The following is a 128,690-nucleotide window of genomic DNA, read 5'->3' as shown; positions in this document are numbered from 1 at the left end:
ATGCTTGAATTCACTTTTTTGTCTCCATCATGTAAAAATAACTAAGGATGCCTTTGCACTCTGATGGCAGAATGAGTGTAAAGTTAGAATGTAAATGCAGCTGTATCCTGGGTCAGGGTCGATCCGGGAACTGGAGGAGATTTGCTTCAGATCATGACACCTAATTTACACCCCAAGTTTGGAATCAGTGCAAAGCGATTTTGATTGTTGCATCATGGATAATTGTGAGGCAACCAGATCATCAACTGGCACTTTTATGTTCTGGAGATCTTACAGTGCCTGTCGAACTATTCCTCTTCGTGAGCGAGCATTTCAGGTAGAGGAAATACATTAAAGTTTCTCATACATAAAGGCGACAGGGCATCATTAAACTTTGCTGTAAAGCTAGGCTTTATATATATTTGAAATGATTTACATTTTATTAGCTCACTTGATAAGCATCAGCCTTCAGTTTTTGTATTAATGATACGGTGGTGTATTATGATCCTGACAGGATGCCGTTGTAGAATTTTAATATTTTGATCAATTTAAACTGAATTAATATTTGATAGCTATTCTACCAGCCTGTGTCCAGAGATTGGAGCTTCAAACGGCAGCAAGTTCTAAACAATGGCAACATCAGCTTGGGTCCCTAACCTGGAAAATGTTCACAAGTTGGCCTTATTCTGTGCTTTATGAGTCTATGGTTATTGGAGTTAATAAACTGAAAAGCTGACTGCAAAATGCTGATGGAACTGAGAAAAAAATAAACGCAGGTTTTGCATGCTGGTGTTTATCCCATGCAAGATACATTCTGACTGCAGGTGGGGTGGCACGGTGGCACAGTGGATTAGCACTGCTGTGTCACAGCGCGAGGGACCCAGGTTCAATCCCGGCCTTGGGTGACTGTCTGTGTGGAGTTTTGTTCATTCTCCCTGTGTCTGTGTGGGTTTCCTTCAGGTGCTCCGGTTTCCTTCCACGGCCCAAAGGTGTGCAGATTAGGTGGATTGACCATGCTAAATTGACCCTCAGTGTCCAGGAATTTGTAGGTTAGGTGAATCAACCATGGTAAACGTGTGGGGTTATGGGGATAAGGTGGAGGAGAGGGCCTGGGTAAGCTACTCTGTCGGAGAGTTGGTGTCGACTCAATGAGGTGAATGGACACCTTCTGCACTGTAGGGATTCTATGATTCTATAACTTTGTGTTAATATAACACTAGAACAGCCTGTGGCTCTGACCTGTGAACAATCAGCATTGGAAAGATCCATAACTATAAGATTCTAATATTTGATATGTATTAATATGATGATTTCCAACAGATTCCTAAGTGCCTAGGTCTTTATTTCAGTGAAGCTATAGCTCATAAAAATGGTGTTTAATGGAACTCCCCTGTACTGTATTTCTGTTAAGCAGTAATGTCCCTGAACAGTAAGACAAGGCTAATTTTGCTTGATAGAGCTGGAGACTAAACTGAGAAATCATTTACAACATAAACTTTTAAAAATTCTATTGGGGGTGAAACAAATATTGATCCGTTTCATAAAATCAAAAATAAAATTGTCACTTCGTTCCTGGTGCATAACAAAGCAAAGATATTCCTCAAGGACAAGGAAGCAGGTCTCAGTAATGGTACCCATGAACCTAGCAGCAATTGTCATAAAAACCCTCTTGGGAAAGAAACCTGCCATCCATACCCAGTCTGACCTACATGTGACTCCAGACCCACAGTAATACGGTTGACTCTTGTTTGCTCTCAAGGGCAATGAGGGATGGATAAAGATTGCTGGTCTTGCCAGCGATGCCCACATCCCGTGAATAAGTGGAAAAAAAAGACTCCAAATCACCTAAGGGATGAAAGCATGAGTAGGTTTTGATCAAGTGGTTTTCTTTACTTAGTGGTATTCGGATTATTATGCAACACAGATTGCCAGTTATTTCTGATTTTCTTCTTTTATCTGGGCTTTTGTACCGCACTCCTGAGCTCTTTATGTGTTCCATATTTATCTGCTCCTCTCAAAGAAAGGTTCCTTCACTGGCATAAGACAAAACAATTGCCAGACTCACCAACTTATCATTATAAAGGGCACTTTTAGGAAGTGAATCGTCATTTGCCACAGTAATGGAATTAAAAGAGCCCCAATATGACAATTTGTACCTAAATTTCTTTTAGGAAATAAGATTAAAATCAAATTGCATATTCAAACTTTGTAAGATGCTTTGGGGCAGATCTTACAGTATCTGCACTTGAGAACCGCCTTGGCACAGAATACAGAATGCATGTTTGTTTTAATTCTTTTTATGAGCTGTAGGTGTCACTGGCAACGCCAGCATTTATTGCCCATCCCCAATTGCCCTTGATCTGAGTAAATTGCTAGGCATCAAGGGAATCAGGGTGGGTTTTGAACAATAGTAGTTTCATGTCACTGTTACTGAAACTAGCTTTATGTTCCAGGTTTCTGAATTGATTTTAAACTCCACCACAAGCTGCCTTGGTGGGATCTGAATCCGAGTCCCCAGAACATTAGCTTGGGCCTTTGGAGTGTTAACCCAGTGGCCTTGCCACGACCCCACTATCTTTCCTTGGATGTGGTTCATCATTCAGTCCTAGACTTTCAACTCTTCTTTATGCACAACACTCTTGGGATAGTATGCTCAAGAACATTGAGATACTATCTGTCTTAATTTACCTGCCGAAGTCAATACAGTGTGCCTTCTAATCAGTGCTTTGGGCAGAATCAGAAAACTGAGTGTTCTGAAGAACTTGCTCAATTTTGAAATTATGTGCCCAGGTTTGGAGCTTTGTGTGTTGAAGTGTCAATATAAATGATACCAAGAAATATTTTGAATCCAAGTTACCAAGAGAATAAAATAAGTAAAATAATCATATTTACATAATACCTCAAGCCCAATAGCAGAACTTGGCTTTGACAAGAGTACAGCCCAAGTGAGCCATTGGAGCTCCTTGAAATGACCATGTCTCTCTAGGGCCCACCTCCATGACCATTATATTCCACAAGTACCTTATTCTCCCACTGCAACATTCTTCCAACATTTTGGAAATACTCTCATGCTTATTCCCCTTCGCTCAAGTGATTCCTTCAGGGGATTGAGTGACCTGGGCAGATTCCCGGATTAAGAAGATGACTCATTGTCCGATAGTTTACTTTATCAAGAATACTTCCTATCTGTTTGCATTGCATGCTTCATTCGTGTCATAAACAATCACTGCCTCATAAAAATGGAATGGAAAGATTTTAATCATGGTCTGTATATTCTAACCAATCAATTTATCATTGGAAGGATTCTTGCAGCCCGTATTCATGTATTCATATTATAACAACTCCAGGAGTGAGCTGTAAAACCACAAGCCTGTGGTGAACACAAACAGGTCAATACAATAATGGACCCACTCAGGGGCTTGCTTTATAAAGGGCTTGTTATACGAGCTCCACCTGATATGGTAATTGCCAATCACTAGGTGGAGCTTATGTTCTATGAGTCCTACAGGGAGGTCAATCAGTGATTCCCATGCAAGTCCTGGAGGTTATCATACATATCTAGTGAGATATTCTTTGGATCTTGAATTATTATTTACAAATGCTCACTGATTCCAAGAGGGAAAATAATTTAAAATGGATCCTATTTTTTAACTTTGTCATGTTCAATGGTTTAATCGATCTGTGTTTGGTTATTTAGTCTGTTAAGTGATCTATGCTCACTGTGCTTGATTGATTATGTCTGGGTGTAGCCTCTGGGAGCTGAAGTATACAAACGCTTCCAGTGAAAAACTTGAGTAACCTGAGCTATTAAAGCAGTCTAAATAAGCCTTTTGTAGATGTTGAACTATTTCATCATCTCTGCCTTGCTCTGAGATATATAACATGTGACAAACCAGTGAAACCACATTATTTATACAAGAAATTAAGCCGTTATAGGTGTTACTTCTGTAAATTTTAATCAAACATTGACATGATGATATACCAAATACAAACAAAATTCACTGTCACTTTTAGTTCCTGCTTACAAACAGACGAGGCACTCATCAAATGTAAGAAATTACTAGCTAGTCACTATGCAAAGCAGTAGTTTTATTTCACACCTACCTGAGACTATTGTTTAAATGGAGTTATTATAATATCATCAAATCACATAAACAAATATTTTTAGAACAAAGCGAGTTAGATAGAAAGAGCAAAACCAATTGACATTAACAAAGCACATATTCTTGGTCAGCTCAATAATTAACTAAAGCCTTGTATGACATCCATACACATTCACATTAATTGGGAGAAGTGGACAGAATGATTGCCAAATACATGAAACTCCCAGCACACCGACCGGAAATCTAAACAGCAAAAAAGATTTAGCAGTCCACTTGGAGTTGAGCAACATCGTACAGGAGATTAGCATTTATTGCAGTGTCACACAAAGGGTCAGACTATATATATGGGGCCCAGGTCTATAGCTAGACATGATTGAGACTGAGAGAGAATTCACAAATAAAGGTAACAGATAACACAATTCCAGCAGCTGCTAGGTGGCTAAATCTTAAATGCAGCACTGACCATTAAATGACCTAGGGTTCCCCCATTTGCTTGTTTCATTCAGAGAAGGGATGAAATAAAATACACGTTACCAGAAAAGCTTATTCTAACAGTAACAGCATGGTTCTTGACAGGAGTCCCAGAACACTCAAGTCTAATTATTGGAGTGATAACAAACTTGTCTGATCAGCGCCATTAACATGAAGTATTAATCAACCTTTAAAATGGCCAGTTGCCCGTATTCATGACCATGTGCAAGTATTGTGCACTTTATTTACTGACATCTTTAATGAAAACATCAAAATCAAACTGTGAATTTCAACAAAGCATTCATAGTTCCGGAAATACATTTCATTTCTGTGTCACGGTAGCACAAACTAGCTTCAGCAAAGTGTACATTACTGATAAATAGGACTGGAAGATTTCTCTCTGGAACTAGCATATGCTAGCTGAAAGAAACTGTAAAAGAGCTGGAAATGTTTATTTATAAATGTGTTTTTATAGCCTCTTACAGCTGTTTCCCATCCCATCTGTTGCGCATTGATCTACATTATTTGTTTTTAGCAAATTTGCACCTTCTGTTTTGAGTAATAGTTCTTTTCCATGTCTTTGGCAGGAATTGCCATGGGAAAATAGAACACGTGCTGAATTCAGATTCATATTTGTTCAAATAGTATGATCTCTGGGGAGATGGTGTAATGGCAATATCACTGGCATCCAGAGGCCCACAGTGATGCTCTGGAGACATGGGTTCAAATCCCACCACGGTGGAATTTAATTTCATTCAATAAATCTGGAATATAACACTTGTCTCGATAATGGTGACCATGATTGCTACTATTGACTGTTGTAAAAACCCATCTGATTCACTGATGTCCTTTAGCCTCCATGTGACTCCAGACCTACAGTAATGTTGTTGAGTCTGAAATGGCCTCTGCAATGGCCTACAGCTCAAAGGCAGTGAGGGTGGGCAACAAATGCAATGATGCCCACATCCCATGGAAGAACAAAAACAACATTTTGCCATGAGAATGAAATGTACTACTACATGGAGTAATTGAGGTGAATAGAATAAATGCCTTCAGGGGGAAAGCTAGATAAATCTATGAGAGAGAAAGGAATGGATGGATATGCATATCGAGCTAGATGAAGTAAAGTGGGAGGTAACTGGCATAGAGCTTAAACACCAGCACAAAACAGTTGGGCCAAATGGCAAGAATCCATGCTGTAAATGCTATATAATGATAGTTGCCAAAGAGAAATAAAGAGCTTGAATTTATATGGATCCATTCATAGCCTCAGAATGTCTTATCATGCGTTATAGTTGATGACGTATTTCTAAAGTGTAGTCATTGTTGTAATTTTGGAAATGCAGCAACTAAGTTAAACAGTAAGGTTCCTCAAACAACAATGAGATAATAACCAGGCAACCTGTTTCAGTGATGTTGTTTGAGGGATCAATATTGGTCAAGTCCCTTGGGAGAACTCCACTAATAGTGAGAAGTGATCTTTACACCAACCTACAAATGGGGTGTAATTTTTAACATCTCCCCCTAAAATATAGATAGCTACATATCTTGGATCTATGTATATCACATCCATTATATAGTCCAATACGTGCCGCCATGTTTAATGCATAATTTGTCAAGCCTCCCATCATATTCTACAGAATGTAGTTCATCCTTATGCTTTAATAAACTGTTTTGCTCCATGGAAGATTTTTTTGGTGAGCCAAACCTTAAACACTACGTGCCACTAATGACGGTTGGTCTTATCAACTGTATTGGCCTCCCCAATACTCAATCATAACAGCAACATGTACAAATTGCAGATCGTTCTCATGAAGAACCTACCATCAGTCACTACCTCCAGTCGAACAATTCCTTACTTATTAATACACTTAAACATAATATTACACTAGCTCTGCATGACCAAACATTGACAAAGGAAAGGTAATTTGGGTGCAAGTGACCGTGTTGAAAATATATCTATCTGGATGTGTCTTTTCAAACTGGGATTTAGCCATATCCAAGTATCACAATGTATTCGTTCTCTCTCCATTTCTAGATCCTAAATGATGCAGTTCGCGAGATCCTTCTTTAACAAAAAAGGACATTTTTTAGTTTTTCTCATGATTAACTTATCATGCACTGATCAAATTGCACCAACAGCAGAATTTATCCATTTGATTTAAAAATAATAATTTTAGAGAAAAAGTGATATCTTTCTTTTTCAGTAAAGAGTGAATTCCACCTCCAAATTGCATTGGTAAGGTTCTTGTTATCACTTAAGTTATCATGGGGACTAGACATGGACTAGCCACTGCAAATTAGTGAGCCATTAAATTGACAGATCATGTTATCAGGGGGGCAGAATGGTGGTGCGGTGGTTAGCACTGCTGACTCACAGCACCAGGAACCCAAGTTCAATCCTGGCTTCGGGTCACTGGCTGTGCGGAGTCTGCACTTTCTCCCCGTGTCCGCGTGGGTTTCCTCTGGGTGCTCCGGTTTCCTCCCACAGTCCAAAGGTGCGTGGGTTAGGGTGATTGGCCATGATAAATTGACCCTTAGTGACAGGGGCGCTAGCTAGGATAGATGTGTGGGGTTACGGAGATAGAGCCTGGCTGGAATTGTGATCGGTGGAGACTCGATGGGCTGAATGGCCTCCTTCTGCATGGTAGGGATTCTATGATTTGATTTGATTTATTATTGTCACATGTATTAACATGCACAGGTAGATCTGAAAATGATTAAAATGCACTATTAGAGAAAGCAATTGCTTTTGCGACAAATGCGCCTTCTTGAAATGGAAATGTAAAATGAATGGCAATTATATTTTTTAAAACCTCCATGATAAGAATGATGGTAATGTGTGTTGGGATTTTTATGAAATGACCTTCCTTAACATCCTTTATTCAGTAATGGTGCATTTATCTTAGCACTTCACCAATTGTCGTACTGGCTGGTCTCTGAAGGTTTTTGTTGGGAAATAAATACATCTTACTGATTCAAATCAAGCCTCATGCAAAATCTTTCGAAACTGCTTCTATGAAATTAGGAGCTGACATTAAAATGGCAAATGTACAAATGATAGAAAAAACTGTAAATGCCACCAAGCACAGTCTGTCGACCACTGCGGCGGCAAACTTCCATTCGCTGCAGATGGCCTCGCCCTCGTCCTGGTCCCGGAAGCGCCTGGCGATGAACTGCAGCTCCTCCAGAATCTTCGTCATCTCCGGGGAGCTTCCGACCAGTGGGGTGCTCTGAGCGCTGCCATTGTCCTCGGAAGGCGAGCACGTGATCCGGCCGCACATCACACCCGAGTCGCTGCTGGGGGGGCAGCAGGGGTTCTCCATTGTATGGTAGCCAAAGTATACCATGTTGCCATTGCTGGACCGCTGTCCGGGCAGTCCACTCATTTCCATGCTGCTGATGCACTGTTGCTGTTGTTGGTTGTACCTGTAGGGCATACTGCTCTTCCCTTCTCCAGGTTTCTTCATCCTCAGAAACCAGGCACACCAGTTCAACAATACCACTCGCACCTGTCAAAAGGCCAGAAGACACATGCTTAAAAAGAAAGATTTTGCACTTACATGGCACGTTATTATGACCACAGGATATGGAATCATAGAATCCCTACAGTCCAGGAGAACCCATTCAACCCATTGAGTCTGCACTGACCCTGACAGAGTACCTTACGCAGGCCTCTTTCCCCCGTCCTGTCCCTGTAATCACACAAATTTATCATGGCTCGTCCACATTTTGGGACACTAGGGCAATTTAACATGGCCAATCAGCCTAACTTGCACATCTTTGGAGTGTGAGAGGAAAGCAGAGAACCAGGAGGAAACCCACAGGGAGAACGTGCAAACTCCACACAGACAGTCACCCAAGCCTGGAATTGAACCTGACTCTCTGGAGCTGTGAGGCAGCAGTGTACCGTGCCACCCAATGCATATCCAAAGACACTTTACAGTCAATTAAGTACATCTGGGGTGCAGTCAATGTTATAAGCCAGGGAACACAACAGCCAATTTGTGCACAGCAATTGCGATAGTAACCAGGCAACCTGGTTTAGTGGTGTTAGTCAAGATATCAATAATGGGTGGGATTTTACGGCCTTGTTTGTCCCAAAACCACAAAATCCCGCCTGATGCCAACAGACCTTTCCATGGTCCGTCCCTCATCCATTCTGATTCCCGCGGGAGGCGGTAAAATTCCGCCAATGATTTAGAATTCCCCTGGGCTTCTTTGATTAGTGCCAAGAATCATCCGAGTGCTGACATTTGTTCCATTAAATGAGATTGCATATTTACGAAACTGCACAATATCAACTGAACTTAACCAAGGAAATAACTTTTTTTTGAATAGTCACCTTGTCTCTTTATTCTTTCTTAGACACAGTGACGTAGATCTGACTCTATGAGAATGTAAAAGAGGTGACATTGAATCACTTCCCTAATTTACATCTCTCTTGATTATTATTATTCCCATTGAAGTCATTGCCAGAAGACTAACATTGGGATGTGAATGCAGTCCCATGAGAGAGGTAACACTCCTTCAATTAGATCAAAATCCTTTCTTAGTCCACTAATATAACCAACTGAAGTTGTTTGTAATTTCTACAATGCTTTAATTGGCAGATGTGCCAAGAGTCACTAAGCTTCAAGCTTCAGTCGCAGTTCGTGCATCTGTAACCTTGAGATTAGGAAATAGACTGCTAAAGTCAAGAGGGAATATTGACCTGTGCCTTCCAGAGATAGTCATTCTTGATCTATTTAGTTTACAGATACAGGTCACAGATGAATGGCTTTGCCAAAAAAATACATTATTTAAAAAAATACATGCTACATTATTTTGTAGCATCAGTTACATAATAGAAGTTCTGTTCTTGCTGACCTACATGGGCTCCTGGTGTGGCAAAGCCACAAATTTAAGATGTTCATTATTGCTTTTAAGTTCCATCATGCCCTCGTCCCTCCTGATCTTTGCAACCTCTTCCAACTCTGCGGTCTTCCGACAGCGGCATGGTGACAACAGTGGTTAGCACTGCTGCCTCACAGCGTGAGGGACCCGGGCTCAATTCCAGTCTTGGGTCACTGTCTGTGTGGAGTTTGCACGTGACCTCCTCCAGATGCTGCGGTTTTCTCCCACACTCCAAAGATGTGCAGGTTACGTTGATTGGCCATGTTAAATTGCCCCATAATGCCAGGGAGATTAGCTGGGTAAAAATGTGGGTGGCACGGTAGCACAGTGGTTAGCACTGCTGCCTCACAGCTCCAGGGACCTGGGTTCGATCCCAGCTCGGGTAACTGTCTGTGTGGAGTTTGCACATTCTCCCCTTGTCTGCGTGGGTTTCCTCCGGGTGCTCCGGTTTCCTCCCACAGTCCAAAGATGTGCAGGTTAGGTTGATTGGCCATGCTAAATTGTTCCTTAGTGTCCTGGGATGTGCAGGTTAGAGGGATTAGTGGGTAAATATGTAGGGATAGGGCCTGAGTGGGACTGTTGTCGGTGCAGACTCGATGGGCCGAATGGCCTCTTTCTGCACTGTAGGGTTTCTATGATTCTATGTGGGATTACAGGGATAGGGCCTGGGTGGGCTTGTTGGTGCAGGCTCGATGGGCCAAATGGCCTCCTTCTGCACTGTAATGATTCTATGATTCCATGAAATTGCTAGGCTTCTCTAATTCTGACCATGTACCCATCCCCAATTTTCACCACAACAATTTGGGGTTGTTAAGGTCCTTTAACGTTTGGTTCTCCAACATGGTGAATCCAAACAAAGATGGATTGCTGCCCATTGAACCTCAAAATCCCACGAGTCCCAATGCAAGTACAATGATCGGAACCAAGCCTGTGATTAGGACCTCTGCTTGGGGACCTCAGTAGTCTCCATGGTAGCCTGTAGATCAGTCATGCAACATTGTATAAATAGAGATTGTGAACTCCATCTTAAACTATACTGGCTGTTTTTCACTCCCTCCGAGTACTCCATATATAACTTCAGATAAGTTATGTCTAAGCTATGCATATAGCCAATACCAGTAAGGTCCAAATCCCTGGGCTCAGCAGCTGAATGTTCTGAGCCTCCTGACAGCAGCTTGTGCCACCTATAATTGTAACTGTGTGAGGCCCTCCAAAAGGCACCAAGCTTCGGGCATAGACTTTGTTAAGTTAGATTAGACGTAAAGGAAACTGGATATTTGAGAGCATTCAGATAACATCATAAACTGCAGGAGTAAAACTCCATTTGTGACTTGATGTGCGCCGATGGTATTGAAGTACTTCTCGAGTATATAAATAGCATTTGGTAGCACGTAACTTGAGTATTGCTGAAAAAGCCATTTTGTTGAAGCTTTTTGATTTGCACTCATCAGCACAATCACAAGAATACCAATTTCAAGAAAAACAACAACTTTATACTCTGTGAGAAGAGGGTGCTGGATTGGTTGGGAAGTGGACTTTGATTGGTAGGGTTGTTGCCATGAAGAATGCATCAGTTGATGGTGACTGGCAGTTAACTGCAAAACACTGTTTGAAATTTAAACCAAGCAGCTGGGCTCTGATTGATTAAGGCATTGCCCTGTGGAATGAATCAGCAAATGATTATCACATATTTTGTTTAGCTGAAACAGTAACAATGTGTGTATATGTTCTTTCTGTCTGCAAAGAGCAGGGCCTTTTGCATTATAATATGTAGCTTCCAGTATATGCAAATGCACCTCTATATGCTAAATATTATGCTGACAACCAATTTAGGATTGTCAGTTAAGCTTGCAGTGAGCCAACTGCCCATGTCGGCTGGACCCCTTAATCGTTAGAGAGGTCCTGCATCAATCTCTTAGGAGAACTTCCCCTGTTTAACTCCAGGAGTCATAATGTGGAGATGTCGGCATTGGACTAAGGTGGGCACAGTAAGAAGTCTCACAAACATCAGGTTAAAGTCCAACAGGTTTATTTAGTTTCACGAGCTTTCGGAGCATTGCTCCTTCATCACGTGACTCACCTGATGAAGGAGCAGCGCCCTGAAAGCTCGTGATAACAAATAAACCTGTTGGTCTTTAACCTGGTGTTGTGAGACCTCTTACTGTAACTCCAGGAGTGGAAGGGGCTAACATGGAATTGATAGATCTGCCAGTGAAATGCAACTTAGGCTCAATAATGAGACAATTGACACCCATTATCTGAGAGGCCACCGCAATTTAGTGGTGCCTCTGAGATTTACAGTGAACCATGCAGTTTTCCCATGTCTTGGAAGGCTGCCCAGTGACTCCTGTCAGGTATGGCTGTGGCCTTCAGGGTGCCTCGAGTTATCAGGTGCCCTGATTGGGGGACTGAGCTTGAGGAGAGCAGGGAGTGGGGTGCTGCTGAAAACTATCCACCTGACTTTGCTGTTGAGCCCCTAACCCTCCCCCACCCATGACCTCGGCCCAGTTATCCCCCATCCCACTATCAGATATCTTTGGTTCGGGGTCCCACAACATTCCGGGGCCCCTCATGGGTCCATTGCCACTGGCAGCCATTGATCCTAACAGCGCTGGTGGTGAAGACTAGTTGGCAGCTACTTGTTGGTGAGACATCCACCACCAAGGTCCTCAATCGCAGTGGTGGTCTGACTCAAGTGCTTGAAGGGCACTTGATTCCCTTCACACCTCCCCCGTGGAACTGGCCAGCGGGCAAGAATCCCAATGGCCCCACCAAATACAGCTCTTTATCTCAAATTATTGCAATCCCTGAAGATTCCACAACCGACTGAACAATTTGATATCTAATGGGCAAATACTTTGGAGCACATTAGTTTGTTCTACTCAAAAATAGGTCAAGTTGCATTATACATGTGCAGACTTAATTAAATATAATAGTCTCCAAGGTATTTATATGGAGTTACATGTAATTTTTCTCCTCACTGTAACATCTTCTGCACTTGCCATCCATTCCCATTAACATCCCACTGTATTAAATGGCTTGAAAATATTCTGTTCACTGGGATAATGAAGGAATATAGGAAACATAAAGTGGAAATGTGATGGATTTTATACTAGTAAGAATAACCCTCTTAAACAGGATAAAATCCACCACATCTCTCTCTCTCTCTCTTTAGCTTTGAAGAAAAGTCATCCAGACTCGAAACATTAACTCTGTTTCTTTCTCCACAGATGCTGCCAGACCTGATGCATTTTTCCAGCATTGTCTGTTTTCATTTCATATTTCCAGGATCTGCAGTATTCTGCTTTTATTTTATATTATTGAAAAGCTAATGTTCTATTACATATCCTCTGAATGCTTATGGTAATGAGTTAATCTGTTGTGATGTGCATAAACTATGTTTCTTGTTTACATTGTTTAATTATACATCTTGGGTGGGATTTTCCAGCCATGCCCGCTCCAGTGCCAGAAAATCCCACCCGAGGTCAACAGACCTTTGCATGGTCCATGTCCTGCCCGCTACGATTCCTGTAGCGGGCGGGATGGGAAAATTCCGCCCTTCATTTCACTCTAAGTGTATCTGCCAGGCCAGGAATCAATAGGCAACAGATTTTTATGGTTGAAAAAGCTTTCTGGAATGGCTTTCCCATTTCATATCTCCTCTTTGCTTTTCGTAAAGCCCAAATACAAAACAGGACAAATTGCAAGCTTCTTGCACCTGGAATACTGTGTACAGTTTTGGTGTCCTTGTTTGAGAAAGGATATACTGGCACTGGAGGGGGTAAAAAGGAGATTCACTAGGTTGATTCCGGAGTCGAGAGGGTTGGCTTATGAGAAAAGGCTGAGTAGACTGGGATTATACTCATTGGAATTTAGAAGAATGAGGGGGGATTTTATAGAAACATATAAGATTATGAAGGGAATAGATAAGATAGAAGCAGGGAGGTTGTTTCCACTGGTGGGTGAAACTAGAATTGGGGAGCAGAAAGCCTCAAAATAAGGAGGGGGGGGGGCAGATTTAGGACTGAATCGAGGAAGAACTTCTTCACCCAAAGAATTGTGAATCTGTGGAATTCCCTGTCCAGTGAAGAAGTTGAGGCTACCTCGTTGAATGTTTTTAAAGCAGAGATAGGTACATTTTTGAACAGTAAAGGAATTAAGGGCTATGGTGAGCGGGCGGGTAAGTGAAGCTGAATCCACAAAAAGATCAGCCATGATCTTATTGAATGGTGGAGCAGGTTGGAGGGGCCAGATGGCCTACTCCTGCTCCTAGTTCTTATGTTCTTTCTCAATTGAAAAGTGTAATAAGGAAATGGAATCTCTGCTGTAAAATGTTTTGTTTTTAGAAAACCATGCTTCTTTCACTTAAACTGATGTTATTAAAATGTAAACGCTTTTGATGCTCTGACCCATTACTTCGTAAAATCACTTGATGCAATCAGCAAATCCAATTTATTTGTCCTGTTTTCACGACAACATTTTGTGGAATAAAAGGAGGACATGGGCAGCAGATGCATGGGAACATCAACATCTGCAAGTTGCCCTCCAAGCCACTCACCATCCTGACTGGGAACTACGTGGCTTTTCCTTCACTGTCGCTGGATCAAAATCTCGGATCTCCCTTCCTAACAGCAGGGTGGATGAACCTACGGACAGCAGCAGTTCAATATGGCAGCTCACCACCACCTTCTCGAGGTCAGTGAGTTATGGCCAATATATGCTGGGTCAAAATTTTCTCATTTCTTTTGTCCAAGTGTCAACTTAGGCAGCAAAAGTGAAACGTAACCAGATGACTGCACTGCCGGCTCCCACCCCTCACCACCACCCCCCCCACCCCACCGCCCCCCCCCCCCCCCCCCCACCAGCTACACCCCCCCCAAGCTTTTATTTTAATAAACATTCAGACTAAAGAAATCAAGGGTGCGGTTCCTATAATGTCATGTTGTCAGGACGGGCTCTAAATATGCCAGTCCCGCCAGCAACCTCAACCCTTGACACATCGGGCACTCCAACGGCAAATGGATAAAAATCGATAAAAGGAATACCCCCTCCCTCCACTATCATGGACACACCAACACCACACCACAAAACTCCCCACCCACCCACCCCCCCCCCACAACTGATGGAATTCCACACCACTACAGAGGCCCCCTCAAGGACAAGGACCAGTGACACCCCATGGATAGGGAGCCTCCTGTCCAATCGAACTGTCCTATGGCAGTGCCACCTGGCAGTGCCATGGGGCAGTTTTAGGTACTGCCGAGGAGCAGTGCCAGGGTATTGCCAGACATGGCCCTCTCCTCCCTGGTGGCTGTACATACCTGTGCATCAGTTCCCCGTTTTTTTTAACCTGTTCTAAACCGTGCCGACAAGATGTCATGCCACCGGGGAGGGGGAGGGGGAAGGGGGCGGAGATTGTAGGGAGGCCGGGTGCAGGAGTGCGGTATGGCCTTTCTATGTGGGGGGATGTTACAGTGTGGAGGCTCGCTAATTATGTTTAAATGTATTATCATGGGGTTCCCATCATCTCAAAGTGGAAACCCCATTATGTCACTGGTGGGGGTGGGGAAATCCCGCAGGCCTGGAAGCCATTTTGGGTCTCCCACTCGATTCTTTGGGAGCCTCCGCCATTCCCGCCCTTACTAGTTTGCCCTTGAACTCAATGCCTTTCTCGGCCATTTCAGAGGGTATTTAAGATTCAACCACCTCTCTTTGGGTCTGAAGTCATGTGTAGGCCACATATAGGATGGCAGATTCCATTCCTTAAAAGACATCTGTGAACCAGATGAGTTTTTTTAAACAACAATTGACAATGGTTTCATGGTCATCAGTAGACTTTTAGGTCCAGATTTTTATTGGCCGTTCTGTGGGTGGGTCCTCCTTCCACAATAGTGGCCTGGAAGCTGTGGCCATTTTATTAATTTACAAGGGCGCTTCAATTTGCTAAAGTAGACTGCAGCTCCTTCCTAGCTGGGCAGATTTTCGTTGGCCCACTAGCTTCAAGAGCCTGCCCACCACCCTTAATTGGCCTTTTGACAACTATTTGAACAATTCAGGAGAAATCACTACCAAGTGACTGTTCCCACACAACGTAGGGTCAGGACCCACATTTGGCCGAGATGTCAGGGTCCAGATCCAAATCCCAAAATCCTGCCCCGTGTGTCAAAAGTTAATACATCTTAATCTGGTTGCGTCGTGTGCAACCTTCAAGCAATTGCCTGTAAAAGCGATCAGAAGATGGCCGATGTCGTAAAATGTGAATTTAAACTTCTTGCTCCTACAGTTTTATCTAAAACATAATAACCATCAGTTCCACATCACTGTCGATCTTATTCACTAACCATATGTGCAATAAATCTGACATATGCTCTTCTAATGGTATTGGTAACAAAAATTATAACAAGGTTTTTAAATTATCTCAATGTCCACCAGGTATGGTAAATTGGGTCTCAAGTTTCAAAGTGTCAGATGATTCCACTGAGTACAAGACATGCCAATTGGCTCCAATTTCACATTTGTCAAAGAGCAATAAATCCAGAGTGTCAAATTCAAATCCCTTTCATGAAAAAAGGAAAACAAACACATCCCTGAAACAAATTAAATCCTTTGATCCCCATGCTGGTTCTCCATTCAACCCATTTATTACAATGGACGGCCCAGACGGAGACATGTTGGAAATTATTGGGATGTAAGGGTCTACTTGTACCAAATAAACCGCTCAAATTTCCTCCATTCAACACACATGTCAGAAGATTTATCTCCCTGGAGCAGAGAAGGTTAAGGGGAGAATCAATAGAGATGCTCAAAATCAGGAAGGTTTTGAGGAAGTAAAGAGGAAGAATCTATTTCCATTGAAATAGGGGCGGCACAATGGTTAGCATTGTTGCCTCACAGCACCAGGGACCCAGGTCCAATTCCAGCCTCGGGTCACTGTCTGTGTGGAGCTTGCACATTCTCCCCGTGTCTGCGTGGGTCAGGGTGCCCCGTTGTCCTCCCACAGTCCAAAGATGTGCAGGTTAGGTGGATTGGCCATGCTAAATTGCCCCTTAGTGTCCCAAGATGAGTAGGTTAGGGGGATTGGCCATGCTAAATTGCCCCTTAGTGTCCCAAGATGAGTAAGTTAGGGGGATTAGTGGGGTAAATACTTGGGGTCACGGGGAACAGGTCTGGGTGTGATTGCTCCTTACTGTCAGGGTGATTACGTGGGGTTACAAAAATAGGGCCTGCCTGGGCGGGATTGTTGTCAGTGGAGACTCGATGGGCTGAATGGTCTCCTTCTGCACTGCAGGGATTTTATGAAAGGAAGGTTGTCGACCAAAAGTCACAGATTTAAGAAAACTGACAAAAGAGTTGGGAGAGAGAAGTTGTTATGATCTAGATTGCACTGTCCAAGAAAGTGGTGACAGCACCTTCAGTAATAACTTTCAAATGGAAATTGTAGATTTACCTGTAAAGGAAAAAAAATGGAGGACTATAGGGACAAAATTGGGAGTGAGACTAATTGGGTAATTCTTACAAAGAGTTGTCACAGGCAGGAAGGATCAAGATATCTGCCTCTGTTCTGTAAGATTCGCGAATTACCATGATTTATCTTTTTAAACCACTGTGATCCATTATGGTGATTTTTGATACCACCGAATGGTTGGCCACTTCAGAGGACAGGGAAGAGACAACCACATTGGTGTGGGACTGGACTCACATATGGGCCAGACTCAGTGAGGACCGTAGGTTCCTTTTCCTGAAGGGTAGTAGTGAACCTACTGGATTTTGTGACAATGGCTTTGTGGTCAATTATACTGCTACCATTTCCTTAGGTTTTAAATTGAATTCAATAACAAACTACCTAAAAGATTTGGACTCTGGTCCAAGGACATAACCACTAAGTGTCCTATAAGATGTACGATGACTATTTTCTTTTGGTATACTTCAAGCCACCACTATATGATCATTAGATCAGAAGAAATGGGAATGGGTGTAGGCCACTGGACCCTTTGAGCCTGCTCCATTGTTCAATAAAATCACGGCTGATCTGATTGTGGCCTTCACTCCACTTCCCTGTTCCCTGCACAAACCCCCCAGCCCCCGCTCCATAACGCTCAACTTCCTTGTAGATGACAGCTTCCACAGCACTCTGGGGAGCTCCCAGAGGATTGGAGAAGAGCCAATGTTCCTCCTTTGTTTAGGAAGGGCGCAAGAATAATCCAGGTAATTACAGGCCGGTGAGTCTTACATCAGTGGTAGGGAAATTATTGGAGAGGATTCTTCGAGACAGGGTTTATTCTCACTTGGAAATAAGTGGACGTATTAGCGAGAGTCAATGTTGTTTTGTGAAGGGGAGGTCGTGTCTCACTAATTTGATTGAGTTTATCAAGGAAGTGACAAAGATGATTGATGAGGGTAGGGCAATGGATGTTGTCTACATGGATTTCAGTAAGGCCTTTGACAAGGTCCCTCATGGCAGACTGGTGCAGAAGGTGAAGTTGCATGGGATCAGAGGTGAGCTGGCAAGGTGGATACAAAACTGGCTCGGTCAAAGAAGACAAGAGTGTAGCAGTGGAAGGGTGCGTTTCTGAATGGAGGGCTGTGACAAGTGGTGTTCCTCAGGGATCAGTGCTGGGATCTTTGCTGTTTGTAATATATATAAATGATTTGGAGGAAAAATAACTGGTTTGATTAGTAAGTTTGCGGATGACACCAAGGTTGGAGGAATTGCGGATAGCGATGAGGACCATCAGAGGATACAGCAGGATATAGATCAGTTGGAGACTTGGGCGGAGAGATGGCAGATTGAGTTTAATCCAGACAAATGTGAGGTAATGCATTTTGGAAGGTCAAATACAGATAGGAAATATACAGTAAATGGCAGAACCCTTAAGTATATTGATAGGCAAAATGATCTGGGTGTACAGGTACACAGGTTACTGAAAGTGGCAATGTAGGTGGAGAAGGTAGTCAAGAAGGCATACGGCATGCTTGACTTCATCGGCCGCGGTATTTAGTTTAAAAATTGGCAAATCATGTTGCAGCTTTATAGAACCTTAGATAGGCCGCACTTGGAATATAGTGTTCAATTCTGGTCACCACACTACCAGAAGGATATGGAGGCTTTGGAGAGAGTACAGAAAAGATTTACCAGGATGTTGCCTGGTATGGAGGGTATTAGCTATGAGGAGAGGTTGGAGAAACTTGGTTGGTTCCCATTGGAATGAAGGAGGTTGAGGGGCGACCTGATAGAAGTCTATAAGATTATGAGGGGCATGGACAGAGTGGATAGTCAGAAGCTTTTTCTCAGGGTGGAAGAGTCAATTACTAGGGGGCATAGCTTTAAGGTACAAGGGACAAGGTTTAAAGGAGGTGCACGAGGCAGATTCTTTACACAGAAGGTGGTGGGTGCCTGGAACTTGTTGCCTGGGGAGGTAGTGGAAGCGGATACGGTAGTGGCTTTTAAGGGCCGTCTTGACAAATACATGGATAGGATGGGAATAGAGAGATATGGTCCCCGGAAAGGTAGGCGGTTTTAGTTCAGTCAGGCAGCATGGTCGGTGCAGGCTTGGAGGGCCGAAGGGCCTGTTCCTGTGCTGTAATTTTCTTTGTTCTTTGTTCTTTGACTAACATCCCTCTGAGAGCATAAATTACTCTTCACCACCTTCTTAAATGGGAAGTTGTACCCATTAGTTCTAGATCCCCTCACAAGGGGAAACACCCTCTCATCATCTCCCTCATATAGCTCCCTGAGAATCTCAACATGTTTCAATAAGATCACCTCCCATTCTTCCAAATGCCAATGAATATAGGTTATACCTCAGCCTTTCCTCATAAGACAAGCCTTCATCCCAGGAATCAATCTGGTGAAACTGCTCTGAGCTGCTTCCAAGACAAGTTTATCCCTTAAGTAAGGAGAGTAAAACTATAACAGTACTCCGGTCTGGTCTCAAAACTGCCATGTACAAATGTAGCAAGATATCCTTTTTTACTCGATCCCTCTTGCAAGCAAGGCCAACATTCCATTTGCCTTCCTGGTTACTTGCTGTACTTGCTTGCTAAATTTTCATGATTTATGTGGAAGGATCCTGATGTCCCTCCGTACTGTCACATTTTGCAGTTTCTCTCCATTTCAATTACATTTTGCTTTCCTACTCTTCCTGCCAAGGGGGACAACATCAAATTTCCCCATACTCTACTCCCTCTGCCAGATTTGTGCCCACTCACTTAGACTACCTAACACCCTTTGCAAACTCCTTTACAGGAATTTTACCACATCGCCCACCCGAGGTTCATAAGATCTCGCATGAGGCTAACGGAGAATGCCGTTCTATGAGCCTCGCCCGCCTGCCCGCCCTGATTCTGGGGCAGATGTGCCGATAAAATTCCGGCCTTTGTGTCCTCCTCACAGTTTGCTACCTTATCTTTGTATCATCAGCAAATTTGGTCACGGAATCGATACCTTCAGCTAAGTAATTGATATAGATTATAAATAGTTGAGGGCCCAGCACTGATCCCTGTGGTGCTCCACTCGTTAGTTTTTCAACTTCCAAACGATCCACTTAACCTGACTTTCTGACTCATAGAATCCCTACAGTGCAGAAGGAGGCCATTGTGGTCCGCACCGACCACAATCCCACTCAGGCCCCATTCCCGCAACCCCACACATTTACACTGTTTATCTCCTGACGCTAAGGGTCAATTTAGCATGGCCAATCACCCTAACCTGTGCATCTTTGGACTGTGGGAGGAAACCGGAACATCCGGAGGAAACCCACGCAGACATAGGGAGAATGTGCAAACTCCACACAGACAGTCACCCAAGGCCGGAATTGAACCCGGATCCCTGGCGCTGTGAGGCAGCAGTGCTAACCACTGTGCCACCGTGCCGCCCCCTGTTTCCGCCTGATGTAACAGCCCTATCCATGCTGTTACATCACATCCAACATAACAATAATCCAATCGATCTATCTTTATCTAAAACTGCACTACACTAATCTTATATTTTTTTAACTTTGAGATAATTGTGACTTGGAGCTGCTTATTTCTTAACCCTACAGATGGTGGTTTCACACCATTGATTCCTTAACCGAGCATGCAAACCAAGTGTTTCAACCTGCTGTTCTAGTGTGCTGACTGCAATATGATCCTCAAATTGCTGCAGAAAAACCTATTCTTCTGTTAACGATCTAAACTCAGTTTGTGTTCCTAGCTGATAACATTTGGGTGGATAAATTCTTCCAGTTCTTAGCAGCTGAAACACTCACTGAGTAAAATGAAATGCTCTTCATTCAGAATCTAAACACAGTTCTGTGCATATTGCTCATCAATATTACCAAATGGTCACTTGGCTGGAAGGTTAAAATACCAATGTCAACACAATATCACGAGAACTTCCATCCCAATTTCCTGCTGGCCTGTTTAAGTTTTATATCGTCCATGTCAGCATCATACCCAGAAGATCACCATATATATATATATTTTTGAACTGTTTAAAGATGACTTCTTAAAAAAGTACAAGAAAGGACACTGCTCAAAAAAGATGTCTGCCACAAGTCACCAGATGTCTGATATTGTAAATTGACCACTTCGCTGTAACGTTTCCAAATGAATAGCACTGCAGGCCTTTGCATGGAATTTCACACTTGTGGGGGTGTCAAATGCCACTTCAAATGGAAACTCTCTTGAAAGGAAAGCATTAAAGCATTAAAAATGCAAAGTGGTGGACTTTAAACAACTGTCATTCTATCAGAACAACGAGAACTGCAAACCAGTCAAATACTCATCAAACATTCAAAACCTCCTGCAGAAGACAAACATCCTATTGATTTCTATTTTGAAATGTGTCAAGATGAAAAATAAATGGGATTCCTTGGTCTGCGACAATGACTGTAGGACATGTTGATCAGACTCTTTCTGGAAATATACAGAGAGGAGTATTAAAATCTGGTTCTGCCAAGCAGAATCAGGAGGAGGAGAAAGAAACATCGCAGTCATCTGAAAATTCTGTTGGAAGGGAACAGTAAACAACTCTCTGAAGCTCAAAGTGTGTCTTCAACAAAGTGCAGATCTGAACCAAATTAACTCCAGGAAACCAACAAATGAAAACAGCCGCAATAGAATAGAATAGAATAGAATAGAATAGAAACCCTACAGTGCAGAAGGAGGCCATTCGGCCCATCGAGACTGCACCGACCACAATCCCACCCAGGCCCTACCCCCACATATTTTACCCGCTAATCCCTCTAACCTACGCATCTTAGGACTCTAAGGGGCAATTTTTAACCTGGCCAATCAACCTAACCCGCACATCTTTGGACTGTGGGAGGAAACTGGAGCACCCGGAGGAAACCCACGCAGACACGAGGAGAATGTGCAAACTCCACACAGACAGTGACCCGAGTCGGGAATTGAACCCGGGACCCTGGAGCTGTGAAGCATTCCAATGTTCAACAATCTATGCCACAAGCACAAGCAAAGGACATAATTATATTATTTTAACTTTATATTGGGCTTTAACTTTCTTACTTCTGAAAATGCACCCTTTGCAGTGCTATCACATCCCTCCTATAATGTGAACTCCAGAACTGCAAACACTCTAACTGTGTCCTAACAATGTTTTATATAGTTCCAGCATAACCTCCCTGCTATTACGCTCTATGACTCAGCTAATAAAGGCAAGTATACTATATGCTTTCCTAACCACTTTATCCATCTATCCTAAGGGACTGGTATGCACACGGTGTGGATCCTGGTGCTTCTCAGGGTCCTGCCGTTCATCATGTATTCCCTTGTCTTATTTGTCCTGGCCAAATGCATCACCTCACACTTACCCGGATTGAATTCCATTTGTCACTGATAAGTCCATCTGACCAGCCCGTCTATATCCTCCTGTAATCTAAGGCTATCCTCCTCACTATTCACCACTCTATTAATTTTCATCTCATCCGTGAACTTACTGATTAACCCTCCTATGTTCAAGTCTAACTCATTTATATAAACAACAAACAGCAAGGGGTTCAACACTGATCACGGTGGGACCCCACTGGATACAGTTATCCAATCCGAAAAATACACCGCGACCATTACCCTCTGTTTCCTGCCACTCAGCCAATTCTGGACGCAATTTGCCAAGTTTCCTTGGATTCCATGGGCTCTTACCTTTGGTATTGGGATGGGAACCTTGTTAAAAACCTTGGGGACCTTGTTAAAAGCCTTGGTTAAGTCCAAAGATGTGCGGGTTAGGTGGATTGGCCATGCTAAATTGCCCCTTGGTGTCAGGGAGACTAGCTCGGGTAAATGCCTGGGGTTATGGGGATAGGGCCTGGATGGGATTGTGGTCGGTGCAGACTTGATGGGCCGAATGGCCTCCTTCTGCACTGTAGGATTCCATGATTCAATGATTCGAAGTCCAAGTAGACTCTGTTAAATGTATTGTCCTCAGCCATACATCTGGTCACCTCTTCGAAAAATTCAATTGAGTTGTTCAGACGTGACTTCCTCTCAACAAAACGATGCTGACTGTTCCTGATTAATCCCCACCTCACCAATGCAGATTAATTCTGTTTCTCAGAATTGCTTCCAATTGTTTCAGGTAATTCACTAATTCAGACGACATCCACTTCTGCAGAGGTTGGAACTTTATGGGGCTGAATGGGGCAAACCCAATTCAAATATTACAACTGATGTTCTGAGTAAATATGCAGCATCATTTTGAATTCTACAATATCAAAGTGAACAGCATGGATCGGAGGTGATCCCAAAACCTGCTTTTTAGGAGAAATGGCTTTGACAAAATGACCTCTGTTTTGGAGCTCAATACCATCCAGGTATCAAAAAAAACAATGACCGGAATGTTCCCATCCTGCCCACCATGGGAATCATAGTGGGTGTGGAGGGGCGGACCATGCAAAGGTCCGTTGACCTCAAGCAGGATTTTCCGGTTTTGAGGCGAACATGGCCAGAAAATCCCACCCAATGTCTTTGAACCTGCATAATTCCATTTTGGGTGACTGTAAATATTCCTTTTGATATATTAAACCCTCAACAAATTCCAACTGCTATTTACTTGTTTGCAGAGAATCGTGAGACAGGTGGCATTTGTATTAACCAGATTCTCTCTTCTCAATGTTCATACATGATGCTCCAGAAATGCAGAAGTGTAAGAAATTTTACAGTGTTCCCTTTTTTCTAAATTTATTCATGGAAGGTGGCCATCGCTGGCTGGACCAGCATTTATTGCCCATCACGAATTGTCCTTGAAGGTGGTGGTGAGTCATCTTTGTGAATCACTGTAGTTCCTGAGGTGTAGGTACACCCACGGGGCTGGGAGGCAATTCCAGGATTTTGACCCAACGACAGCAAAGGAACGGCGATATATTTTCAAGTCAGGGTGGTGAGTGATTTGGAGGGAAACTTTGAGGTAGTGATGTTCCCAGGTATCTGCTGTCCTTGACCTTCTGGTTCAGGACTCATAGAATCCCTACAGTGCAGAAAGAGGCCATTTGGCCCATCGAGTCTGCACCGACCACAATCCTGCCCAGGCCCTATTCCCGAAACCCCAAATATTTATCCTGCTAATCAATTTAGCATGGCCAATCCCCACGTAACCCAAACATCTTTGAACTGTGGGAGCAATCTGCCCAACCTTTTCGCTCAGAGGGGTCATATTTGCATATTTTTCTTACTCAAGGGGCTGATGAGCAAATTTCGGAAATTTCAGAAAGATAAACTTTGGCAAAACAATAAATTGAATTTAAGGAAAAAAAATAATCCCTGAGCAAAGATTCAGAAATGTAATAGCAATAAATTCTTCAATTAAAACATAGTAAATAATAAACTGACCAGAGTGTGAGAGGGTCAGTGTAGGTGGGTGGGTGGTGTGAGTGTATCTGTTGGTGAGAGTGAGTGAGAAACCTGAGAATGGGCATAAGGAAGACTTGTTCTTACCCCAACACACTCACTCCGTCTCCCGCACTCCCCTCCATTCACTCACATGGTCACTCAGTCACTCCTTTCCACACTCAGTTACTCCCTCCAACACACACAGCCAGTCTTTCACTTCCACACACCCGGTCAGTCACTCCATCCCACACCCCCAATCAATCTCCCATTCCCACATACTCACCAAAATACAGTCCCCTCCCCAGGCCTGACAAGACCCGGCCCTCACTGGGCCCAAGGCAAATTCGCCCTATTTCGGGAACTGGATTAAGGGCCACATAGAGGGGCTTTGGGGGTGCAGCAGGTTGCAAGCTGTGCCTTAGAGAAGCCTGTTATAGATGGTGGCGGTCATTGGTTTGGAAGGTGCTGCCTAAAGAGTCTTGGTGAATTGCTGCAGTGCATCTTGCGGATGGTGCACACTGCTGTCTCTGTGCGTTGGTGGCGGAGGGATCAAAGAACAAAGAACAAAGAACAATACAGCACAGGAACAGGCCCTTCGGCCCTCCAAGCCCGCGCCGCTCCCCGGTCCAGGATTGAATCCTGAATCCAGGATCCCCGCCCAATTTTCCAGCCTATCTACATACCAATATCCTATCCACCGAGCTGTCCCTCACAGCTACGATGCTTTGTTCATTACAACCTATTAACTCACCCCCACCCCCCCATTCCAGACCATGTGATCTCCAGGGAGAGGCGAAAACCCAGAGTGAAAAACCCCAGGGCCAATATGGGGAAAAAAAAATCTGGGAAATTCCTCTCCGACCCCCTGAGGCGATCGAAACGAGTCCAGGAGATCACAATGGCCCTGATCGGAAAATGCTTCCCAACCCTAGTCATTTCCACTTCCACGAGAAACAAGGAACAATTAGCCCGCGCCGCTCCCTGATCCAAACTAGACCACTCTTTTGTATCCCTCCATTCCCACTCCGTTCATATAGCTGTCTAGATAAGTCTTAAACGTTCCCAGTGTGTCCGCCTCCACCACCTTGCCCGGCAACACATTCCAGGCCCCCACGACCCTCTGTGTGAAATATGTCCTTCTGATATCTGTGTTAAACCTCCCCCCCTTCACCTTGAACCTATGACCCCTCGTGAACGTCACCACCGACCCGGGGAAAAGCTTCCCACCGTTCACCCTATCTATGCCTTTCATAATTTTATACACCTCTATTAAGTCTCCCCTCATCCTCCGTCTTTCCAAGGAGAACAACCCCAGATTCCCCAATCTCTCCTCATAACCAAGCCCCTCCATACCAGGCAACATCCTGGTAAACCTCCTCTGTACTCTCTCCAAAGCCTCCACGTCCTTCTGGTAGTGTGGCGACCAGAACTGGACGCAGTATTCCAAATGCGGCCGAACCAACGTTCTATACATCTGCAACATCAGACCCCAACTTTTATACTCTATGCCCCGTCCTATAAAGGCAAGCATGCCATATGCCTTCTTCACCACCTTCTCCACCTGTGACGTCACCTTCAAAGATCTGTGGACTTGCACACCCAGGTCCCTCTGCGTCTCTACACCCTTTATGGTTCTTCCATTTATCGTGTAGCTCCTCCTTACATTATTCCCACCAAAATGCATCACTTCGCATTTATCAGGATTGAACTCCATCTGCCATTTCCTTGCCCAAATTTCCAGCCTATCTATATCCTTCTGTAGCCTCTGACAATGTTCCTCACTATCTGCAAGTCCTGCCAGTTTTGTGTCGTCCGCAAACTTACTGATCACCCCAGTTACTCCTTCTTCCAGATCATTTATATAAATCACAAACAGCAGAGGTCCCAATACAGAGCCCTGCGGTACACCACTAGTCACAGGCCTCCAGCCGGAAAAAGACCCTTCCACTACCACCCTCTGTCTTCTATGACCAAGCCAGTTCTCCACCCATCTAGCCACCTCCCCCTTTATCCCATGGGATCCAACCTTTTTCACTAGCCTACCATGAGGGACTTTGTCAAACGCTTTACTAAAGTCCATATAGACAACATCCACGGCCCTTCCTTCGTCAACCATTTTGGTCACTTCTTCAAAAAACACCACCAGGTTAGTGAGGCATGACCTCCCTCTCACAAAACCATGTTGACTATCGTTAATGAGTTTATTCCTTTCTAAATGCGCATACATCCTATCTTTAAGAATCTTCTCTAACAACTTCCCCACCACGGACGTCAAGCTCACTGGCCTATAATTACCCGGGTTATCCTTCCTACCCTTCTTAAATAACGGGACCACATTGGCTATCCTCCAATCCTCTGGGACCTCACCTGAGTCCAGTGACGAGACAAAGATTTGCGTCAGAAGCCCAACGATTTCACCTCTCGTCTCCCTGAGCAGCCTTGGATAGATTCCATCAGGCCCTGGGGATTTGTCAGTCTTTATATTCTCTAACAAACCTAACACTTCCTCCTTTGTAATGGAGATTTTCTCCAACGGTTCAACACTCCCCTCCGAGACACTCCCAGTCAACACATCCCTCTCCTTTGTGAATACCGACGCAAAGTATTCATTTAGGATCTCCCCTACCTCTTTGGGCTCCAAGCATAAGTCCCCACTTTTGTCCCTGAGAGGTCCGATTTTTTCCCTAACAACCCTTTTGTTCCTAACGTATGAATAAAATGCCTTGGGATTCTCCTTAATCCTGTCTGCCAAGAACATTTCGTGACCCCTTTTTGCTCTCCTAATTCCCCGTTTGAGTATTTTCCTACTTTCATTGTACTCCTCCAGAGCTCCCTCCGTTTTTAGCTGATTGGACCTAACATACGCCTCTCTTTTCCTTTTGACCAGTCCCTCAATTTCCCTGGTTATCCACGGTTCCCTAATCCTACCCTTCCTATCCTTCTTTTTTACAGGTACATGCTTGTCCTGTAGCCCTAACAACCGTTCCTTAAAAGACTGCCACATACCAGATGTGGATTTACCCTCAAACAGCCTCTCCCAATCAAGAGCTGCCAATTTCTGCCTGATCCCAATAAAGTTAGCCTTCCCCCAATCCAACACCTTACCCTTGGGACACCACTCATCCTTTTCCATCACTATCCTAAAGCTAACAGAATTGTGGTCACTATTTGCCACATGTTCCCCAACCAAAACTTTGAAGACCTGACCGGGCTCATTCCCCAGTACCAGGTCCAGTATAGCCCCCTCTCTAGTCGGGCTGTCCACATATTGTTCCAACGAATGTTTATGGATGGGGTGCCAATCAAGTGGCCTGCTTTGTCCTTGATGGTGTCAAGCCTCTTGAATGTTGTTGGAGCTGCACCCATCCAGGCAAGTTTGGAGTTATCCATCACACTCCTGGCTTGTGCCTATTTTAGTAAAGGCGAGTTTTCATTTTTAACCTCAAGGTGGAATTCTGTTACAGCGGCAAGTGTCCCAATGGTGGGACTGGAAGTGAGGGGAATTTCTGCTTGGAGACAGGATGATTGGTCACGTGCAGCCTCGTGGTGGCCAGCCAATTCGTTATTCGGAGGCAAGAGGCCCAGCCAATTGTGCAGCAAGAAATCACCAACATCACCATCACCTCATGGGGCCGAAGGTCCAGGCACTATATTTAGCAGCATCCAGAAAGGTATCCACTCACTGTAAGGCATCAGCATTGGATGTCTCAGGCCTGGGTCATGACCTTGAACTGCTGCCTTTTGTTCTCTACCTGCCAGCCTTCAATCCCTGCAACTGCCGCCTCTTGTTATCTACTTAATTAAGCAGATACTTACACAATCCCTACAATGCAGAAGGAGGCCATTTGGCCCATTGAGTCTGCACTGACAATAATCCAACCCAGGCCCTATCTCTGTAAACCACGTTTTTAACCTGCTAATCCCCCTGACACTAAGAGGCAATTTAGCATGGCCAATCCACCTAACCCACACATCTTTGGACTGTGGGAGGAAACCAGGACACCCTGAGGAAATCCACGCAGACAGGGGAAGAATGTGCAAACTCCACACAGACAGTGACCCAAGGCCGGAATTGAATCCAGATCCCTGGCGCTATGAGGCAGCAGTGCTAACCACTGTGCCACCGTGATGCCCAAATTTTTGACAGAGAATTGATCAACTGATAATTGGAGGCCTTTGGCCCCAATCAAGCAGATATGAAGCAGCATATTATCCTGTCTGGCTGTTGGCCCATTTGTTCGATGGTTCTCATTCTCACCGAGAGCACATTGTGCAGGAAAATAAAGAGGGAGAATGCTTTGGATTTCTGCCTGACATCTTTTGCCAAGTCATTATTGTCCTTGGAATAGGATTTCCTAATTACTCGCCCAAAGCGACATTACCCCCCACCCCCGGCCCCATAATTTCACAAACAGTTCATCCCCTTTGGACCCATTTTTTTCTGAGCTGATTTTCTGAAGTGCAAGTGATTTATTTTGAAGATCTGTTGCCCCGTGTGTACAAGCAAAAACATCTTCAAACTGCCTTCACACATCCCTAATTATCCAATCAGAATGTTCTGACCGAATGGCCAGTCAGGACAGTGGTAAGATGTCCAATGCCAACACTGGGAATGAAAAAATCCATGAGCCGTCCACTGATTGGAGAATTGGTGGGAGTCAGGTGTCCTGACGCTTTGTGCAATCAGGCACTTACCTGGACAACATCAGACCTCGCTGGTGAATTAGGGTCCCAATAAGATGAGAAGATTGCCCCCCCCCCTCCCCCGCTACCCGCAAGAGCTGCCAACCAATCAGAGACTGGCAGCTCTCCATTGCCGGTACTGCATTGAGGCCTTCATCAAGAATCATCACTGGATCCCTGGAGAGAGGTACGTTGGGCTTGATGGGTGTCACAGGGAAAGAGAATGCTGGTGGGGGTGGGGTGAGGGGCGTGAGGGAAGGGAATTTGGTGCAATAACAGAGGGCGGCTTTCAGGAGACAATTCGAATTAGGTACTTGTCGGTTTGGGAATTACTGGTTTTAATTGGCTCATTGATGAGTGAACTAATTGCTTTCCCACCACCAGAGGGCATGTTTCCGGATTAGACCCTTCCTCCCCCACCCCCACTAAATATGCCACAGTTTTCCTGCCAGCGGGAGTCGGACGCACAATCTCTGAGTCCACCTGCTGCCATCTTGCCTTCTTCAGCATGCTGCTTCAAATTTTGCACATAACATGGGAGATGGAACAAGGGGGTTGAATTGGTTGATTTACCTCCAAAGATGGGGCAGCACGGTGGCACAGTGGTTAGCACTTCTGCCTCATGGCGCCAGGGACCGGAGTTCGATTCCCAGCTTGGGTCACTGTCTGTGTGGAGTTTGCACATTCTCCCCGTGTCTGCGCGGGTTTCCTCCAGGTGCTCCAGTTTCCTCCCACAGTCCAAAGATGTGTGGGTTAGGTGGATTGGCTATGATAAATTGCCCCTTAGTGTCAGGAGGAGTAGGTAGGGTAAATGCATAGCGTTACAGGGACAGGGTTTGGGTGGGATTGTGGTCTGTGCAGATTCGATGGGCCGAATGGCCTCCTTCTGCACTGTAGGGTTTCTATGGTTCTCCAGCACTGACATCCCATCCATTACTCAACATACAGTAATGTAATAAGATGACATGTGAGACAGAATGCCTCCTCAAGCTGTTGATGCAGGCTCAGGCTAAATGTTGATGCAAAAAGAGCCATGGTATTGGTCTTTCTTCCTCATTGTCCAAGTCCATCACTATAAAAACTAAAAAAATCCAAATGCACAAGCTACCTACCTCCTTCCTTCGTATGGTCCTGCATTGACTTTCAAAGCATAAGTAATTTTAGAACTTCTGATTTTGAACTGATCTATTTTATAATTAAGTCCGATTTTACTGCAATATCCCTTTGTAATATGGCCTCCTCGCAATATGTCACATGAAAAATACTCATTACAGACTGTGCAGTGGTTGTGCATATGTAATACTTGCTTAAGTTTGACCAAAGAAAATGTCCTGAGGCTAACAGTGACCCAAATCATTAAAAGGGATAGTGTAGCCTTAATGCTTTTGTCTATATACCTCATGAAATCTTTGATTTGCTCTGATTAATCATCTCTGATTCTTATCATGCCCAACCACTTCTTATTAACCTATCTCCAGTCATTGTTGTCCTCATCCCACTATCTGCTGTTTCTTGGCAGACCCATTGGTGAAGTTTGAGCTGCTGCAGAGTCTTTTCTCTGCTCACGAGCAAAAGAGCGGCATCATTCACGCTGGTTTCCTGGAAAACAAGCAAGATATTGAACCCAGCCTGAAATAAATTTAAGATAAAGGTAAATTACTGCGGATGCTGGAATCTGAAACAGAAAACAAAAAACGGATGCTGATAAAACTCAGCAGGTCTGACAGCATCTGTGGAGAGAAATTGAACTGGGTTGAATGACATGATAAAGAACGCACTTGGAGTATCGCATCGGTGAGAGTAGATGTTGCATTGTGTTTGGGGGCGGCACGGTGGCACAGTGGTTAGCACTGCTGCCTCATAGCACCAGGGACCTGGGCTCAATTCCCGGCTTGGGTCGCTATCTGTGTGAAGTTTGCACTTCCTCCCCGTGTCTGCATGGGTTTCCTTCGGGTGCTCCAATTTCCTCCCACAGATATGTGGGTTAGGTGGATTGGATAAATTGCCCCCTTAGTGTCAGGGGGATTAGCGAGGGTAAATGCATGGGGTTATAGGATAGGGCCTGGGTGGGATTGTGGTTGGTGCAAGCTCGATGGGCCAAATGGCCTCCTTCTGCACTTTAGGGATTCTATGATTGTGAGAAAGATGGTTGCCAGAATGTTACCACCATTCGCGCTGTCTGGGCACCAAATTCTCCGATCTTGCTGCAGCGGGAGCGTGGCATGAACAGCTGCTAAGATCGTGCCCGATATGTGTAACCAGATTACTCTTGAACTGTGGGTACAAGATCAAACTGAATGTTAACACGGAGCCATGATACATATATTCTTCCCACGTCATTGTATGAGCTTCCGTTGTACATAAGAGAAAACAATTACTGTCAAAAGTAAATCTTTTCACGGCATTGAAAATGGATGTACTTTTAATCTTCTCAAGCAATCGTAAGTATCTACTTTGATATCCAGCTTTTTATTTCCTCAAACAGTATACAAATATTGATGACATTCAGTCCTGCAGAGGACGGAAGTTTGATGTAACAGGATGGCGAACATAATTAAAATTCAACAACTGGTGTTCTGAATAAATGTACGAGGTGTTTTCGAACTCTATGATAGCTAAGGTGAACCCGAGGTGAATCTGCTTTCTCAGTATTAATCTCTTTGATAGAATGACCTCCATTCTCATGCAGTGCTTATCGCTATTTAAATACCAAAGTGAAGAACTCCTCTTAATCTGTGGAAATAAACTCTCGAAGACTGTAAATCTTCCTCCTGCTACACTAAGAGCTGTGTTTGTCTGTAGAGGAGGATCACAATGCAAGTGGAATCTGTGTTGTCTCTTATCCAAATGTTCCCCTTTTTTTAATTTTCACATTTCACATCAAGCAAGATAGGGAAGATTTTGCTCTATACTCTGTTCAAAGTTCACATATAAAGTATATACTATGGGGTTGATTCTCTGGGCTCGCTTGCTTCTGACTGGAACTGTGCTGGCCTGGAGACAGTAAGAAGTTTAACAACACCAGGTTAAAGTCCAACAGGTTTATTTGGTAGCAAAAGCCACACAAGCTTTCGAAGCTCTAAGCCCCTTCTTCAGGTGAGTGGGAATTCTGTTCACAAACAGAGCATATAAAGACACAGACTCAATTTACATGAATAATGGTTGGAATGCGAATACTTACAACTAATCAAGTCTTTAAGAAACAAAACAATGGGAGTGGAGAGAGCATCAAGACAGGCTAAAAAGATGTGTATTGTCTCCAGACAAGACAGCCAGTGAAACTCTGCAGGTCCACGCAACTGTGGGAGTTACAAATAGTGTGACATGAACCCAATATCCCGGTTGAGGCCGTCCTCGTGTGTGCGGAACTTGGCTATCAGTTTCTGCTCAGTGACTCTGCGCTGTCGTGTGTCGCGAAGGCCGCCTTGGAGAACGCTTACCCGAATATCAGAGGCCGAATGCCCGTGACCGCTGAAGTGCTCCCCAACAGGAAGAGAACAGTCTTGCCTGGTGATTGTCGAGCGGTGTTCATTCATCCGTTGTCGATATGTTGTCATATCGACACAGACATCTCCACATCATGACTGGCCTGGAGAATCAGGCATTGGGCAAAAAAGTGGATTTGGCACCAGGCACGATGCTATAGTTAAGAAAGCCCACCAACACCTCTACTTTCTCAGGTGGCTAAGGAAATTTCACATGTCCGCTATGATTCTCACCAACCTTTGCAGATGCACCATAGTAAGCATTCTTTCTGGTTGTATCACAGCTTGGTATGGTTCCTGCTCTGACCATGACCACAGGAAACTACAAAGGGTCATGAACGTAGCCCAGTCCATCACTCAAACCAGCCTCCCATCCATTGACTCTGTCTGTACTTCCCGCTGTCTCGGAAAAGCAGCCAGCATAATCAAGGACCCCACACACCCCGGACGTTCTCTTCCACCTTCTTCCGTTGGGAAAACTAAACAAAGGTCTGAGGTCACGTACCAACTGACTCAAAAACAGCTTCTTCCCTGCTGCCAACAGACTTTTGAATGGACCTACCTCGTACTAAGTTGATCTTTCTCTACATCCTAGCTATGACTGTAAATTCTGCACTGTCTCCTCTCCTTCTCTTTGTATGATATGCTTTGTCTGTATAGTGCGCAAGAAACAATACTTTACACTGTATACTGATACATGTGACAATAATGTATCAAATAAAATCAACCCATCGCAATTCCCCCAATTGGGATACCTGCCAGAGAGGCGGGAAGTGGATAATTATTCCTATAGCTTCTTTCCAAGTAATTAGTGGGCTTGAAGTCTGATTCAATTCTCTCCCACTATTTACTCACCTCCCACCAGGCTGATAATCACGGACCTGATGTGTTGGATCCTGAGGGAAGTCTTGGAGGTAAGTCCAGTGCCCATATACCTCTCTGCCACTGCAAGGCTGCAGATGGAGGGTCCCCTGGATCCTGGGGTTAGGTGGGCTTGGGCTGGGGGCAAGGGGTTGGCCTCGGCACTTTCTCGCAGGATGAGGGTCTCATGGCTAGACTGCCCCTTCTAGCCCTGGTAAAGGTTCTGTTCAGTTTCATGATGGCGAATTCAGACACCACCTTAGGGTAAGATATTCATTATTGTTTCTGTTCTCTAAAAGCTTTGAAGCTCCCTGGCCACTTTAATATCCATGCCTCCTGGACAGTTGGAAGACTTCCAAATCACCGCAGCATTCCATTCAGCCTCTCTCTTTCTAGGAAGCTGCAGATGTGAGAAGATCCCTTTCAAGTCCTCTTACTGACAAGTCACTCACTTTCACTAGGGGGTAATTCCTTTCTCCACATCTGTTTACCCAGCCCCATTGTTTTAACACAGTATTTATTTCAAGTCTCTGAGTCTTCATAAAAAGCTCAGAGTCTTTCAAATACCTTCCAACCCATTGAAAACCTTTGTTTTCATTCACTTTCAGTGCAGTACTTTGACCTCTCATTTGATTGACAGCTTAATGGTTTTTACTCAACCCCCAATCCGCTGTGTTTACTTAATTTTCCCTTCACGCTTGAATGCATCTCAAGTACCCCCATTGTTCCTAAACGCAGTGTTTATACAACACAGGAACTTAGCTCTTTTGAAGTTGCTTGCATCTGAGCAGCCAACTGAAAACCTGTCTGCGAACATGGAGGTGGGGGTGCCCTTTGAAAGGGGCACGCTGATCTCTGAATGGTGGGGCTGGTTGGCACGATTCGCAGGATGCATCTATTTACATCCATCAGCTGGGTGAATCTCACCTGACAGGTGCTGCCAGCACCAACGGAAATGCTCCAGTTTTCCCACTGGCGTGGGCACTTATTGCCGCTTTGGGAAAATTGTGTCCCACATTCCTCTGCAGATTAGTAGCAGAGAGGTAGGGAATGTGGAAGCATTGAATCTTTGTGCATGAACTTTGCCAATTGGAAAGCATATGTTACAATTCAGGCATTTAACAAGAGTTCGCCAGGTCCAAGGCAGCTATGTCAGAGACACGAGTTATTGGTTCAATCTAGTTAAACCCAGTCAGAAATAATTGTTTCATTATTGAAATGGATTTTCCATAGGCCCAAGGGATTCAGGTGATTTAGAGATTAAGTACCTAGTATTGGTGAGTAATTGCTACAAGCAGACAGTAAGTGGGTATAAAGCTTGTGGTGCATCCACGATACAAGCTGTAATGTGCTGGAGTAAATATTTATGACCAAATATCCGTTATGACGGCAGAGCAAAATTTATACTGTGCATGTTGTGGATATCTCCAATTTTATTTTGAATTTCAGAACTGCACATTCCCCTCAATACCAGAAAAAAACGTAGGTATTTAGCGCAAATATTACAATATTTTTCACAAAAAAGAATATAAACAATGGATTTATGATTTTGATATAAATAGCAGAATATGACGGGGGTGGGGGATTATCAGGCATAGAGATCTGATAATAACATTAACATTTATTAGAATGGAGTTCCCAACATTGTAAGTTGGGATTTCCATTACGTCACTGGTGGAGGGGACAATCGTAGAGAGACTTCCTGCCGATGTAAAATACAATTTGCACCTCTCATGAGAATTTCCGTTACCATCATCGAACCCACCCAAGATGATTGGGAGCATAAAACCCTTGCCATTCTTTTAAGTGGAATTATCAAACTGTGAAACTGCAAGGTCTCACACCATTGATAGTGCTACCATGCTCCCTCACCCCTCTCCACAATCTTCACCGACACTCACCCCCACAATGTTCACCCACTGTCATTCCCAACAATGTTCACCAACCCTCACCTCCACATTGTTCACCCACTCTTACCAGCCACAAGATTCACCCACCCTCACCCCAACAATGTTCACCCACCCTCACTCGCAACTCTTAACCCCAGTATGTGGTGGTGTACATTTTTGTTTTGGAATGGTGTGAGGAACCACATGAAACCCCCAGTGAGAATAACTAGCCCAGTCTGATAATCACGGACCTGTCCATATGCCTCTCTGCCACTGCCAGGCTGCAGAGCGAGGACCCCCTGGATCCTAGGTGTTAGGTGGGCTTGGGCTGGGGCAAGGGTTGACCTCAGCACTCTCCCCCAGGATGGGGGTCTCATGGTTGGACTGCCCCTTCTAGCCCTGGTAAAGGTGCTGTTCAGTTTCAGGATGGCGAATTCAGACACCATTTTAGGGTAAGATATTCATTATTGTCTCTGTCCTCTAAAGGCTTTGAAGTTCCGTGGTCACTTTAATATCCGTGCCCCCTGGACAGTTGGAGGTCTGCCAAATCACCACAGCATCCCCCGGCCCCATCAGATTTGTTGTGTAACAATTACTAAAGACTATTTATTAAACTAAAGAAAAGACAAATACACACGACGAGGACATATAATTACATATATGAACTACTAAGCACACACAAAGTTTATGGAGCAATTACCCCTTAAGACATTCCTGCTCCCAAACAACATCCAAATTAAATAAATTATAAGTCAAATCCAATTTATAGTTTCCACACAATACAAGGCAGAGGACTGAGTCTGGGCAACATCTATTCCTGGTTCAGCAAAGATATTCAAACTTCCTTTATGAAGGTTCCTGTACTATCTTTGGCTCTAAGACTTCTTAGATAATAAAATGGCTTCTCAGACTTTGAACTGGCCTCCCCAGCTTTCAGATGTTACAATGCCTTCTTGGCTGTGAGATGTTAAACTAGCCTACCTGCTTCTGTAGGTGCTGGCAATTCATTTGTGATTTTTTTTCCTCTTTGTGTATCTGGGCTATCTGCATCTCTCACATCCCGTGACTCTTGAAATTCGCATCTGTATGCATCCACTGATTTGTTAGTTGTCTAGGTAAGCTGTTTCCTGATGACAGCGAGTTACACCTGATTCTATCTGCTAATCTCATTGCTGGTAAAGGTGACACCTCATCATCTGCTTTGAATGCTGGCTATTGTTGTCGCTAGGCAGGTCTTTACCTATCGCTATGCAGATCCATGACAGGAGGGTTGTGCTCATATTGGAAGATTTGTGTTATGGTCAACTCAGGAAGATGGAACAGTTGACAACTAACAAAGGTGCAGGACATTCAGGAAGAAGGATAAGGGCAGATCTAGAAAAGGGGAAACGTTGGGCAAACAAATGAGCAAATGACTTGGGTGGTTAGATTCTTCAAGCAAACATTCCGGGAAAAGTTGTGGCAGGAAATGGTCTGGCTAGTTGTCTTCAGTGGGAAGAAGGCCCAGACTTTAGTAGTTTGCTAGCCAGCCTAGATAAGCAGAATAAATGGTCACTTTGCAATGTCATTAAAAGGATGAGCACGACTAAAATAAAATAGGTCATTGGTGCATTTCATGGAGTCTAGCATTGATCGGGAGTGGGCAAGTGATGAAGACTGTGAGCATGTCAACATTATGCTTTAATAGTTCCTAGCTCTGTGCAGTAGAGAGCCCAGGCGAGGTAGGCCTGTTCTAGATGGGGTGGCATGGTGACACAGTGGTTAGCACTGCTGCCTCACAGCGCCAGGGACCCGGGTTCGATTCCTGGCTTGGGTCACTATAAGTGTGGAGTTTGCACATTCTCCCCGTGTCTGCGTGGGTTTCCTCCGTGTGCACTGTTTTCCTCCCATCGTCCAAAGATGTGCGGGTTAGGTGGATTGGCCATGCTAAATTGCCCCTGAGTGTCAAGGGGACTAGCATGGGGTTATGGGGATAGGGCCTGGTTGGGATTGTGGTTGGTGCAGACTCGATGGGCTGAATGGCCTCCTTCTGCACTGTATGATTCTATGATTCTAGATTTAGTTTTTGAGTGATCCAGACTTTATCAAGGTACCTGCAATCATTAGCGCAAGTGGCCAGGGCACAATCAAACTTAATTTGCCTCAGAAAGTAGGAACAATATACAGCTGCATCCCTGTACACAACTTCAGGTGAGAAAATTGCGACTATAATTGAGACTCGAAGGGAATGTGTAGAAATTTGAACATGATGCCAAAATAGAAGGAATTGTAATTCTTTAGAAAACCAAAGAAAGCTGTAATGGAAACATCAGAAGGAAAACTGAGCTTAAAAGTACTAAATGGAATTCAACATCTGCAAATGTGAGGTTGTTAACATTACTGCCTCACAGCGCCAGGGATCCGGGTTCAATTCCAGCTTTGGGTGACTGTGTGGAGTTTGCATATTCTTCCGTGTGTTCATTGGTTTTTTTTGGATGCTCTGGTTTACTTCCACACTCCAAAGATATGGGGTTAGGTGGATTGGCCATGCTAAGTTGCCCCTTAGTGTCCCAAAATGTGTAGGTTAGCGGGAACAAATACATGGGGTTATTGGGATAGGGCCTGGGTAAAATGCTCTGTCGGAGAGTCGATGCAGACTCAATGGATTGAATGGCTTCCTTTTGCACTGTAGGGAATCTAGGATTCAACGATATTATTTTGGTTAAAAAAATAGAGAATTGGATAGTCACACTCCGTCCCTTCTTCAAAATCATGAAAATAAGCTATAAATAGCTGAGGCCAAAGTACTGATCCTTGCGGCATACCACTAGTTATCATGGTGATACTGATTGTGTGTGTGGATTTGAGTATGGTACTCAGATAAGATACTGTAAAATATATTGTGTTACATATGGGGTCACCTGAACTTAGGACTGTAGGTCAAGTAGCACATGTAGGGCAGTTAGCTGGTATGGCAAATTAAATGATGTTGTTCTTGTAGTTAAATCTGTGACCTAAGTGTTGTTCATTCAGCCTGAAATGCTACAGTGATGACAGGGATAAATACGGTGACATTTAGGATTGAATCATGGCATTTGTCAGAGCTGATACGTCTGCAGTCCCAGGAATTGAGCCATTTATCCGACCGGTGATGACAGTACTGTCAGCATGATGTGGGAAGCATGGCTGGAGGAGTTTGAAGTGTATACTGACAGTCACAGAATACCTACCGTACAGAATGGGGCCATTTGGCCCATCGAACCTGCATCCACAGTAATCCCTCCCGGGCCTTATCACCGTAACCCCACGTATTAACCCTGCTAATCTCCCTGACACTAAGGGGCAATTTCGCATGGCCAATCACCCTAACCCGCACATCTTTGGACTGTGGGAGGAAATCGGAGCACCCGGAGGAAACCCACGCAGACACGGAGAGAATGTGCAGACTCCACGCAGATAGTCACCCGAGGCTGGAATCGAACACGGGTCCCTGGTGCTGTGAGGCAGCAGTGCTAACCACTGTGCCACAGCCGTGGCCTGTTTTTGGACAATATGACAGTGGTGTAGAAAGCACAAGTGCCAGCTCTTCTTGTTGTTTAATGCAGGCGTGTCAAGATGGAAACTTTCAAGATGTTGCCTGACACGAGAGAAAAGAAGATTATGAACGTGCAGTGAAATCTCTGAGGCACCATTATGTGGCAACTCCATCCAAAGGCATGTTTTCAGTAAGAAAAGATAGAAAGGGGGGGAAATGGTCATCCAAGTTGTGACCCATTTGAGGTGGGCACCGGCTGGGTGCAAATATATTGTGTTGTATCTGAATAACCAGGGCTAGAATTTTAAGGATGGTGAGTGATCGGTACTTCCCATCTCAAGATTGAGTGACTAATGTGAAGCCGCTCTCAAACTCCCACTGCCATTTCATTCTCACTTGAGTGTTAATTGGCAGTAGGCAGGACCTCATGTCCGCCCATGTAAGGCAGTCCCACCCGTCAGAGCTCTCTGCCAATCAGATTGGCTGTCAGCTCTTCAACCCAGCCAGGCACAGCTCTGCAGTGGGCAGAAGTGGTAAGTCAGCACTCTGCCTGGAACTAAGTCCTGAGATTTTCCAAAAGACAGAAGATCCCAGGAGCGGGAGGGTAAGGGATGCTCAGCGGAAGGGGGGTGCAGGAGTGGGTGGGAGGGGGTGAGGGGTGATCTTGGCATCAGGAGGTAGGTAAGCTGAGGGGGAGGGTACCCACAGCTCCAACATCCCATGGGGGAAGACACTCAAGCCATGAGGGGGCTTTCAATGTGAGGTGCTTCCTGATCGAGATGGGGAAAAGGGCAAATATTACTTTTGCACCCTCTCCGCTTCCGACAGCCTAAAAATTGAGGCTGGGCAGGATAGAGCCCATCAAGTGGCCTCTTAAAGGCCATAATAGGTGAATGGACGGGTTTCCTACCCAAGGCCCTGCCCGCCCAAGCGTGAAATTTGGTCTGGGTTTCGGCAGGTGGGTTCCTGAAGAGGGAATGTAATCTATTCATTTTTACAACCCCTCCCATCTTAGAATTTGTCTTGAGGGTCACGTAAAATTCCGCCCCAGGTAATGGATCCTACATTGCAAATCGGATACGCTGAGGTGTAAACTACTGCAAAGAGGAGGTGACTTAACATTGGATGATGCTTTGAAAATAGCAACGACATTGGGATTTTTGAATGATTTATCTTATGGCTATGAACCATCGACATTCATAGGAATTCCAAATGTGAATGCATACCATCGGTTTCCTTCTGACTTCTCACAACATAATCCATCAGCATCTTTATTGTAAGAATGATGACAGTAAATGCACTTTTACCAGGGGAGCAAGGAGCTAATAGAGAAATTTTGGTCAACATATTCACACCCAGCCTTCTACACTGAGTGAGCTCCGACTCTTGGCTTGATCTTCTGGGGAAGCTCTGGGATGATGTGAGGAGCTCTTCAGGGCAAGAGGATGTGAAAATTCAATGATGAGTAACCCTGGGATTGATTTCATCCTCGCCCGCTCTGGGGGAACCTGGAATAATTTATCCTCTCGCATCCCAACCCTTTACAACCATCTGGAATATTAACCTCATGGTGGGCAACTGTAAGTTTGACAAATCAAGGTCCTGTTCTGCCAACAGTGCCCGATATGATGTATCCCAGCACTAACGAGGAGAGATTTTTCTTTTTCCACGAAGCAAAAACAAGTCTGCAGCTTGTCAGGAGACAGTAAAGGCTCCTCTGGAATGTCTAACACATTCATTGGTAGGGTCAAGAGGGTTTCCCGGTTTTCAAGAGGACCACTGCATCCTTCCTTGCTCTAACTCCACCCTCCACACCTTCCAGCTCCAGCTCCAACCCAACCCCCACTCATTTTCTCTTGTAACACAATCCTGAAAACTCTCCCCACATCTTAGCTAGAGAGGCCAAGGCACCAATCTTTGTCTCCCAGCAACTGTTCTGCACTTTCTTTATGCAGCTTCCTTGACAGAAAGTGAGCCAGCAACATCACAGAATGATTACAGCTCAGAAGAAGGCCATTTGGCTTGTCCTATCCCTCTTGGCTCTCTCAGGGAGCAATTTTCTTTGTGCCACTCCTCTGCCTGCTCCCTGTAGCCATAAGACCATAAGAATTAGGAACAGGAATAGGCTGTTTGGCTCCTCAAGCCTGTTCCCTGTTTCATAGGTTCATGACTGATCCAATGTTCCTCACATCCACTTTCCTGCCCCTTCCCCATAACCTTTGATTCCCTTACTGATCAAGAATCTATCTCAGATTTAAATATACCCAAGGGGGGAACTTTCCTGTCCCACCTGCCAGGGGAATCGTAGCAGGTGGGGGGCGGACCATGCAACAGTCCATTGACCTCGGGCAGGATTTTCTGGTTTTGGGGTCAATGTGGCCGTCAAATCCTGCCCAAAGACTCTGCGCTCACAGATCCCTGTGGCAAGGAGTCCTAAAGACTCACAACCCTCAGAAAGAAGAAATACTTCCTCATCTCAGTCTCAAATTGGCACCCCTTTATTCTGAGACAATGCCCTCTGGTCCAAGATTCTCCCATGAGGAGAAATATCGTCTCAGAATTTACCCTGTCAAGCCCCTGAAGAATCCTATATGTTTCAGTGAGATCTTCTAAATTCCAATGAGTAGAGTCCCAACCTGTTTAACCTTTCCTCATAAGACAATCCCTCCATACCGGGGATCATCATAGTGAACCTTCACTGAACTCCTCCTTCCTTAAATAAGGGGACCAAAACTGCTCAGAGTACTCCAGATTTGGTTTCACCTGTACCTTGGTACAGTTGCAGCAAGACTTCCCTACTCTTATAATCTAAGCACCTTGAAATAAGGGCCAACATTCCATTAGCCTTCCTGATTACCTTCTGCACCTATTTGCTAGCTTTCTGTGTTTCATGGAATCATAGAATCCCTACAGTGCAGAAGGAGGCCATTCGGCCCATCGAGTCTGCACCGACCACAATCCCACCCAGGCCCTACCCCCACATATTTACCCACTAATCCCTCTAACCTACGCATCTCAGGACTCTAAGGGGCAATTTTTTAACCTGGCCAATCAACCTAACCCGCACATCTTTGGACTGTGGGAGGAAACCGGAGCACCCGGAGGAAACCCACGCAGACACGAGGAGAATGTGCAAACTCCACACAGACAGTGACCCGAGCCAGGAATCGAACCCGGGACCCTGGAGCTGTGAAGCAGCAGTGCTAACCACTGTGCTACCGTGCCGTTTCATGCACAAGTACCCCCAAATCCCTTTGTATTGCAGCTTTCTGTAGCTTTTCTCTATTTAAATAATACTCTGTTCTTTTGTTCTCCCTTCTAAAATGAACAACTTCACATCTTTTCACGTTATACTCCATTTGCCAGCTTTTGCCCACCCACCTAACCTATCAATATCGCTTTGTAAACCATTTATATCCTTCTAGCAACTTGCCTTTCCACCTATTTTTGTGTTGTCTGTAAATGTGGCTACTGTACATTCGCTTCCTTCCTCCAAGTCATTCATAAATATTGTAAATAGTTGCGGTCCCAGCACTGATCCTTGTGGAGCCCCACTGGTTACAGGTTGCCAACCTGAAAACAAACCTCTTAACTCACTCGCTGTTCCCTGCCCATTTGCCAATTCTCAATCCATGCCAATATACTACCTCCAACACAATGGACTCTTATGACTTAATCTTTGTGTGGTACCTTGTTGAATGCCTTCTGGAAGTCCATATACAACATATCTACCCCTCTATCCATACTGGTTGAGATTGCCTCAAAAAACTCAAATAAATTAGTCAGATATGACTTTCCTTTCATGAAGCCATGCTGACTCTGCTTGATTAGATTATGATTTTCCAAATGCTTTTGCTATTGCTTCCTTAATAATTGATTCCAACATTTTTCCAACAATTGATGTCAGGCTAATTGGCCCATAATTGTCTGCTTTTTGCCTCCCTCCCTTTTTTTTCCAATTCTACGATACTTTCTCCAGAATCTAAGGATTTTTGGAAAATTACAACCAATGCGTCCACTATCTCTGTAGCTATTTCTTTTAGGATCCTAGGATGCAAGCATTCAGGGCCAGTAGACTTATTTGCCTTTAGCCATATTAGTTTGTCTTATACTACTTCTCAAGTGATTGTACTAAATCCCTCTCCCGTATTCTTTAGTATTAATAGGATGTTCAGCGTATCTTCCACCGTAAAGACTAATGCAAAATATCTGTTCAATTCCTCTGTCATTTCTTTGTTCTGATGTGGAGATGCTGGCGTTGGACTGGGGTAAACACAGTAAGAGTTTTAACAACACCAGGTTAAAGTCCAACAGGTTTATTTGGTAGCAAATGCCATTAGCTTTCGGAGCGCTGCTCCTTCGTCAGATGGACTGGATATAGGGCTGATATAGGGAAGCATTTTCATGAATCTTCATTCTTGAAGCCATTTTTGTGAAAACGTTCAAAATCGCGTGGGTGTTCCTGTTGTCTCTTCTAGGTAGGAAATGAGCTCTGTGGAGCAGCACCAGAAGCCCAACTTGAGGTAAAAATCTATCATCTCCTATCCTATTCTCGAAAGGATATTATTAAACTAGAAAGATTTACTAGGATTCTACTGGGACTTGATGATTTGAGTTATAAGGAGAGGCTGGATAGACTGGGACTTTTTTCTCTGGAGCGCAGGCGGCTGAGGGGTGATCTTATAGAGGTCTATAAAATAATGAGGAGCATAGATCAGCTAGATAGTCAATATCTTTTCCCAAAGGTAGGGGAGTCTAAAACTAGAGGGCATAGGTTTAAGGTGAGAGGGTAGAGATACAAAAGTGTCCAGAGGGGCAATTTTTTCACACAGTGGGTGGTGAGTGTCTGGAACAAGCTGCCAGTGGTAGTAGTAGAGGCGGGTACAATTTTGTCTTTTAAAAAGCGTTTACACAGTTACATGGGTACGATGGGTATAGAGGGATATGGGCCAAATGCAGGCAACTGGGGTTAGCTTAGGGGTTTAAAAAAAAAGGGCGGCATGGACAAGTTGAGCCAAAGAGCCTGTTCCCATGCTGTAAACCTCTATGACTCTATGACGCTATGTTGTGTGTATCTCCTGGTGGCTGATTCCAAAGTGACATTGGATGAGCTAAGTGAACAACTTGTCCACTCAGTCTCTTAGTTGGAGAATAATGCACGACTTAGGCTAACTAAAAGCTGAAGAACAAAATATGCCAAAATCATTTTCCCCACTGTTACAACCCCTTGGAGTAAGTAAAGCTCCAAATGCACTGCACAAGTGACAAAAATGTCATTCTTCACACGTAAGTCTTCACAGCAAATGTCACTGGCTTCATTTGATGTTGACATAGGTGCATTTTAACAGATACAGATTGAAAATGGAAAACTTCACTTTTTTTTGCTCTCAGAGATGCTGGTTGGAATTTTACCGGCACGGGGTAGGGGAGGCTCGCAGAACGGCTTTCTCCATTGGCCCCGGGCGGGATCTTACGAGCCTCGGGCGGGCGAAGCGGTAGAATTCCGGCAGCTGAATTCAGTTGCGATGCTCCCCACCACCCCAAATGACACCCACTAAAATCCAATGCAACTCTAGTCATTGAACCTCAGTCTTACATGAAGTGTATCAGTCATTTATTCACTGAACAAGGAAAAACAGACTGACACTGTTTGGCACCCGCGTCCATTACAAACTGATTGCTAATTGTTTTGTATGAGGTTTCTGATCACTTACCCACTTGGGCATCTTTCCTGCATGGGGATCATGGTGGTGAAATTGAAGCACCAGCACAGTGACGACCACAGACAGGCCCACGATGAACATTGTACTTGCAAAGTACCGAGCTGGAACAACAACACATTTCATCATTGTGACACTGAGCGCACGGCAAAATTTTCAACTTGTTACTTTACATTTTTCTGCTTCTTTCTCTACTCCCTGTCTGAATGGATTGCCTTGTCCTGGGGCTTTAGCTGCACATATTTTATCAACTTCTTGGCTTCTCAACATGTTGGTGTCACGTGTAAATAGAGTGACTTACCCTGGGCCATTCAACATGAAGGACATTGCAGCTTGGCCGAATCTTGTCCTCACTGGATGTACACAAGGCATGTTACCCAAAAAAGGAGCCACTAGGCCAAGATCAAAGTGTGAATTCCAGCTGATTCTATTCCCATCCTTAGCCCTAGGGCCTTGACATCACTTGTATTACTATCCAGTCAGTTAACTCATCATTAATTGGAAAATGAAGCATGGATCTTCTAGGCTGTATGACTTAGTGAGTGAAGACTTTGCCCATTGGACTTGTAACTTTTATGAAGAAATATTATTCGCCATTCTGGTCTCATTGTGTGGGTTAGCTGCATTGGCCATGCTAAATTGCCCCTTAGTGTCTCAAGATGTGTAGGTTAGAGGGATTAGTGAGGTATATATGTGGGATTACGGGATAGGGCCTGGGTGGGATTGCTGTCGGTGCAGACTCAATGGGCTGAATGGCCTCCTTCTGCACTGTAGGGTTCCTATGATTTCTATGATTCAAGTTAAGGAGTAAATACATCCTGTTGAACTGCCACAGAATCCTGATTCAGATTGTTGTTAGAGAGAAATTCTTATCCTTTTCGAAACCAGTGAACCAAAGGGTAACAGGAAATGTTTTTTCACAGCAAAGTTAGTGAAAGAAAGACAGAAGTCATTTTGATAACCAATCACCCTACTTAACCTGTTGGCTCTTTCCAGCTTTGCCATTCCTCCTTCATGATCAGAAGGTTGTATTAATGAATTCAAATTAGGTTTGTTCCAGAAAATAATATTTTAGGACATTTGAAAACTATTATTTATTACTATTGATGAATTTATTACTTTATACAGGATAAGCATAACATGTTTGGCACAAGTAACTTTGGGTTCATGATTCCCAATATGTTCCAATATTGGGGCTTTTCTCGACTCACACTTGAGCCTGTTGTAGACTTTTGCTATTATTAGTCAACAACTCCATTATTGATGTAGTATGTGACCACTAAGACGGTGAGAGCTGAACTAGATGGATCTTGGTCCTTACTTCATTCTCGCAATTCCGATGTTCCTGTGACGTATTGGTCTCTCCAAGGACCCCCAGTCTGTGACAGACCTCTAACCTGCCACTTGTTTCCTCCAATGGCTCTTTCACCCGACACCTCCAATTGGTTTCACATCTTATGCAGTCCCTTTATGCTTGAGTTGCACTGGTCCCACACACTCAAATCCCTGTCCTTGACCTGAATAAAACCTCATGGAAGATGTCCTTGGGACACGAACGTGAACACAATAACTGCACTGCTTTGATTTTTAAATCTAAGATGATGTGTTAATTATTGATAAGCTTTATATTAAGATTCAACACTACAGAGCGGTCAGAATATGGAAACCACTACCACAAGGAATAGTTCAGACAAACAGCATAGGTTAATTTAAGGGGAAGCTTAAATTAAAGTAAAACAAAGTCAAACTGAGATAAAATAGAATTCAGCGCAGTTTAATAATTCGGGATACTTTGTTCTTCCTGTTTAAAAAGCTGATTATTATACAACACCATAGTGATAGAATATTCAACAAAAATATGCAGTAACTAAAACAGGTGACATAAGTTGACAAAGACGAAAAGTGGGTCTAGTTTTTTCAACCCTGTATTGGATAGGATTCGGAAGGCACATACATTGAAAGGGCTTTTGGGCCCCTCAAGTCTACTTTTTACACAGATCAGAGCCAACCAGATAAAATTAAAGGTGGCGTAACACATAGAAGCAAAACAATGAAGAAGAATCAAAGGGTTAATATAACAATTTCCGGAATGATGTTTCCTGTAGATTTTCGCAGGCAACAGATCCAGTGGTAGGAGCAATCAGGTTGGACTGTTGAGATACTGTGTGCGGTTACCATAGGTTTCAGTTCACCCCTGAATGTTGTTGTTCATGTGGCAGAGCTAAAGTTCACAGGCTAAGAGCATCTAATTCTCATGCTTTCAATTATTCACGACCAAAGTCACAATCTGTAAGACGTATTGCATATGATTCTTATGAGAAATTAATCCTAAACCATCTGAGCCTTGTAACCTTCAGCAAACTCTGCTTCCTTCCAATTCTGGCTTCTTGAGTATCCCTGATTTTAATTATTTCTCTGGCACTGATGGTTGTGCCTTCAGCTGCCCGGACCATGAGTTCTGGAATTCCCTCTGTGAACCTCTCTACCATTCATACCTCCTTCAAGACACTGCTTAAACCCACCTCTTTGACCAAGCTCTTTCAACTCTCTTCTATTCTTACCTGGAAGGTATGTTAACTTTGAAGTTTAACTTTTTGAATATTTCCTCATTACCCAATTGAGTTGACGAAAATCATTTTCAGAATTTTAAAAATTCCTTTTCCTGATTTATCACCTCTTGTGTTTGGTTATCCTCCTGATCAAAATACTTCTTGAGCATATTTATGTGACATACTCTGGGTTTTTCTTCTATCTGGAGTTCTTACCACATAATTAACTACACTGAATTATTTCCCAACTTGGTACAGCCCGCTAAACCTAGCTTTTAATAGTTCACCTGATACCAGCAACAAATGGTTTAGCAAAAAACAATACAGTCAGACTATGGTCTAATTTCATGTTGAGGTTGTTTAGGGAAGTCATGAATAGTCGAAAGCTAAAGCAGTTTAATTCATCAGTGTATCGTCAGAGTCACAAGTGGCTTTAGAGAGATGGCATCAGACATTGAAGACTATGATGAGAGCATATATCCAGAATTACCCACAAGATTTGGATAGAGAAATTTGGTTTGACTGTTTACCATTAAACAAATAAAACAAATAATTTCTCCCCAGGTACAAAACTATGAGTCTTTGCTTTCCTAGCTGCTTCTGTCTTCATCACCTGCTGTGATATTTTTTAATGTTCTCTCGCCAATTCACGTACTCCATTTAACCTTTCCCTAAACTTTAATACATAGGGCCTGATTTTACCATTTTGATTCTAAGTGCCGGATCTGGGCGCAATTCAGATCCGACTTGGAAACCTGTTCTCAGGCGTTAGAGGCGGCATGGTAGCACAGTGGTTAGCACTGCTGCTTCACAGCTCCAGGGACCTGGGTTCGATTCCCGGCTTGGGTCACTGTCTGTGTGGAGTTTGCACATTCTCCTCGTGTCTGCGTGGGTTTCCTCCGGGTGCTCCGGTTTCCTCCCACAGTCCAAAGATGTGCGGGTTAGGTTGATTGGCCAAGCTAAAATTGCCCTTAGTGTCCTGGGATGCGTAGGTTAGAGGGATTAGTGGGTAAATATGTGGGGGTAGGGCCTGGGTGGGATTGTGGTCGGTGCAGACTCGATGGGCCGAATGGCCTCTTTCTGTGCTGTAGGGGTTCTAAGATTCTAAGAGCCGTCTCCATACGCACTCAGCCTGAAAAAAAATCGTGAGTCTGAATCGCGCTGTGGACGGGGCTTATCGCACCTGAAATGATCGGAGCTCTGAACTGCGCATGCGCAGTGAGAAAAAGATTTGAAAAACGCGCCACTGTCACATCGTTCCCGGGCCGCAAAAAGCGAATAAAGTGGCCCGGGAGCAAAAAGCGGGAGCGATGGTCCCCACAGACATTGCCTCACCCCCCAACATAACTGTCCCCCTTATCCACCCACCCACCCGCTACCCAGACCGATCGTGACCCTCTGCCCCCTTTCCCCCCCACCGATTGCCCACAGAGTGGCAGTGGTTCCCCCTCTGCCCCTGCCCCCCCACCCACCACCAGAGATCCACCGGGCCCCACCCCCCACAGAATGGTTGGGCCTCCCCCACCTCCCGCCCCCCCCCCCCCACCCCCGAGAATGATCGGGCCTCCCCCAACCCCTTCGAGAATGATCAGACCTGCCTCCCCTCCCCCCCCACCAGATGACAATCTGGCCTCCCTCTGCCCTTCCCCCCCACCCCCCCACCAGAGAGCGATCTGCCCTCCCTCCCCCACATCCACCAGAGATACATCTGACCCGCCTCTTCCTCCCTCTCCCCACCAGAAAATGATCTGGCCCGCCTCCCTCCCCCCCAGCACCGATCTGAGTCAGAGAGCCGTTGGAAGCTCTGAACTTACCTCTTCAGAAGCTGGAGCGCCCGAAACAGACCTTTGCAAAGCAGGTCTGTTTTGCGTCGAATCTGGACAGGCGAACGTGATGGTAAAGGGGGAAATGCTGGTAAAGTTGGGCGGGCAGTTCATTAATTTAATTTAAATGCATGCAAATGCATTTAAATTGCCGTTGCGCCCATTGTGGGCACGAATTGGATCGCGGCCATTCCCGAGCCTCGGTAAAGTGGCCATCTGCGCGGATGCGGGCGCGGATTGCGTTAATGGCCTCACACCCGACTTTACCACATTTTCGCACCCGAAAAAATGTCCGACACAATGGTAAAATCAGGCCCATAGTCCAAGAGTGTGGTTTCTGAATTCTTACTCGCTAACCTCTCTTGAATTAGTTTGCATGTTTCTCTCACCTCATGACCATATACCAATTCAAAAGGGTGACATTTTGTGGAGTTATTTGGCAAACAGTAAGAACCAAATTCCTCTATCCAAATCTTGTGGGTAATTCTGGATATATGCTCTCATCATAGTCTTCAATGTCTGATGCCATCTCTCTAATGCCACTTGTGACTCTGGATGATACACTGATGAATTAAACTGCTTTAGCTTCAGACTATTCGTGACTTCCCTAAACAACCTCGACATGAAATTAGACCATGGTCTGATTGTATTGTTTTTTGGTAAACCATATCTGGTAAAACATTTGATCAATTCCTCTACAACGCTTTTTGCTATAAGATTTCTTAATAGTATGGCTTCTGGGAATCTGGTAGATGCATTCATAATTGTCATCAAGTACTGATTTCCATTCTTTGTCTGTACCTTCTGTAACTTAGCCTGAGTTTCCCTTATTCCTAAATGCCCCCCTATTGGAACCTCATGAGGTACTTGCTGAACTTATTTCCTATACCAGGTGGTATTACAACTCAATGTATTTCTGCCCATTTCTCATCTGCTTGACCATGAGAAGGCCTCCCCACTCATTAATATATTATCCTTTAAATAATAACATTCTGCAATGCACTGTGCGTCAATTCAGAGTGGTGTCTCTTTTTAAACAGTTCGAGTGCCTCACCCTTTGGAAAACTTGTTGCCGCTGGTATCCTTTCCAATTTGAAATGCTGAGCTATACCTTCAATTATGTTTGCTTTCCCTACCCCCGCACCTAGTCCCAATTGCAACTTACCTGCCAATACTGTTAGTTTAGCTTCAGTTACCTTTTGCAAACAGTCCAAGGTTTAATTTCCTACTCTACTTAACAATTGCCAATTTTGTAGTCAGTCACTTTAAAATATGAGGAGTTTTTTTTCTCTTAGAGGGTCTGGAGTTTCTGGAACTCTCTTGCTCAAAAGGCTGTGGAAACAGAGTACTTGAATATTTTTAAGGCAAAGCGAGATAGATTCTTGATTAACAAGGGGATGAAAGTTTATCTGGGACAGGCAGGAATATGGGGTTGAAGTTACAAACAGATCAGCTGTAAACTTATTGAATTGCAGAGTAGACCTGAGGGGTTGAGTGATCTACTCCTGCCCCTGATTTGTATGTTGTTGAACGAGCTTGTTACATTCCTGCTGACGTCTCCTATCTGTTTAGTTCAGATTCCCCATTTGCATGGGTCCAGATAATCTGAGCTTCAGTATTTGGGTTGTGGATTCACCAGAGTCTACCAACCCAAGTTCGATCCCCAGGAAAGTCTGTTAATTGAGAGAAGTGGATATTTAACGAGACCTTGGAGTCCTCGTGTATCATTCGCAGTAGGTGAGTACAGTAGGCAGTAAAGAAGACAAGTGGTATATTGGCCTTCATAGCGAGAGGATTTGAGTATAGGGATAGGGATGTTTTGCTGCAATTGTATCGGGTGTTGGTGAGGCCACACCTGGAGTATTGTGAGCAGTTTTGGTGTCCTTATCTGAGGAAGGATATCCTTGCTACAGAGGGAGTACAGCGAAGGCTTACTAGGCTGATTCCTGGGATGACAGGTCTGTCATATGAGGAGAGTCTAAATTGGTTAGGATTATATTCACTGGAGTTTAGGAGAGTGAGAAGGGATCTCATAGAAACTTATAAAATTCTAACAGGGTTTAGCAGGGTAAATTCAGAAAGAATATTCCCAATGGTAGGGGAGTCCAGAACTAGAGGTCATAGTTTGAGGATAATGGGTAAGCATTTTAGAATTGGGGTGAGGAGAAATTTCTTTACCCAGTAAAGTGAATGGTAAATGTATGGAATTCACTACCACAGAATGTAGTAGAGGCCAAAATGTTGTCTGATTTCAAGAAGAAATTAGATATAGCTCTTGGGGCTAAAGGGATCAAGGGATAAGGGGGGGATTAGGATATTGAATTCGATGATCAACCATGATCAAAATGAATGGCAGAGCAGGTTTGAAGGGCCGAATGGCCTATTCCTGCTTCTAGTTTCTATGTTTCTATGTAAAACCAGGGATTGCTTCATGTGCAATGCACCTTAAGCTCTGGTCAAGCAAGGATCAGTTTTGAGTTAAGGAGAGACTGCATTATGGTACTTGCATTGAGTGCTATTTGTCCATTAAACACTCACACAAGCACACAATGCACATCACACAATTTACACCTACAACACTTAATAGTTTTACTTCACTTGGTTTGAAATTTTCATACGTCAGCAAATTGAGACATGCAGTATTAATGTACAAATTAATAAAACATTTAGGCTGAAAATGTTGCAGGATTTACCATACTTTCAAGGCTTATGTTACCTGAACAGATGAACAATCATTACTAATCCCTTTAAGATCGATTATAATACGTCCAGTTTCAGTTACTATGGAACAAGTTCTTGAATTAATATAAAGGCAAAATACTGCGGATGCTGAATCTGAAACAAAACCAGAAAATGCTGGAGAAACTCAGCAGGTCTGACAGCATCTGCAGAGAGAGAATAAAGCCAATGTTTTGAGTCAGGATGACCCTACGTCAGAGAAGAGTCTTGAATTAATATTCTTTCCAATTCCTTTATTCATTGTTTATTAAGTTTGAGTTAAAATATACAATACATTATATGTGTATATTCATGTGATGTACAGTATACGTATTTTTAACATTTGGAGGAAGTGACAGATGTGTTTCTGTTCGAGCAGGTTCATTGCCATTTTGGAGATTGAAAATCTTAGTCAGTGGGTTGAACGTTGCCACGGAGGATGGAGATCCCAGCTTCCCCCACCCCTCACCCCCAAAATCTGTCAGCCCAATCAGCAGATTGGCAGCCATGGCAGTGCCACCACGGGCAGCGCTGGGGGTGTGGTTGGGAGAAGGGGCACTTCAATGGCAGGGTGCCCGTGAAGACATTAAATTTGTCTGAAGAACTCAGGACCAGGCAGGCCCTGATGATGATGGAGGCAGGGGAAGAATTCCATCCTCCTCACCCCCACAAGGCGCATGCCCTCTCCACTCAGGCAAAATGCCCAAGGGGCAGGAAGTGGCTCTTAACTGGACCCGGGGATGGTTAAATTGGCAGAGTAGGTGGTCATGTTGCTGAGATTCCTATCGCTGATGTACAGTTCAATGATTTGCTTGATCTGGGTTTGATTATATTATTCTGGTAACGGATCCATGCACAATGGGCTGGATGCTTAAGTCTGAGTGTGGAGCTGGAGTTCTAGGAAAACTGAGAAGATGCTGGAAAGACCTAAGACTCTGATCTGAGACCATGTGAGCAGAAAATCCTGTGAATTCTGAGGTATTTTAAAGTACTGTAAATAAACATATTGTAAAATTATCTCTGCATTATTCTGAGACAATTTGGATATGTGTTATGAATTGAAGAAAATTAAGATTAAAAGAACACAGTAACAGCAGGCAGTTGATTAGAGGCAGAGGAGAAATGATGAGATGCGGATTAGCCTGTCACACCTAAGACATAGAACAATCAGGCAATATGCCATGGTGACAGGAAGACATCAGGGTCTCTCCTAATGCCTTCCCCACCCATATTGCCAGCCCTTCCACCTTCCAGCCCATTTTCAAATGGCTGGGAAAATCCAACCCAATATTAGTACACATCATTTTGATGTCATGATGTGATGTTTCAAGGTCAACTAAAATCACCATCATGATGCCCATGTCACTCTAGTCTTAAGGATTTTCAGACAGATTTTGGTGTCCACAGGGGAGACAACACCAACCAATGCAATGTGTGGCATGACATAGGAACTATCTAACAGATTTGAAGTGGGTACATTATAGTGTACACATTTTCACCAACATGCATGCCAATCATTTAAAAAAATACATTTGGTGGCGATACCATCACTTAAATTAAATTATTTCTGAGAAATCCACAGAGGTTTCAATAGTCCATTGCCATGGAGACTACACGGCTTTTAAATAAAAATGTTCTGTTAAATTAGTGTTGGGGAGAACTGGAATAATTAAAGAAAGGCATCTCATAAAGAAATATTCCGAAGACAAACATTCATGGAGAGGCCTTGAGTACCTCTTATTTATTTTCTTCCTGTTTAAGTGTTAGGGCCTGGAGCTGGGGAAATAAAGTCGGATTAATTTATGCAGAACAATCACACATCTCTCTTCCATCTGTATTCAGATTGACTGCCACCATGTCTGTAGATAAGCTACAGTATTCCTTACTTCCCTTTACATCCAGTCGCCACAGCAGGCCAATTGTTAGCCCTTCTACAGTCTGCATACCATTCCCAAACCCTTGTCATCCACTCCAACACCCCCACAGTGCAGTAGAATTAGGGGCGGTGTGGTGGCACAGTCGTTAGCACTGCTGCCTCATGTGCAGGGACCTGGGTTCGACTCCCGGCTTGGGCCACTGTCTGTGCGGAATCTACACGTTCTCCCCGTGTCTGCGTGGGTTTCCTCTGCATGCTCCGGTTTCCCCCCACAGTCCGAAAGATGTGCTGGTTAGGTGGATTGTCCCTCAGTGTACCCGAACAGGTGCCAGAGTGCAGCCACTAGGGGATTTTCACAGTAACTTAATTGCAGTGTTGATGTAAGCGTACTTGTGATACTAATAAGTAAACTTAACCTTTAATTGAAGCAAGGAAACTACCTGATGATTAGTCCTGATGCAGAAATTCACTGAAAGAGGAAACGTGTGCAGATTGATGGGCTAAAGGATGAAATAATTTATTTCTTGATGCAAAATACATTTGCAGTAACTTTGTGCTTTGTGTTATTAAATACAAATGGCACCTGAGAATTGAACACCCCAGTAGGAAGTTTCCAACGTGCAAAATTTTTATTGTCAAGCTCTCGGCAATCTGCAGTGTAAAGTTCAATCTGAGAGAAATCTAAATTACCGAGGCAGAGACCAATGTTTATGATTGTCTCGTTCTACTTCAACACAGGCACAGATTCCAACATGGGTCCCCGAGAAGCTGCAGAGGCGATTCATTAAAATGAAGACAAATAGATGGAGAAGCTGCGTTTCTTCTCCTTGGGGGGAAAGACAGGTGAGGGAAATTTGATAGAGATGCACAAGAGACACAACTTTATTTACACCACAAATGGTAATGAACTGGTGTGTGCCCCCCCCTCCCCCCCGCCCCCCCCCTCACCCCCCCCCCCTCACCCCCCCCTCCCCCCTCCCCCCCCCACTCACCCTCTTGCTACAATTCCCATGGTGGGCAGGACGAGATTTTTTTTTCTGCTCAGTCTGAGGGGTTTAAACATAGGGAAAAACTTTCGGAATTTGAGGTGCTATTGCAGACTATGAAGGAGAGAGGAGATGGTGAGCGGGTTAGGCTATGGGCAACATCACCTCTAAGATGCATTGATCCGCAGGGAGGTAGCAATCAGGAATGTGCCATATTGGGGACAAATAACCCGTGCACAAGCAGTGGTCCCTTTAAGATGTGTGGCCATGCAGCAATCTTAAAGGGACCTCATGGGCACTCCAACAAACGGATTGTGCAGAGTGAAAGGAAATTAGAGGGAAGTTATGGATAGCAGATTTTGGATGGGCTGAAATTTATAGGGACTGGATAATTAAATCAGTTAAGAGTTAAATTTTTGTTAAAGTCATACTTAAACTGTGTTACGAATAAAATGTGGTTTGATGAAAAGATCCCTAATGCGTCAGTGGAATTACTCCTGAGATGAAGCACCACATTTGTGCCAAAATGGAAAAATTGTTGGGTTCTAGTCCTTTTTCACAATCCACCTTGGGGTTCAGGGTCTGGCACCCTAACAGAATGTATTTAAGAAATAGATTTCTAGACACTAAAGATGTCAAAGCGCATTGTGAGAGGGTGGGAGTATGGCATTCCGATAGAAGAAAATCCATAGTCAAATTGAATGTCTGTGCAGGCTCGATGGGCCGAATGGCTTAGTCCTGCTCCTATTTTCTATGGCCAAGATTTTCCGCTCCTGTTTTTGTTGGGCAGGTTCAACAGGTGCGGAAAAATCGTGCGAGATATCCAAATCACGTTTCACGCCAACATAAAATCATGACGTGATTGTCCCCTCCCTCCACCAGTGATGTAATGAACATCATTTCCATACATTAGCATATCTTTAGCCTCTACACCTGAATCATTCCCCCCCCTCCACCCAGTAAGAAATTCCATTCACATCAGCATGATTGGCAGAACGGCGTGAAACCTGACTAGTCTCCCAAGGCATGCACCTGGTGAGCAGACTGCCCAGAAGAGCCCAGGTGAGTGCATCGCTCAGTGGGGAGAGGGTCATGCTTGGGCACTACCTGGGTAATGCCGGAGGAGGGGTGAGGAGGGGGAGGGAGTTGCAACTGAGTTTTTGTGTACTTTAAAAATGGCGATCCATTTAAAAATTAAGCAGCTGGCAGGGTTGGTTCAATCAGAGCCAGGGTAACATCATGGGAGCCACCCCTTGCTCTTTTTGTTCTCTGTGTCCTGAATGATATGGAGGGGAAAGTCATCACTGGTGTTGGAGACTTCCATGCCACTTTTCCCACCTTTGTCAATATTCAGGAAAATTTCACCCTACGTTTCTATTTATGCAATGTGACCCGGCAATTGACCAAATACCATCACAAATAAAATCAACTTCAGAGCCCGTGAAAAGGAATGATGGGAACTAAAACTTGAATGGGCTGACAGACCATCCCCCCCCCCCCCACCCCGCCCCCCATAACCCAGTGGTAGCAGCAGCACTGCCCCGATGCATTAATTGGATTACAAGTCCCTTCTCCCTCCATAAAAGCCCCAGCCATTCACCTCTTGGAGACTGTGGCTGAAATTCTCTTGTCTCGCCCGCCGCGGGAATCGTAGCGGCCGAGACAGAGAATTTGGCAAACCATTTTAAGGTCTGTTGAGCTTGGGGGTGCATGGCTGGAGAATTCCGCCCTGTGGCTCAGTCTGAGAGGCTCGATTAAAAAAAGTGATGCTCTTTTCCCATGACACCTCCCGCCCTTTTAATTAAAAAAAAAATTCTTTGATTGGATGAGAATGCCATTGGCAAGATGAGCATCTGTTACCCATTCATAGTTGCACTGGAACTGAGTGGCTTGCTTGGTCACTCCAGAGGGCAATTAAGAGTCAACCGCATTGCTATGGGGTTTGGAGTCACATGTAGGCCAGGCTCGGCCAGCACAGGTAACGAAGGAAATTTCCCCTGGGGCGGCACAGTGGTTATCACTGCTGCCTCACAGCACCAGGGACCTGGGTCGGATTCCCGGCTTGGGTCGCTGTCTGTGTGGAGTTTGCACATTCTCCTCGTCTCTGCGTTGGTTTCCTCCCATAGTCTGAAAGACGTGCTGGTTAGGTGCATTGGCCATGCTAAATTCTTCCTCAGTGTACCCAAACAGGCGCAGGAGGGTGGCGACTAGGGGATTTTCACGGTAATTTCATTGCAGTGTTAATATAAGCCTGCTTGTGACTAATAAATAAAAAACTTTTTTAACTTTCCTAAAGGCGATTAGTAAACCAGGTAGCTTGTTACAACAATTGATAATAGTTCCGTGGTTAATATTACTGAGACCAGCTTTGAATTCCAAATTTTACAAATTGAATTTAAATTCCACCTGCTGCCATGATGGGATTTAAACATGTTTCCCCAGAACATTAGCTTGGGCCACTGGATTAATAGTCCTAGAGACATAACTACTATTTAACTGTCTCCCCCTATATTTAATTGGGCTCCCTTTTCTTCTGGCGTTGCAGTCCAAAGATGTGTGGGTTAGGTTGATTGCCTAAATTGACTCAAGTGTCAGGGGGATTAGCAGGATAAATATGTGTGTTACAGGAATGGGGCCTGGGTGTGATTGTGATCGGTACAGACTCGATGGGCCAAATGGCCTCCTTCTATACTGTAGGGATTTTATGATCTATGATAACTGCTTGAGGCTGGGGTGGAAACCGAAGGAAGGTCAAAGTGACTCTGGGGCAGTACATATACATCCTGCCTGACCATTTTATAGGTGGTTTCAGAAAATCCGGCCCTCAGGAACAGCGCAAACCCTGCATCAAATTTGGAATATTTAGATATGCTCAAAACTACACTACTGCTATCCATTGCCACCTTATTCTCTGTACATCGCATCATTAAAGATGAATTCTGTTAAGTGGCTTCTGGCTGAATTGCATTGCAAATAAGCCACATATACTTCCACCATTCTGTTATTCATTTCAGCAGCACTACGGGGAGGTAATGGACAAACTGCTGGTGTTCAGAATTGCAAGTCCAGGCAGGGCAGACTCTCAAAGAAACTTCTGCACCATCTTAATTGAGAATAATTGCAATGAATTACTAATGAATACATTCTGTTTGATAAAGTCCTTCCAGCCAAGACTGTGAGCAGTACCTTCAGGTCACAAGTGCGAGTCCTTCAGGAATCTCTTAAGAAACGGAGTAACTAAGATTCATCCTGTTTTTTGCGATTTTAATATTTCACGACCATTTTAGTCAGGGGAGCACAAATACACTTCTGGGTCATAGACATTTTCAACTAAGCAACACCCAATTATGATGTGTACAGAGTTTGGGCGGCACAGTCGTTTGTACTGCTGCCTCACAGCACCAGGGACCTGGGTTCAATTCCAGCCTCGGGTCACTGTCTGAGTGGAATTTGCACATTTTCCCCGCGTCTGCATGTCTGGGTGCTCCGGTTTCCTCCCACAGTCCAAAGATGTGCGGGTTAGGTGGATTGGCCATGCTAAATTGCCCTTTAATGCCAGATAGCCGGGTAAATAAATTATGGGAATAGGGCCTGGGTGGGATTGTGGTTGGTGCAGACTCGATGGGCCAAATGGCCTCCTTCTGCACTGTAGGATTCTATGAGTTTCAGTCACAATGCCAAGAGTGTTTGTTCTTCTAATCAGCTGGTTTATTTGTGTCTCCCCTTCATTTATTGGCTATTTTATAACTTCTTCCTTAACAAAAGGGTACATTGGTAACTTATTCCCAGGCCTCGGACGCTGTCCCAACCTACACAATAGATACTGCCTTCTGAAATGCTCAATGGCTTGTGGAGCCGAATTTTGAAATGACGGCGGAGGCAGGACTGGAGGCAGAAGGGTCTCCAATTTCCTGACTTTGGCCAATGTGCTGGTCTCCCACCTCCTGGTCATTTTCACTCTGGGACGAGCCGGGATAGGTGTGACAAGTGACGGGGTAAGTGTGACAAGTAGGTGTGACAGCTTATAAAAGTCAATGAAATGACATATTAAGCTCACTCAGCAGAAACTGACTCAGTGGGGCTGAAACACATCTGGAGGGTGGAGGTGGGCACGTGGTGGCAGGCTGGGAGGAGGGGAAAGCACTGTATTCACCTGAGGGATCTAGCTCCTCCCTGCCCCAGCCCATACACATGGCTCTATGCATCCACTGACGAAATGGGCAGAAATGCTGGCCCAGCCAATGATGCCCTCATTCTGTGGGAAAGAATTTGAAAAATGGATTTTACTTTGGAGAATCGTGTCTGATTGCCCTTGAGAAGGTGTGGGTGAGCTGTCTTCTTGAACTCTTGCAGTCATGGTGCATTAGGCCCACAGTACTATTAGGAAGGGAGTTTCAGGATTTCAACCCAGCAACAGTGCAGGAGCGGTGATATAATTCCAATTCAGAATAGTGTGCGGCTTGGAGGAGAGTTTGCAGGTGGTGGTGTTCCCATACATTGCTTCCCTTGCCCTTCTTGGAGGGAGGGGTCATGGGTGTGGATGTTGCTGTTGAAGGAGCTTTGGTGAGTGCAACCAACCTGCTGAGACTGTAGGGTTGAGGAATTTGCCCTTACTTCACTTGAGCTAAGCTTCCTTCTCCCCTACATACTCTATGTACGGTATGCTTGGTCTGTATGACACGCAAGAAACAATACTTTTCACTGTATCCCAATACATGTGACAATAATAAATCAAATCAAATCATATAGATATTCATCCATTTCTCAAAGACGAATGCAGTTTGTAAAGCTTTTCTACAAAAGCTTTATCTTGCTAATAAGGTACTTATTTGAGTGTTTGCAGTTCTATTAATAAACCCTTAACTCTCCAAACTCTATTGTTTAAATTGTTAACAATCGGCAATAGTTTTGAGCCGAGAATCAGATGAAGGGACTAATGCTGGCACAGTGGCACAGTGGTTAGCACTGCTGCCTCACAGCGCCAGGGACCTGGGTTTGATTCCTGGCTTGGGTCACTGTCAGTGTGGAGTTTGCACATTCTCCCCATGTCTGCGTGGGTTTCCTCCCACAGTCTGAAAGACGTGCTGGTTAGGTGCATTGACCCGAGCAGGCGTCGGACTGTGACAACTAGGGGAATTTCACAGTAACTTCATTGCAGTGTTAATGTAAGCCTTACTTGTGACTAATAAATAAAAGGTTAGGTAGATCTGCTTCAAGTACAATGGTAAATATTCATCCTCATCACTTTTTGTGTTGGGAGGATTCAGTGGGATTGGTGCATGTGCTGAAATTTCAAAAATGTGCTTCCCAAATATATGCATGATCCTGCGGGAGCCTGACTGAAGATGAAAACTGAATGTGTCATCATCTCACACTCCAAGTGCGGTTAGAAAGCCCAACAAATGGTTGGATTAATAGCATTTCAAGCATTCTGCATTGTTCCTGCCTGATACTTGTTTAGTTTGGTTCAGTGAGCTTTTATGTTCAATGAATGTTTAAAAATATTCGCCATGTTGATTTAATGTTTCCCTTTTATCATTTACAGTGCATTCCCAAAGAAAATTGAGATACTCTTCACAAATTGCAACTATTTCATATGATAAGGAAATATATTGAACATATTCAAATAATTGAATACCTCTCTTCAGAAATTCCCGACCACTGGGAATTTCTGGTCCTGCTGAAGTCAATGGTTTGAACCATAGAAACCCTATAGTGCATAAGAAGGCCATTCGGCCCATCGAGACTGCACCGACCACACTCCCATCCAACCACTACCCCCATATCCCCACTTATTTAACCTGCTAGTCCCCCTGACAATAAGGGTCAATTTAGCCTGGCCAATCAACGTAACCTGCACATCTTTGGACTATGGGAGGAAACCGAGGCACCCGGTGAAAACCCATGCCCATATCTAGCTCACACCAATTTCTATTCACCCAGCACCCCTTTCATCAATTTCAAAATTCTCACCCTTGTTTACAGATCCTACCGGAACTTTGCTATCTCTGTCTTTCTAATCTTCCTTAACACGACAACCCAGTCCTCTTCAAATGCTATCCTTTACTTATCACCGATTTTAATCGCTCCTCCATTGGTGGCTGTGCCCTCAGCTGTCAAAGCCCAGAGATCGAGATTCTCTTCCTAACTCTCTCTGCCTCTCCGTTCTCCGTAAAGACCCTTCTTAAAGCTTATCTCCAACCATCTTAATATCTCGTTGTGTGGCCTGATGACAAACTTTGTTGGAAGATATTATTTGTGACTAATAAATAAACTTTTAGGTCGATCTGCTTCAAGTACAATGGTAAATATTCATCCTCATCACCTTTTGTGTTGGGAGGGTTCAGTGGGATTGGTGCATGTGTTGAAATTTCAAAAATGTGCTTCCCAAATGTACGCATGATCCTGCGGGAGCCTGACTGAAGATGAAAACTGAATGTGTCATCATCTCACACTCCAAGTGCGGTTAGAAAGCCCAACAAATGGTTGGATTAATAGAATTTCAAGCATTCTGCATTGTTCCTGCCTGGTAGTGAGAAGAGCTTGGGGATGTTTTATTGGCACGTTGGCACAGTGGGTTAGCACTGCTGCCTCACAGTGCCAGGGACCCAGGTTCAATTCTGGCCTTGGTTAGTGTCTATGTGGAGTTTGCACTTTTACCCATGTCTGCGTGGGTTTCCTCCGGGTGCTCCGGTTTCCTCCCACAGTCCAAAGATGTGCGGTTTATGTTGATTAGCCATGCTAAAAAAAATTGACCCTAGTGTCTTGGGGATTAGGAGAGTAAATGTGCAGGGTTACGGGAATGGGGCCTGGGTGGGATTGTGGTCGGTACAGACTCGATGGGCCAAATGGCCTCCTTCTGTAGTGCAGGGGTTTTATAATTCTATAAAGATGTTACATAGATGCAAGTTGCCATTGTCCTTTTTGCTTAGATATCCTAATTGTGTTCATACTCAATTGAATTAAATGCTCGACCAATTTGAAAAGTGTAACCATAGAAGGATTTGATCACAGTCTCACAATCTGTCAATAGCGAATGTGGCCTCTTAGCCTGAATTACGACTCAGTTTCCTAAAATTGTCCATTGTTCTAAAGCTTTCTTCTACTTTCATAGAATCCTACAGTGCAGAAGGAGGCCATTTGGCCCATCAAGTCTGTACCAATCACTATCCCCATAACCCCATGTATTTACCCTAGCTCGTCCCCCTAACATTAAGTGGCAATTTAGCATGGCCAATCCACCTGATCTGCACATCTTTGGATTGTGGGAGGAAACCAGAGCACCCGGAGGAAACCCACGCAGACATGGGGAGAATGTGCAAACTCCACACAGACAGTAACCCAAGCTAGGAATCAAACACGGGCCCCTGGTGCTGTGAGACAGCAGCACTAACCACTGTACCACTGTGCCGCCCCATCTTTGGTTTCTGCCAATTTCCCTCAATAAGTTCACAGCTCATTTGATGGAATTTGATTTGATTGAGAGTGCGTGTGAGGTTTTAAAGTAATGATGCACATTTTCTACTCCAGGCCAGCTTTTCACTTTGGTTCTCCTCACGGAATTGTAGCTGATCTTCCAGTACATTGCCCATTAATGGTTCAGTGCCTGAAGTGTGATTTCTGATGTCTACCATTTCCTACCGCAGTCTAAATGCACCAGCAGTTTCTTTATTGCTGTAACAGGGTAAATTCACTGGAACTGTTCTGTCTGCAGATGAACTCAAAAGGGAACATTTTCCCAGGCCAGAGGAGGCAGGGTTTGGAGGTGGGGCAAGCTGGGGAGATTACAAAAGTGCTATAGGGGCTGTTATCCTGACCTTCTCCTGCCTCCTTTCATCTCTCCCTTGGGGCGAGGTGGAAATGAAGTTGGGAAACTGAGGCTGGAAGGGAAACTGCATTAGTAAGCAGGCAATTAAGAGGGATTTATTTTTGCATTGATCCCCTCTTTCCTGACAGGGAGTGCGGGGTGGGGGGGATGGGGGGGGCGAGAGTGGTGAGAAAGCAGTCCTACTGCGTGCCTCTAACCCAGCAGGTTGAAGAAGGTGGAGGCACAGTGGAGCAACTTCTTCAGTGAAACTGACAAGATGTGAAGGTTTTGATCAGTTACGGTGAAGATCTCCAGCAATGACCAGGTAATAGGCTGGTGTGTAAAGCAGTCCTTCTGACAGAGATACTGGGGGGGATTCGCCCATCCCAACATGCTAATTTTTTAGCATGGTGGGCCGGGAAAATTGCGTGTGGGCCGATTTGCAGGATTCACGCATGCATTCCTGACGCGCGCGCATCTCCGAGCGCCGGATATCCAGCGTGGTCGGGACCATGCTGGAAACCAGCAGGAACAGCAGGTAAATCATTTGAATGTTATTTAACATCTCCCACCCTGTCAGTACAATTCCACTCCGGCAGGATTCAGACCAGCTCCCCACTTTCGAAGAAGTGGCAGGAGGCCCCGCTGGAGTGAAGGGGGGGGGCAATTGGGGCCCCCCAGGGGGTGGGGCCATGGGGGAGGTGCCCCCAGGGCATGGACACCCTGACAGTGCCAGCCTATGCCCCGGCACTGCCCAAGGGGCAAAGTGCCCGTGTCCAGGGGGCACCTTCGCACTTCCCACTGGGCATTGAGCAGTGCCAAGTGAGTGGGGCCTAGTGGGTGGGGCCATCTGGGGGCAGGGCCTAGGGGGCGATCGGTGTGGATGGGGATCCTGCTGCCACACTGCATTTGGATCATTCGGGGCAGGAGGGAGGCCAGGAATCGAGTCGGGCTGGGATGGGATGGTCTGCTGGGGAGGGGGTCTGCCTCCCGTTGAGGGTGGATCTGCCGGGGTGGGGGATCATCATTGCTGAGGTGGGGTTGGAGATCGGGGCACTCCAGGGCAGGAGGGGGGGTTGGGGCTGGCCCTGGAATGGTCATTGGGGCTGCGATCGGGCCTTGGGGGTGTGTAGAAGGGCAGCACTGCGAGCGATTGAGCTGGCCAGCAAATACAGGCTGACAGTTTGGGGCCACTGCACATGCCAAGGTTACAACTGCTAAAGTAGCAGCAGGAGCAATGCTAATAGCTGTACTAGCTGCCTCTTCCTCAGCCATATGCTCCTCCATTGGGGCAGAGTGGATGGACACAAAGATATATATATATTTTTAATTGGAAGCCCTTTGGCCTGTTATGAATGCCAGTTCTCCTGTCTTATGGCAAATCAGTAAAAACTAAATTAACAAATTAAGGGATAAAAACAAAATGGCAGCCCCAGAAGGGGACACTAAAACAAATTCCACAGGAAATTTAAAACATGAAAACAGAAGGTGATTAAAAGGGTCAATACAGAACCCTGTCCCTGCGGTGCCCACTGAGTACGGAAGGTTTTGATTGAACCGGCAGACACCATGTGTTCTCTTGCTGAAGACAACTGGCCGTGGATGCCGCTGTGGAAGAGGGGCAGACAGTCGGGCTGGATGATCCCCTCGATCGCCCACTGCCTGGGCCTGTTGATGGCAAGCTTAACCAAGCCCAGACGCTGCTTCACAGGGAGATTCTTCCCCGTCCCTGCTCCTCCACCAAGATGGTGTCAACGTCTTAATAATTACATTACTAAGGTTCAGTGGCCATCACTTTGTTAAATGGCAAATACATTGTAAAGGTTTAATGGCTATTCCATTGTCAAGGCAATTGCATTATTAAACCAATGATGGGCATTAGTCCGTTTATAAATCGAGACAGTTGGAACACTAAGGAAAGGAGGAACTGGGAGAATCTGTGGCCAGGATTTCATGACCTCGCTTGGGTGAGGCTTGTAAAATCCTACCCGAGGCCAACGGGGAATTCTGTTCTGCGAACCTTGCCCACCCCGGAATCAGGGCGGGCGAGGCGGTAAAATTCCAGCCTGTGACTTTGATTTGCTGTCTTAGAAATAAATCTAGTTAAGGTATAGACTAGCTTGGACTCATTCTTCCTTAACATATAATCATTTGAATTAACAGAGGGAGGCAAACTCCTCAACAGAGGACATTTACATTTGGTGGAGAGGAACAAAGGAATTCCAATCTTTTGCATAATTATATTAAATACTTTTCTCCATTGCAGCATAATTGCAGCTTTTTCTGATGTTATCTAGAATATAGATGTTGCAACACAGTGAATTTTCTCACCACTAAAACACCAATGATCAGCATACCGAACAGGTGAATATTTGGTTTGTCCTGATTGACTCTGGGACCAGTGACTGAATTCCACTCCAAAACATCAACATTCCCTATCAATCCTGACATTTGTCACCCTTGGTATACAAAATAAATTATTCTACAGTGTAGAAGGAGGCCATTTGGCCCATCGAGTCTGCATCGATTTTTGGACAGAGCATCTTACCCAGGCCCTAACCCCACATGTACCCTACTAATCCCTGCTAACCGGAACATCTTGGACTCTAAGGGGCAATTCACCTAACTTGCGTATCTTTGGACTGTGGGAGGAAACCTGGGCACCTGGAGGAAACCCACGCAGACACAGGGAGAATGTGCAAACTCCACACAATCTGAGGCCTGAATTGAACCCTGGTTCCTGGCGCTGTAAGGCAGCAGTGCTAACCGCTGTGCCGCCAATGTCATTGGGAATGTCAATGTCAATGGGAATGTCATCCCAAACAATGGATTTAAATCACTGTGGATATGGAATGGATTAATCTACCTATTCAGTAGGTGCACTCTGGGTATTTTGAGCTTCACCAGGATGAAAGCTACATATCCCATGATGCGTCTGTCGCCATGCCCTCCCGCTGTGCTCCTTCACCCGATTGTGTATGCACACATGCCCACTCACAACAGAAATTATCTATTGCTGAAAAGAGAGACACATGCGGTCGAAGTTTTTTGTCTTGCACTCATCAGGACAAATGCAAGAATGGCAAATTTCACATGATCTCAACAATTTATTCTACAGGAAAAGAAAGTGTATTGATTGGCTGGCAAGTCAATTCTGATTGGTCAGAGTGATCTCGTGGAGAAAACAATGGGAAACTGTAGGCTCCCCGTGCTTCCAGTTAATGCAACAAAGGAGCAAGGTTTGAACCTATCCCTTTTTTTTTGCGGAGAACACAAATTGTCAACCAGAGCTGGATATCCCCGGACTAATAGGAATTACCAGCTCCGGAATGAAGAAATCTGAACAGACTTAACATATGAAAAATGAATTACTGGAGCTTGTAACATTAAAGGCCTGCATCTCGATTTTAACACAGCGATGATTGTGTAGAAAATGATTAATGCTGGTTCACTCCAGAGCACATTTCTATCACACACCATTGCCTGGAAGTACTGCAAATTTGTGTCTGATTCATCCTCAAATTTCCATTGTTTTAATCTTGCAATGTGCCTTCAGGTAATTTGCTTTGCGAGCGATTCCTACTCTGAATGGTGGAAATTGTACTGGAACAATACCAGCCTCAGAAAGCAACGTGAAAGCTATTCAGAATAACCCAGAGGAAATGGTTCAACTTGCACACAAAAAACACATTTTTAACATTAAATTTTCATTCTGAAGTCGCGACGTACAGATTCTTGAGATTTCCTGTTGATAATGAGTGAAATGTGCAACAATCTCCTCAAAATATGCCAATGTGCGTCTCTTTTTCATTTTGTAAAGATACTCAAACACAAGTTCAATTTCAAAAATCATTAATTTCCCCCCTTTTTGAATCAGTAGAAGTGTTGAACTCACAACTTCTTGCCTTTGCAATCTATTCACCTAAACTGACAAATTATAGATCTGTTTCACTTACCAATGGAGTACAGATAGCCTAGAGACTGGACACTTACCAATCAATGGGACGGAATCGGATGTTGCTGGCATTATCTCAGCCACAAGCAGCATAAATACTGTTAAGGATAACAGCACAGTGATCCCTGGAGGACAGAAAAGGAGTGATGTGAAGGTGAAATAGCATAGCATTTGAAAGTTATCCAGATAGTAGTATTAATATGTTACCTTGAAGTAACAGCTAATATAAACCAAGGGGATTCAGCCATTCTCTCAATGTCCAAACAGTCAAATCTATCCCAGCAACTTATTTGTTTCAATAAAGTTGTCTCTCATTCTTATAAACTCCAATGAGTGTAGCCCGTTTCTGCTCAACATTTCAAATAAGACAACCCTTTTATCCTAGGAATCAACTTAGTGAACCTTCTCTCAACTGCTCCAATGCAGGCACATCCCTGCTTAAATATGGTGGTTTCATCACCTGTATAGTTGTAACAAGACTCCAGCCCCCTTGCAATCGGGATCAACATTCCATTGTTCTTCCTAATTACTTGCTGTACCTGTATGCAGATGTTTTATGTGTGAGGGCATACAGGTGCCTCTGACCCACAGAATTCTGTGGTCTCACTCCACTGAAATAATATTCGGCTCTTCCATTCTGCTAAAGTGGATATTTTCCGACATTATCTGCCCAATCTGTGCCCACTCACTTAACCCATTAGCTTCCTTTGTGCACTCTTTGTGACCTCCTCAGAACTTGTTTTCCTAACTACCTGTCTTGGCATTGTCAGCAAGTTTGGCTACAATTCACTCACTCCCTTCACGGAAATCATTAATATGGGGTGGATCTTGAGCCCGCACTCTCCGTACACGAGATCGCCGGAGGGGGTTCAAAATCTGGCGAAAACCGGAAATTGCCAATCTCGCTGGCGAGATTGCGATCCCTGAATTTCCTTGCCCCTCACCAGCAATGAGTGGGAACCTAATTTTAATAGATTTCAATAAATATAATGATACACTCACCTGGCCAAATTGTCTCTGTCTGACTAAATTTCCATTTGTCGACGAGGTTCATAACATGTTCACCCAGAAATGAATCTATTGATGGGATCCCTCCAGGGACACAAAGGTGAATGTAGCCCCCAGGGGAGAGAGACATGACCAGGCAGTACTAACCACTGTGCCACTGTGCTGCCTATTTACCATATTCCCTTTGCAGTACCTCTTTCTTAGTTCAACCCGTGTTGTTCGCACTTACGTGTACTACAATAAGAGCACTGACTACAATCAATCACTTCAATAACAGCAATATTCAAAAGCAAAAATACATTTTGTAAAGTGTACAGCACAGTATGATGGAAATATTCTGCTGCTATTTAGCAGGTTCTGAAGGGATTGCATTACCTTCTTCGTCAACACAGGTTCTACATTTCATCAATCAAGTGCCTCAAACACCAACCAGAAGTGTATCTATTAATTAAGACATACCTAATGAAATTTTCTCTCCTGAATCAGCTGGTAAGAGGAATACCAGAAGTGCCAGTCCAGATATTAATACACAAGGAATCAGCAGGTTCAGTCCATAATATAGTGTGCGCCTACGCATCAGCACCGTATAGGTCACATCTGGATAGGGCTCCTCACAACACTCATAATGAAGCACGTTCCTCTTTCCTGGTACTCCTTCAATAAAATAAACATAGGCAAGTTGTACTTTTCGCAAGGGCATAACTATAATTCATTTGGCATTGAACACTTTTTGAGGAGAGAATTGTCTTGGGGCAGTGGATATAAGTCTGACTTGTCCGTAAGCATAAGATGGGCGATAGTGAATTGACTGGTCATTTTTACATCTCCCTTTCTCTCTGCAGTGGAAATGAAATTGGAGGGGATGTTAAACCAGCTGTTGAGTCCTTGTCACCACTTTTACAATATCACACTGTAATGACCTCAATGAGGCCCATGAGGTTGCCCACTTGGAGTATGAGATCCCTGATTGAGGTAATGATTGCCTGTCCAATCTGGGAGTCTCAACTGTATATATATTGAGGAGTGTCAGGGCTACTGACATCTGGATTCTGACACTGTCCCTGAAGCACTCTTAAGATTGGAAATGGGCAGCACGGTGGTTAGCACTGCTGCCACACAGCGCAGGGACCCAAGTTCGATTCTGGCTTTGGGTCACTGTGTGGAGTTTGCACGTTCTCCCCGTGTCTACATGGGTTTCCTCCGGGTGCTCCGGTTTCCTCCCACAGTCCAAAGATGTGCGGGTTGGGTGGATTGGCCATGCTAAATTGCCCCTTAGTGTCAGGGGGGCTAGCTAAGGTAAATGCATGGTGTTATGGGGATAGGGCCTGGGTGGGATTGTGGTCGGTGCAGACTCGATGGGCCGAATGGCCTCCTTCTGCACTGTAGGATTCTATGATTTGCGTTTATCATAAAGGGAATCTGGTGAAGGGACATTGGCCTCTGAGGAGTTATTTCGCTCACAGAGTCAAAATTATTGCCAGTGAGTTTGATTAGAATGGTCAATCCTTTTGTACCTGTCAAAATACTTACATTCTCGACTACAAAACTGTGAAAAAAAAATTCATCCAATTATATTCCATTCATCAAATATTTGCCTCGGCCTTCCTCAGAACCAATCACCATAGACGGGATTGTATGGCCTCGCTCATCCCGACACCATTAAAATCCTACTTGAAGTGAACGGACCTTCCCATTGTCCGCCCCTCACCCTCTCTGATTCCCTTGGCGGGCAGGACGGTAAAATTCTGGCCCATGTTTTGGGATAGTAAGGAAAGGGTTGTGGATCATTCCACAATTGTTATTTCTACTGCCTATAGGCCATTCAGTGGTTACTTCTGCCAGGAGTAAAAAGGGAAGAGTTGTGTTCATATAGCACCTTTCGCAACCTCGGGGCATCCCATAGCACTTTCCAGCCATTTAGGTACTTATCACTGTCCCTGTTGTTATGTAGGAAATGCAGCGGCCAATCTGCACATAGCAAGCTCCCACAAGCAATCATATAATAATGGCCATGTCATCTGTTTTTTTGATTTGATTTGATTTATTATTGTCACGTGTATTAGTATACAGTGAAAAATATTGTTTCTTGCGTGCTGCACAAAGCACGCCATTCATCGAGAAGGAAACAAGAGAGTGCAGAATGTAGTTTTACAGTCATAGCTAGGGTGTAGAGAAAGATCAACTTAATGCGAGGTGGGTCTATTCAAAAGTCTGATGGCAGCAGGGAAGAAGCTGCTCTTGAGTCGGTTGGTACGTGACCTCAGACCTTTGCATCTTTTTGCCGACGGAAGGAGGTGGAAGAAAGAATGTCCAGGGTGCGTAGGGTCCTTGATTATGCTGGCTGCTTTACCGAGGCAGCGGGAAGTGTAGACAGAGTCAATGGATCGGAGGCTGGTTTGCTTGATGGATTGGTTTTCAGGGATGTTAGTTGAGAGGTTCAAAATAATGCCGCGGTTAACAATCCTGCTCTTCTTCCAAACATGCCATGGTCCACCTGAGTGGGTCTTGGTTTCATGCTTCACCTAAAAGACAGCATCACTGACAGCTAAGCACTCACTCGGTACTACCCCAGATTCAGCCTTGAACCCACAGCCTCCTGACTCAGAGACAAAACCACTACTGACTGAGCATGGCTGACAGGAACATGACCAAATTCAGTCCCAGCCTAACGGCTTTCAAGTGACTTGCTAAATTATTAAACATTGCATCAAGTAGGCATGGACCTGCCTTGAGCTAAATGGGTTTAGATTCCATAGTCAGACAGCCGTCAAAGGATATAAATCAATGGCACTTGGAATATCGGTCAGGCAGTTGGAACAAACTTGACTGTCATTCCTTGTTGCTGCATCTCCTGATCACGCATGCATTGTTTAATGGCTTTATATTGTACCGGGAAGGTGGCTTCAGTATTGCTTCTTGGATCGATGTAACCCCCAGAGATGCAAGTCTCTTCAAATCATCTCATCTGATGCGGTTTGCTTCTTGAAGCAATTAAGGGTTTGTTAAGTCAGACAATGCTTACATTTTTACAAAGAACGAAGACTTCCCTCTCTGGTTTTGCAGTCATTTCATATCAAAACAATTAAAATCAAAGCCCAGATGAGTTTCCACTTGAAATGCTTCTATCCTTCTGGTCTGCTGGGTGAGTTTAGCAATGATAATTAAATCAGGGAAAATTAATTACGTCCTAATAGTTGAGATTGTACACAACAGTCCAGATCAGGAAAGTTTTGTTACAGCAGTTTAAAATGAGAAGCAGATAGACAAATCTTTATAAGTGGGAGGACAAGTTAATAAAATAAGGCACTAGGCTTTGTAATTAGAATTCTAGAATTGCAAATTAAAACTATTTCAAATCATTAGGCCTGGAATTCTCTGGCCGTTCATGCCAGTGGGATTCTCTGGTCTCACCTGCAGCACACCCCCGTCCGCAGGTTTCCCGCCGGCATGAGGTGATGTCACTGGGAATTCCCAATGATAGCGGCGGGACTAGAGAATCCCGCTGCTAGCACCAATGCACCACCTCCCACCAGTGGGAACACACGGCTGGGAAGTCAGAGAACCTCGCCCTAGACCTGTTATTGTTAAGATGTCAGGGTAAATTTTTAACTTGTCACCAGGGCATGAAACTGCTGCTACTGCCAACTAGAGAAACCACCAAAGTTTTTATAACTGTACATCCAAAGCTCTACTGTAATTCACACCCAGTCCCATTCACCCATCATCCCTCTGCTTACTGACTACATTGGATCCCAGTCCAACCTTGTTTTTCAAAATCTCATCCTAGTCTTCAAATTCTTCCATGAACTCTTTCCTCTTTATTTCTGTAATCTCCATTTCCATTCATCCAATTCTGATCTCCTGCATGTCCCCGATTTTAATCGTCCCCCCTACCGGGTGACCATGCCTTTGTCATCGACCTGGTACAAACAACACCAGGCACTATAGTCGACTTGGGTACAAACAACACTAGGCACTAAGAGTACTCAGACTTCCAAGCTTTGATTCCAAGTGAGAGCACAATACAGTGCAAAGCATTGTAACGCATTCTGTCGATTCATACAGAAAATGTAGCAGTTACAGTTCACCGTATCTTGTTCTTTGGAATTTTGTTATTGAAAGGGTCTTATTTTCATCTTGTGGCCAAGGCTGGGAACACAGGCCAGAATTTTACCAGCATGCCCGCCTCGATTCCGGGGGCGGGTGAGGCTCGGAGAGCAGCATTCTCCATTGGCCTCGGGTGGGATCGTACAAACCTCGGGTGGACGATCTGGTAAAATTCCGCCCATAGTGTTTATGAAACGAACACAAGGTTTAGATTAGTCATTTATTCTGAATACACAAGCACTGGCCTCATTGAAGGCCTTGCTTGCTAATAAGCATTTTCCATTACTTAACAGAGTCGTTTGTCATAACTTAATTTCCACAATTGTTGTACCTTAATTTTCCACACCAATATCTGCAGTTTTTAACTGCTTTTAACTATAGTTTCAAAAGTTCTACCAACCCCATGGCGCTTTGTTTGAAGTGAGCATCTTTAATCTTGCAGAACAAAGTGAATTAAATATTTGGCCATAGCTGGAATTACAACTGAATTTCCACACCTTCAGCTGTCTCGGTTCCAAGCTTGGAAATTCCTTCCCTAAATCTCTCTCCCCTCGTTCAAGGTGTGCCTGAAAACCAACCTCTTTGAATACATTGCCCTGATACCTTTGCACATCAATCAGTGTCCAATCTTGCCATAACATTTCTATGTAGCACCTTGAGACATTTCGCTTCATGCATGTTTCTATATCAATGCAAGTTGTTGTTGGAGCTGAGTTTTATGTTCATTGTTCAGTGGTGTGTTCAAAGTCATTCTCAATTGCTTGCAGCTGTAGGCATACTCACATCAAGGTAAAACTCAAAACCATGGACAGAATGCAGGAGAAATTCACGTCAATTGTAATATAGGGAGCGATTTTCCAGCCTCGCCGCAGCTGGAACAGATCAGGCCGATCGTGGAAAATTGTGAAACCCTAAAGATGGGTATCGCATCTGGTGCCAAATAGTATGCAATCATCTCGGTCCCTTTCTAGTGGCACAAACAGATTATGCCCAGAAAAGGTGCAGGGCTGAGTAGCATATTTAAAGTAGCATTTAAATACGCTTAGCCCATTCAACGCCGGATTCTCCCAGTTCCCGGGAGCTTCCAACGCTTAGGCAAGGCGAGAATCACTACTGGTTGCCATTAGCGGAGACCTGGTGTGATGACCATGCCAGGGAGCTCAGAGGCCATTGAAACCCCGGGTGGTCGGGGACATGGCTGAGCAGTCCCCATTTGGCAGTGCCCACCTGGCAATGTCCACCTTGCCATGTCCATTTGGCAGTGCCACCCAGACATCCTGCCAGTGGCAACCTGGCACAATTGCAGTGCCAGGTGGGCACTGCCATGTGCTGGGGCTGTGCCAAGGTAGTGGGGCCTGAATAGGAGTGGGGCCTGGGTGGGGCCTTGATGGGGGTGAGGCCTGAGAGAGGTCTGTGATGGGGGGGCTATGAAGGGGGGGTCATGAAGTGGGAGGTTCGTGAAGGGGTGAGGCATGAAGGGGGCTGTGTTGGGTGTCATGAATTGGGACGTGTCGGGGTCATGAAGGAGAACCCATTGGGAGGGTCCCAATTTCCTGATGACAGCGATCTGTATTGGGGAGGGAGTGGGAAACATGTAGTCGTTGAGGGGGAGGTGTCCCGATGTTCATGGCGGGAATTAGGGATTTCCCAATGCGGGCGGCATGGTAGCACAGTGGTTAGCACTGCTGCTTCACAGCTCCAGGGACCTGGGTTCGATTCCCGGCTTGGGTCACTGTCTGTGTGGAGTTTGCACATTCTCCTCGTGTCTGCATGGGTTTCCTCCGGGTGCTCCGGTTTCCTCCCACAGTCCAAAGATGTGCGGGTTAGGTTGATTGGCCATGCTAAAAATTGCCCTTAGTGTCCTGAGATGCATAGGTTAGAGGGATTAGTAGGTAAAATATGTAGGGATATGGGAGTAGGGCCTGGGTGGGATTGTGGTCGGTGCAGACTCGATGGGCCGAATGGCCTCTTTCTGTACTGTAGGGTTTCTATGATTTCTATGAATGCATTGTGATATCGGGGCCCACTTTCAAAATGGCACCCGACCACTGATGTGTTTATGTCCCACTCCTCCCAGAACCAATGTACGACTCACCACTCTCCCAAAAAATAACTTAAGTGTGAGACGATTGTGGTCCATTTTGTGCCAGACAGACCAATGTGGATTCCTCCGGTTTTCTCACTGTTATGACAGTCATTTTTGTGAAAATTGCGGCCATAGCTTTTGACATGAGAATAGACTAACGCGTTCCCCATTGGAATAAAGAACAAAAAGAGAAGACGTTATAATAAGTTTCAAACTTGTACAGATTTTGATAATGTAAATCAGGAGAGAAACTTCCCACTGGCCAATGAGTAAGTGGAGAACATAAATTCAAGACCTTGATTGGAAAAAGAAAGGAAAGGTATTGGGCTATATTTAACACAACGTCTTGATAAGATACAGCATGTCCTACCAGAAATAATGAAATAGAATCCATAATTATATTTTTGAAAGGGAAGTGAATCGATACTTACAAGCAATTGAAAGGGGAAAAGGCATGGGAATGGAACTAAGTGAATCGTACTGTCAGTGAATCAATCACAATGGACCAAATGGCCTCCTTTTGTCTTGTTTAAATTATATTATTCACTTTCTCCCCCAACCTAGTCTCCTCATTCCATGCATCAGGATGATGTAGTGAATATCTATTCATCTATCATTGTATATCAGCATTTTAACTGGGAGACTCTATGTACATGTTCGACCTTGAATGCTGCAGCTTACAGATTGACTACAAGTTATGGAACTAATACATGACATCTTGTCAAGTTAGCAATTCTAATTGATAGTAGTTTAAAATATGCTCCCTTAAAGGTACATGTCACCATATCACAAAAAGCATTAGTTTTCCTCACCGGAGTGGAATTTCTGAAGATCAGATCAGGAAAGGGGTGAGTGGGAGTATCGGTGACGAACCATCTTCTGTTGAACTATGTCTGGCATATCTAATTAGGAACCAAGTCAGACCCTTAACAAACTCCATCCTGCAACAGTGATCACAGTTACTCGATTTAATTTTCAAAGTTCAATCTGAGATGAGAATTTTCATTACTAAGGAACAAGGTTAAAGTTTGCAAAATTTGCTGTAGAGGAAGCCAAAGAGTGAGATATTGGCACGTTTGAGCTCATCAAGTTAGGTGTAGAGTCAGAGAGTCATACGCCAGAATTTTACTGCCTCGCCCGCCATGGGAATTGGAGCAGGTAAGGGGTGGACCATGCAAAGATCCATTGACCTTGGGCAGGATTTTCCAGTTTTGGGGCGAGCGTGGCTGGAAAATCCCGCCCATAGAGTCATCGAGTTGTACAGCGTAGAAACGGTCCTTCATCCCATCGAGTCTACACTGACAATAGCCACCACTAAAGTCGTGCATGCTGTCTCAATATTTTAGGAGACATAATAATGAAATAAGTCTGGAGACAACTGTAAGAAGGATTGGCAGGTCTCATGAATATGAGATTGCTGACTTTACAACAAGGCTACTTTTGAGACTAAAGCAATGTGATTCATTCAAGTACTAACATCTTTCCATCACACTGTACACTGCTAGCTTGATACAGGCCATAAACTGGATAAAAAGAGAGGTTACATTGGGAGGTCAACCTTCAGGTTTAATGCAGGACCCTTTATGGCATTAAGCAGGAACAACGGTCAGATCCAATATTTCATTTTAAGTTTGCCAAACACAAGCTTAGACTTGAGAGGGCAGCATATGTGTAAGAAATGGATAAAATGAATAAATATCAAAGAACGTGTGACCCTATGTTTAGTCCTAAATGGAATACTCTGTGGTAAGGATATAGTCCACATGGATGGATTAATACTGCCATTAAGTTACATCAGGCCAATTACTTCATCAACCAAGTGTTTCTGGCTAGCTGCACCCTCTGCGTGTTAAAAGTGCAAGCTTCTTCAAAGAGATTTAAGCTAAGGGGGTGGGCAAGAACATGGCAGATGGAATATAAAGTAGAAAAATATGAAGTTATTCACTTTGGTCAAAATGCAGAGTATTTCTTGAATGGAGAGAGACTGGGAAGTGTTGATGATCAAAATGATCTGGGCATTCTTGTTCATAAATTACAGAAAGCCAACATACGGGTGCAGCAACCAATTAGGAAGGCAAATGGTATGCGGGCCTTTATTGCAAAAGGATTTGAGTACAGGAATAAAGGTGACTTGGTGCAATTGTACTGAGCCCTTGGTGAGACTACATCTGTATAGCTTTGGTCTCCTTATCTAAGGAAGGATACCCATGCCACAGAGGAAGTGCACGAAAGGGTCAACAGACTGATCCCTGGGATGGCGGGATTGTCCTATGTGGAGAGATTGGGGAGACTTCTCTAGAGTTTAGAAGAATGAGAGATAATCTCATTGAAGCTGACATAATTCTTACAGGGCTTCACAGGGTAAATGATGGAAGGATGCCACCCTCGGCTAGTGGGGTCTAGACCATGGGATGCGGGCTCAGAATAGAGGGCAGGCCATTTATGAATGAGATGAGGAGACACTTCTTCACTCAGAGGGCAGTGAATCTTTGGAATTCTTGATCCTAGTGGGCTGAGGAGGCTCAGTCATTGAGTACATTCAAGAGAGAGATTGATAATTTTCTAGCTATTAAAGGTATCGGGGATATGGAGATGGTACGGGAAAATACCATTGAGGTAAAAGATCAGCCATGATCTAGTTGAATGGCAGAGCAGGATCAAGGGGCTAAATGGCCGACACCTGCTCCTGTTTTGTATGGTTCCCTAATCATTCCTTTCCAACATTCTTGAGTTTGACGATATAAAAACTCTTCTTTAAGTGAAAAGCTTTCATTTAGCATCCTTTAAAAAACAAAGAAACTTTCTTCTCAGATGACCAGATTACCTCACACTAGTTGTCAACAAAGAGGATTAACTTGACATCTCTTGATAAACATCTTAGGACAGTATTTAGACTAATGTGGCATGACGTCACTGGGAAACCTGGCAGCAATACATTTTACAGTGCTGTTCCCAGCAGGAACTGCATTACCAGCTGCCAAAGGGAATATTACAGCCAATGTCCCTTAACCCCAATCTCAGAAGACTGCACTAACTTATTACTTTAATTTTCCAAACTAATCGTCCTTATGTTAGATCAGTATGAGATGTCCAAATTAAGATTTGTAAATTGTTCTCTGGCTTCTGTCCATTTGGTGATTGTGTTGTGTCTCAAAGTAATTTCATTTCAAAATCGTTCAAAAACTGGAATGGAATACCCAAAGAAAACAAAATACTGCAGATGCTGGAAATCTGAAATCAGAACAGAAAGTGCTGGAAATACTCAGCTGGTCAGGCAGCATGTGTGGAAAGGGAAACAGTTAATGGGTGGATTTAATACTGGAGGGGAGATGGGAGTCATAATGTGAAGATGCCGGCGTTGGACTGGGGTAAACACAGTAAGAAGTTTAACAACACCAGGTTAAAGTCCAACAGGTTTATTTGGTAGCGAATGCCACGCAAGCTTTCGGAGCTCCAAGCCCCTTCTTCAGGTGGAGTGGAGAAATGCTCACAAACAGGGCATACAGAGACACAAACTCAATTTACAGAATAATGATTGGAATGCAGTCTTTACAGATAATCAAGCCTTAAAGGTGCAAACAATGTGAATGGAGGGAGCATTAAGCACAGGTTAAAGAGATGTGTATTCCTGTCTGCTTAATGCTCCCTCCATTCACATTGTTTGTACTTTTAAGAGTTGATTATCTGTAAAGACTGCATTCCAATCATTATTCTGTAAATTGAGTTTGTGTCTCTGTGCCCTGTTTGTGAGCATTTCTCCACTCCACCTGACGAAGGGGCAGCGCTCCGAAAGCTAGTGGCATTTGCTACCAAATAAACCTGTTGGACTTTAACCTGGTGTTGTTAAACTTCTTACTGGGGAGATGGGACCCAGGGAGGAGGGGCAGGAGGGTTGCCCCATGTAATGGGAGGGGAAGGTGCAGGATGGAGATCCCGTTGCCCTTCATGATTGGCTCCAATTAGGTTGAGGGTGGGAAGGGTCGAGGATGGTCTTCCCCACCTGGAGACCAATTGAAGCCCTTAAGTGGCCTTTTAAGTGACCATGTGGATAAAGTGCCAGGTAAACTCTGGCAGGAATGCCTATGGTCTGATTAGGGCAGTCCCTCCTTTATTTATTTATTATTGTCACAAGTAGGCTGACATTAACACTGCAATGAAATTACTGTGAAAATCCCCTAGTCGCCACACTCCGGTGACTGTTCGGGTACACTGAGGGAAAATTTAGCACGGCCAATCCACCTAACCAGCATGCCTTTCGACTGTGGGAGGAAACCGGAACACCAGGAGGAAACTCACACAGACACGGGGAGAAAGTGCAGACTCTGTGCAGTCACCCAAGGTTGGAATCCCTGGCACTGAGGCAGCAGTGCTAACCACTGTGCTGCCCTTCTTGGTCATCCTTTGCCCAAAGGGGAGGGACCAAGGGAAACATTCCCTTACCCTTCACAATAACCCTCCAACCCTCCCCTCCCTCCCCACCCATGCAACCTTGGCTGGCCCCAGTGACCCCCATCCACTCAACTTTGCCCAGGGCCTCCAGTGATGAATCTTTTACTCGGCATCACTGCAATACTGGCAGTGGCCACCACTCCCAGTGGCACTGTTGGTACTGGAGAGTTCATAGAAACCCTACAGTGCAGAAGGAGGCCATTCGGCCCATCGAGTCTGCACCAACCACAATCCCACCCAGACCCTACCCCCACATATTTACCCACTAATCCCTCTAACCTACGCATCTCAGGACTCTAAGGGGCAATTTTTAACCTGGCCAATCAACCTAACCCGCACATCTTTGGACTGTGGGAGGAAACCGGAGCACCCGGAGGAAACCCACGCAGACACGAGGAGAATGTGCAAACTCCACACAGACAGTGACCCGAGCCGGGAATCGAACCCGGGACCCTGGAGCTGTGAAGCAGCAGTGCTAACCACTGTGCTACCGTGTCGCCGAGTTGCTGGCCTCTGATGGCTGGAAGCTCTTGGAGGTGGGTGTGCTGCCCCATACAAAGGAAGTGTGATGGTAAATTGCACCTGGTGGAACTGTGAGCCCTAATTTTTTTAAATTCGTTCACGGGATGTGGGTGTGGCTGGCTGGGTCAGCATTTGTTGTCTATCCCCAAGGTCATTTAAGAGTTAACCACATTGCTGTGGATCTGGAGCCACGTGTAGGACAAACCCGGTAAGCACAGCAGATTCCTTTCCGAAAGGACATGAGTGAACCAGATGAGTTTTTATGACAATGGTTTCATGGTCTTCATTAAACTTTTAATTCCAGATTTTTATTGATTCAAGTTGCACCATCTGCCGTGGTGGGATTCGAACCCAGGTCCCCAGGGCATTACCCTGGGTTTCTGGATTACTAGTCTAGTGACAATACCACTATGCCACCCTCTTCCCTGATTGAAGCCAGTGGGCTATTGTGATTAAATTCCATCGCGGCAATGGCCACAGCGGGATTGCCGTCAGCGCTCTGGCTGGTATCTGTGCTTACCACCATGATCATTGAATTCCAACCAACATTCGGTGTCGGTGGTCTTTCGTCAGAACTGGGAAAAGCTCGAAACATAATGGGGACAATTCTCCAAGCCCGCTGCGCTGCTATGGCAGTGATGCAGGTCGGGAGACTCAAGCGGAGGCAGTTTAGCAGGCTCCCCACTGGGCGCCATGGCCTCCGTGAGTCTCCGGTTGCCGTATTTCCGGCGCTGTCAGCTCTGCGCCAGAAATTAATTCCAAACCTAGTAAGGGTACTTTAGATTTGCCCTTGCAGCCTATGGAACTGCTCCAGGAGATAAAAGCACCATCTTTTTGGTCAAGTACTTGGACAATGCTGTCTGATTGATTGACGCTGCAGAAGGAAGCCATTTGGCCCAGTGTTTCTGCACTGGCTCTCCGAATGGGCAATATGACTTAAGTGTCTTTCCTCTGCCTTTTCCCCGTAACCCCTGCATGTTGTTTCTATTGAAGTAATCATTTAATGCCCTTGATTGAATGTGCCTGCACCGCACTTCCAGGCAGTGCATTCCAGACTCGAACCACTCGTGGGCTGGAATTCTCCGGCCAATCACGCCGGCAAGATTCTTCGTTCCCACTGGCAGCGCACTCCTGCCCGCGGGTTTCCCGCCAGCATGGAATGATGTTAATGGGAATTCCCATTGACACCGGCGGGACCTGAGAATCCCCCTGCTAACAAACAACGCGCCACCTCCCGCCAGCTTGTGGTGAACCATACACGGTTACCACTATGGGTACTTGTACATATGTTACTCTTGTTACTGTTGGGGTGTTCCACCTGTTAGCATTGTTCTGTGGTACACTCCGTTTGGCTCCGCCTTCTTATAGGAGTATAAAGGTCACTGCACTTCCTAGTGACCCTCAGTCTGGGATAGTATTGTTAAGCAGTGGGCTCCATTCTTGTTGCGAATAAAAGCCTTTATTTCCCGAGTACGATCTAGCCTCTCGAGTGAATTAATCGCGCATCACAGCTGCTGAGCCAAACACGCAGCTGAGAGGCCAGAGAATCTCACCCTTCGTGGAAACAAGTTTTTTCTCACATTACATTTTCTTTCTTTGCAAACTACTTTAAATCTGTGCCCTCTCGTTCTTGATCCTTTTAAGAGTGAGGACAGTTTCTTTCTATCTACTCTGACCAGTCCCTTCATGATTTTGAATATCACTATCATATTTCCTCTGAGCCTCCTTCTCTCCAAGGAGAAGAGTTCTAACCTCTCCAATCTATCCTCAAGACTCAAGTTTCTCATCCCTCATTCTTGTAAACCTCTTCTGCACTCTCTCCAATGTGTTTACATTCTTCCTATAGAGTGGGCCCCAGAATTGTACACAATACTCCAGCTGTGGTCTAACTGGTGTCTTGTATAAGTTCCTTGTTCTTGTATTCTATGCCGCTATTAATACTATATGATTTATTAACTGCTCCGTCCATCTGTTTTGCTACCTTCAGTGATTTAAGTACATGTGTGAAAAACAAAAAAGATTACCATAAAGATGGTTATCTTTTAATAGACAAAATACTTTATTGTTATTCCCATAACTGTAAAAACTTTTACTGCGGTATTTATCTTCGAAAGGACATCATTGACGTACTGCTGGAGTGAATCAGCTTTGGTGTTTGCTCTTGGGGAGAAAAATGAATTAAGAGCTAATCTATTGCATAAGGAGCCAATGAGCTGCACAGCGGAAACATATACATTAGTGGCATGATGTGTTTTTTGTCTCAACCATTCTATTACAGGGAGGTATTGAGTGGAATATAGATGCTTACTCACAATAACAGGAGAGTCAAAGATCACTTCACACTGTCAGTGGTTAAATATAGGTCTGTAACTCTCAAGATTCAGGACAGTCTATGTGGGGGGCAATATCCCAAAGATCCCCTGGGGAACTTCCTTCTCACCCACTGAAAAGTTCCCAGGGCGGTACGGTAGCACAGTGGAGGGCGGCACGGTAGCACAGTGGTTAGCACTGCTGCTTCACAGCTCCAGGGACCTCGGTTCGATTCCCGGCTTGGGTCACTGTCTGTGTGGAGTTTGCACATTCTCCTTGTGTCTGCGTGGGTTTACTCTGGGTGCTCTGGTTTCCTCCCACAGTCCAAAGATGTGCGGGTTAGGTTGATTGACCATGCTAAAATTGCCCCTTAGTGTCCTGAGATGCGTAGGTTAGAGGGATTAGTGGGCAAAATATGTAGGGATATGGGGGTAGGGCCTGGGTGGGATTGTGGTCGGTGCAGACTCGATGGGCCGAATGGCCTCTTTCTGTACTGTAGGGTTTCTATGATTTCCACGAAAGATTGCATGGCAATTGCCCCGGGATTTCAAATTTCTCTGCACTGGGAACCATCTGAAAATGCAATTTAAATTGCAAACTTTGGAGGCTTCCTACCGTCATAGGGCCATAACTTCTGAGCTCCGCAGCGCTGGATTGGGAGGGTACCTCTCAGAACTTGACAGGTAAGGGTTTGCACGGCAATTGTTCAGACGCAATTGGGTGGCATAGTGTCACAGTGGTTAGCATTGCTGCTTCACAGTGCCAGGGACCTGGGTTCAATTCTGGCCTTGGGTGGCTGTCTGTGTGGAGTTTGTACGTTCTCCCCGTGTCTGTGTGGGTTTCCCTCCAGGTGCTCCAAGTCAACTGTCTTCTGTGCCCCCGGATCAAGCACATGTCAATACCACAAGAACATCACCTATGCAAAAGTTGACCTCTTAATTTTTGGCCTAAAAAGATTTGCACCAAAAATCCGACCTTTATACAAATATATGGGGTAAGATTCTCCGGCCTCCCAGCCGCATGCATCCCATCGGTGGGAGATGGCGCGATGTTTGCGAGCGGCGGATTTCTCTGGTCACACTGCTGTCAATGGGAATTGATGTTATCCCAAGCGGGCGGGGGTGCGCTGCGGGCGGGACCAGAGAACCCTGCTGGCGTGAATGGCTGGCGAATTCCGGCCATGGTGTTTCATCAGCTGTAGAGCGCGTTGAGACATTGAGTGGTTGTGAAAGGCGCTTTATAAATGTAAGTCTTTTGATTTTCTTTATCTTTGGAAAAACTGCTGGTGTTAAGCTTGAAAAAAGGAAATTGATCCCTGCTGCTTAATAACAATTATAATAATAATCTTTATCTCTGGTTTGACTTCAAGAGTGGAAGAAGAATGTTGAATGACATTACCTCGGCATACTGTACCATTTAGCCCTACAGTTAGCTTTTGCTTATGTTATAAATGTTATGTTTCTGACTATGAATGCAGAGGGGACTATTTAGTAGAGTTTTAACTTATATTCAGATATCATAAAGGTCAAAGCTACATCAAATTGGGGCTCACCACGATTTCCAGTAAACTTAAAAGTGTAGTTACAGAAAACTGTGCCAATGAACAGCTGGTCTGAGGCTGTCAGATGGTCAGAATTAACTGGAGGCATTATATAATGTCCTCTTGACAGATGTCTCTAGTCACACATGCTTTCTGATGTCAATATTTATGCAGTTTACATAAAATATTCTTCTTTTTTGCCCACGTGGCCAACTCAAGGGAATAAACATGCCAACCGCAACAATGTCCTATTTGTGAAAAGGGTTTGTGACAGGCCATGAAACTGTCCAGCTAAAATTTGTCCCTGCTACAATATTAACCTATAATTCCTCTTCCTAATACTATGTTCGGATTAGATCAACAGCAATTCCTAGGAGAGCCAAAGTGTTCCATCATTGTTCTGTGACAACAAAACAAAGCACAAGCATAGCTACTGGTTCAGTGAGCATCAACAGCATGGTTGATGGACAAGAATGTATTCCATTTCAATTGCTGCTCCGTGTGGAATTAGTTGTCCCAGCTGGGGCAATGGTGGGAGCATTAGAAATGGTGCACGGGCTTAATATTTTATGCCATCTTTAATTCAACATCTGGGACCCACGCCATCACCATCATGCTATGTGTGAATCTTGTGCCAGGGTGTTGATTAGCTGATATAGCTTCTGAGAAGCAACCAGTTCTCATTTCTTAAGGTGCGTCCCCAAGCCCTCATTTCGATAGCGCTCAGCCAAGGTGGGAGAGAACTTCGCCTTGCAGCGAGGTGTCTTCACTACTGTTCCTGCCACCGCTATCTGCTCACTTGTGTATCATGTGCTGCACTATATACTTGGAGAATTCTAATCTACATGGTTTGTGCTGGTTCTTGTGAGGAAGAGAGCATGATGGTGCATACCAAGGGTGATTTTCTCTTCTGAAAAGAACCTAGAGGAAAGAGAAAAGGAATGAGATTTAGGAAGGCATTAATGAGCTGGGAGTTAGCAGGTGACTTTCTTCAGAATTCAGTTCATCAGAGATGCTGCCAACCTTCTCTTCTCTGAAGCCCATGGCTTTTCTCAGGCCGGTCACATCCAGGATGCAGCAAGACATGGGCAATATCCAGGCTTGGGCTTAGAAATGACAAGTAACATTTGTGCCACACAAGTGCCAGACAACGAACATCTCCAACAAGAGCGAATCTAACTATCACCCTTTGACATTCATTGGCATTACCATCGCTGAATCCTCCACAATCAACATCCTGGGGGTTTACCTTGACCAGAAACTGAACTGGACTAGCCATATAAATACTGTGGCTACAAAAGTAGTAAGAAGTTTAACAACACCAGGTTAAAGTTTATAACCCTGCCTCCAGGTCACTCACCATCCTGACTTGGAAATGTATCACTGTTCTTTCGTTTTGGCTGGGTCAAAACCCTGGAACTCCCTCTCAACAGCACTGTGGTTGTACCTAGACCACTGGGACTGCAGTTCAAGAAGGCAACTCACCACCACTGACTGAAGGGCAATTAGGGATGTGCAATAAATGCTGGGCTAACCAGTGGCACCCACATCCCATGGGTGAGGGTTATAAACTTTAACCTGGTGTTGTTAAACTTCTTACTGTGTTTACCCCAGTCCAACGCCGGCATCTCCACATCATGGCTACAAAAGTAGGTCAGAGACTAGGAATCCTGCAGCGAGTAACGCACCTCTTGACATCTCAAAGTCTGTCCACTATCTACAAGGCACAAGTCAGGAGTGTGATGGAATACTCTTCGCTTGCCTGGATGAGTGAAGCTCCAACAACACTCAAGAGGCTCAACGCCATCCAGCGGCCCTCTTGTTTTGCATCCCTTACGCAAACATTCACTCCTTCCACCACTAACAAACAGTGGCAGCCTTGTGCATCATCTACAAGATGCACTGCTGGAACTCACCAAACCTCCTTTGGCAGCACCTTCCCAACCCATGACCATTACCATCTAGAAGAACAAAGGCAGATGGTAATTTAGGAACAGCACCACCTGGAAGTTGCCCTCCAAGTCACTCACCATCCTGACTTGGAAATGTATCACTGCTCTTTCGTTTTGGCTGGGTCAAAACCCTGGAACTCCCTCTCAACAGCACTGTGGTTGTACCTAGACCACAGGGACTGCAGTTCAAGAAGGCAACTCACCACCACTGTCTGAAGGGCAATTAGGGATGTGCAATAAATGCTGGGCTAACCAGTGGCACCCACATCCCATGTGTGAGGGTTATTGTGCCTGGTACTCTTGCATGTTGGCTACGACTCTCACCAACTTTTACAGATGCACCATACAAAGCATTCTTTCTGGTTGTATCACAGCTTGGTATGGCTCCTGCTCTGCCCAAGACCGCAAGAAACTACAAAAGATCATGAACAAAGCCCAGTCCATCACGCAAAACAGCTTCCCATCCATTGACTCTGTCTACACTACATGGGCGAGACGATGGCCTAGTGGTATTATCACCAGACTATTCATCCAGAAAGTCGGTCAATGTTCTGGGGACCCGGGTTCGAATCCCACCATGGCAGATGGTGGAATTTGAATTCAATAAAAAATATCTGGAATTAAGAAACTACTGGTGACCATGAAACCATTGTCGATTGTCGGAAAAACCCATCTGGTTCACTAATGTCCTTTAGGGAAGGAAATCTGCTGTCCTTACCTGGTCTGGCCTACATGTGACTCCAGAGTCACAGCAATGTGGTTGATTCTCAACTGCCCTCTGAGGGCAACTAGGGAACGAGAAAGAAAGCTGTTGGCAGTAAGCTCTCTCGATGGTTTCCTTAATGATGTGACGGAAGGGAGAATATCACCAAAACTGGCGGGGATGGAGGTGAATGGACTGTTGGCAATTGTTGTTTAGAGAGATGAAGCTTTGAAGAGTTGTACTCACCCTCACTGCTCTCGTGGGCTCTGGGGGCCCTATTTTACCATTTTGATTCTAAGCGCTGGGCAGACTTGAAACTGGGAGTGTTTCAGGGCTGACATTTAAACCCGTTCTCAGGCGCCCCCATACGCACTCTGCCTGAAAAAATATCAGCGATTTTGAATCGTGCTGCAGAAGCCTGTGGGCGGGGCTTAACGCGCCTGAAACACTGCAGCTCCGATCGATGCCTCCAACTGCGCCATGCACAGAAAAAATAATAGAATGCTGCTCCCCTGTCACATCCCTCGCGGGCCGGATAATGCCTGCCCCTGGCCCCCACAGACATTGCCCCACCCCCACAACATTACTGACCGTCTTATCCCCCAACCACCTCCGCCACCCAGACGGATTCCGGGCCCCTCCCCTCTTTCACCCCCACTGATCTCAGGCAGAGTGGCAGCAGACCCCCCTTCCTCCCCCCCACTGATCTCAGGCAGAGTGACGGTGGAGCTCCCTTTCACCCCCACTGATCTCAGGCAGAGTGGCAGCAGAACCCCCCCCCCCCCCCCCCCTGCTTCCCCTCCACCGATCACAAGCAGAGTGGCAGCAGACCCCCCTTTCACCCCCCACTGATCTCAGGCAGAGTGGCAGCAGACTCCCCCTTCCCCCCCACCAATCTCAAGCAGAGTGGCAGTGGACCCACCCATTCCTCCAGCCACATGCTCCCATGAATCACAGCTCCTTAAAAAGTTGAGAGACTGCAGCAGTGCAATTTGCGAGGGCTTTGTGCACATCCTTCAGCTGGCAGAGTGCAGAGTGAACCAGGACCCAGCAGCATCCACAAGACCCAAGGTCAGTGATGAGACTCGGGTCCGTGCTGTAAATCGGACATCAGAGACGCTGTTGACCAACAGTCCCCCACAACCCCCGACACACTTGCAGAACCGCCACCGACCTGAGAAAGAAAATAGCCACAACGAAAGGACCCCCATAAGCAGCAGAGAGCCGTGGAACGCTAAGCACTTCCCTCCTCACTAACCCTCACTGATGGGGCGCCCGAATCGGACTTTTATGGAGCATGTCTGTTTCGCGCTGATTCCGGATGGGCGAACGCGGTGGTAAAGGTGAAAGTGCCGGTAAGGTTCGGCATGCAGCCCATTAAGTCAATTTAAATGCATTCAAATGCATTTAAATAGCTGTTGCACCCATTTCGGACGTGGTCCCAATCGCGGGCATTTTTGGGCCTTGCTAAATTGGGAACTGGTGCGGAGGCGGGCGCAGATCACGCTACTTTACCAACTTTACCTCATGCCCAACTTTACCAAGTTTTCACACCCAAAAATGGGCGCAACGTGATGGTAAAATCAGGCCCATTGAGTCGTAGAGGTTTACAGCATGGAAACAGGCCCATCGGCCCAACTTGTCCATGCCACCCAGTTTTTACCACGAAGCTAGTCCCAATTGCCTGCATTTAGCCCATATCCCTCTATACCCATCTTACCCATGTAACTGTCTAAATGCTTTTTAAAAGACAAAATTGTATCCACCTCTACTACTGCCTCGGGCAGCTCGTTCCAGACACTCACCACCCTCTGAGTGAGAAAATTGCCCCTCTGGACCCTTTTGTATCTCCCCTCTCTCACCTTGAACCTATGCCCTCTAGTTTTAGACTCCCCTACCTTTGGGAAAAGATATTGACCTGATCTATGCCCCTCATTATTTTATAGATCTCTGTAATATTATTGAAGTTCCTTCTACACTGATGGCACGGACTCTTTCAGTCACCTTTGTTTTGACTTTCTGGACAGTTGTCCTGTTGAAACTCTTGTGGGTGCTAGAAGATAGTGTGTCTTTCTTTACCCAGATCTCCTCAAGCAACCCATCCTAGGAGGCTCCTGCCAACCAAGGAGTGGTCTTCAACTTACTGCTGCCCCTGATGCCCATATTATTCCTGTCAGAGCAGGGGATGCAACTTTGTTTGAAGGAATGCATTCCTATTATAAACAGGTCTTGGCACCTAATAGGAAATTGCTTTGCTTAAATGGCTGGGCTGCCCATTACTTGACCCAATTGGGAAGGTAACCACACATTCTGATTAAAATGAGGGCCAGACGTTAAAATAACCCAGGGATTACACTTGCGGCAAGACCCACGCCCTTGCCCTGCCTGAACAATCCTCGCCTGAGTTCCTCTTGAGATTTCTGGATCTCAGCCCTCAGGAGAAGACCATCGGAATGTCCCCTATGGTTGGGGGTGTGAGGGTGGTCGGCACATCCTGAGGGACCTGCTGGAATTCCTGTCTCCTGTGCCTCAACTGTACCATTGCTGGCAAGTCCCCGGGGTGGGGGTGGGGGGAGGGGGGGGGGGTGCGGGGGTCGGGGGGGGAGGTGGTCATTAACTTAGCACAGGATGAGCGTGGCCTATACAGGGATTATCCAGCCTTGAATGCAGCCTTGGAACTCCAAAACAGAAATAGTCTCCCTTCTGGAAATCTGCTGTATTATAAAATGGTGGCAATTGAAATTGCTCCTGCAGCTCTTGGAGACCTGCTTCACCAGAACGCAACTGGCAATGGAAGCATGAACTCTCCAGCACAATCACTACCACATGACTGAGATGTACAGAAGTGCCATCGGTGTGGGAAGGTGTGGGCTGGGAATATTTACATTTCCCACTGCTGGGAACTCCAGCAAGGGGGGAGTTGCAGGTCACCAGTGGGGTGTGTTTCCAGCTCCACCAAAGTTATGACAGGATAACAGGATTGTGAATTTTTGGCCTTATTGCTAATACACAATTAATGTAACATCTAGCGTTTAGAGATGGCAGCATGGTGGTCATGTCACTGGACTAGCAATCCAGGGGCTAATGCTCTGGCGACATGGGTTCAAATCCCACCACAGCAGCTGGTGGAATTTAAGTTCAATTACAGGGGCGACACGATGGCACAGTGGTTAGCACTGCTGTCTCACAGTGCCAGGGACTCAGGTTCAATTCCAGCCTTGGGTCACTGTCTGTGTGGAGTTTGCATGTTCTCACTGTGTCTGCGGGTGCTCCGGTTTCCTCTCACAGTCCAAAGATGTGCAGGTTAGGTTGATTGGCCATGCTAAATTGCCCCTTAGTGTCAGGGGGATTAGAGGGGTGGATGCATGTGGGTTGTGGGGAAACGTCTTGGGTGTGGATTGTTGTAGGTGTGGGTTCGATGGACTGAATGGCCTCCTTCTGCACTGTAGGATTCTGTGATTCTATGAATTACAAATGTGTTAGAATAACAGAATCCCCACAGTGCAGAAGGAGGCCATTCGGCCTGTCGAGTCTGCAAATTAAAGGTTTGCAAATTGAGTCGCCCAAATTAAAGAAGTTCATCTCAGTAGTGGTGACAAGGGAACTATCATCGATTGGTGCAAAAACAAATGCTCTTTAGGAAAGGAAATCTGCCGTTCTTACCTAGTCTGGCCTACATCTGACTCCAGACCCACAGTGGCGCAGTTCATATAATCATAGAATCCCTATAGTGCAGAAGGAGACCATTCGACCCATTGAGTCTGCACTATCAACAATCCCACCCTGGCCTTATTCCCGTCACCCCACCTATTTACCCTGCTAATCCCCATGATACTCAGGTCAATTTAACATGGCCAATCCACCTAAGCCGCACATTTTTGGACTGTGGGAGGAAACCGGAGCACCCGGAGGAAACCCACGGGGAGAATGTGCAAACTCCACACACACTGTGAAGCGAAGCCGGAATTAAACCCAGGTTCCTGGCACTGTGAGGCAGTAGTGCTAACCATTGTGTTGCTCACACTCCTAACTCCTAGGAGTTGACTCCTAACTGCCCCCTGAAATGGCCTAGCAAATTCAAGGTAAAGTAGGGATCGGTGACAAATGCTGGCTTTGCCAGTGATGCCCACATTGCATGAAAAGGATCAAGAAAACAAAATTTAAACACAAGGGGTGCGAAGTCAAACCTGAAGGATCATCAAAAGCTGCAAACTAATGAGTATCTCTCACAGATACTGAGCTGTATCATGGACATTAGCTGAATAAATTGATCTGTTTCAAAGACAAACAGAAATGATGTCTGAATCACCTTCAAGCATGCACTATAACAGAAGACCACAGTGCTACCCATTTGTTCTATGTATTGCCTATCATGTCTTCAGATTAATCATTGGGTTAAAGAGGTGTAACATGCTCTTTTCAGACACTGTGCCGCCCATATCTTCCAAAACGGTGGACAGGAAGCACATCAGCAGGTCCGACCTTCACCTTGTGCTGCCTGCCATACTTTATGAGTGAAAACAGAAGGCCTTTACTCATGGTCGAAACAGATGCTGGGCCTTTTGCACGTGCAGATAAAGGACCTCGTGCCTGTTTCCTGGTTTCTACGCCAGTTTACCCTGAAGTGGCCAGCAGCATCGCAGGCTGAACTCATGGAAATCAGTCCTCAGCATAGTTAACTCTTGTTGTACTGCGGCTTCTCTTCACACCCACAGTCAGGGAACACAACTCTTTATTCAAGGTCTTGTCACACCACCCTCCAAATGTAGACTGCCCACTCTGGGCAGGTCCCAGCAGCTCAACCCACACCTGAGGTCACATCACCCATTCCTTTAAAGGGGCTATGCCCCAACATATATAACAGGGATCAGCTATAATAAGGAAAATCAGTAACATACCTGAAAGTGAGGTCAGAAGGAGCAACAGGAACAAAAGTTCCCTCCCTACTGCCATGACTCCCAGCCATACTTCTTCCCACCCATTCCATCCCTGGCCCAGAGGTGCCCAAATTCTAATAACACATTATCCAGCCAAGTCTCCGGCTGAACTCCCTTACTGAGGGGCTTTGCGTCACGAACAGAGACCTGATGTTTCTTCATTCCTCTTCGCTCTTCCATCATGTTATGTCAAACTAGGACTGCGCTATTCTAATTGTGTATTTTGGGCATTCATTTGTTTTACCTTATGCTGGCAACTATTTCAATAATACATTGGCAATTCGGTTAAATAAGCAGCTTGTTGGAGTTCAAAGTCAATTATGTCAGGTGGCTAATGCATCTGAGAAAAGGTAAGATTTAATTGTGGCGCACAATTGTATAAATGAAATATAATGGGCTGTCATTTTTTTTAAGCAATAAAGGATAGTTCTGGAACAAAGAATAAGTTCCACCCAAGATAATGTAGATTTTGTTTCAAAATTAATATTTCCTTTTAAATAGTGAAACTGGAAGATATATGAAAAATTGTCCCTCAATGGACTCCACTGACATTGTCAACAGATTCTCTTCCTAATTGGACAAAGTAAAATACCTCCAAGATTGACATGATCATGTCAGTAAGATAATGCAGCCAAGAGTTTAGAAGTGCAGAAGAGTTTAGAATTTTAGAAGAGTGAGAGGGGATCTCATAGAAACTTATAAAATTCTAACAGGGTTAGACAGGGTAGATTCAGAAAGAATGTTCCCAGTGGGTTGAGGATAAGGGGTAAACCTTTTAGAACTGAGGGGAGGAGAAATTTCTTCACCCAGAGGGTGGTGAATGTGTGGAATTCACTACCACCGAATGTAGTTGAGGACAAAACATTGTCTGATTTCAAGAAGAAATTAGATATAGCTCTTGGGGCTGAAGGGATCAAGGGATATGGGAGAAAGGGGGCATCAGGATATTGAATTCGATGATCAGCCATGATCAATATGAATGGTGGAGCAAGCTCGAAGGGCTGAATGGCCTACTCCTGCTTCTAGTTTCTATGTTAACCTTCCATCTAGAAGGACAAGGGTAACAGATACATGGGAACACCAGCACCTGCAAGTTCCCCTCCAAGCCACTCACCATCCTGACTTGGAAATATATCGCTGTTCCTTCACAGTCACTGAGTCAAAATCCTGGAATTCCCTCCCTAACGGCATTGTGGGTCAATTCACAGCATCTAGCGTTTCAAGAAGGCAGCTCACCACCACCTTCTCAAGGGCAACTAGGAATGGGCAATAAATGCTGGACAGCCAGTGGCGCCCATGTCCCACGAATTAATAAAACAAATCTTTGTTCAATTTACTCTTAGTTTGGTTGAGGAAATAGCTTTCTGAACTGATTTTGGACTAGTCAACTTTTTTTCAATGGTGCTTCTATCTCCAAAGTGAAAAATGGTCTCCAAAACTCTGAAGAAAAGAAGGCAAATTCTTTATTTTTTGGATGGATATAGAGTCAGCCAAAGAACTACTTGGCTGGTCAACTTTTCCTACTGTTTCTCTTAACGTATCTTGCACAAATTTATCAAGGAACATTCTCAAATGTGGTCATTGATTTTCCCCTCCTCAGGTTTGCAGTTTATGTGTTATTTTCAAACCTTGGAACTGCTCCATGAAAATGCTGAGGTGTAGAAATTACTCTGGGCCCATTTTCAGGCCCAGCCTACAGGTGCAGCACAAGTAGAGTGTTCTCGAGCAGAGTAGATGGATCCACTCAGACATTGGGCCAAGCACCACATCTGCAACTTGGGACGAGTTGTTGGGGCCTTCACATTTAGAACATGAGGTCAAACTACCCACGCCCTTAAGCTTGCTCCTGCCCCCAACAGACAACCGGCGCTATCATGAATTTGTTTTGTGGGAAATGAATAATCATTGCCAAAGGAAGAAAAGCATTGCATCCTCAGTATTCCCATCAATATTTCTAGCTCACCCCAACTTTACCTATAGAAATGCAAGTTCTTTCTTTATTCACAGCTATAAATTACAAAAGCATAAAACTCACGTTAAAATTTTCCTTATCCATGAAGGTGATTCAACAAATATAATCCACCATATCAGTCTAATTGTACAGTTAATATTACGCGACCACAATAGTTATCATTTTTACATTCTTGCAGCATGACAAATGTGATTTTCCAGAATGTGATCATTTAAATTTGTACTTATCCTCATTATCTGCTGACTGGTCTTTAGCCAGCTATGTTTTCAGGTCTTTTTTCAAAGGTGTTAATTGGTTCAGTATTAGTTCTTTCTGCTGGGAGTCTATTTTATGTATTTAAGCTGCAAGTGCCTTTGAGTATTGGGAATTTTGTATCCACAGGCCCGATTTTACCATTTTGATTCTAAGTGCTGAATCTGGGCGCAATTCAGATCCAACTTGGAAATCTGTTCTCAGGCGCCCCCCCCCCCCCCACCCCCCCTCCCCCCAACCGCCGACGCACTCAGCCTGAAAAAAACCCCAGCAAATCTGAATCGTGCTGCTTATTGCGTCCGAAATGCTGCAGCTCCAATCGGAGCCTTCAACTGCGCATGCACAGTAAAACAAATTTGAAAAACGTTCCCCTGCCACATCGTTCCCGGGCTGCAAAAAGCAGATAAAGTGAGCAATGTCCCCCACAGACATTGGCCCACCCCCAAAACATAACTATCCCCCTTATCCACCCCCCCCGCCCCCCCCGCTACCCAGACCAATCGTGACCTCCTGCCTCACTTCTCCCTCACCGATTGCACGTTGAGTGGCAGCGGACCGCCCCTTCCCCCTCCATCAGAGAACGATCTGGCCCTCCTCCCTTCTCCTCCCCCCCCGCCACCAGAGAATGATTTGGCCCTCCTCCCCCTCCCCCAACAGAGAATGATCTGGCCCTCCTCTCCCGCTCCCACCAGAGATCCATCTGACCCGCCTCCTCCCCCCCACCAGAGAATGATCTGGCCCATCTCCCTCCACCCCCCCCTGCCCCCCCCGCCACCCGCACCCCCCACCAGCACCAATCTGGGTCAGAGAGCCACTGGAAGCTCTGAACTTACCTCCTCAGAAGCTGGAGCGCCCGAAATAGACTTTTGCCGAGCATACCTGTTTCGCTCCGAATCTGGACGGGCGAACGCGATGGTAAAGGGGGAAATGCTGGTAAGTTTGGGCATTCAGCTCATTCAGTCATCACGCCCATTTTGGGTGCGGTGATGATTGTGGCCATTTTGGGCACTTGGTAAGGGGGGATCGGGTGCAGAGGCGGTCGTGTATCACGCTACTCGCTTTTCGCCCAACTTTACCAAGTTTTCGAACCCGAAAACAGGCACAACTTGTTGGTAAAATTGGGCCCCATGTCTTATTTTCAGATCCTACTCGGTTCATTACTTTCTGTGCCGCCGTGCCATCCCATATTGTTCTAGGAAACTGTCTGGAATATACTGTCTGAATTCATCCTCATGGCTACCTCTGCCAATTTGATTTCCCCGATCCACATGAAGATTAAAGTCACCCATGATTAATGTACTGCCCTTTATATAGGCTCTAATAATCCCCTGATATATTCTCCGTCCTACAGTGTAACTTCTGTTTGAGGGCTTATTGACTACGCCCAATCTCATTTTCCCCCTGTTATTTCTTACCTCCACCCATCTACACCTTCTGATCCAAGATCTTTTCTTGCTATCGTCCTTATTCCATCTCGTACTAGCAAAGCTACCCCACCACCTTTTCCTTCCTGCTTGTCCTGATGAAAAGACACACCCCTGAAAGTTTACTTCCCAGCTTTGATCTCTCCTTGTATACGCAGGGGTTACAGGTAATGTTTAGCAGTTGAGATTTGGCTGTTTTCAGCAGTGCTTACCCGCTCCACGCCCAGGATCCCAGAGTCAGTTAGAACAAAGAACAAAGAACAAAGAACAATACAGCACAGGAACAGGCCCTTCGGCCCTCCAAGCCCGCGCCGCTCTCCGGTCCAGGATTGAATCCTGAATCCAGGATCCCCGCCCAATTTTCCAGCCTATCTACATCCTAATATCCTATCCACCGAGCTGTCCCTCACAGCTACGATGCTTTGTTCATCACAACCTATTAACTCACCCCCACCCCCCCATTCCAGACCATGTGATCTCCAGGGAGAGGCGAAAACCCAGAGTGAAAACCCCAGGGCCAATATGAGGAAAAGAAATCTGGGAAATTCCTCTCCGACCCCCTGAGGCGATCGAAACGAGTCCAGGAGATCACACTGGCCCTGATCAGAAAATGCTTCCCAACCCTATTCATTTCCACTTCTGCTTTACGAACACCATCTGAATTCCCTGCCCCCGAGACAGGTTCCCAACTATCCGCAGTCTCGCTCTGTACTGGCACCAGCAAGATGATCATAGAATGAAGCCTTGAAACGAGAAACAAAGAACAATTAGCCCGCGCCGCTCCCTGGTCCAAACTAGACCACTCTTTTGTATCCCTCCATTCCCACTCCGTTCATATAGCTGTCTAGATAAGTCTTAAACGTTCCCAGTGTGTCCGCCTCCACCACCTTGCCCGGCAACACATTCCAGGTCCCCACGACCCTCTGTGTAAAATATGTCCTTCTGATATCTGTGTTAAACCTCCCCCCCTTCACCTTGAACCTATGACCCCTCGTGAACGTCACCACCGACCCGGGGAAAAGCTTCCCACCGTTCACCCTATCTATGCCTTTCATAATTTTATACACAGTTGTTAAATGAATCTCAGTCCTGCCTGCCATTCACTATCAGCGTGAGAGGGGGTGGGGGGGGGGGGGGGGGGTGGGGTGGTGGGGGTGGTGGTGGGATCCAATCCAGATAAAAACAATTGGAAACCAACCAGAACACCTTGCAAGGCACAGTCAGAACATCAGCGTTTGGTTGGGTGTGAGGCAGGGCTGTTCAAGTCAGTCAGTCTCTGTTCCGTTAATGGTGCTAATTTTAACTCTATACATCAAGAGACCCATGGGATGGCACAATGGTTAGCGCTACGGCCTCACAGTGCCAGGGATCCGGGTTCAATTCCAGTCTCGGGTCACTGTTTGTGCGGAGTTTGCACATTCTCCCCGTGTCTGCATGGGTTTTCTCCCACAGTCCAAAGATGTGTGGATTAGATTGATTGGCCATGACAAATTGCCCCTTAGTGTCAGGGGGATTAGATGGGTAAATATGTAGGGTTATGGGGATGAGATCTAAGTGGGATTGATGTTGGTGCAGGCTCAATGGGCCAAATGGCCTCCTTCTGCACTATAGATTCTATAATTCTACGTATTTTCTTTTACGACAGTAATTGAAACCTTGTTTCATCTTTTCTCTAATAGAATGAATTCACTCCTGTGAACCATTTTTCATAATTGAGAATCATCTTTGTGACCCCTCTCTGGGTATTGTCCACTGCATTAATGATAAAGATAGCAAATGCTAAAGATGCACAATGTTAGTCGTTGAAAAGAAGGATAGCAGGTTGATGTGCAGAAATGGACCTTCAAACCTCTTCATTTCAGAGGTCCCGCACACACACCTTTTGTGTCCCTGATATTTCTGCAAAGGCGGGGAGGGAATAGGGGCGTGTGTCAGCAATTGGAAACCAGAAATACCAGGAGGGCAAATGAGCTCTGCTTAATTTAATGGTTGGACTTCATCAGCAATTTTCCTCCATTTCCCTTCTGGCCATGGACTATGTTGAGAAGACAGCAGCTGGAGACAAGAATTCTTAATGTGCTGCAGTCAGGAGAGAGTGAGGAATTGTGGAATGGAACGCTTGTTGGGGAGAGATCATAATGGAAGGCTTAGATGAGGGAAAGGGGAAAGCACTCATGTTTCGCCTGACCCATAAGCTGTGCCATAAAAAATTCTTTTTTTTTCATTTGTTCAGGTTATTGACAGTTTCTTTGCATTTACTCCATCAAAGCCCGAATTCATAATTTTGAACACCACTATTAAATATCCCCTTAACCTTCTCCTTTCTGAGGAACATCACCTCAGCTTCTCCCATCTCCTCGCATAACTTGTCCCTGATACCCATTGGTAAATCTCTTCTTCCCTGTCTCCATTGATTTGATATCCATTTGTATTGCTCAGAATTGGACACAATCCTGCAGCTCAGGCCTGAGCGGTGATTTATAAAGGTTCAGCATTTCTCCCTTGCCTGAGGTCACCTCGCTCAGCACAGACCAGGAAATGATTCTGTGACTCACTGGTTCAGCTGCATTAGTTTGATTAATTGAACCATCTGGGAGTGCCATTCAGGCATTCTCAGGCAATGGGTGAGGGGTGAGGTGGGGGGGGGAGAAACCAAAATGTGTGGATTCTCAGAGATAAAATTAAAAGTTGGAAGCAAGCAAATTTTAATTTTTAAGTCAAAAAGGGAAGAAATAAAGCAAAATCAATGAAAACGATGACATTTTTTTTTTAAAGTAACAGGGAATGGGGAAGAGCCGGCAGGGAAGTGAAATATGTCTCAATTCAGCAATAATAAATACTCATAACCTCTCAACAACACTTGTCTGTTAAGGATGTTCAGACTCGTTATGGCTGAGCAGAAGTTGTTACCATGGCAATGACAATGGATGGATTTTGCCATTGGGAACATTGGCAGACCTTTAAAAATGGCGGGTGGGGTCCAAATACGAGATTCAAGCCCCTATCCCCATTTCTGGCATCTTTCACTGACATGGGCTAAGGATGTGAGCAGGCTCGTCCACATACAACAAAATTATTGTTTGAATTTCAATTGTTAAATGATGTATTGTAAGTTAAATGAGCTTTTCTGTAGAGATTGGGAAATCTAATGTAACAATCTGAAATTATGTAAATGACGAGAGTACTTTTAAAATGAAAAAAAAATTGCAGCAGCTGTCAGTTAGAGAAAACCAGGTCCACTTGCACCTAGACTGATTTGATTGACAGGCCATCTGGTGTAGCTTATCAAAACTTAGTCAGATGCTTTTGCAATTTTAATAGACTCAGTTATCTGTGAGCTGGAATGGTTTGTTCTGACAGCTGTGACTCAATTTACCTGAATTCAACTGAACCCCAAATCCCGGTTGAGGCAATCCTCATGTGTGCGGAACTTGGCTATCAGTTTCTGCTCAGCAATTCTGCGTTGTCATGTGTCGTGAAGGCCGCCTTGGAGGACGCTTACCCGAAGATCAGAGGCTGAATACCTCTGCTGAAGTGTTCCCCGACTGGAAGGGAACACTCCTGCCTGGTGATTGTCGAGCGGTGTTCATTCATCCATTGTTGTAGCGTCTGCATGGTCTCCCCAATGTACCATGCCTCAGGCATCCTTTCCTGCAGCGTATCAGGTAGACAACATTGGCCGAGTCGCAAGTGTAGGTACCGTGTACCTGGTGGATGGTGTTCTCACGTGAGATGATGGCATCCGTGTCGATGATCCGGCATGTCTTGCAGAGGTTGCTGTGGCAGGGTTGTGTGGTGTCATGATCACTGTTCTCCTCAAGGCTGGGTAGTTTGCTACGGACAATGGTGTGTTTGAGGTTGTGCGGTTGTTTGAAGGCAAGAAGTGGGGGTGTGGGGATGGCCTTGACGAGATGTTCGTCTTCATCGATGACATGTTGAAGGTTCCGGAGAAGATGTCATAGCTTCTCCACTCTGGGGAAGTACTGGACGATGAAGGGTACTCTGTCCGTCGTGTCCCGTGTTTGTCTTCTGAGGTTGTCGGTGCGGTTTTTCACTGTGGCGCGTCGGAACTGTCGCTCGATGAGTCGAGCGCCATATGCTGTTCTTATGAGGGCATCTTTCAGTGTCTGGAGGTGTCTGTTGCGATCCTCCTCATCTGAGCAGATCCTGTGTATACGGAGGGCTTGTCCGTAGGGGATGGCTTCTTTAATGTGTTTAGGGTGGAAGCTGGAGAAGTGGAGCATCGTGAGGTTATCCGTGGGCTTGCGGTACAGTGAAGCGCTGAGGTGACCGTCCTTGATGAAGACGCGTGTGTCCAAGAATGCAACCGATTCCGGAGAGTAGTCCATGGTGAGTCTGATGGTGGGATGGAACTTGTTGATGTCATCATATAGTTGTTTCAATGATTGTTCGCCATGAGTCCAAAGGAAGAAAATGTCATCGATGTATCTAGTGTATAGCATCAGTTGAAGGTCCTATGCAGTGAAGAGGCCTTGTTTGAACCTGTGCATGAAGATGTTGGCATATTGAGGTGTGAATTTGGTCCCCATGGTTGTTCCGTGCGTCTGGATGAAGAACTGGTTGTTGAAGGTGAAGACGTTGTGGTCCAGGATGAAGCGGATGAGTTGTAGAATTGCATCTGGAGATTGGCAGTTGTTGGCGTTGAGTACTGAGGCAGTTGCAGCAATGCTGTCGTCGTGGGAGATGCTGGTGTGGAGTGCCTTCAAACAACCGCACAACCTCAAACAGACCATTGTCCGCAGCAAACTACCCAGCCTTGAGGAGAACAGTGATCATGACACCACACAACCCTGCCACAGCAACCTCTGCAAGACGTGCCGGACCGTCGACATGGATGCCATCATCTCACGTGAGAACAGGTACACAGTACATACTCTTGCAACTCGGCCAACGTTGTCTACCTGATACGCTGCAGGAAAGGATGCCCAGAGGCATGGTACATTGGGGAAACCATGCAGACGCTACGACAACAGATGAATGAACACCGCTCGACAATCACCAGGCAGGAGTATTCCCTTCCAGTCGGGGAACACTTCAGCAGTCACGGGCATTCAGCCTCTGATCTTTGGGTAAGTGTTCTGCAAGGCGGCCTTCACGACACATGACAGCGCAGAATTGCTGAGCAAAACCTGATAGCCAAGTTCTGCACACATGGGACGGCCTCAACCGGGATCTTGGGTTCATGTCACACTATCAGTAACCCCCACGACTTGCCTGGGCTTGCAAAATCTCACTAACTGTCCTGGCTGGAGACAATACACACCTCTTTAACTTATGCTTGGCCCTCTCTCCACTCACATTGTCTGTACTTTTAAGACTTGATTACCTGTAAAGACTCGCATTCCAACCATTATCTTGTAAATTGAGTTTGTGTCTTTATATGCCCTGTTTGTGAACACAAGTCCTCACTCACCTGATGAAGGAGCGAGATTCCGAAAGCTTGTGCTGCCAAATAAACCTGTTGGACTTTAAGCTGGTGTTGTGAGACTTCTTACTGTGCCCACCCCAGTCCAACGCCGGCATCTCCACATCATTCATAATTAAAACTGGCAATTTCCCAGTAATTGAGATGGGTTTTCTAATCTTCTGGCTGGTTATTTGATTTGATTCAATTTATTATTGTCACATGTATTAGTATACAGTGAAAAGTATTGTTTCTTGCGCGGTTTGAATCGGCAAAGCATATCGTTCATAGAGAAGGAAAGGAGAGTGCGGAATGTAGTGTTACAGTCATAGCTTGGGTGTATAGAAAGATCAACTTAGTGTGAGGTAGGTCCATTCAAAAGTCTGATGGCAGCAGGGAAGAAGCTGTTCTTAAGTTGGTTGGTACGCAACCTCAGATTTTTGTGTCTTTTTCCTGATGGAAAAAGGTGGAAGAAAGTATGTCCTAGGTGTGTGGGGTTCTTAATTATGCTGGCTGCTTTTCCAAGGCAGCGGGAAGTGTAGACAAAGTCAATGGATGGGAGGCTGGTTTGCGTGATTTGCCTGCTTCTGTTGGCATCTTGGGTCTGCCTGAACTCCCCAGAACAAAAAGGGTGAGGGAATTTTAAAGGAGATGGGTCTGCAGGATAGGGAAGTTCCCCAACTCAATCTTTCCCTAAAATCAGACAAAGTAAATATTCAATTCCCTGGAACTGCAAGCATTTGAAGGGCAGTGTTCTGGATTTCATCAATAAAAATATCACTTAAAATGAACTGTGAAGAGGATGAATCTTTCTTATCCATTTTCCTCTCCTTAATGTAGCCTCAGTGGGTAAGCTCAGTCTCTCAGTCATTAAGAGGTTGATTAATAAGCTACAAGCCTCATTAATCACTGCAGAGAAATGATAGATAAGCCAGCTTCCAAAATACATGCACTTGCTCCACAAGGATGTTCTAATTTAACAGTGGAGCATTTGATATTAATTCAAAGTAATTTATTTCTACTTTTATGTGGATCAATGGATTAATACATGAAATTTAGCACATCTATCTGTAATAGAGCATCAATGCTTTGCAAAGATTCAAAATGACAATGTGGCAAAGTGAAGAGATCTTCCTCTCCATACCTGGCTATTAAGTATTGATTTGAATCTGAATATTGTTTATCTGAGCAGTCATAAAATTCCCAGATGTATCCAATGTCATCCATGACTTCTTTGCTCATTAAGCAAATACGCCTGCTATCATGTAATCATAATGATTGTTTTGTTGTTGCATTTTCTGCTGGGCAAGCCAACAAGTCCCTGCATTTGTAAGAATCTATTATTAAATGTACAGTAACAGGGGCATGAGGAAAATCACAACATCATTGCATGAACAGGAAATCATGTTTGATAAATTTAGTCATGATGTGGAGATGCTGGCGTTGGACTGGGGTAAACACAGTAACAGATTTAACAACACCAGGTTAAAGTCTAACAGGTTTATTTGGTAGCAAATACCATTAGCTTTCGGAGCGCTGCTCCTTCGTCAGATGGAGTGGAAATCTGGGCAGATGGAGTGGAAATCGGGGCAGATTTCCACTCCATCTGACGAAGGAGCAGCGCTCCGAAAGCTAATGGTATTTGCTACCAAATAAACCTGTTGGACTTTAACCTGGTGTTGTCAAATCTGTTACTGTGATAAATTTAGGCCAGGGCGGCATGGTGGCACAGTGGTGAGCACTGCTGCCTCACAGCGCCAGGGACCTGGGTTCAATTCCCAGCTTGGGTCACTGTCTGTGTGGAGTTTGCACGTTCTCCCCGTGTCTGTGTGGGTTTCCTCCGGGTGCTCTGGTTTCCTCCCACGGTCTGAAAGAGGTGCTGCTTAGGGGTATTGGCCGTTCTAAATTCTCCCACAGTGTACCCGGACAGACGCCGGAGTGTGGCAACTAGGGGATTTTCACAGTAACTTCGTTGCAATGTTAATGTAAACCTACTTGTGACTAACAAATAAATGATAAACTTTTATTCGAGCATTTTGAGAATGTAACTAACCAGGTAGATCCATTGGAGAACCAATGGATATAGTTGCCGGAATTGTCCAATGCCATTCGCCCTGCCACCGCTGCCATTGAGAATGGAGAATTTGGCACTTAGCCAAATCACCATTCACAGCAGCAGCGGGACTGGAGAATCCCAGCCACAGGCGAGGTGGGAGAATCCCAGCCAGTATATCTGGATTATCAGCAGGCATTCAATAAGGTCCAACTCAAAGGCTTCTGACACTATTGGGGTGATATTTCCGTCTCACCTGCCATAGGAATCATACAGGGTGGGGGCGGGGGGCGGGGAGGGGTGGGGGGTGGGGGGTGGGGGGAGGGGGCTGTGGTTGACCTTGGGTGGGATTTTTCGGTTTTGGGGTGAGCGTGGTGGGAAAATCCCATCCTAAGGGATTAGGGATAATATATTGTCATTGGTTGAGGGTTGGTTACTGGACATCAAACAGAGAGGAAAAATCAATAGTTCATTGTAGGATGACAGGGTGATAAAAGTGGAGTGCATTGGTTATTTGTTCTCTATTTTAATGAGTTAGGTGAGGGAACTGAGTGCAATGTATCCTGGGTTGCTGATGATACAAAGTGAAGGGAAGTCAACTGTGAGAAAGATACAGGAGGCGATCTCTCATCCCACTGCGCTAATTTTTTAGCGCAGCAGGCCGGGAGATTTCAGCAGGGCCGGATTAGTGTGATCCGTGCTGGGCAACCGGCTCAAAGCGCATATTCCAGCAGTGGATTATCGACACAGTCAGCTCCACGTTGGAAATTGGCATGGAGCTACATTAGGCATACAAAGGAGCATGCAAATCTAATTTAAATATAATTAGACTTCAGTCCCAGGCCCAGCAACGTCTCCCCCCCAACCCCCCGCCAGGAGTGTTTCACTCCAGCGAGCTTTACAATAGCTCTCCACCTTCAGGGAGCTGGTGGCCCGACTCCGCTGGAGTGAAGGGGGGCAATCGGCACCCCCAAGAGAGTCAGGTGCCGGGTGGGGGGTGCTGCCCAAGGGCATTGGCACCCTGGCAGTGCCAGCCTGGGCCCCCCTGACACTGTCCAAGGGGCAAAGTGCCAATGCCCAGGGGCACCTAGGCACTGCCCATCGGGCATAGGGCAGTGCCAAGAGGGTGGGGCCTAAAGGGAGCGGGGCCTGATGGGGCCCCCTCTGGGGGGAGCGATTGGTGGGGGTGGGGGATTGCAACCAGAGGGAGGGAGGCCCACGGTCAGGGCTGGCCATCAGGGTGGGGTTGCGGGGGGGGCGGTTTGGCTTGCCAGAGGGAGGGGGGATTGTTTGGTCTGTTGGTGGGATGGGGGAGGGTCGGGGTGTTGAACGGGAGATGGGGGGGGGGGGGGCAGTGATCGAGGTGGGGGGTCAGGGCTGGGCTCGGACATGCTTGGGGTCCAGCGATCGGGCCTTGGGGGGGGGTGGGTGGGGTGGAGGGCCGGTGTTGTGGAGTTCACGGAGCTGGACCGCGATTGAGCTGGCCAGTGATCGGGAGGCCGGCAGACTGTGCATGCGCGGACCTCAGCATTGACATATCAGTGCATATGCAGTGGCCTGCTCTGTGCTATGCTGCCGGCCTCTCCAGCGGGGATAGGTCCTGCCCATTGATTATTTATGCGCTTCACGCTAGTGCACTCTGCATTGCACAGAGTGTGGGAGTTTCGTTTTAGAACTCCCATTGAAAAAACAACATGATTTACTCCAGTTTTCACACGAATTCGACACTCAGAATTTTTTGGGGAGAATCGCTCCCATAAAGGGAATACAAAGGGATACAAATGAGTTAAACAACTGGCAATAAAGTGGTAGAAAGAGTATATTGTGGGCAAGTCTGTAATTAATCATTTTTGTGGGAAGGATTGGGAAACAGTTAAAAGAAGGGGGATGAGTAAATGTTGGGTAAGCAGACTGATTTCTTGGGACCTTGTACATGACCACAAGAAAGTTAACATGCAGGTATGGCAAGCAATCAGGAAGTCACATGCTATGCTGTTCTTCATTCAAATGAAGCTAAAAGAATAAGGATAGTAGGGAGAAGATAGTGAGGGATGATGGTGTCACCATCCATGTCAGAGGTGGCAGAGAGAGCATGGAGAATGAGGAGAGAAAACTCACAGAATCACGCAGTATGCCACTTATAAATTAGATTCACCATTTCAGTGTTATGACAGAAGCAGAAACCTGATTAAAGAAATTCAAGCTTGGTTGTGGGAAAGATAGTCATAGATTATGGAGGTGGCAGCATGTTAAATATTAGTTCAAATGCACTTTGGAGCGACATAATTGGGATAAAATGTCATAAGATTTTTGTTTTCCTTCCTCCTCGGTTTAACGTTGTTGATTTTATGCAATGTGTTTTTATTTATCAATAAAATATTTGCAGAGAATTGCACATACCAACAAGGTCCCATTCTCCATTTGGTAAATAGGTAGAAATATCAGCTTCCATCATTTGCAGGTCCAATAGCCAACCATTATGTGTCCAGGAGCCAAACTTTAAGTTGCACTTTTGGACGTCAAAGGGGAACCAGCGGACATCAATGTAGCATGTGCTCTTCAGAATACCTACATTTTCCAAAGACATTAAAGCATGTAATTTCAATAATAAACTGTTTGACTTCCACCATCATCTTGTTACCTCTTTGTCTTATTTTAAAAACCTCCTTCAAACCATGCCTTTGCATGCTACTTCTGTGACCTAATGACGACTTTCATCTCTCAGTTAATTCTATCTTTCAATTTATCTGGGAGATTTTATTAGGTTAGAGGTACAAGTTGTTATGTTGAAGCTTTGGAAGAAAAGCTTGAAGTTGATATGTGTGCAAACCAGAAAGTTCCAGATTCAATGGATTTTCCAGCCTCGCCCATCCCGAAACCATTAAATCCCCACCCGAGGTTAACGGACCTTCCCATGCTCAACCCCTCGCCCACTCCGATTCCTGGAGAGATCCGGGAGGGGGTGGGGGGGCGGGGAGGTGATGGCCTAGATGTATTATCACCAGATTATTAAATCAGAAGCTCAGCTAATGTTCTGGGGACCCGGATTCGAATCCCACCACGGCAGATGGTGGAATTTGAATTCAATAAAAAATATCTGGAATTAAGAATCCACTGATGACCATGAAATCATTATTGTCGGAAAAACCCATCTGGTTCACTAATGTCCTTTCGGTAAGGCAATCTGCCATCTTTACCTAGTCTGGCCTACATGTAACTCCAGAGCCACAGCAATGTGGTTGACTCTCAACTGTCCTTCAAGAGCAACTAGGGATGGGCAATAAATGCTGGCCAGCCAGTGACGTCCATGCCCACAAATGAATTTTTTAAAATGTGACTTCCAGTCTCATCTCTTCAGGGTCTCAACTGGAAAATTTAATCTACAAAATGCAGACTGTAGGGCTATATTATGACAATAAAAGGGAAATAAAGTCTCCAGAAATTTTCAGGATAAGTATTTTTCTAATTAAAGGAGACAAGTACATTTAAATCTAAAGTGTTTATCAATATGTTAACCTAAATATCCCAAGGCTATTCAATTTAGGCTCGAAGCTCAATGATTCACAAAGAGATGGACCACTCTTTTGCCATGTAATCCATTGAAACATTGACAGCGCAGAGAATGGTTAGATGGGGAAACCATCAGCCCTTTTCATCTGGAATATGGGATGTATTCAAAAGTTGCGATTAAAAACCTCACAGCTTATTTGTTTGGGATACAATTACATCATTCAATTTTCCCTGTTGTGTTACCAGCTGCCTAATTTAATAACCAAGGTACAGATGTTGCGAGAATGCTGAGAATGTAACATATTAATAAAAAGTCAAGTCAGATTTCCACACTTAGAGGACGTCCAAAATGGCTTTATTGATGATTGCATTAGCAAATATTAGTTTTGTCATTGGAGAATCTATTGCAGCAGTCTAAAGATAATAATGAAATGCTTGGATTTCTGGAAGTACATTCTATAAGGATGTAATATTGAGGGGATTTCATAAAATAACAACATCAATTTCAACTGATCTCTGAACTCCACATTGAAGTTACACTTTTATAATAATTGTTAGGGATCAGCTTATCTAATATAGGCTTTGAAGTTCAAGGAGACAATCCCGTTCTGTCTTAATTAATTTTTTTCCTAGTCATGATAGGTAAAAAAATAAATGCCCCAAGTGCATTTATTTTGCTGAAAGTGTGAATGATCATAACATAGTCAGTATTTAATGATGTGATATTCAGCAGAGTAACATCAATTTTGTACACCCAACATCAGGAGGCTGCTTTGCTCACTAATGAGCACCCCTGACTCTGAGCCAGAAGCTTCAGGTTAGAGTCTGATACGAGGGTGTATTATCTAAGGAAGGCGCACTGAAATCATAGAAAGCAGTCTTTCCGGTTACATTACAGCTTGGTATGGCTCCTGCTCTGACCAAGACCAAAATAAACTACAAAGGGTTGTGAACGTAGCCCAGTCCATCATGCAAACCAGCATCCCATCCATTGACTCCATCCACACCTTACGCTGCTTTGGGAAAGCAGCCAGCATAATCAAGAAACCCACGCACCCTGAACGTACTCGCTTCCACCTTCTTCTGTCAGGACATAGATACAGAAGTCTGAAAACACATGCCAACTGATTCAAAAACAGCTTCTTCCTGCTGCCATCAAAGTTTTGAATGTTCCTATCATATATTAAGCTGATCTTTCTCTTCACCCTATCTGTAACTGCAACACTATATTCTGCACCCTCTCCTTTCCTTTTCCCTTATGTGCTCTATGAACGATATGTTTTGTCTGTATAGCACGTAAGTAACAATACTTTTCACTGTATCCTAATACATCGATGGCACAGTGGTTAGCACTGCTGTCTCACAGCGCCAGGGACCCGCGTTCGATTCCCAGCTTGGGTCACTGTGTGTGTGGAGTTTGCACATTTTCCCCGTGTCTGCGTGGGTTTCCTTTGGGTGCTCCAGTTTCCTCCCACAGTCCAAAGATGTGCAGGTTAGGTGGATTGGCCATGCTAAATTGCCACTAAGTGTCAGGGGGAATAGCTAGGGTAAATGCATGAAGTTATGGGAATAGGGCCTGGGTGGGATTGTGGTCAGTGCAGATTCAATGGGCCGAATGGCCTCCTGCACTGTAGGATTCTATGATTCTTTGTGACAATAATCAATCAACCAATGATGTGGTTCTGCAGATTGATAAGCATCTTGTGAAAGGGAAGGAATTATTTTGTGAAAATACCAAGCAAATAATCCAGAGATCTGGAATGCTCCATGTGCAAACCTGAAACTTGAGTCCACTGTGCATCAGTGTTGCTGGGGAAAATGATATTATGGAGGGATACAGGGTTGCTCCTGCAGGCAATGTAACTAACGTGAAATTAGTTGTAAATAATTGATGTAAATATATCAATGAGGCATTGCTGAACCCATTGGAGAATCTATTGCAGCAGTCTTTAAAGATAATTAAAGCAAGACGTAATTTCACATTGGAAACAAAAACAGATCAAAGATAGGGCTAGAACATTATAGAAATCAAATGCTATGACCTTTCAACACCACCAGAGGTACTGTGTCAATAGCAGTTAGCTTCTCTTATGACCTTTATTTCAACCCCACAATAATATGGTACTCACTACAAATTATGCTTTGAATATGGTCGGTTTCTATGATCATTTCACTGAAGGTGTGCTATAAATGCCGACTTGGTTCAGAAGTTGCTACAGCAGCCATTCAACGTTGACAGTCTGCCAATTTCAGAATGAAAAACTAGCACCGCAGTACATTTTGTCAAGGATATGTGTGCTGTAGGATTCTGTGATAAGCGTGTAAGAGGATTCAGTCTCTCCTATGAGATTTCCGAATGAACCCATGTCTGTTCAAGGCAGGCAGCACATCCACCTGTGTGTTGCCTGCTCATGTGAACAACCTTGGTGTGCAGTCAGCACTAACTCTGCTGTTCATTGGCTTCATGCATTTGCAGGGGCCCCTATAATTGTAACTTGTTTGGTGACTCGGGGGAGGCTTGGAGGAGGTGCATTGTGGCTGGAGCAGCTGCTGGTAGCCATGCATGCAAAGTAAATCAGATCTAGGAAAGAATGAAGAATAGGAGAAAATGTGCTGTAAGACACTTTGATGTTCAATTTGGTGGGTGGGTGGAGGCAGTGGGAAGTTGGAGAGTTTTCCTGCATTTGCAGAGAGTCAGAAAACTCTCCATGTTTAAAAGGGAGTGGGAGCAGATAGTCATGTAGGAAAATGCCAGGGGCCAAACCCTGAGGACACAATTGCAGTGCTGCAAAAAGTTCAATGACGTTACAAAAGTGGTCAAGGTTAATGGATGCATCTTCAAATGTGAGGAGGCGATGGCCTGGTGGTATTATCGCTAGAAAATTAATCCAGAAACTCAACTAATGTCCTGACCTGAGTTCGAATCCTGCCATGGCAGATGGTGGAATTTGAATTCAATAGAAAAGAAATCTGGAATTAAGAATCTACTGATGACCTCAAAACCATTGTCGATTGTCGGAAAAACCCATCTGGTTCACTATTGTCCTTTAGGGAAGGAAATCTGCCGTCCTTACCTGGTCTGACCTACATGTGACTCCAGAGCCCCAGCAATGTGGTTGACTCTCAACTGCCCTTGGGAACTAGGGATGGACAATAAATGCTGGCCAGCCAGTGACTCCCATGTACCATGAATGAATTAAAAAAAAGGCCACCACTAGTCTCAGATCAACACCCTCCACCCCATCACTCACCAACCAACAATCTCTATCAATCACAATTAGAATCATAGCCTCCCTACACTGCAGAAGGAGGTCATTCGGCCCATCGAGTTCCACATGGACTTTAGCAAGGCCTTTGACAAGGTACCGCATGGTAGGTTGTTGCATAAGGTTAAATCTCACGGGATTCAGGATGAGGTATCTAAATGGATACAAAATTTGTTGTAGAGGGTTGTTTTTCAAAACTGGAGGCCTGTGACCAGCGGTGTGCCTCAGGGATCAGTGCTGGGTCCACTGTTATTTGTCATTTATATTAATGATTTGGATGAGAATATAGGAGGCATGGTTAGTAAGTTTGCAGATGACACTAAGATTGGTGGCATCATGGACAGTGAAGAAAGCTATCTCGGATTGCAACAGAATCTTAATCAATTGGGCCAGTGGGCTGACGAATGGCAGATGGAGTTTAATTTAGACAAATGCGAGGTGATGCATTTTGGTAGATTGAACCAGGCAGGACTTACTCAGTTAATGGTAGGGCGTTGGGGAGAGTTACAGAACAAAGAGATCTAGGGGTACATGTTCATAGCTCCTTGAAAGTGAAGTCACAGGTGGACAGAGTGGTGAAGAAGGCATTCGGCATGCTTGGTTTCATTGGTCAGAATATTGAATACAGGAGTTGGAATGTCTTGTTGAAGTTGTACAAGACATTGGTAAGGCCACATTTGGAATACTGTGTGCAATTCTGGTCACCCTATTATAGAAAGGATATTATTAAACTAGAAAGAGTGCAGAAAAGATTTACTCGGATGCTACCGGGACTTGATGGATTGAGTTATAAGGAGAGGCTGGATAGACTGGCACTTTTTTCTCTGGAGTGTTGGGGGCTGAGGAGTGATCTTATAGAGGGCTATAAAATAATGAGGGGCACAGAACAGCTAGATAGTCAATATCTTTTCCCAAAGATAGGGGAGTCTAAAACTAGAGGGCATAAGTTTAAGGTGAGAGGGGAGAGATACAAAAGTGTCCAGAGGGGCAGTTTTTTCTCAGAGGGTGGGTGAGTGTCTGGAACAAGCTGCCAGAGGTAGTAGTAGAGACGGGTACAATTTTGTCTTTTTAAAAAGCATTTAGATAGTTACATGGGTACGATGGGTATAGAGGGATATGGGCCAAATGCGGGCAATTGGGATTAGCTTAGGGGTTTTAAAAAAGAAAGGGCAGCATGGACAAGTTGGGCCGAAGGGCCTGTTTCCATGCTGTAAACCTCTATGACTCTATGAGTCTGCACCGACTCTCTGACAGAGTATCTTACCAAGGCCTTTTCCTCTGCCTTATCCCCATAACCTCACCCATTTAAGAACATAGAACATAGAACAGTGCAGCACAGAACAGGCCCTTCAGCCCACGATTTTGTGCCGAGCTTTATCTGAAACCAAGATCAAGCTATCCCACTCCCTATCATCCTGGTGTGCTCCATGTGCCTATCCAATAACCGCTTAAATGTTCCTAAAGTGTCTGACTCCACTATCACTGCAGGCAGTCCATTCCACACCCCAACCACTCTCTGCGTAAAGAACCTACGTCTGATATCCTTCCTATATCTCCCACCATGAACCCTATAGTTATGCCCCCTTGTAATAGCTCCATCCACCCGAGGAAATAGTCTTACCATGGCTAATCCATCTAACGTGCACATCTTTGGGCTGTGGGAGGAAACCAGAGCACCCGATGGAAATCTACGCAGACACAGGGAGATTGTGCAAACTCCACACAGGTAATCACCCAAGTTTGGAATTGAACCACAGGACCCTGGAGCTGTGAGGCAGTATTGCTAAGCACTGTGACACCCCCTGTGCCACCGTAACACCCCGTACCAGTTACTTTAGCCTCTGCTGCTGCACCTCAAGATGACCCACGTGCGTTTTCCCATTCAGTTCCCTAAGAAGTGGAAACTTGCTACAAAGTAGAGGAAACCTTAAAAAAATGATGAGTGACAATACCGCCTGCAAGTTCCCCTCCAAGTCACTCACCATCCTGTCTTGGAAATATATCCCCATTCCTTCACCGTCACTGGGTCAAAATCCTGGAAATTCCCTCCTGAAGCACTGTGGGCGCTTTCCTTTCCTTTAAAGGGTGGATGGGTGATGGGGGGAATTGGTGGGGGATGGTTAAGAATAAGCTTGCCTTCACTATGACCTGAACCTTATTGGATGAGTTTTTATACTGTCAACAGCACTCACCTGGTGGGATGTATTTACTAAACCCACTGGAATTTACAAGAACATTGGTATGAAAAGTCGCATCAAATCTTTCATCGGCACTGTCAAAAAAAGAAACAAATTAATTTATATATAGCACATGGAATAAATCCATTTGATGTATATACATATTACATCTTCCACAACTAGAAGTCATAAATATAAGATAGTCACTGATCAATTAAGTCAGAAGTTTGGCAGAAACCTCTTTCCCCAGACAGTGGTGAGGACGTGGAAGACGCTACCACTTGGGGAATAAGACAGATGCATTTAAGAGCCTGTTATTCAAGGATCATTCATGGTGGCATTCATGGTGCCTTCTTCTCTCTGAGTACAAACCATTTTCTTAAACTCCTCTCCTCCATCTCCTTCACCTCATCACCAACAATAAGTGTGAGGAGCTCATGGACTTTTGTTTCACTATGATTTTGAGCAGCTGATAATTACAATCTGGGACATGCAAAATGTCAGAATTGAAGGAATGCAAAGATCTTAAAGGCTTGTGGAACTAAAGGTGATTACAGAGATAGGGAGATGCAAGTGACAATAAGTAAGTTTTTGCTTATTGCTTCCTATCTCCCTTTTACTTTGCCCCTCTCTTTTCGACTCCTCCTTTCTCTTTACTTTTACCCTGTTCCTCTCCTTTTACCACCCCCCCCCCCCCCCCCCCCCCCCACCACCACCACCACCACCACCAGCTTCAGTGCAACTGCCATGTCCTTCAGGCAGTCCTTTAACAATCTGTACCTCTGTGCTGCCATTCGCACATTCTGATCATTTAATGGACACTCTTAGCACCTTCTCAGTCTTCTGTGTCCTCATTTACATTCCCTTTGTCCAATTCCACACCCCCTCCCCCCACCTCAATAATATAAATCTCTGCTGATTCTCTTTGCTCTCAGCTCTGACGAAGGGTCAACAAGACTCCAAATGTTGGCTCTATTCTCTTCCCACAGATGCTGTCAGACCTGCTGAGATTTTGCAGCATTTTCTGTTTTTTTGCCTCTCATTTATGTAACTTCTGCAAATTCCTCTCTTTCTTTGCCCTCCCAAACCTGAGTTACTCTCTCCTGTGCATTGCTTCACATCTGTACATTTCCTCCCTAGAGCTGTGCACCCCAACATCATCCCTTCCTTCTTCTGCCTCCTTCTTCTCTCACTCCATGACTCCTGCCATCTGTTGCTCTGTACAACCCCACTGACCGTGTGACGTTCGCCTATAGTTCAAGCACACCAGTTGCTACAAGAAGCAATATAAGAACTGAGGAAAAAGGAATAGAAGAAAAATCCCCTGCATTTTGAGGATAGTGTCATGGGATCTTTTATATCCATGCATCCCAGAGATGACACCTCCAACAGTGAAGTACTCCCCAAGTTTTTAACAAAATGGGGGTACCTTTGGCCAGGCTCGCATTTATTACTCATCTCCAAATGCCTATGAGAAACTGATGAGTCAGCTTTGTTACGCCATTTGAGAGTCAATGGTTTCTTATGGACACTCCCCTTCTCAGAGCCCATTTCTATGGAAATGTGAATCGCATGGGCATTGTATCCAGGTAGAAATGGTAATTAGATAACTTCAGACTTTCAACTTCATTCTGTTTCGAAATTAAATAGACAAGTTAAAGTATAACCATTTACAAAGTCTGATATTCCTAACAGCTTCCTGGGACTTTGAAGACCAACAGTCAAATCACCATCAGCACAGATGCTTTGGTCATTGTTTGTAGCATGAACATCTTGCAGCTTCTTCTCAGCAAGATAACCCGCTGCTCCAATTCCTCCACTTACCCCCGACCCATTCCCCTGCCCACCCTTCCCCTCCAACTAACCTTTAACACATAAGAATATAAGAACTAGGAATAAGGAGTTAACAACGTAGCTCCTTGAGCCTGCTGCACCATTTAATACGACCATGGCTGATCTCATCTTGGCCTCAAGTCCACTTTCCTCCCCTTTCTCCTCTCCTGTCCTTTAAACCCTTATGAATTTAAAATCCGTCTATCGTTTCCTTAAATTTACTCAATGTCCCAGCACCCACCTTAATCTGAGGTAGTGAATCCCACAGAATCGCGACCCTTTGAGAGAAGTAATTTCTCTCCATCTCTGTTCTAAATCTGCCACTCCCTGTCCTAAAACTATGACCTCTTGTCCCACAAGAGGAAACATCCTCTCCACTTCTACTTTGTCAATCCCTCTTATCACCTTGTACACCTCAAATAGATTTCCTCTCGTTCTTCTAAACTTCTAACATCCAAGTCACATAGGATTGCTGTCAGCAGAACTCTGAGCAGGTAATATGATTCCTTTCATTCCTCCATTTTATCCTAAATTTTTTTTAAAATCCCAAAATGTAAGTTTTATGAAACCTTGCATTTGTAATAAATCTCCTTCAAAAAGGTGGTCCGGTGGCAATATAGTGATTATGTCATTATGGATAGGTTACTGAACAGCCAACAATGCCATCCACTTGAATCTCTAATCCAAATATACAGAAATGTGCGATCAAATTGTGCCAATGCATTATTAGCACTAGCTCCCATTGCATTGAGACCTGTATTACTGACCTATAATGATTGCACTTAATGGATTTTTATTCATTCAGTTCTAACCGACAATCATATGGATAGCAGCTGAGAAAATGAGCTTAAATACTGTAATAAATAATCAGAAAGCTTTCTAATAGGTGAATAATAAAATGCCATTTTTAAAAATGTTCAGTGTCACTGGCAAGGCCAGCATTTATTGCCCATCCCATGTTGCCCCTGAGAAAGTGGTGCTGAGTTGCCTTCTTGAACTGTTGCAATCCATGTGGTGCAGGTGTCACCGCAATGTTGTTAGGGAGGGATACACGTGTGCTACAACACAAAACCATTTCTTGTTCTAATCTGCTCTGAGGCAAGGTAGTAATTAGCCTTAATACCTGAGGTTTTTGTGAGGGCATTAACTGTGCAGAGAATCAGATTTGGTTCATAGAATCATGGAATCCTTTCAGTGCAGAAGAGGCCATTTGGCCCATCAAGTCTGCACTGGCTCTCTGATAGAGTATCTTACCCAGGCCCTCTCCTCCACCCTATCCCCGTTACCCCACACATTTACAGTGGTTAATCCATCTAACCTACATATGTTTGGACACTAATTGGCAATTTAGCATGGCCAATCGACCCAACCTACACATCTTTGGACTGTGGGAGTAAACCGGAGCACCTAAAGGAAACCCACACAGACACAGGGAGAATGTGCAAACTCCACACAGACAGCCACCCAAAACTGGAATTGAACCCGGGTTCCTGGCGCTGTGAGGCAGCAGTACTAACCATTGTGCCACCGTGTCGCCCCTCTGGCACTCATGGTGCTGGTTTACATTTGAAGAATACCTGCTTGAGAAAGGGTACCTGAAGCCTGTGGGACCACTTCCAAGCAAATATTAGGAGGTGAGTAGAGACACAATGCTTACGTACAATGCACAGTTCTGTTCTCCACACTACAAAAGATCTATAACAGCACTGAAAAAAGTGCAATTTACAAGAATGATACTAGAACTGAGAGATTATAACCATCTACAATGATTGAATAGTCTGGGCTCTTTCCTCTTGGAAAGAGAAGGGATTGATTGAGGATTTTAAAATTGTGAAATGCTTTGATAGATATAGAGAAGATGTTTTCCACCTCCTGGGGTTTTAGATATAAGACAGACACTAATAAATTCAATAAGGAATTCAGGAGAAACTTCTTCACCCAGAGAGAAATGAAAATGTGAAACATCGCTATCCCAAGGAGTGGCTAAGGCAAATAGCATCAGGGCTTTTAAGAGGAAATTAGATAATTAGATGAGGGAGACAAGGATAGATGGATATACAGATGGGGTGAGCTGAGATGGCGGGGGAGGAGGCTTGCGTAGAGCATGAATAATGGTTCAGAGAAGATAGACTGAGCGACCTATAAATTCTGTGGAATAATTTGAATAAAAGACAGAGTTGAGATTACCTCCTGTTTGGCACTGCTGACACCAGTCACCTCCCTGAACCATCCTTTCCGCACCTTGTCTGGTGAAACAGCACACCCAGTAATGCACCCCGGACATACTCTTTTCCACCTCCTTCCGTTGGGAAAAAGATACAAAAGTTTGAGGACACGTACCAACCGACTCAAGAACAGCTTCTTCCCTGCTGCCATCAGACTTTTGAATGGACCTACCTTGCATTAAGTTGATCTTTCTCTACACCCTAGCTATGACTGTAACACTACATTCTGCACTCTCTCCTTTCCTTCTCTATGAACGGTATGCTTTGTCTGTATAGTGTGCAAGAAACAATACTTTTCACTGTCTACCAATACATGTGACAGTAATAAATCAAATCAAATAATCATGTTTAGGCTGAGGGCGGAAGTCTGTGTGGGTCAGAAAAATCAGCCCATCGAGTGTGCGAAAACCCCATCACAGCCATCTCTGGTGGGTCTGCCTGTGGACTGGCAGAGGACTCTCCGACAGTGCTTCAAATGCCCGGTGGGAATAAGGTGGCAAACGTTCAGGAAGATGCAGGCTCTGGAAGTTGCTGACTCTGCTCTTCTCTGCAGTTACCCATGTACTACACTCCTATAATTATATACACACTTATGGTAGTATGGCCCCTTTAAGGAGGTGATCCCTGAGGGTCACATGATTGGGCTGGACCCTATGGATTGGCAATGCGGGAAGCCAAGCCAATCAGGTGCAAGGGCGCATGTCCCAGTTTGGGGAGGTCCTCAGTTGGAGCTGGGGAGGAGTGGAGAGTAGTCATGTAGTCAGTTCTTTCAGAACCTTATATATATATATATATATATAGGGTCTGACAGAACTGAATACATGACTACTCTCCACTCCTCCCCAGCTCCAACTGGTATCTATATATTCATCTAGGTATCGTTGGGAATAAACCCTTTTATACTTTGAACCAACAAGTCACATTCAATCTATTACAGCAATACAGCAGCTCTCATCAACAGGAAGAGCTCACACTTCATTCATGCATCAACAATATCTAACCATCATCAAAGGATCCTGAAAGCCCATGCTCGCTTCAGGGGCAGCACCTGGGATAACAGTATCCAATGGCAGCTGAACATCCCCTTACTATTCCGCCCTTCCAGTGATGTTAGAGGGTAGCTGTTTGGGTACCAGAGCTACACATCAAACGAATGGCTGTTGACACCCTCCACAATTCTACCACCACTGAATAAAACTCAGGTACAAACAGAGACCATGGAACCAGCAGGAACACCACTGAACACACTATAGAACCCAGAACAGGCACATCTGCAACTGGCAGGTTGGTGAGGTCAAGATCAAGTCAGCTATTTCCTTGTGTTGGTTCTCTCACTTACCAGAAACAAGCCCAATCTCATGACAATATAATTCAGGCCAGTTTATCAGTAGTAGCAGTACTGAGTCACATTTCTGCAGATGGACATTGAAGTACCCATCCCCTGAACATGTGTTGCTCCTGTTACCCTCAGTGCTTCCTCCAAGTGGCATTTAACATGAAGAACCATTAAGCCAAATGGAATTGAGGGAGAGTGGAAGATTTCTTTACTCATGTTTGACCTCCCCAGACTGGGACATGCGCCCTTGCACCTGATTGGCTTGGCTTCCCGCATTGCCACTCCATAGGGTCCAGCCCAATCATGTGACCCTCAGGGATCACCTCCTTAAAGGGGCCACGCTACCATAAGTGTGTTTATAATTATAGGAGTGTAGTACATGGGTAACTATGAGACTTCAAAGATTTAGGCTCCCTATCTCCCTCACCTGTAGGCCACTCTGTCATCACCTCTGGGGCCACCAATAGGACAAGGGCGCAGCCAAAGGCTGGTGATGGAGAGTCTGGAATTTGGCTGAAATAATACAGTGCGTGTGGCAACATCAGCCTGCCACATTTCTTCTCTGTGGGACAGCTCTCCTAACCGCGGGACCGGTTCCCAGGTATTAATGAGAGAGCCTTTGCAGTGCTGCCTGTGAATTTGCTTTGTCCTTTTAGCCATTACTGTGCTTGTGCGTGTGGTGGCTTTGGCCAGGCATTGCCCCAGAACAGGTTAATGGACTGTGTAGGAGTGGATAAACATAGAAACAGAGAAACTCGAAGCAGGAGGAGGCCATTCGGCCCTTCGAGCCTGCTCTGCCATTCATTTTATCATGGCTGATCATCAAATTCAATATCCTGATCCCACCTGCCTCCCCATATCTCTTTATCCCTTTAGCCTCAAGAGATATATCTAATTTCTTCTTGAAAGCACGCAATGTTTTGGCCTCAACTATTTTCTGTGGTAGTGAATTCCACAGATTCAGCGCTCTCAGAAATTTATCTTCACCTCAGCCCTAAAAGGTTTACCCCTTACCCTCAAACTATATGCTGGACTCCCCCACCATTAGGAACATTCTTTCTGAATCTACGCCGTCAAACCCTGTTAGGATTTTATAAGTTTCGATGAGATCCCCTCTCACTTTTCTGAATTCCAATGTATACAATCCGAACTGACTTAATTTCTTCTCATACGACAGAGCTGCCATCCCAGGAACCAGACTGGTAAACCTTCGCTGCACTGCCTCTATAGCAGGGACATCCCTCCTCAGATGAGGACACCAAAACTGCACACAATACTCCAGGTAAATCTGCACAGGCGCTGCGCATTTTCCTGCTGTTGAAAGCTGGGCCAGCAAGGGGGCTGTGGGGGAAGAGGTGGGGGTTTGAAAGGGAACCGGAAAACCTTCCCCACGGGATTTCATGGCACTCAGTGGAATATTCTACGTCTCCCACTGATCTATGGCTGAACAACTGGTAAATGTTAAATATTTAATATTCACTTTGATTTTCTTAATTCATAAACAAGGTTTGGAACTGGGAAGTCAGTGGGGATAACCAATGAATCTTTGACAAACCCTTTATAAATGCACAGAATAAAGGATTAAATTATTAGCTACTTCCACACTTGTATTCCCTGTAAGCCCGAGTAGCATTGAAAGGAACTATTTATTCACACTGTCTCCAATCTACAATTCTTCAAAGTCTGGAAAAGTTCCAGGGCCGTATCGAAACCCCAGATGTTGAGACAATGTTAATTTCCAATCTGTCACACCAACATCAAAGTTCAATTCCAACATTTCCGCAATTCAAATTTCTATTGCAGAATAGCTCAGAGACGCTGGGCTGAAAACTAAGTCAAAGCACTGTTGGGGAACAGGAATAGGGATAGGGTGGCATGGTGGCATAGTGGTTAGCATTGCTGCCTCACAGCGCCAGGGACCCAGATTCGATTCCCGGCTTGGGTCACTGTCTGTGTGGAGTCTACATGTTCTCCCCATGTCTGTGTGGGTTTCCTCCAGGTGCTCCAGTTTCCTCCCACAGTCTGAAAGACGTGCTGGTTAGGTGCATTAGCCATGCTAAATTCTCCCTCAGTGTATCTGAACAAGTGCCAGGGCGTGACAATTAGGGGATTTTCACAGTAATTTCATTGCACTGTTGTGGTGAACCATTGTTGGTTCCCACCAGGTAGTGCTGAGCCAGGGTCTGGCCAGTACTATGAGTCTGTATATATGTTACTGTTGGGGTTAGGGTTGGGCTGTTCTACATGTTACTGTTGGGGTTAGGGTTGGGCTGTTCTACCTGTAATATAGTTCTTATGGTACATCCCAGTCGGGCTCCGCCTCCTGGGAGAGGTATAAAGGTCACTGCTCTGTCTGGGACCCTTTAGTCTGGGATCGTGTATTATATATGGTAGCTCTATTGTTGTAGTCAATAAAATTGATGCGCGATATAACTCACGAGGCTAGAGGTACTCGGGGAAATAAAGGCTTTGATTGACTACAACAATAGAGCTACCATATATAATACACGATCCCAGACTAAAGGGTCCCAGACAGAGCAGTGACCTTTATACCTCTCCCAGGAGGCGGAGCCCGACTGGGATGTACCATAAGAACTATATTACAGGTAGAACAGCCCAACCCTAACCCCAACAGTAACATGTAGAACAGCCCAACCCTAACCCCAACAGTAACATATATACAGACTCATAGTACTGGCCAGACCCTGGCTCAGCACTACCTGGTGGGAACCAACAATGGTTCACCACAACTGTTAATGTTACCCTTGTGACTAATCAATAACTTTTAAGTAAGTCTTTGTTGTAGTTGTGGATATTAGCAACAAGCTTTAAGTTTAACTTTAGTTTATATTCTTTATTTGTGGGTTTAAAAAGTGAAACCCGAGATCTAGGTTGGTTTTAGAGTGGAGTCTGTCATCTGCATTTTTAATGTGGTTTTACACCTCTTGTAGGGAAGTTAAAACAAACACAAGGTCGAAAAATACTGTGCTGTTGCCGAGCAACAGGAGTCTAGAGAGGGGAACCCACAGAGATAAAACAGCAGATTTTAGTTCAGTTATTGATTATGTTGTACGGTAATGGGAGCAGTTTAAGTCTCTCTAACTAGACATACTATTAGGTTGCTGAGGAAAATAAGTCTAAGAATCTTAGATGAGTTGCTCTAAATTAAAAGTAACAGTGAATGTCGAGTGTGTTCTGGACCTTAAGGGTCAGCAGTCTAGTGGAAGAGGGAAGTACAGGGAGCAGGTCCGAACAGAAAAGGAGAAGGGGATGAAGTGGAAATGGTCGAGTGCTTCAAATTTCTAGGTGTCCAGATCACCAACCTGCCCTGGTCCCTCCACACTATAGTTAAGAAAGCCCACCAACACCTCGACTTTCTCAAGAGGCTAAGGAAATACGGCATATCCACATTGATTCTCACCAACTTTTACAGATGTGCCATAGAAAGCATCCTTTCTGGATGTATCACAACTTGGTATGGCTCCTGCTCTGCCCAAGACCGCAAGAAACTACAAAGGGTCGTGAACGAAGCCTGGTCCATCATGCAAATCAGCCTCCCATCCATTAACTCATTTACACTTCCCACTGCCTCAGCAAAGCAGCCAGCATAATCAAGGACCCCATGCACCCCAGACATTCTCTCTTCTATCTTCTTCCATCGGGAAAAAGATACAAAAATCTGAGGACACTTACCAACCGACTCAAGAACAGCTTCTTCCCTGTTGCCATCAGACTTCTGAATGGACCTGCCTTCTATTAAGCTGATCTTTCTCTACACCTAGCTATGGCTACATACTGCACAATCCTCTTTTCTTCTCTATGAATGGTATGCTTTGTCTGTACAGAGTGCAAGAAACAATGCTTTCCACTGTATACCAATACAAGTGATGATAATAAATCAAATAAAAAAAAGTCACTGTGGAAAAACTATCCTTCCCCTCCCAACAACGTGAAGAATTGAAAACTGAACGCTTCACTAGAAACCCCCAGAGTGTTGCTGCTAAAGTCGAGTATCAAATAAAAGGTGTTGCATATCTTAAGAAAACGTGAAGGATATTTCAACAGCACTGTGGTAAATATTTAAGAAATAAACCTGGTTAAATCACCATCTTAAATCCAGAATTCTCTCAAGCTGATTGTTGAAAATGGTTTTACAAATTGTTACAAGGTAATTACAGAGTCGAGTTTACAGAACAGAAACAGGCCATGTGATGTCTTTGCACCTTGCGAACGTCCTCCTACCTCTCTTCAAATCCATCAACATTTCCTTCCATTCTTTTCTTCATCATGTGGTTATCTAGCTTCCCGTTTACCTCAACTACTTCTTGTGTTAGTGAGTTCCATATAGAAATACAGAATCCCTGCAGTGCAGAAGGAGGCCATTGAGCCCATCGAGTCTGCACCGACACTCCGGAAGAGCATCTCACCCAGGCCCAGTACTCCAAGTAAAATCTAATGAAGGTCCTTTGAAAAATTACCAAAATTTCACTGCATTTTAAATTCTGTTATTCTAGAAATGAAGCTCACTATTCTTACTTTTTAAAATCAGTATCATTATTTTTAGTGTTTTTGTTTTCTATATTTACCCTCGGAGGTTTTGTGGTGCAGTGGGTATCATCCCTGCCTCTAATCCAGAATCTCCGGGTTTCAGTCCCACCCCAGGAATTGATGGCCAAGAAAGGTACATTCATAACGTGGTCAGACAGGTTGAGTGTCAACCTGTAAGTCCTTCCGTCACGCCAATGGCAGGTGGCGAGAGTGGAAGAGACTCCTGGTCAGCCATGTTTGATGCAGAGTTGCACCCCTCAAACTCCTGGTGACGGACCAGCGAACAGCTCCAGGAAAAATACCTCGTTATGGGAACAGGTGAAAATCTACACCACTAGGAATACATTGCCCTCCTAATCTTTCTCTTCAAATGTTCGGCTTCATATTTATCTATAATGAAGTTCATTTTCCAATTATTTGCCCATTCTGCACATTTGCTTTTACATCAGCTTGGTGGCAATTCCTTTGAATTAAGGGTGGCAACAAAATAATCCAGCCGGTGGTTTACAACTGTGGTGGTATAGTTCATACAATAATTTAAATAGCTAGCGAGGCAAATGGCAAGCAACTAGAGTCTAATACCTGATCTTAAATGAGATGAGAACAATGCACGTCTTGAACTGTGTCATTTTGGTGATTTTTGTCATAGGATGGACTTCTTGTAATTAATTACTGAACTACTGCACACATTATAATGTAAACATTTTTACTTCTGCGCTGCAGGGATTCTGTATTTCTATGCGGAACTCACTAACACAAGAAGTAGTTGAGGTAAACGGGAAGCTAGATAACCACATGATGAAGAAGGCGTATGGTGTACTGGCCTTCATCAATCGAGGAATTGAGTTTAGGAGTCATGAGATAATGTTGCAGCTATATAAGACCCTGGTCAGACCCCACTTGGAGTACTGTGCTCAGTTCTGGTCGCCTCATTACAGGAAGGATGTGGAAGCCATAGAAAGGGTGCAGAGGAGATTTACAAGGATGTTGCCTGGGTTGAGGAGCATGCCTTATGAGGATAGGTTGAGTGTGCTCGGCCTTTTCTCCTTGGAGAGACGAAGGGTGAGGGGTGACCTGATAGAGGTGTATAAGATGTTGAGAGGTATTGATCGAGTGGATAGTCAGAGGCTTTTGCCCAGGGCTGAAATGGTTGCCACAAGAGGATACAGGTTTAAGGTGCTGGGGAGTAGGTACAGAGGAGATGTCAGGGGTAAGTTTTTCACTCAGAGGGTGGTGGGTGCGAGGAATGGGCTGCCAGCAACGGTGGTGGAGGCGGATTCGATAGGGTATTTTAAGAGACTTTTAGATAAGTACATGGAACTTAGTAAGAAAGAAGGTTATAGGTAAGCCTAGTAATCGCTAAGGTAGGGACATGTTCGGCACAACTTTGTGGGCTGAAGGGCCTGTATTGTGCTGTAATTTTTCTATGTTTCTGTGTTTCCATGTTATTCTTCATAGCACATATGCATCATTGAAAAATCCACCATTTATTGCCCATCCCTAATTGCCCTTGAGAAGGTAGTGGTGAACCACCTTCTTGAACCACTGCAGTCCATGTTTGGAAGGCAGTGCTGCGAATTAGGACGTTCCAGGATTTTTGACGCAGCAATGATGAGGGAATGTCAAAACAGTTCCAAGACAAGATGGGGCATGACTTGGAGGTGAAGCTGGAGGTGAACGTGGAGGTGCGGGCACTCCCATGTATTGGTTACTTTTATTCTCATAAGTGGTAGAGATCATGAGCTTGCAATGTGCTGTTGAAAAAGCTTTGGTGAGTTGCTACATGTCAGTGTCAATTCTCAAGGAATAATCATTCCCTTTGCTGGGAAATAAATATTTGGATTAGAATCCAAGGAAACGGTAATGAAATTGCTTTGTGAGTGTTTTCCCCTTCAACAGCAAATGATTTTGCAGAAGTCCTTCACGCCAGTGCTTCTGAAGAATGTATTAGTGGAGCTGCATCTGCCACCATTATTTATCTCCGATTACTCTCTGCATATCTAATCACATTCAGCATTAAAATCAATGCTTACATTCCATTTTTCAGGTTGCGGTCGGTAAAGACAACTATTAAAATATCAGCTGAGAAAAAGTATTTCCCTGGGATATTTTAAGAGAGACTTATTAAAGTGTATGCTGGTGATTGCACTGTAACAGTGCATTGTGTAGTGTTGGGCTCCAAGTCAAATCGCTCACTCCACTAAGTTACCTATGAAGGTATGCAAGGATTACAGGAGAAAAATCAGAGGTAGGGCAACTATTAGATTCCCATACATATTTGAACAGCTGGCTTAATACAAGTACTGGTGGGAAGCTAGGAAGGATATGTGCTATAAGGCTACAGTTCCCATTTAGCATCAGGTCTGCTTTATTCAAGAACACTTTTGGACATCAGCTCAGATCAGTATGGTTCATCATGACACCAGACCCCAAAGAGCATTTCTGAGTTCTTCCCCATCCTGACTTGGAACTATAATGCCATTCCTTCATTGTGGCTGGGTCAAAATCCTGGCACTCCTTGCCTCACACCAGAGGTATTGACTCCTGAAAACAGTAATCATAGAATCCCTACAGTGCAGAAGGAGGCCATTTGGCCCAGTGGCCGCTATTGTACAACCTCGCTTGGGCAAGGCTTGTAAAATCCCTCCCGAGGTCAATGGAGAATTTCGTTCCACAAGCAATGCCCGCCCCGGTAAAATTACGGCCATTGAGTCTGCACCAACTCTCTAACTGAGTATCTTACCCATGCCCTCTATGCACCCTATCCCCATAATCCCGCATATTCACCATGGCTAATCCACCTAATCACACATCTTGGGACACTAATGGGCAATTTAGCGTGGCTAATCCACCTAACCTGCACATCTTTGGACTGTGAGAGGAAACCAGAGCACCTTGAGGAAACTCACGTAGACATGGGGAGAATGTGCAAACTCCATACAGTCACCCAAGGCTGGAATTGTACCCGGGTCCCTGGCGCTGTGAGGCTGCAGTGCTAACCACTGTGCCACCATGTTGTCCATAACAGAATCCTGTGAACATGAGCATGTGCTGATTATCTTTTTCTAAGCAAGGTAGTCAACAACTTGTCTTTCCCTTTGACATAACAAAATGTCCCAAGCCACTATGGAGGAGTGCTATAAGATGAATTTGGCATCCAGCCACAGATCAGAGCAGTTGCTTGAGAAGACTCAGCTTGGAGTGAAGAATAAGTCAAACAGTTTAGATGTTTGGAGGGAGTAAGACAGCAGGAGCAACCATGTATTGTGATCTGCAGTTCCGAGCTAGTTCCAACATCATTCATCCCAGCTGTGGCCTCAGAAGTTGTACTCTTGTTGCTTTGCGAACTGACAGGAAAGGGTGCATCAGTGATGGGATGCAGAGCGAGTGACTTCAGTAACACTGCAGGCAGACATACGTTGAAACAGTGTGAGATTACCCGCTGCAAGTGCTATCACACCAATTCTTAAACTGGATTTGTGCAACTTGGCGCATGAGTAACACTCCAGAGTTTGCACTGAAACAAAGTCAATCCCACGTCACACAGCGTAGTGTCACTGAGTTACAAAGCTGTTGTCGAATCTCAAATTAAAAGGTGGGAAGTGGAAAGTCAAGAGTGTTAACAATGTCACCATTAGGGATCCTTTGAAAACAATCAACACACTTTGGTGGCAAAATTCAGACGTATGGCATCTGAAATTTCAGAGCTACCAGGGCCATTTTAGATGCAAGATTATATTTGCATCATGTGCACACACGTCGATGTGCACACCGGATTCTAATTTGGTGAGGGTGTCAGTCTGACTTTTAGGATTGTTTAACATATATATAGAGTTGGAAGATTGTGCCGTCAGTCAGTTTAAAACACTGATTTGATACAATGGTACTATTTTCAACCCCAATGCTTCAGCAAACATCCTCTCTTCAACATGCGCAACTGAACATGCACTCAGCAACAGGAAGAATGCTACCCTCTGCACCCACCCCCCCACCACCCACCCCTCCCTCCCCAACCAATTTAGCTGCTGATTGATTTTATTGGCTCTATCTGAGTTTCTGGAGGAGCTGAGATTTTTTTCTGCTACTGAAAGTTGGTGAAGTCAACAGGGTGCGGTGTTACAGGTGGTTCTGACATGAAGACACATGCACAAATCATTTGGTCCCAATTATGGGTTACCATTCCCCCTGGCCTGCTGCTTGAGAGGGAGATGGAGCAGACGTAACATAGGGGAGGATAAACAGCCCATAGAGGGAGGAGGAGGAGGGAGAGGGTTCTCGGTAGGAAGCCTCATCTACCCTGGGTTCTTTAGGAGTATTTTTCCCATCTCAACCTCAGCGAGGTTGCTTTATGTGTGCTTTATGTTTCATGAAGGAGGGGCAAAATGAAATGCACCAACTCTTGCAGGCAGACCTGCAACTTCAGAACAGGACAAGGGTAATGCTGCCTCAGGCTATGAAGGTAACTGTGGCCATGAACCTTTCACATTGGGATCCTTCCAGACTGGAGGCAATGGGCAGGATTTTCCACATCTCCCATGGTGTATTTGGCAGCAGCTGAGGTGGTATTCCATTGGCTGGAAGTGTAACCTTCTGATCCCACTGCTGTCAACAAGGTTTTCCATTCATAGAATCATAGAATCCTACAGTGCAGAAGGAGGCCACTCGGCCCATTGAGTCTGCACCGACCACAATCCCACCCATCCCTATCCCCATGTACTTAACCTGCTAGACCCCTGACACTAAGGGGCAATTTACCATGGCCAATCAACCTAATTATTGCACTCCCCCCCCTCCCCCCACCGGGAAACCCAAGGTAGGAGTTCATTATCGGTGAGGCCGAAAAATCCGGCCCATATAACAGCCGACAAATTCCGGCCAATATCTTTAATATCTCCCAGTTTACCTTCCACTGCTGGGTGCTCCAGTTGATGGCGAGCACAATTTCCTCCATGGGGTTAGAGACATGAGCTTTACCTGATCCTCACCAGTTAGCTCTTGCTGCCACTTTATCCCGCAATAAAGGGGCATGCGTGCCAGTGAGACTGTTGCAATGTGCATGGGCATTGTGGGTCTCATGGTTGCGTGAGTGGCAGTGTGTGGTTGTGAAACTTGCAACAGGGGTAAGTGTGTGAGGGTGAGGTGAAGCTATGTACGTTATGCATGTATCATGATTGATAGAGACTGTTGGTAGGTGATATATGGGGGCCTGCTGTATTGAGCAGTGAATGAAGTGATGCAGTTGGTGGGAATACGGCATCTGAAGATGCATCGCTAACCTTGGTTACTCATGTGAGGTCGTTGAATCTTTTGCAGCACAGCATCCAGGTCCTTGAGGCTTGACCCCTGGTATTGACCAAAATGGTGATCTGTCTATCCTGCAGCTTGCCTGCTGGCCTCTTGGTCTTCCATAGAGGACATCTCTCCTCCCGTCCACCTCCTCCACCAAGGTGTCCAGTGTAGCACCAGAGGAACTTGCAGAATGATCTTTCCACTGTTACCCCTTAATTCACTCTTATTCTTGTTCAAACTCTCTTTCCCAAATAGTCCCAGTACCTGTTCCAGCCAGAGTGCAACTCCCCTACAAGAGAGACAATCTGATCTGTGCGAATGCGGGCTAACTTGATGTGATTCTAACCTCACACAAGCCTGGGCCCTTTGCTGATTGTGCAACCACTGGCATTTAGCAGTGTTTGCAAATGTAAATCATACTAATTAGCAGGCAGCATGAAGTTAGTGGGATGCCTGCATTGGATAAAATATGCAAGGATTAATCATGTATTGCCCCCACGCCTTTTCAGGGATTGGCCAACTGACTCCCTTTTGTGCCTTTTAAAAAGCTCCATCATGCATGGTATTCTCCTCATGGCTAGTCAAATTGGACTTATAAAGCATCCAGCCTGACTCAGGTAAACATACCAGCTAATTATGCTATAAATGTCAATAAAACCTCTGGGTTGAAAAATATTGGTGAAACAAATCAGGTGAGAAACAGATATTAAATATAATTTCCTGATCCTTGCTCGCATGTGGTAACTTGACATCAGGAAATCTCATTTGAGGGACCCTGGTTCAGTTCCGGCCTCAGGCGACTGTCTGTGTTGAGTTCGTACCTTCTCCCCGTGTCTGCATGGCTTTCCTCCGGGTGCTTCAGTTTCCTCCCACACTCCAAAGATGTGCAGGTTCGGTGGATTGACCATGTTAAATTTCTCCTTCGTGTCAGGGGGACTAGCTAGGGTAAACATGTGGCATTACAGGGATAGGGTCTGGGTGGGATTGTGGTTGGCGCAGATGGGCCAAAAGGCCTCCTTCTGCACTGTTGGGATTCTATGATTCTATGAGGTCAATGATACATCTTCAAATGCCACATTCCCACCAGCTTCAATCACTGCTCAATGCAACACACCCCCATCAATCAGCTACCTAGCTAATCAGCTATAGGGCGGTGTGGTGGCACAGTGGTTAGCACCGCTGCCTCACAGCGCCAGGGACCTGGATTCAATTCCCGGCTTGGGTCACTGTCTGTGTTGGGTTTGCACATTCTCCCCGTGTCTGCATGGGTTTCCTCTGAGTGCTCCGGTTTCCTTCCACAGTCTGAATGACGTGCTGGTTAGATGCATTGGCCATGCTAAATTGCCCCTCAATGTACCCGAACAGGTGCCAGAGTGTGGTGACTAGGGGATTTTCACAGTAACTTCTTTGCAGTGTTAATGTAAGCTTATTTGTGACTAATAAATAAACTTTACTTACAACCTTTATCGATTGAGATTCGGGTATAACTCTCTTGATCGTGTTTTGACACAGCTGGCCTAATTGCAACGTATGCTTTGGAATCCCTTTTGAAGGAATTCTGATTGTAAAGTTTAGTTTGTAATTGCATGCAAAAGGTCATGGAATTAGAATTAAAAAGCTCATTAAAAGAATTAGAAAAGAAAGGACATAAGTTGCTGAAGCATCAAGTCAATTATTTTTAGCTTCTGGCATTGAAAGCTACTGCACATCATTTACAGCTGTAGCAAGTCCCCCAGTTGGTTCCCCTGAAAGGTTTCAAGAGCACATCGGATTGACAGAGAAAAAAAGTTTTGAAAGTTCAACCAATTGGGCATAACGCCCGACATTGGGCGGAGATAAGTGTTGTTGGCATTCTTGGGCAGCTGGTGAGACTTTGTCTTGAATTTTACATGATGTTGAGATGCCGACCTTGGACTGGGTGGGCACAGTAAGAAGTCTCACAACAGGTGAGTGAGGAAGGAGCAGTGCTCCGAATGCTTGTGATCCCAAATAAATCCGTTGAACTTAAAACTAGTGTTGTGAAACTTCTCACTGATTTTTACAGGCAATAGACAATTGCCACCAAAGCTTTCATCCTATTGAGGATGGTGGCTTGCCCCTGGAAATACTGGAAGCTTAACAGCTTCAACAGCACTAGCAGGTGTGGCTGCCAGTCCTGAGGCAGGCTGGAGATGTTCAGCATCTGGGGAAACAATTTGTTAAAAAAAACTTTGAGGTTTCACGTGCTAGTGGGGGAATCCCTCCAGCGGTATCATTGGGGTAGAAAGCTGCCTTCCTGTCCCGTCGCTCCCTTTTTAATCTAAAGAACCCCCCCCCGGCCCCCCCGGGAAAGCCAACCCCATTTCGCTGGCAGCCTCCTCACAAGGCAGATTGAGCTTCCTATTGCTAAATGCCAATGGCATGGCAAAATGGCCTCTTAGTATGACCCCTACAATGGAAATAGTCAAGCAGGCAGCCTGTCTGATTTCAATCCTACTGTCAGTAAAATTCTGCGACTGCAGGATGTGGTTGGAGACCTCTTGTGACACGGCTCCCCATGATTTTACTGTCAGCATCCTCCTGCTTCACTCCCCACCACCTGCCTGGAGTCTGTAAGCTTTAACCTGTAGTTCCACTAGAATTAAAATTGTTTCTTTGAAGACCGTGCAATGTATTCTGATAGATTTTCATCCAAACAGCACCCATGAGAGTCAGGCAGCATTTTGGTGGAAAAAGTGAAAGAAACATTGGATTCTGTAAAGTTTCTGGGCAGAACTTCTGTTGTAAACATACACTAGTGCAGAAGGAGGTCATTCGGCCCATCAAGCCTGCAGCGACAACAATCCCACCAGGTCCTATCCCCGTAACCCATGTATTTACCCTGCAAATCCCTCTGACACTAAGGGGCAATTTAGCATGGCCAATCAACCTAACCCGCACGTCTTTGGAGTGTGGGACGAAATTGAAGCACCTGGAGGAAACCCACGCAAATACGGGAGAATGTGCAAACTCCACACAGACAGTCACCCAAGGCTGTAATTGAACTCAGCGCTGTCAGGCAGCAGTGCTAACCACTGTGCCACATCACCAACACCCTTTGTTGTGCACCAAAGGAAAAGGCCGCTCCTGTGGCTTACAGTCTGGTCGTCTTCACCGCGGGATCTACAACTCTGGTCCTGGTAAAGTTACAGGCTTAAAAACCCTCGCTGGCTGCTTCCCATTGAACTTTAGTTCCCAGTGAGCCTTGGGATTTTTGTACATGTGCCAACTGGAAAGTGGCCACATATGCACAGTGTGTGCCTTTTTACAGGCCCTGCATGTCTGTGCAGAAGCAAAGAAGTGGAATGGCATGCAAGGCAAGTTAGCAGACTGAATCAGAGTGCCATTAGAGAGGAAGGCATCTAAAGAAGCATGACAAGGGGATGAAAGAGCAATCCCAGATGCCAAGTTGAAAGAAAGAATCAGAGCATTTGGCTCCAAGTTAAAGAAAGATCTTTGAGGAGCATACTTGAGGTGAAGTGGGCTTGAGAGATGCCCTGATGAGCTGAGGAGGCAACCAAAGGTTGGTGACTCATTACTATGGGCCTTTTGGAGCAGTGGTCTTCTGCACATGGCTTGGTCAAAGATTTGAGTCTTTTCTTGGAAG

General features: G+C 45.0%; 1 protein-coding gene across 1 annotated transcript; it reads right to left on the bottom strand.

Moving 5' to 3' along the window:
* Positions 1–7,543: 7,543 nt before the first annotated feature.
* On the bottom strand, positions 7,544–103,336 carry LOC144495264 (neuronal acetylcholine receptor subunit alpha-7-like). The gene is made up of 5 exons (XM_078215335.1): positions 103,282–103,336; positions 67,609–67,803; positions 66,180–66,266; positions 44,422–44,531; positions 7,544–8,065 (listed from the first exon to the last, which is right to left on the bottom strand). Exons 1-5 carry the CDS (start codon positions 103,334–103,336, stop codon positions 7,544–7,546), a joined length of 969 nt encoding a protein of 322 aa, XP_078071461.1.
* Between the last annotated feature and the right edge of the window lie 25,354 nt (positions 103,337–128,690).

This window comes from Mustelus asterias, chromosome 6, assembly GCF_964213995.1.
Source record: "Mustelus asterias chromosome 6, sMusAst1.hap1.1, whole genome shotgun sequence".
Classification (NCBI taxonomy): domain Eukaryota; kingdom Metazoa; phylum Chordata; class Chondrichthyes; order Carcharhiniformes; family Triakidae; genus Mustelus; species Mustelus asterias.
The sequence above is the reverse complement of the archived record's forward strand: the minus strand, read 5'-3'. Positions and strand labels throughout refer to the sequence as shown.

What these genes read in the sequence shown, in the direction of transcription:
- LOC144495264 (XM_078215335.1), bottom strand. Translation starts at nt 103,336, where the DNA reads ATGATGGAAGCTGATATTTCTACCTATTTACCAAATGGAGAATGGGAC. An exon ending in AGGAGAGAAAATTTCATTAG is followed by an intron (nt 66,267 to 67,608) that starts GTATGTCTTAAT and finishes TCTGTCCTCCAG; the next exon opens with GGATCACTGTGCTGTTATCC. An exon ending in CGATTCCGTCCCATTGATTG is followed by an intron (nt 44,532 to 66,179) that starts GTAAGTGTCCAG and finishes TTGTTGTTCCAG; the next exon opens with CTCGGTACTTTGCAAGTACA.